Source organism: Calonectris borealis, chromosome 4 (genome assembly GCF_964195595.1).
Source record: "Calonectris borealis chromosome 4, bCalBor7.hap1.2, whole genome shotgun sequence".
Classification (NCBI taxonomy): Eukaryota; Metazoa; Chordata; class Aves; order Procellariiformes; family Procellariidae; genus Calonectris; species Calonectris borealis.
In genome coordinates this window covers 83405139-83544361 of record NC_134315.1, presented here as the reverse complement: position 1 = coordinate 83544361, position 139223 = coordinate 83405139, and the positions used below count along the sequence as shown (strand labels likewise).

The 139223-nt window shown below is 43.8% G+C and overlaps 8 protein-coding genes and 2 long non-coding RNA genes across 23 annotated transcripts in view; 4 read left to right on the top strand and 6 right to left on the bottom strand.

Annotated features, from left to right (window-relative positions):
• Positions 1-5125, bottom strand: part of RUFY3 (RUN and FYVE domain containing 3) — a 57075-nt gene extending 51950 nt beyond the window's left edge. Inside the window, exon 1 of one of the 2 annotated variants that reach the window (XM_075150402.1) lies at positions 4795-5125. In XM_075150402.1, the coding sequence (XP_075006503.1) occupies positions 4795-5122 (328 nt within the window). In that variant the 5' untranslated portion in view covers positions 5123-5125. The remainder of the gene's footprint in view (positions 1-4794) is intronic. The other variant, XM_075150399.1, reaches the window with a different exon arrangement.
• Positions 5126-9887: 4762 nt separating this feature from the next.
• UTP3 (UTP3 small subunit processome component) lies at positions 9888-11578 on the bottom strand. Its single transcript, XM_075150398.1, has one exon. The coding sequence runs from the start codon at positions 11541-11543 to the stop codon at positions 9957-9959; it is 1587 nt and encodes a 528-aa protein (XP_075006499.1). The 5' UTR covers positions 11544-11578; the 3' UTR covers positions 9888-9956.
• A 4622-nt stretch (positions 11579-16200) lies between these two features.
• Positions 16201-23335, top strand: JCHAIN (joining chain of multimeric IgA and IgM). Its single transcript, XM_075150397.1, has 4 exons — positions 16201-16333; positions 20312-20447; positions 21308-21388; positions 21883-23335. The coding sequence occupies exons 1-4, from the start codon at positions 16270-16272 to the stop codon at positions 22082-22084; spliced, it is 483 nt and encodes a 160-aa protein (XP_075006498.1). The 5' UTR covers positions 16201-16269; the 3' UTR covers positions 22085-23335.
• A 15185-nt stretch (positions 23336-38520) lies between these two features.
• SDAD1 (SDA1 domain containing 1) lies at positions 38521-56708 on the top strand. Of its 3 annotated transcripts, XM_075150387.1 has the most exons (22): positions 38523-38724; positions 38935-39039; positions 39470-39568; positions 39737-39847; positions 40614-40685; positions 40770-40870; positions 42295-42352; positions 43270-43344; positions 44155-44256; positions 44737-44806; positions 45570-45673; positions 46407-46464; positions 47058-47116; positions 47498-47574; positions 48675-48772; positions 49195-49271; positions 49646-49778; positions 51328-51425; positions 51896-52089; positions 52609-52693; positions 53095-53256; positions 55585-56708. In XM_075150387.1, exons 1-22 carry the CDS (start codon positions 38635-38637, stop codon positions 55633-55635), a joined length of 2079 nt encoding a protein of 692 aa, XP_075006488.1. In that variant the 5' UTR covers positions 38523-38634; the 3' UTR covers positions 55636-56708. The 3 variants fall into 3 exon arrangements, with proteins under 3 accessions (XP_075006489.1, XP_075006488.1, XP_075006490.1); XM_075150388.1 differs by lacking the exons at positions 53095-53256; positions 55585-56708 and adding an exon at positions 52894-53029 and having other exon boundaries at positions 38521-38724; XM_075150389.1 differs by lacking the exons at positions 38523-38724; positions 38935-39039; positions 39470-39568; positions 39737-39847 and adding an exon at positions 39881-40127.
• Positions 56709-57737: 1029 nt separating this feature from the next.
• On the top strand, positions 57738-70902 carry NAAA (N-acylethanolamine acid amidase). Of its 5 annotated transcripts, none has more exons than XR_012673658.1 (11): positions 57738-57967; positions 58596-58760; positions 60645-60771; positions 61541-61631; positions 64915-64991; positions 66381-66553; positions 67432-67494; positions 68087-68153; positions 68698-68726; positions 69684-69911; positions 70595-70902. XR_012673658.1 is itself a non-coding variant. In XM_075150393.1 (11 exons), exons 1-10 carry the CDS (start codon positions 57762-57764, stop codon positions 69757-69759), a joined length of 1074 nt encoding a protein of 357 aa, XP_075006494.1. In that variant the 5' UTR covers positions 57739-57761; the 3' UTR covers positions 69760-69765; positions 70595-70902. The 5 variants fall into 5 exon arrangements, 2 of the variants coding, with proteins under 2 accessions (XP_075006494.1, XP_075006495.1); XM_075150393.1 differs by having other exon boundaries at positions 57739-57967; positions 69684-69765; XM_075150394.1 differs by having other exon boundaries at positions 57951-58317; positions 69684-69765.
• Positions 65019-69687, bottom strand: LOC142082307 (uncharacterized). Its single transcript, XR_012673663.1, has 2 exons — positions 69207-69687; positions 65019-69109 (listed from the first exon to the last, which is right to left on the bottom strand). It is a non-coding gene; the product is annotated as an uncharacterized LOC142082307 (long non-coding RNA).
• A 2726-nt stretch (positions 70903-73628) lies between the features above and the next one.
• LOC142082306 (uncharacterized) lies at positions 73629-90382 on the bottom strand. 2 transcript variants are annotated; one of them, XR_012673662.1, is made up of 4 exons: positions 89565-90382; positions 85048-88978; positions 82841-83673; positions 73629-80748 (listed from the first exon to the last, which is right to left on the bottom strand). It is a non-coding gene; the product is annotated as an uncharacterized LOC142082306 (long non-coding RNA). The 2 variants fall into 2 exon arrangements; XR_012673661.1 differs by lacking the exon at positions 89565-90382 and having other exon boundaries at positions 85048-88572; positions 88690-88777.
• PPEF2 (protein phosphatase with EF-hand domain 2) lies at positions 78429-95210 on the top strand. The gene is made up of 16 exons (XM_075150395.1): positions 78429-78618; positions 82268-82395; positions 82949-83006; positions 84162-84337; positions 85326-85440; positions 86768-86814; positions 87248-87414; positions 87499-87535; positions 87627-87776; positions 88566-88901; positions 90379-90564; positions 91251-91393; positions 91907-92013; positions 93115-93278; positions 93729-93816; positions 94460-95210. The coding sequence occupies exons 1-16, from the start codon at positions 78558-78560 to the stop codon at positions 94636-94638; spliced, it is 2142 nt and encodes a 713-aa protein (XP_075006496.1). The 5' UTR covers positions 78429-78557; the 3' UTR covers positions 94639-95210.
• Positions 95211-95218: 8 nt separating this feature from the next.
• Positions 95219-111668, bottom strand: NUP54 (nucleoporin 54). 4 transcript variants are annotated; one of them, XM_075150392.1, is made up of 13 exons: positions 111502-111646; positions 109264-109425; positions 106803-106886; positions 106484-106618; positions 105541-105770; positions 102537-102724; positions 101440-101636; positions 99652-99706; positions 98997-99090; positions 98399-98506; positions 97877-97996; positions 97415-97525; positions 95219-97076 (listed from the first exon to the last, which is right to left on the bottom strand). In XM_075150392.1, the coding sequence occupies exons 1-13, from the start codon at positions 111551-111553 to the stop codon at positions 96948-96950; spliced, it is 1665 nt and encodes a 554-aa protein (XP_075006493.1). In that variant the 5' UTR covers positions 111554-111646; the 3' UTR covers positions 95219-96947. The 4 variants fall into 4 exon arrangements, 3 of the variants coding, with proteins under 3 accessions (XP_075006493.1, XP_075006491.1, XP_075006492.1); XR_012673657.1 differs by lacking the exon at positions 109264-109425 and having other exon boundaries at positions 97877-98009; positions 111502-111668; XM_075150390.1 differs by lacking the exon at positions 109264-109425 and having other exon boundaries at positions 111502-111668.
• Positions 111669-113121: 1453 nt separating this feature from the next.
• Positions 113122-136225, bottom strand: SCARB2 (scavenger receptor class B member 2). Of its 3 annotated transcripts, XM_075150383.1 has the most exons (13): positions 136045-136225; positions 129208-129365; positions 125178-125325; positions 123511-123699; positions 122636-122727; positions 121856-121975; positions 120735-120913; positions 120075-120193; positions 118062-118135; positions 116535-116586; positions 115729-115887; positions 115519-115589; positions 113122-114162 (listed from the first exon to the last, which is right to left on the bottom strand). In XM_075150383.1, the coding sequence occupies exons 1-12, from the start codon at positions 136159-136161 to the stop codon at positions 115560-115562; spliced, it is 1437 nt and encodes a 478-aa protein (XP_075006484.1). In that variant the 5' UTR covers positions 136162-136225; the 3' UTR covers positions 113122-114162; positions 115519-115559. The 3 variants fall into 3 exon arrangements, with proteins under 3 accessions (XP_075006484.1, XP_075006483.1, XP_075006485.1); XM_075150382.1 differs by lacking the exon at positions 115519-115589 and having other exon boundaries at positions 136045-136223; XM_075150384.1 differs by lacking the exons at positions 113122-114162; positions 115519-115589; positions 115729-115887; positions 116535-116586 and adding an exon at positions 117397-117532 and having other exon boundaries at positions 136045-136219.
• Between the last annotated feature and the right edge of the window lie 2998 nt (positions 136226-139223).

The following is a 139223-nucleotide window of genomic DNA, read 5'->3' as shown; positions in this document are numbered from 1 at the left end:
CAAAGCACTCCATCAGCCACTAGTATTTGAAAGCTCAGCTGTACTGGAAAGTATTTTTAGTTTCAAAAGCTGAATAAATTAGAATAATCTAAGCAATAAAGCCCCCAAAATTCCCAAACAACCTTTTGGACTCCAGGGGGCACCTTGGGGTGGAGCTTTACTTCCAGTGCCAGCAAGCCCTGCCTGCGAGCAAGCCGAGTCTCTATCATTAGGAGAAAGCTTTCCCCGATCACTGTGCAGAGATTGCAAAGCAGCCGTACAGCAAAATGGCAAAGTTGGCAGATGAGATTATTGCTTCAGACGACTGCGCTGCTTCTGGTTACGTGAAATCGCAGAAGACCACAGAACCATAAAAAAGCCACCAATACTATACAAATGGGAACCACTGCCGAAGGAAACTGTCCGATGGTAACAGCTCACATGCACCGCCGAACTCTAAAAGAGCTGCTCAGAGTGTCTGAGAGAGACTACGATGCCAGAGGTAACTCCATGCAAAACGGACAAAAATTATGAAGAAACACAAGCCTTTATGTCGCAGTCTAAGACAAGCATGAATCATGAGCAGGTTCTTGCAAGTTCTTCTAAGCCTGTAATCTGTTTGTGGCTGCTGTATCAGATTAGGCAGCTTGACAGTCTGGTCCAGTAAGGCAGCTCCCACGTTTCTAAGTGAAACAATTTTGATCTTCCTATTTTCTGCCCATGCTCTTGCCTGACACATAAAAACTTCTTACTAGCAAACCTATGAACATGACTTTTGCTCCCATGCCCTCTTTTTCTTTCACTTCGGCTTCAACTCCGCGTCAACATGCTGTCCAACTACCCGTCAGTCCTCTCGATAGCTGTACCAGTTCTGACGACGAGAAAATCAGCATCAGGGCTCCGCCCACTTCTAGAGTCGACAGAGCTGCTATTGCACAAAGCACACGGTCACACTCTTCCAATAGCCTCCCTCCAAGCAAACTCTTACCTGGAATGTAATCTAAAAAGATAAAATAGTAACAAAGCACCTACGTCGCAAAGTGTTTCTGGCTCTTCTGCCAGCACAGATATGTACATTACCTCAAATAACAGTGGCACTTTGAACCCTGCACGCTAAAAACATGAGTGGGCAAAAGCAAGTTTAACAACCTGAAAACCAGTGACACAATTTCTTAGTTCCTGGAATAAGCGACAAATTGGTTTTCGTCTACCTACTGTGAAATACAGAGATATTATTTAAGGATTCAAGTAACTCCCATAATTGAAGGTAAAATTAAAAAAGGGGAAGGAAAAGTCTACTCAAAGTACCATGGTATCTGGTAGGCTTTCAGTGGGAGCAAGGAATGGTTTTGGGGGTTTTTTTGTTTGTTTTGAAGTTTTTCTTGTTTTGTTTTAAAGACAGCATTATCAAGTTGCTTTTACTGTATTTAAAAAGTATTCTAAGGTTTTACCGCAGCTCAGCATGTTTAAGTAAGTCTCCTTGTTCCTTCTGTCTGCCTGGAACCATCTGTATCAAAAAGCAGGTGCTGCTGGCATGAAAAGCTTTTGCAGTCTCCTTCCCTTAGCAGCTCTCACCTTCACCTGACGTGCGGAATCATCTCATCTCTCTTACCTCTTAAATAAGAAAACTTGGCTAAGATGGAGAAAGATTAGTTGGAGGGGAAAAAATATGTCCGACAGAAAATCTGTAAAGAAAATAAAGTTGTAATACAGACACGGTCTTATGATTTCATTCTCTGTTACCATGTATTCTTCTTTTACGTTCGCTGCTGGGCTTCAGTCACCAGCACTACAGGGCTTGCACTGCCCTGGTAACGCAAGCATCATGCATCCACCTGGGTGCGAATAACCCTTGGGCTGATTTCTACAGCTGGAAGTAACATTTGCACACAGAATCCGGTCAAGTCACCCCTCTCCAGGAAAACCCTAACACACAGCTACCAAGGCTGCAATTAGTTCACAAGCAGCAAACATACTTTTCCAGATTTTCAAATATAAAATTCAACAGCTGTACAGTACTCTTCAATCCTGTGGCGAGACCTCTCTCAAGAGAATGGTTTAATGATTGCATCGTAACAGAAAAAAAAAAGACGGGCTTCAAATAAACCTCCAAAATATTCTGAAATATTAACTTTTTGGTATATTGGTTACTACCTCCACATAAATGTCAATACAGAGTAATTATTTTCATTACTATTCACGGAAAGGACAGTCTTCAGGCACTGAAGGGAGGAACTCGTGACCCAGCAGATAACACCCTTCACTTAAATCACTGCTTTCAGTTTACACCTACTTAGAGAGGGATTAGTATTCATAGAGTATATCACTTGGGTTTTTTTAGTACACAGAAGATGCAAGAATAGCCTTCTTCACGCTCCTCAGTTTATCTTAACTCTAAAAATAACTCCAGCACAGAAGAATCAAGGGAAGCAGACATGAACAATCACTTCAGGTACTACTGCAGAACAAGGAGAAGCAGATCAAGAATCGTCGATGCTGAGCTGCCATATGTTATGAATTCACGATAGTTGAGAAGAGCCTGTGAAACAGGGCTCCACAGGCCACCGATGGGTCTCCCCAGTAACACCAACCAAAACAGACATGACAATCTTTATAACCCGGACCATGATTAACGCCGCCACACCTCAACGCCGTACAGATAAAACTGCCATCTAGAGGAGAGGCAAGAAGTGATGACACCTGCAAGGCCACGTACTCTACAGGTAGCCAGGACTAAGTTCAGCAGTTGAACACACAACATCCTTTCTGCGCCAGGGTGAAGTTCTACCCACTGCTTTAACGGCAATCCAAAGCAGCCAGTGAACAAGCAAAACTTGGCAGCAGAATCCACTGCTCCTGCTGCTCAATGATGAACAAATGAAAGCCGCTTTTTCAAATATGAGAACTGGGGGGAAAAAAAAAAACAAAACCAAACACAAAACCAAACAAACCAGGGATGATGAAAGAAAGAGAGTCCAAGACACCATGCAAATAGATTATTATTCCTGTTCCCTTCAGACACTGCTATCACTGCATCAGTCACTCAGTAACCGAGCGGGCTTTGACATACGGTATTGCACAGGCAGCTATCACCTCTGAGATTGAAAAGAACACGGGAACTTTAACATACATTTTATAAGGCTTTTTCATAAAGCTTCCATGAACAGCCACTGCAGAGTAAGGCTAACACAAGGGATAAAGCATTGCTCAACCCATGAGTTTTTACACTAACTCCTGGTGAACAAACGTGCTCATCTCAATGCCTCAGTTTTGCCACGTCTACGCAGAAGGCTTCTTACAATCAAGTTGGAACAGTAAAAGCATGATGGCTAAGATGAAATATTTTTCTTAAAGGCTCCTTTTCCATCAGAAATAGCTCAGTCCCTTGCATGCACATCACAGGACTACAGCGGGTAAAGATTTCCTGATTAGGAAAAAAAAAAAAGGTGGTTTTGACAGGAAGCTATTTAAATGACAACTCATTGGGGAGGGAGTTTTGGACTGTGGACAAAAGTTTGCAGTCAGAGACAGCCCTTCAGGTAGCTCAAAACAAAGTTAGGTCATTTAATCTGCTCTTGGCATTACAGAAATTGACTTCTTACCTCACTGGTTACAGCTCTGCTGAGTAATGGCTTAAACACAGTACATTAGCTTCAAAAGGAGGGGGAAGAAATAAAAAAAAAAGAAAAGAAAGATACCCACCCCAAAATAATCAGCTAAAGTGTGAGTGAACACTCACCTAGGATGTAGGCAGGAGGAGACAAAACAAAGGCCAAAAATCTCGGTCACCCACAGCCAGGCCCAAGCCCAAGACAAAACTAGTGGCTATTTTCAAGATGGATGGACAGAAAAGGAAAGATTTCTTCTATATGCACCCACACACGTAGTTTTGTTTGTTTTTAAAGCATTCGCAACAACTACTTCACAGTACTCCAGCTTACCCAAACACACCACAAGAACACTACAAAGGATGTTGTGAAGCAGAAAACTGTTTCCCACCCAACACACCCCACACGAGAGCACACGTAGCAATGCCCTTCAACCTTGTCACGCAGCCAGCACGCAACGCCCTTGCTTTAAGTTTGTTCTCTACGCCAGCACTACGAGGAAGCCTGAGCGGGTGTTTCCCACCCCCTAACTACATCCCAAGTCGAGAACAGGTTGTTAGATTTCAAAGGGCAGCACAAACCCTTCCCAGAGATGGTCCAGAAAGGAGAGAAGTCTCTGTAGCGCTGGTTTTGCTGAGCTGGTGGGTCAGCGTTGCTCACAAACGCATATACAAACCGCCTCCTTCCACAGCACTCGCAGTCCCTTCTCTGGCCAGTTCACACACACGCTGCCATTTCCCTGCTGCCAGGGAGGCAGCCAGGCCACCACGACACCCCTACAGGCCCCCTTCCACGGAAGCCCCGGCGGCTCAGAGGGAGTTCTGGGGAGAGCACCCCATTTCCAGGAGCCCGGGCGTACCGTGGCGGACGCTGCTAACTCATCCCTGCCCAGAGCCACCCACCCAGGGGCTGCCTTCAAAGCCTTAGGGACACCGCTCCATGCACCCTCAGGCGGGAGCCCGGAGCGCAGCAGGGACGCGCAGCGCTCCCCCCCCAGCCTGGCAACGGCGGCCCTCAGCCCTGCCATGACACCTGCCGGCGCCGGCACGGCCCCGGCACACCCGCCCGCCCAGCCCCGGGCAGCGGAGGGAGGCCCCCGAGCCACCGCCCCGCGCTGCCCGCCCCAGGCCCCACCGGGGCGGCTCCCCCCGCCTGGAGGGAGGCTCCCGGCCGCCGCCGCCCGGGGAGGAGCCCCGCAGCTACTCACGGGTGCCGGCGCCGCCGGCTCCGTCCGGCCCCGGGTAGCTCAGCACCAGCACGGGCAGGGCGGCCCCGCCGCGGGGCGCCGGGGGTCTCCACACGCCGGGCGGCGCGGCGGCGGCGGCGCCTCCATGGCCGGGGTAGAGGAGGAAGAAAGGCGGCGAGGCAGGAGGCGCCTCCTCGTCGTCCTCCTCCTCCTCTTCTGCCGCCGCCGCCACCGCCTCCTCCCCGGGCTCGGCCCGCCGCTCCATGGCGGGGGGCAGCTCCGCGCCGGCCCCGTCCCGGGAACTTTCCGCTAGCGGCGGCACAAGCGGCGCCCGCTCCGCCTCCGCCATCGCCGCCCCGGGCCGCCGGGCCCCGCCCCGGCCGGGAAGCAGGGCCGCGGCCGGCCTCCGCCCGCCCTCCGCCCCCGCTGCGGGGGGGCGCGGGTGGTGTCTGGTTCTGCCGCGGCGCCCCGCTTCTCTTCCTAACCCCCCCGCCACAGCGCCCTACCTGCCGCCGCCCCGCGCCCTTCGCCCGGCCCTGCCGGTACAGCAGCGGCGCTCGCCCGGCCCGGCCCGGCCCTGCTCCGCGGGAGTAGCTCTCCCCCGGGGCCGGGCAGGGCTCCCCCGGGCCCGGCTGGGGCAGCAGGCCACCGCGCCCCTGCGCGGGTTGCCTGAAGGATGGATCACGGAAGCCTGACAAAAAACGGATCACCAGACTCGTGTCGGGGCCGGGGCTCCGGGCGATAGGGAGAGGACCTTGCTTCCACCTCTCTTCCGAGAGGTTTGGTTTTTTTCCCAGCCTCATACCCTTAAGACTTTTTTTCAATGCTGCCAATTCGTCTTTCTCCCACTTTAAGAAAAAACACACTGAAGACAAGCCCACCCAGTCTTCCAGCCTCAGCTTCCCCGCCCTGCTACCACCACCACCTGGGCTGCTGGCTGTGGGGCAGCGGTTCAAAGTAAGACACTGTCCCATCACACGGATTTCACGGTCTATTTCTACACCAAGGAAGGAGGCAGCCGCCCCATGCATGTGGAGTCACCTCCTGGGACCAGAGCCCGCAGGGAAAAACACGGATTTTAATCTTAAGAAACCACCTTCAAACAGCAACGCGGAAGTCTGACTCCCACGTGCTTTAACTTACCCATGAAGCGAAGCCATGACACCATCTGCCGCCCCCTCGCTTTCCCGAGGGTGGGATCTCATGGACAGCGGCGTTTTCAGATCCTTTGAAAAGAGGTGACAATACAATGTCCACATATATTCCTTACTATTAAAACTACCAAGTAGGCAATACCAATGGGAATTTCACATAGGAGATTGATTGTCTTTCTGAAGACAGTAATAAAGACTTCTCATTAAGGCAGGGCAATTAATGTGGACTGTAGCATGGTCAACAGGCAGGCAGAAAAAACATAAATCTCCCAGTTTTTAAAGAATATCCCGCATTCAGTGCACTCAAGTTAAGCTGAAACATGTTACTTCTTTCTTTTTACATCTCACATAAAAATTGCAAAAGCAAAGCTGTAAAGGCAACTGATTCCTGGAGACTGCTTTTTCCAGTGCTGCCCCAAGTCATGCAGCATGTTGCAACAAATTTAACAGATGCTTTAATCCATTTTACAAATCTCAAAGCCGAATGTTTGAATTTCTGTTTGCCAGCGCTAGCGAGAGTAAAACAATGTCCAGACTGCCGCTGATAGAATAGTCTGGAAGACAACTAGGAAAGCCTTGACAAAATTGAAGGCAGCAGCAGATGTATTTCCATGTAAGTTATTCAATATATTTTCCTTACTCCGTATAAATAGAAATTTCAGGTCGTGATGCAGAAAGGATTGTCCACCTCTCTGCCACTGTACTTTTTCTGCCCAAGCTTCCAAAGGCAAGCCAGGCTTATCTGGATGCTTATCACCCACCAAAGATTATGTTTTCCAGGTGTAGAAAGACAACAGAGCAGCTCATACCTCTCCTTAGAGCTTTCTACACACTGCATATGTGCTTTTTAAATACGAATCACTTACATGCAAGTGCACATGGGACTGACTATCTCTTGAATTACCGTGCTCCAAGCAAGCAGATGGAAAGGACACATCAGGCGAGGCATAGCTGTTGCCCGAGCGTGTAAGTGCTAACCTGCATTAGGTGCTGCTGAGGCAGACCCCACCACCGGTCCTTTCTGAGCAGGGCAGCCCGCGCTTGCTAAGCAGGAGCCTGGCGAGGACGAATGCCATCCCATGGCTGAAGCACGTCGCTTGGCAGTGTCAGCGCCTTCTCCAGAAACACTACTGGAAGAAAGAAAAAAACCCAGCGTTAACCGTGACCTTGCTCCACTTCTCCGTTATTTTCCTGACCGCCATCTGTGGTCATCTTTCCACTGTTTCACACATGTCCGTTTCCATACGGATCTTCAAAATCTATTTACCATCAGGGATTTCCCTTCAGCACGGAATACCCCTCTAAGAAGTATTTCTTAGAGCAACATTACAGTGTCCCCCCTCCCATGGCATTAATAATCACGGCCTTCCCATGATCACTCATACATAAAACCATACGGGAAAGAACTATTTATGGCTTTGTCCAATCTCTGAACTAACCAACTGAACATAATGCCGTGTTTAATCTTCATTAAAACGGGTCGGCGCAGCGGTCCGGGGAGACGTGCTGTGCCATCTGCTGGCTGCCTGCGCTGGGCGTGCTGGTATGCTGCGTTCCCTCTCGCCTTCGGCCCTCATCCCAACGTTCCTGGGGAGCGCATCTATAACAGTGCACTATTTCCCGTATTTATTGCTCAGATGGAAGTTGCCAGAATGTCGGTTGCCAGCTGCCTAAAGCTTTTCAAGGGAACACAAAGCCGCCTTGCATCCTTACAGCTTGCCTGCAGATCTACACAAGATTGTCAGCCCTTCCTTTTTGCACAGAGTGCGAAACACGTGCGAGCGGGTGCTGTAGTAGTGAGATCGGTTAGCATCGCTGCTGGATATTTTCCACATCCCATGTGATGCCTGTTATGCAACACCATTCCTTCCCAGAAAAAGCACCTAAGCTGCTTTTTTTCCCAGCACGTTACCTTTTACTGACCTCTTCGCAAAGCCTCAGGAGCGTTGCTCAGCGTTATCAGTGGCCGCCTCCATTACGTGCAAAGGACTGCGTTAATTTCCGTGTCCCAGGAGGTTCTTTTGATCTTAAGATCGTTCCTCTCCTTTGCAAGGATTTTGCCACATGAAAAGCATTTATAGGCTCACCCCCAGCCCCTTCAGGATGTGAGGAATTAATCCTTACTCCTGCTCTTACCTGCGACCTTTCCCCTTCCCATACAGACACCTGCTACCAGCACAGGCAGCAAGTCCCGGCACCGACCCGAAACACCAAGTTTTCCTTCTCTGCTGCCATCAACGCTCCTGCAGCCCTTACTGTAGTTTCCATTATCCCTTGCTGTGCAAAATGCCACAGCTCTGCAGGCAGGCAAAGATCTTGCACGCAATTTCATAGAGGGGATCAATTCCCAATGCTTTGTAGCCTGTTTCTGTGGAGCAATTTTTTTTTTATTATTATTATGCAGCATTTAACTGCTGTTTGGCCTGTCAGCAGCAGGGGGCAAACAAATGCAGGGCCATTGAAGTCAGCAGAACTTGCATTTCACTATTTTGTCCTATACATCTATCTATCATACCAGAATCCCCCCCGAAATCGCCACGCATAGCTCCACATCCCATGGATCCGGGACATGTAAGGACTACAAAAAGTCTCCTTACTTCTGTTCCCACGTGTCCAGCTTAAGTTTATTGTTTCTCTGCCTCTCCCTTTAACAATCAGCTTTGCAAATGAACAAAATATTCTCCAGTCAGCAATGAACAGCACGTTCCTGGCAGAAACAGGCCTAGGGTTCAAAGGTTTACATCAAAACCTATGGAAGAACGTTTCACTTGCAGAAAAGGAGCAGAGCGCGTGCATGTTTGAATTATAGCACCTAGCCTGTCACAGATTCAAGAACCCACGCTCGTATTTTGGCTTCCCCCAAGACTATCACACAAAAAAAAACCCCAAAACAAAACAAAAAAACCCCAAACCAAACCACCTAGATACACTAGCGCTTCCATAACATGAAGTAGCATTTTTTGTCAAGACAATTATTCCCCTTAACTGATTTCACAGAGAAAACAGACAGTAGTACCTTTCAGACGCTACTGGTACACAAATCAAGGCACGGACTCCCCAAAACCTGTCCCAGACACAAGTGCAGGTCTTACCTAAAACAGTGTTTGTTAAACTTTTAAGAAAAATTAATCATTCATTCCTCCTTTACAGCCTGAACTGGAACTGGTCACTCCCAGCAAGAACTTCAATGTGGGGTTAAATGTGTTTTCCCACCAGAAGGCATGGAAGTAATAGAAACATTTTGAAAGTTTACCTTCAAACTGAAGACAACATTACGTGTTACCCGTTTGTCCTGTATCAATGCTACGTTAGACCTATAACAGCAGACAACAGTTAACGTATTTATCATAGATGAAGTGGATGTTTTTATCACAGATATAAATAACTATGAAATCCAGAGAAGTCTTGCTTCGCTTCTCACTGAATTCAGGAGGGGAAACGGTATCTCAGGCCACATGGGATTTAAGTAATAGCTTTCTGCTCAGTTACAAAATTGGGAAGATTTAAATGAGCCTAAAAGTAGCTAATGTAATGTATGAGCTCAAGGAGTTAATCAGAACAAGTATTAGAGAAAATACCCGCACATCTCTCATTCTGCAGCTCAACACAGAACAAGGACGGACTAGAACAAGACAGTAAAAAGGAGAATGCAGTGACAGCTGCATGAATTCCATTCTCGATCTGCCCTCGGGAGGTCCCCCCGTCCCATCCCGTCCCATCCCATCCCGCATGGCCCATTTCATTCCCTTGGCTTGACACATCCCTTGCAGCCTCTCAAAGCCAGTATTTACAGTGCAGAAAGACGACAGCATTGCAATAGAGGAAAACATCTTAACACGCAGGCCGGGTGAGGAAAAGGCCCCGTGCTACTTTTAGACGTCGCACCTTCTAAAAAAACCCAAATACCACCTCCCCCCCTCTCTCCCCCACCCAGTATTCTTAAGGATAAAAAACACAGTATCTTTTATAAAATTTTTATTGGATTCAGTAGTGCTACTCGCAGCTCTCAGAAACAGAGAAAAGTAAGCATCATCGAAGCTTCCTGCTTTTCTTAACTCCTGCACGAATGCCAGACAGTTCCCCGGCATATCTGTGCAATTCCCTCCGAACTTCACGGACCTGGCCCTTGCGGCGAATCTTGGCTCGCCGAAACTTCTCCCGATGCTTGACCCTGGGGTTGCGATCGATCTTCTTCCTTCTGGGCGTGAGGCCTTTGTTCTTGATCATCTGATAGGTCACACCTCTCTTTTTGTTTGGATCCTCTCCTTCCAACTCCGCTTCTTCTTCAAGCGTGTCTTGGTCTTCAGTTCTCTTCCTCTTGAGTTTCAACTTCTCCTCCATCATCTTATAGTATTTTAGAGCAGCCTCTTCATCCAGGTCCGACTCATCTGATGGTTCATCAGCAGTAGCACGGCCATTAGCAAGTGCAGGAGCACTTTTTGATTTGTTTTTCTTAACATCCAGTGGGAGAAAGATCGCAAACTTCTTCTCCTTCCGTAATTTATCTTCCTTCTTATCATAGTAGCTTTTCAAAAGCACGCGAACTTGTGAGGATAACTTTTGATCTATAACAGCTAGGTCATTGATTATATTTCTATAAGCAACCAGCCGTTCGATAATGGGGTGACTATGAACCGGCATCCTCTTGGACTTCAAAACCAAATAGAAGCTGATATTGGCACAGTAATTCAAGTAGAGATGATACTTGGTCTGCAAATAGCGACTGCCTTTCCCTTGCGGGATAGTGCCATTTTTGACCATTTGCAGCAGCGGGTGCAGTTCGTCCTTGAGCTCCATTAGCTTGACTTCAAAGTCCTCAATCAGCTGCAGGAGCTCAGGGGACTCCTGCTTCAATAGCTTCAGCTTCTCCTTCTTGGAAAGGGCCTGCAAATCCTTGTCGATCTTCTGCCCCTTGCTATCGTGGGTTTTCTGTCGCTCAGCCAGATAGCCCTGGATCACATCCAGCCCGTAATCATCTTCTCCCAAGTTTTGCACCAACCGCCTCTGGATGACTTGAGCCTCCTGCTCCTCTTCCTCCTCCTCAGCATCGACTTCTTGCTGGCTACGCTTGCCCTTGGCCTGGGCATCGCTCCCGTAGTCCGTGTCGTAATAGAGCTGCTTGCGTTGGCCCCAGGAGAGCTCGTGGGGGAGCTTGGTGTCCTGACGGCGCTCCTCCAAGTCGCTTTCCATGGACAGGTCCCCATCTTCATCTTCAAATTCATCTACCTCCTCCTCTTTGCCTTCCCCATCCTCCTCCTCACCTTCTCCATCCTCTTCTGCGCTGTGGTCCATGTAAAGATCCAGACCCTGTACCTCCTCCTCCTCCTCTTCTTCTTCCTCACCGTGTCCATCCTCCTCCTTCTCCTCCTCCTCGCTGTCGTCCTCGGGCAGCTGCAGCCCCAGTACTTCTTCCTCCTCCTCCTCCTCGCTGTCCCCGGCCTCCTCCCCGCTCTCCAGGGCCGCCATCACCGCCTGGAACTGCGCCTCGTGGAAGTCCTCCACCTCCTCCGCCAGGCCCTCGGGGCCCACCTGGCCGCCGGGCGCCTCCTCCCCATCATCCTCCGCCTCGGCGGGGTCGGGCGGCCGCCGCAGGACGGTGCCGCGGCGGGTCCTCATGGCTCCGCTCCGGCTCTTCCGCCGCGCCGCGCTTCCGCTTCCGGCCCCGCGCCCCTTCTGCTCCCCCCGGCTCCCCTTCCCGCCGTGCCGGGTTCGCTTGCAGGAGTTAGGCGGGAAAGAACCGGCGGCGCTCCGGGCGGGCGGCCGTATCGGCGGCACTTCGCCGCTGCCGCCCTCCGGGGGCCAGACCCGGCCGCGCCCGGGCAAGCGGAGCCCGGGAAATGGCGGGCGGGGCGGCGCAGCCTGCAGAGGCCGCCGCTGCCCCCCCGGCAGCACTGCCCCGTTCCGGCTCCCGGCGGGGGTTTGTACGCGGGGGAAGTACCCCGCCGAGATACCGTTTGGATGTAGCTGCCCGTTCAAATTGGATCCCTCTCGGTTAAGCATCTAATTTATATATGAAATCGGTCCAGGGCTGGAGCGTGATTGAGTTTACTTCCACTATTAGATTTCTAATAGAGTAATACAGACCCGTAAGGAGCTGCGTGACGGGGGCAGCCACTAAGCAAGGGGTTTGTCGATCTTGGCAGGTATCGGCAATCAATCATGCCACGTAGAAAGAAAAAAGTGCCTTTTTTCCATCTTTAGGGACTTCTCCTCACCCAAAAGCACAGACACATACAAATGTCATCTGTATAGTAATCTTACGACAACGAGGGAAAAAAAAGAAAGCAAGCGCACCTGACACCTGTCCCCTTGCTAACCGAAACCTCTCGCTACTCAGTTCCCTACGACCAGACCAAAGTTTCAGAGAGAAAAAGAAGGGTTTGAAAACCTCCCCCGACACATCTGAGGTACATACATTAACTCTCCTAAGTCCATCCCTTCACCAAATGGCATCTTTACAGGGATACAGGCATCTCCTGCCAGGAACCAGGCCCGTTCCCAGAGGATCACCCTTCAGATGAAGCAGCTGCCAAGCGGGGCTGCTGCTGCTTCCCCGTCCTCTGTGCTCCTTGGATCCGAGTTTAGTCCGAGCTCAGAAACCCAGAGCCTGACAAATTAAGCAGCCACACGTCCCAGAAAGAGGAGTTCTGCACAGAATAAGTGCAGGTGTTTTTTTCTCACCACAGAACAGGTGAAGTTTTATTTATAAATACGCCTGTCCACCTTCTTGTGGAAAAAGACGTGTCAAGCAAATATTAAAGTTAACTGAAACAGAGCGGGGGGTGCACAACTTTACTCACTTTTTGGTGATTCATTTGGGGTCTGGTAGATCTGATGGCAGGCCAATCTCACTTATGAGCCTTCTTTCTGACACGCTCCGCTTCTCCACATAGTCACCTCTGGGTCAAAATTTTCCACATTTGCTCTTGCACCAAAGATTTGTTTTGCTTCTGACTAAGAGACCTTTTCCAAATCTGTCCGTGCCAATTTTCAGATATTACCTCCCCTCGATAGAGGCCTGTATGAGAGAGCAACAGTACGGTTTTAGTAAGTGAGATGTAGCACTCATTGAATTTGGTAGCCACACCTCAGTGGAAATTCTCACTTTATGCTAGTTGGCCACTAAAATACAGCCATCTCTGCCGACCAGGCTTTGTAATCTTTCTGCTTAATCCTACCGTTTTTTGTGTGAAGTCCATCCAGAGAAGTCTGCAGCCAATTTCTGCGTGATGAAAATTCCAGATAACTTTTGCTAGCGTGACTTACAAAAACCCAGGCCTTCAATGTCCCTGACGGTGTTCATCCAACTGCTCTCACAATGTAGTGCGCCCATTTTTTTGAAGTCTGCCCTTTCAGAATTCAGAGCCTTAAAAATAGACCAACTTCCAGTTGGACTCTCAGTGATTTAAATGTAACTGACATATTGTCTCTCAACCCAAGGTTAATTTCTAAGAGCAGAAAAGAAAGAGCATCTACAGACATTTGAACCTCCTTCAGGACTTGCTGAAAACGTCACCCGCTTCTGGTGAAGCTGGAGATCACCTCTAATGTGAGTTAGTTCATCCAGTTGTCAGGAACTGCTCAAGCCAAACCACACTGGTTTGCTGTAAGCGTCAGTGGAATCACCGCTCCAATACGATAATCAGTGACTGCTGCAGGTCTGTTTTAATCCACCATTTTGTCTGCTTCTGAGTGAGAAATGAGGAGAAAAGAAAGCCGTAGAACAGACTGCTAACGGATGGTGTGTTATCTGGAGATACCCTGTGAGCTGGTACGGCTCTCCTCTCCACTCCTCACCCAGCATAGCAAGGACGCACAAAGACACAACTATTTTAGCTCGCTTCATCCAGGCACCTGCCCAGCTTCACACCTGGAAAATCCTAGTTCAGCATGTGCAGGGCCAACGGCAGGCACACGACAAGTGCAGGGAGACTGAGACTACGAGGCTGGTTCCCATGTCTTTTCGAATTCTCAATTATTCCTCCGCTAGCCTCTGCCTTGCAGTGAGGTTGGGAGTCTAGCTCCCTACTCACTCCAGAATTTAAGCCTGGGGTGATGGTTTGCCAGCCCCTTGGCAGACTGCCACAGTTCTTTAATGCCTGCTTCCCCAGATAATTTTCTGGTAATTCAACATGTCGCATAGTAAAAAGGAGATAGTCCATAAAAGGAACAGTCCATAAAACAAATTTTCCTCTAAGGAGCTTGCAGTCTAGATAGAAATCCTCAGAGACATACAGGTGGCTCAGTGGGACTAAAAATAGCTCTTACGCCACCATATAGAGACCAAAGGGACTGTATGCAGACATGTAGATTTAGCAACCGAAATTCAGATATGCTGAGCACTAGCAGTCAGGGAAAACCACCGAAATCAACAGAATCACACAGAATATCATTCTGCTCGGTCTCTCCCTTCGAGTTTGAAAATATTCATGGATGCCTGTGCTCAGATTTTACCCGTGCCTTATTTTTATCAGTGCACTTTGACAAAACAGACCAGAACCATACTCTTTTGCATGTGCTTTATTCTGCTGCCTGCATCCCCCCCTTTTTGTATATTTCTAAAAAAATCTCCTATTTTGTTACAAAAAAGGTGATTGAAACAAATAGTGCTTTAGATAGACACCCCTACCACCCCATGGTTAGCCAGGTTTATTTTTAACCTTCTGCAAAAGATGGGGCACAGGGGATGTCTTGCTGCTGCTTCAGAAGAGGACTCCTCATAAAACTCTGTCGGCAATACTTTCTGGGGGGGGGAAGGAAAGAAAACCAAATTTTGCTCTCTTAAAGGTGGAGCCCTAGTGAGAAAACAAGGTCTGTAAAGAAGAATTATGGCATAACCTGATGCCCTGCTAGGAGCTGGGCTCGCACCCATCATCCCCCGCCACCTCCCAGGGGAAACCTTGCATGTCAGCATTGCTGATGCAACACAAAAGCTCATTGCATCATGCAACTGCTGCACAAGATGTTTGCACTAGGAGAAAAAGCTCCGGACACAGATTCCAGGGTCTTTGAACAGCTCTAATGTTAGGGACCCAGCCAGCAAGGTCTGAAGAAAGGGAAGACAGCCTGTAAGGTGACAGGCTGCCCTTTCAGGAACTGGGATGCATGGCAGCGTTGCTTAATGGCTTTAGTCACTTCAGAGCCTGGCAAGACCAACCAACCCCAGGGAGCCAGGGGTGGCACAGGCTGTGTGAAAAGCCTGTATCTGGTCGCAGGGCTGCTGCTCTGCTGCATAAGGAAAAGCTGGAGAACACAGCGAGATTTACCATGTGCTGCTTATGATGTTAATTGAGAAAAACATGCATTGCAGGTAGCAGAAATTCAGGATACACTGATGCAACAACGCTGGCTAAGAATGGGCTTGCCACTATCGTACTTTGCTCTGCCTCCCCTTTTGTCCCCTGATGTAGTGTTTGGAGGCCCTTGCTAAAAAGTGCTATCAAGACTGACCTTCCCTTAAGAAGTGGCCTCTTCTGTTCAAGACATATACGTATGCTACCGAGACAGCTCTGGTCATTGCAAGTTACATGGCAATGTTTATTTTTTAGTGTCACACCTGTGATCCCAAATCTGGGACAAAAAGTCTCCAGGACTCTCTTCCTTCAGTCAAAGTCTGCTTGCCCTATACCTCAGAGAGTTTGCCTGGGACCTGACTTGGAGCCTTTCATATACCACAAATCCCATGGCGTCCCTCCTCCATTCGTAAGGAAATAAACTCATCAACGCAGTGGGCAGAGCTGGAGGAAGAATTCAGCTTTGCCACAGACCTGCTGTTGCTTTTACCCCTCCCCTCTCTCATCTTGTTTGCTTTGACTGAAAGCTCTTTGGGGGCAGGTCGAGCCCTTAATATACGTTTGCAGAGAATATGGTGCAAACAGGATTCCGATCTTGAAGCCTGAAGTGTTTTTATAATATGAGTCAAGTTATCTTTAAGTCCAATTCCTCAAAACCAGGAGCCAGAGCTGTGACCCCTGGGCTATCTGGATGCTTTCTTGCCTTACACTCCTCACCCCCAGTTGGGAGAGTGCCACTGGCCCTGATGGTAAGATGTCCCCTAAGGACCAGGGTGGTTTTGTACTCAGCAGCTTCTTTTCTTGTTGGTGATGAACAGAATAGAAATGCACAGTAATAGTGCAACCCCTGCCCCCCTTCACCTTTGAAAGGCAGAGGTCTCTGTGCATTCAGCATGCCTGGTTTCAGTCCCCAGCCACATTTTCCACAGTGTCAGTGCTAGCTTGCTGGGCTGTTTATTTTAGGAAACAAATAGCTGTATCATTTGCACACGCCCTTATAGGCAGACACAGGTCCTCCACTCGTGTTCTTCAAAAGAAGGGACGGCAAGATGAAGAGCTCTTTGTTGCTGTGCGTGGCCTTGGCCGTCTCCTTGGGGTTCATCCTTGTGGCAGGTAGGTGAGAAATGAAGAGCATGGAAAACTGGGCTTAAGATATCAGCGATCAGGTTTTGTCTAATCGGACGTTAATAATTTTAACTGTCAAAAATCAAACCTCAAAGCTTGCTCAAGCAATGCTTCAGTGGTGCTTGGACACCTCAGTGTCTTTCTGCACCACAGAGCTGTGTGTTTTTAGTTGCTGCCTTAAGGCTAAACAAGTGATGACTAGCTGCAAATTTAAAACGTTATGGTTAGCCATTTTTGATCGGGTTTCTGAAGCAACAAACCGCAAACATGCGTGCTTGCTTTTCTGCAGCGCTAGGAAGCTTGCAAGTGTCTTACCTGCTAGATTTCAAGGCTTCTAAAACCTTCCTGGTAATCCTGTCATACGGCTATGGCCAACTGATTTCTGATTAAACTGTAGTTTATCGTGTAACTCCGCTGAATTTCTTGGAGACTCTTGATTTAGACTGAGATCAGACTGTCATCCCAGCACACTCCTCTGCATGGTTCACAGGTAACAGATCCTGACTATACTAATGCCAGATCTCTATACGACAGTCTCAAGTCATCCTCACTCACATGGTCGATCTGGTCCGCAGGATTAAATCCATGCCGAAGGATAACCATCCCAACAGCTTTGGGAAAGGATATCTTATTGCCTAACGAGGCGGGTCCTTGGAAAGCACTGCGTCCTATGAAAAGTGACCAGCTGTATAATCCATTAGCTGAAAAGGCAGAAAACATCGAGAAATACTGTGTCAGCAGTCTGTTTTTCCTCATTCATACATATGGCTTAAGATAGAGAGAGAGAGAGAGAGAGAGATACATGTCAGCAGCTTAGAGGGGAAGTCAAAGTTGAGTTACATGCAGCTACAGGAGTGCTGTTTGTACTACTTATGTCGAAATTAATGTATTTTTGGTCTAATTGAGCCTCTTCCTATTTTAATAAAGTAGCTACTTGCACCTGCAGCAGAGTTTCAACAGATATTTTTGGAACGCATTTGCTTCTTCACTGCAGCTGGGTTTTGTTGGGCTTCACAGTGTACTACAGGACAAGCCAATATCGGGAGATGACAAATTTTGTCAAAATCATCTCTGCATGAGTGTTGAGGAGGGAGGGAACACCATATTGCAGTAAATAATGCACCAGAAAATCCGACTTGCAGACATTTAGAAGGGCATTAGGAAATTTTGTATTTAACTGCCTTCTCCCCAAAGGGACTTTACTGGGTGATACATGGAGGTATTGCTGATAAAGCTATCTTTGTATTTCTACTTTAAAAAAATATATGAGTACCTGTAACTTCTATGGTTACTGAAGCCACGAGTATTACACAAGGAATTAAATCAGGACAATATTTTTAGGGTACAGTCAAAAAACCCCTGCATATTCATAAAAGAGTATGGTAATATAATTTTGTAAGATTAATTAAAGCCTGCTCCCAAAGGTTTTGGGACAACTCCCAAAGCCAATAGGATCTGACTTGAATATTGGCTTTGGATTAAGGGCTTAGAAAGAATTGCACACGACATTACATGGGACACAGTGGCAGACATCAGAGGAAGGTCTACGTGAAGGACGAGAAGGCAGAGACTTTGTGTGAGAAAACAAAGGCCAAGACCCAAGGAGGCAGAGACTAAAGAGGCTTTTCTACTAAGCTTCTGCTTCAGAGGGAAATGTTCATGTCGAATGATGAGTTGGCAGAGAGGAAGCATGCAGAGCACAAGAGATTGGAATAAGGGGTATAAAGAGACAAGCACCATTAAATTCCAAATACTGACCATCTCTGTGTGTCAGATATGAGTCTGTATTTCTGCCTTGGCGGGGCACACTGCGATGGGAAGCATGACTGGACTTACACTCTATGTGCACATTTTGCAGTGGCATTTGTACACGTGGCCAATTGTGCTGGATGCTATACAGAGAAATGCTAAAAGCCAGCCCTTGCTCTAAAGGGGTCAATGGGCACATGCTATATTGGGACATGCTGTAGAGGGATAAAGCAAACTGTGAGAGCCGTAGAAAGAGCAACGTCTCCTACATGCCTGTAGTGGCTTGCTCCACTGCCCAAAGCAAGGAAGCGAAGTAATTTCGTTCCTGATCGAGAAACTCCACAGTGAACCTTTTTCAGAAGGTATTCTGCTGCCAATTGTCACAGAAACAGCATTTGTAACCAGCAGGTGAATTGTAGGGTCACTCTAAGGCATCACTTTACACAGTTTTTGTGCCTTTTTTCACAGTTATGAGGCCTGTAAGGATCTCAGAAAATAACCCAGTGGAATGGAAGCAGATGAGACCAGCATATTGTAGGGGCAGGAAGGAAGCTCTAAGAAGCCTTAGATAGAAAACCTGGAATGTTATTTTCATTACATTGTATGGACTAGATACTTAGGGGCTCGTCCAATCAATCCTGTCCTTGTTTGGTCTTGCAGACAGCTTCATGTGACAGTTAAGCTGCTGCCAATAGCAGCTAACAATCAGAAAACTTACAGTACAACTCAGAGTCCTTGTGCTGCTCCCGGATCCCAGCTTCGCTATTGCTCCCGCAGGCGTTGAGCACTATCCCTTTCACCCTATAGCAACAAGGTCTGTTCATAAAACCCAGCAGCTTTGGACATAGAAATAAAAAAAAAAACACAGACGTGAGCTTATGCAACGTGTCTGCTTCCTTACTGATCCATGCTTTGATAACTCAAAGAAATCCAGCTATTAGGACCAAAGGTTTTAAGTCAAAGTGACTCTGAAATCTTCCACAGACATGATGGACACCAGACGCTTTTAGCCTGTTTCTTCTTTCTCTCCATGGTTAAACCAAGGGACAAGCAGAGTAGGCAAGACCCCAGAACTGTGACGTCCATCTGAGCTCAATAGAAACTATCCCCATCTTACACACAGAAACCACTGCTTTTGATATTTCTAAGCAGGTTGAAGGTGCTGTAGGAATAGTGATGCTGCAAAGTGATGGCTGTGAACTTGATTTTAGGAGCATTTAGAAATACCGAGGGATGTAAAACCAACCACTTAAGAAGGGTATGACTGTATGTGCATATAAAAGCAAGGCTGGCTTGTTAAGGGTGAAGAGACCAGAGGCTCTGGGTTGGGGAAAACCAACTAGCAAAGAACAAGCTATTTCAAATCCATCTACTTGCACAGTAAGTAGGCATCGTATGCCACCAGGAACATTCAAAAAGCCTCTGGGTGACAGATGGGATGTTTGACCCTGTTTTGACCAAGTTTCACGTTGAATAACATGCTAAAAGTACGGGAAACATAGCCAAGCCGGTTCTTCTCTATTTGAGTAAGCTCCTCAGCTGCCAAACTCAACTTCAGTATAAACAGAAGACCAGAAAATCAGGACTGGAGTTTTCTCTGCAAACCACTACCATCGTAAGGGCCACTTACCTTTCACTGCCAGGTCACCGGGCTGCCTTCTCGCTGGGTCCTGTAGTGCTTTTTGGCATCTGTTCCCTCAGGGACCTGAAGGACAACATACCAGTCAAGAAAACTGACACATGTGCCGCATTGGCGAGGTCAGAGACATTTATTTAGGGGCCAGATCCCAACTAGGGTTTGGACTGCTAGAATAGTCCTGGTGCATGATAGAGGAATCGGGTAACCTCCTCAGTTAGGCTAAAAGCAGCCCTTCAGCTGCCAGGTATAGCTCGAGGCTTGCAAGGGGACTTTCTTCCCATTTCATGAGAAAGCCCTGCATGTTTGCCTCTCTCTCCAGCAAGACAGTGTCCACGTTCATTGTTTTTTCCTTCCCAGTCCCATCACCTCCACATACAGAAGCATACTGTAGACTGAGCAGGGAAGACAGCTGAACTCATCTTTGCCAAGAGGCTCATTTGTACCTGTTGAAACCTGGATTTTATCAATTGAGATGCCATAATGGTGCATTTCTGGCATTCTCATCACTTGGCTTTCTGCTAGAGCAGGTTTCAAGGTTTTTCTTCTCGACCCTGGGATTGCATATCCTATGCTTGCAGGTTATCCACGGGACTCTGAGGATGAGGAGTACGTGCTGGTCAATAACAAGTGTCAGTGTGTAACAGTGACCGCAAAGTTCGTCCCCTCCAAAGAAAATCCTGGTGAAGAAATCCTGGAGAGAAACATACGCATCCTGTAAGTGGCAGACAAGTATTACATGGACATTGTGGACTGGAGATGAAGTGTTATAGAGGTTCCCTTTCCTTTGCATTGTTTCCCATGTCCTGGCATTCACGATATGAACTGTTTTTCCCATGGGCTGCTTTCTATGGTATTCTGGAATAATTCCTTTTGCTTTGTGTTTTTTTAGCTCACATGAACCTATCTGGTGTTTGTTCCTTCAGATACAAAAAGCACCTCCATGTTTTAAGCGGTCCAGTAGTAACTTTACAAAAATAGGCTGGCAAAGTAGAGTGTAACATTTCTACAGTTGATCTCATCTGAAACCAAATTGGGCCCATGACATTGGAGTTATTTACCAATCTGTTACCAAGCCTGCTATTTTATAGGCTGGGAAAACTAGTTAACGCCTAAACTATCAGAAAAGGTTAACCCTATGAAGTATATCTCAGTTCAAGAGTAGGATGTTGTCCTTTTTATTCACACAAACCTTATGGAAGCATCTCTCTCTTTCTTTGAAAAATGGACCGAGTTCAGGCTCGGAGTTGCAGGTAGCGCTCACAATACGGGAAACATTAAGCATCTCTGTCTATGTTCTGGAAGTCTCTCGGGCATCTGCCAGCTCAGACTTTAAAAAAAACACGGATTATCAGCACTGTCACCTTGAAAGCGGCACTGTCAGAAATTGCTGCAGTCCTCTCGGGGAGGGTTGCTGCCTTTGAGGGCACACAGCCGTTCCTGGGCTTTGCTATGAAAAAGGGTTGGAAAGGAAATAACCTGAAGAACAAGATGAGAGTTGAGAATTGTTCGCAGCGGAAGAGTCTGCTGTTTAATAAGCAGTTCTCATGAGAACAATTCTCTTCCCTCCTTTGCAGAGTCCCCCTGAAGGCTCGAGAGAACATCTCTGACCCCACGTCCCCACTGAGAACCACTTTTGTCTACCGCATGACCGAACTGTAAGTAGTTTTATTTACTAAGTTCATTTCCTAAGACTTAACCTCCCCTGCAGCATTGCCCACAGCAGCTCAAAAACATGCTTGAAGGCCAGTAGAGAAGGTGAGGCAGGGTCACAGAGGCAAGTTTTCCCCACGGAGCCTAGCTTTCATATTCTGTTGCAAGCCAAGAAATTGTTATCGTCTCCATGATGAATTCACATAAAAAGGTCTCACATTTATAGAGAATATTTCATTCTGACCCCTGTTCATCTCGAATGTCTTAAATATCAGCAAATTACACATTGCCTGTTTAACTCTCCCTTTTAGGGGCCAGTCTTGCCAATAGCAGTTTGACAACACTGTAAGCATCTGTCTGGGAGTTCCTACGTAACACCTAGAAAGGCCATAATACCCATCTAGCTACATCTGCAGATAATCGAGGAGGATTTGAGTTTCACCAGGGGCATCTTATCATTACAACTCTTAACACTTGTTCTATTCCCCATTTCTTCCAGCTGCAAAAAATGCGATCCTGTAGAAATTGAGCTGGGTGGTGAGATATACCAGGCCCAGCAGAGCACCTCCTGCAACGAACCTGAAACCTGCTATACCTACAACAGGGACAAGTGCTACACCACAACCTTCCCATTCCTCTACCACGGGGAGACGAAAAAGGTTCAAGCAGTTCTGACACCAGCATCCTGCTACGCCGATTAGCTCAATCCACTGCCGCATCAATGCCTTATCGCACTCAGCGTTCCTATCAAAGATACATGTATAGCACCGTAGTACCTGCACAACAGCGTCCAAAATATCAGCTCCCCGAGTAATGCCAGCTTGCCTCTCCATATTGTTTTCAACATCAAATGAGTGCCATCTCCCATGAGCAGCTAATGGTTGTCATAGACTCTGTTCTCATATCCCTGGCATATATCTTCCATGCCATTATTATACGTCTCAGACATTATCACCATACAGACCAGATGCTCAGCCGATGTAAATCAGTAATTCCCTTGAAATCAAGAGAACTACGTCAATATACAACACTGGGGAACCTGTCTTTTTGACAGTCTTCCATCAGTTTTTATCTGAGCAAGGCTGCCACGGACATCAGCAGGAATGTCCGCGCACTTCCCTCCCTGAGCAATCTAAAGCAAACCTCTGCACAACCTTTATACAAGACCCTTTGATGATTACATTAGCAGAATTTGTGCCATTCTTAGAAGTCTGTTGTACAATTAGATCTGAGAGAAAAGATGAGGGATGAGACCGAGAATTCAGATTTTGAGGTTGCTTTGCAGTTGAGCATTCTAGACCATTCTAGCACTTTGACAATTGCAAGCTTCCATTTTTCTCCTACATTTAGAGAAGTTCAAAAGATGCCGCTACCCTGAAGTGTTTGGCAAAGTTGCCAGGAGCTCAGCTGTGCCAGGAATAGTAAACTCTTCTAGGACATGTTAAGTATTTCACTTTCCACACTTATTTACTGATATTGATGCCTTCTTCTAACTCTGCTCCCAGTTCAATTGGTGAAAAAAAGCCCAAGTTGGCTTGAATTTCTTTTCTTGTTCCTCATTTTGGATTTAGAGCTGCAAGGAATTCTATGAAGCTGACTCAGTTGCAAGAGCAGGTCCCTAGTTAAGGATTCATTCCTTCTTTCACAGCAGTAGTCTCTTTCTTCATACCGGAAACGCTCACAAATCAAGGTGCTGATTGTGTATTGCACCTTACATTTCATTTATTGCCTATAGAGACATCATGTATATGAGTGCACAAGGTGTCCAGCATTACATTTGGGATGGCTGGTATATTTCTCACTGTTGTCAGAAGTTTATTGTAAAGCCTTTGGCTGTTCTGAAAAGTCCTTACCTGGCTTCACACGTAATTGGAATAATAAAACAGCAAAAACCTTACTCCCTTAATTGTAGCTTTGTTACTGAAAAATTAAATAAACTTTTTTCTGCAGCAGTCTGTGTATTATATTCCAGTTCAATAAGAATTAATAAGAAAAAGCCAAGTCTATAATCATATTCTTTCCTTATTTACAGTCAAGTAAGAACCTCTCCCTAAATAACTGCTTATACTTACAGGCAAAGCCTCCTGAAGTACTAGGATAGAAATATTGTGATGCACTTGCAGAAACTATGACAGATTGAGGCTGAACTGGTTTATGATTTTCGGATCAGTTCCGCATCACTGAGCTGCTTCAAGGCCCTGTGAGTCAGCACAGCACTGGAGTATAAAAATCCAAACATTGCCTAAATCACTCCTGAAATTGCAATCCGCAGATCAGAATTTTACCTCACCACTGAAAAAAGTGCCTTTAAGACAGGTGTGTCAGGGGCTAGTCATTCACATGCAAGGTATCCGTCCTAAAGAAAAAACAATCTCATGGGGGCTGAATTTTGAAGAGCAAAAGAGTAAAGAGGACTGAGATATAAATTATTCTAATACTACATCAGAGTTATGGAAAATGAACTAAAAAAAAAAAATCATTTTTTTCCCTCCTTCATGCAAAAAGATAGCCCATTCAAAGAAATGCAAAATGCAAAGAGAGGCAGACTCCTGCCCTGTACTGACACAGCTGTAAGTATTTCAGTGGTTAGGTACTAAGCCCACTGGAATTTTTCTCAAAGACATTTTCATCTTCAAAGTGCTGGTGTTCACCAACCTCGGAGTGCCGTGATATTAGAAGTTCGTAGGTCATGGTGAGGCTGCATTTCATCTCCCAGCACAGCCTTTCAGGTTACAGCCACAGGAACTGGTCAGTCCTTGGGGCTCCGCCTCTACTCTGGAACCGTGTGCCTAAATGTGAAGTTTCCACATTTGTTTGTACATCCTGTTGTAGAGACAACGGGAGATTGACATTTACTCACAACAGGAGTGGAAATCACCCTGCAGCACATCTTGGGAGTCCAGCAACGCCAGCAAAACAGGCTGCTCAGGAGGGGCATTCAGGAAAAAGAAAAATCAAAGCACAGAACCTTGTCCAAGCAGCTGTAAACAAGTACTTGCTTAGATGGTCTTGGGCAAAGCAAACAGCCACTGGGAAACAAGAAACAAGTGTTCAGCAAACTCCCCACGTGCTATTCAGCTATACAATAAAGCGGGATTTGTTCCCCCCATCTTTTCAGAGAGAGCAGCCTAAACTGACAGCCCTGCCCACCCCTTGGTACTGGATTGTGTTAGCCAGTTTTTAAATAACTCAAAACAACACAGCAAGTTAAATAAGTGTCTGAATCCTTACCTGGAAGACCAGGAGAGTAAAATAGGAGCAAGTGAGGTCTGCTTATCCCTGAGATAAGGGATATGCAGGGGAGGGTCTGGGACCTCCTAGCCAGGGGAAGAGGTGCTGATGGACAAGAGAAATTCCCTAGCTGAGGGTTGTCTTAGATGTGCTGACAAAACCACGTCCTGCTTTGAAAGATCTTGTTTCTCACGCTGTGTGGCCTCTACTTCAAAGTGGGATTTTTTGGTGAGTCCCTATGTTGGGGGTAAGAAAGCCTCCCTTGGTGTGAACTCCTCTGTTTCGTTCTCTAAGTGACTATGGTGGGATTTGGCTTCCCGCTTGGGCTTGCAATACTTTCCTAGCAGCTCCAACTTTTTCTTCACAGGTCAGGTTGATTCTTTAGCTGCACTTAATGTTTCTTGAATAGTTTGTCTTAGTGCATTTAAGCTAAGTTAATTTTGTCTCAGATTCATAGGAATACATTTGTATTTTATCTCCTCACAGACTACTTCTAGACTTAATTCTTCCCAGGTCTGTCCTCCTTGTCTAAATACTGTTCTGTTGCTTATGCAATGTTGAGTTAAAGAGAGTTTTTTTGCTAATTTTTTTAAAAGTCCTTTTTAAATCATGGAAATTTATCCTCATCATCTGTTTCCAGTTTAACCAAAAACTTTAAAAAGCAGGAGAAACTACAGCACATATCAAAGCTGAGCAAAACAAATCCTTAAGCTCAAAGTCATTGTTTTACAGTAGGCAATTCAGGAAAGAAAGCAGCTTATAACCATAACCAACCAGGCAAAGCTGCAGTTTAACTCACAAATAGGCCAAAGGGCTATGAGACAGCCCAGTGCCGGCACCGTAAAGGCTTCAGCTGTCTTTATTAGATATTTTTGGTGTAGCAATGTTTAACAGGCTATGATTTTTAATGGCCTCACTATATTAAGTCTACTGTAGTCAGCGCAATGTTTGTCTATGGTGGGATCTTTCTGCAGAAGAGTACAGCTTTGTACACTCTCAGGTGGAAGGTTTCATGTTTTCGGTAGGTATATAGAGTGCAGCCAGTTATGCCTTAGAGAATTCAGAGATCACTTATTTATATTTTGTAAAGCAGTAAGCACAATGCAGATGCTTAAAAAACGGTAAGTTGTTTGTGGACCAGGATCTTTGACTAAGCCAGCGCGTCACAGCCCAAGACATCAACAGTGCCTTCTAGCCAAGCCCAAGCACTGCTAAGCTAGCTGAGTGGTTTGTGCCTGCAATTTGGTAGTCCAAATCCGAACTTCCAACTATTCAGCCATTTCAGAAGTAACTCAAAACTACCTTTAAGTTTATTCTAATTTAAGAATATTCTTTTAGGAGCAGCTCAGATACTAGCTTCTATTCATTTTAAGGTAATTTAGAAATCTGTATTAATTCATGGTCGTTAAACAACCTTCTCTTCTTTTATCCTATCTCTTTAGACATTTTCTTGCAAGCTTTGAATGTCTCCTGTGGAGCTCTACTATCATTTCCTCCAGCCAGCATTTTCAGAAGGGACTGAAACAAAAGATTAAACATAAGTGTGATTAACAGCCTCAAATGACACTCAGAGAGGGATTGAAGAAAAAGGTAAAAATATGTCAAGAGAAAGGGTCAAAAATCCAGTGTCCATATTGCTCAGTTGCAGCTGTTGCGCATGGTATGAGATCAAACTCAGTGAAGTCCCTTCTTGGGCTTTCAGAGGTTGAAATCTGTTTTGCCCTCACAGTTAACAACACATAGCGCTGGCTTCTGCACATGCTGATGGCATGCGAGAACATCAGCCACACAAGCTGCAAAGCTATGCGAGTCCCAAGCGTACACCAGAATACCTGTTCACTTACTCCCAGGATGGCCCTTTGTACTGGTCCTTCACACTAAGCCGTAACAGGGGGATGTCAGCACCACTTTCAAGACACCCTGCTGAACCGAGCCCCAGCTGCCTTCTGCAGCCCCATTTGCAATTACACCAGTTCCTCCTCTCCAAAAGCTCCAACACACAGAAAAGAGAAGAACTGGAGGTCCCTGATCTATGTGGTTTTACAACCAGGACCTTGGGACAACCCAGCAATAGCCATAAGCACATGAACATGGGGAGACAGACAACACCCTGAGCAGATTCTCATGAGTCACTCGAGCCTTTCTGTAAATTCCTTAAAGGCCTGTGTGCTGTAGAGCTGTGTGACCTTCATCTCCTGGATTAATTCCTAGAGTAGATTAAAGTAAAGCATTCAAAATTCATTTTTATGTACAGGTTGCACATGCCTAAAGAAACCACGCAGTCTGTACCTGTATCAGCTCTCACGAAAGCTTATCAACCAATAAATATTTTAACTACTTACAGCTTTAACTAGTTCAGATTTGAATTTTTTCTTTGGAAAAAAAAATGAGGTTGCTTCATGAACTTGAAGTTGTTGTTAGTAAAGTATAATTTATGGTCCTGTAATCTGATGTCCTGTGATACACAAAGTTATTTCTCCCAGCACCTTTGGTAAGGAAGGCAGGAAGAGTTGTTCTTCATTACCCAAGTAAGCACATCTGCTGTTGATGATCTGTTTTATATTCCCAGGAGGTGCTGGACAAAATGAGGTGGATTCCCATTCTACCATAAACTTTGCCTTTATTTTTAAGGGGTATTAACAAAACTGTAGCCTTTGCCTTTGTGTTCTTCTGAGCTCAGCCGTTCCCCGGCAGCCCCTTTGCAAAGCTTACTCCTTTGTCTTACAGACAGCATTTCTTTATAAAACAACAAGCAACACTTGTCCTTCCGCTCACCAGCCCTTGTCATGTGGCCTGATTTTAGTCACATGCAACTCCTCAGTTTTACCTTTGGAAGGACTGCCCTCTAGAGCATGAACAGTATCTTCCCTTTTGTCTGTGTATTAAGTGTGAAGATGGACTAATTTTTTTTTTTTTATCACAAGGAAACTAAACCTACATCTCAATAAACCCAGCAGTGGAAAAATCACCTGCCTGCTCTTCGAACTCCATCTAAAACCACCTTGTACCACAGCTGAAACCAGCACCTTTGTCAAGATGGGTATTGCACTAAAATAAAACAAAGATAAAACCACCCTAAAACATTCTGAAACGACAATTGTTTGCTTTCAGCATACGAATTCTTTTTGGCCGCCTATGATACCAAGAGCATTCAAGGAACTAGATTTACAACAATTACATCAACTAAATCTTGAATTGTGCTTATATGCCTTCTAGAGCTATTGTCCACATATAGGTGCCATCAAGACACGGTCTAATCCAAGTGAATGAGCCTGTTTGAGCATGGTTATCTCAGCTTGGCTAACATGCTTTTTTTCCACATTTATTTGTGGCTGTCGGGCACAATACAGTGCCCAGAGACACTCCTGTCATACAACCCCTCTCTCGTAGCTATGTCACAAAAGAATAAAACCACTTTTTTTTTTGCATTCATAGTACGTTTTCAGACCCGTTCTTTGCTTTCTGGGGGCTGTTGATTGTAGCCTCTGGAGCTTTTGATGGTTCATTCCCTTTCTGTTTTCTCCACATTGTGGGATCAAGGTACCATGCTCCATACCTGACCTTCTCCCGTTTTGTTTGGGAATGGACCTGCAAAAACACTGTTGCAGTGTTCTGTAATCATGTTGGCCTTTGTCCCTCATGCCACAGGCTGTACAGACACTGTCCCAGAATCTCAATACCACCTCTGAAGGGTCAACCAGAGATGATCTTGTACCCTACATCTATACAATAGAAAGGTGATGGCTGATGAGAATATCTGACTAGCAATTTTTTCCCTTTTTCCTCACAAAAGCAAACAGTATTAAAAGCGGCTTTTGGGAATCACTACACTCATATCATCTGACCATCTTTTTTTTTTAGAAACTGGTTTTTGTGAGAACCTGGGAAGGAATTCTGTGAGGTTCATACTTCGGGAATCAGAGGCTGAATAAATGTTTTTCTATTTCAAAATCAAATTTCTGAACGTGGAAAAAACCTAGCTACAGGGTTGGAAAAATGCAAACTTTCAGTTAAGCCAGAACTGGCCCCACTTCAACCTCTAACCTAAAATCCTCCAGCAAATATTTTCCCTAAAATGCTCCTCCAATTTTGACTTCAACCATATGTGGTCTCTGATTATGTATTCATTGATTAAAAGAAGATACAGCAAGAAAAGCAGGTAATGGGAAAGGTAGGGACTGGAAGGTCATAGCCCTATGCTTCAGCTTCTTCTAGTTGTTGACACCTCCACCAGTCCCCCTGCTCTCCTACATCAGCATCCCACAGATACACTCGGGACTGAGGACTTCATGAAGCTCCAATCGTAACATCTAACAAACCACATCTTGAGATGGGTCAGACATGATGTCCTTCACCTAATCCTTTTTTTTTAGATTTACCATAGCAGTTGCATGCTAGATTAGTTTCCTGTTCCAACTCTCTGAAGAAGCAGTGTTTAACCAGGATTACAAAATCATTACCTTCGGGGAGATACTTTTTTCCAAGCACGGATAGAGCACTAAGAGATGCTGGTTCAGACAGCACTCTACCCGTGCAACGTAATCCCTCTTGGCTTGCTGCAGCGGGCTGAGCTTGGAAATACAGGCCTGCGTTTTGGCACACTTCCTCCTTTTCCTCCACAGAGCTGTGGACGAAGATTTCAGTGTGCTGTTTTGAAGGGTAATTGAGACAGGCTGTTTTCTACCATACACAATCATGTTAGCAGATGAAGGAAGCAAGCTATCTCTGAAGCCATCTAGACGTTTTTTCAGGTATATCCAGCGCTGACCATTAAGGGAGTCCGAGAACCTCAGTCTGCTTTCTCGAAAGTCCTTTTAAGACATTTCCTTCCTTCTGTAAGCAAATTACATTAAGCAGAGCTTAAAGGCTGTATTCTAATGAAAAACACTGGCGTACATTTACAGTACAAGTGGATATTCAACTCCAAGCACGTTTACCCACACTGGCCAGCAGTTTGCTGCTACTCAGCTTTTGAGAAAATCTTATAAAACACTGACTTAATCTCTGTGAAGGACAAAACCCAGCATTTCCAACTCACAGAAAATCCTGGCGTTTCAAAAATTTGTTTTTCAATAAAAAGAAGTTAGAGCTTCTATTTCAAGACTTACTTATATTATACTTATGTATATTGCTTCAACAACATAAAAATACTTCAAAGCTTAGTTTTGACTGTTCCCACCATCACAATGTAAATTATATTATACCATGTGTCTCGTCAGAATCATAGTCAAAATAAGGTTTTGATAAAATTGTCAGATCCAGACAGAATCCCAGTCAGCACTTCAACAGCAAACTCTTCCATCAATCATTTCGAGCTAGCTGTACGTTCAAGACCGCCAACATTCCTCACAAATGCCTCATTTCAGTTGACCACAACTTTTCCAGCTGTCAGCCCCTCCACATTTCATTTGTGGCCTACCAAATTAGTTTAATGTTTCAAGCAAAATAGCTTTGGCAGTTTCAGAGAATGACTCGAGTCAGTAGCTGAACTAACCTTCATTTTCCAGAGCTTGCAGATACAGCGTCTAACCTGAATGAACAAAACTGGTCAAGGCATTACCAGACATAGCACTCAGGATGGAGGCTTAGCAAGCTTTTCCAACCCTTGCTGCAATGCTCAATGTACTTTCTTTACAGCTTTCACATTTTTATCACATAACGAGGGCTTGGGAGGTGTGGAAAACCACTGAAAAGAGAAAGGATTTGCAATTACTTGACAACAACTTCGAAACCTGTAACTTCAGCACTATTTACATTGCCATTGGCTAGTTTTTGTAAATCAAAGACTTAAAACTCAGCTACCAAGTATAGTCTGAGAAGCAAGAGTTAGAGTTGTTTTCTACTTCTACTCTGTAGTCCTCCCAAGACATAAAAAGGTGTTAGTTTGAAGACAATACCTTTGGGGTATTTAAGCAACCTTTAGAAAACCAGTTTGTCATTTTAAACAACTCTTGGCCATTTGGTTACTATTCAGGACATACTGGTTTTGACCTTTAAAAATTCATTTGCAAAAAACTTACTCCCTTCAGATGATTCCATACAGCGATACATTTGTGTTGCAAGCAAAGGAACACCACCGCATGTAAAGCTGAGACTAAAAATCTTCTAGGGCCACATAGTTTGCTTTACATCAGCAGAATCAACTGGGATTGTTTTCCTCCCACTAGAGCTGCCAAAGACTGAGCATTTATCAAGGCTATGACTCTAACATCCCCCTACTTTGTTGAACAACAAGACACAGTTACTATGTCTCAGTCTGCAAATAATTTATGAGTCTCTAACATAATCCAGAAATAAATATTTCTGTTGCGCTTTGAGACTTGCTTCTTTTTCTTAAAGGAAAAGAACACTGACCCTCTTCTGAATTACAAAAATACGAGAATTAAGTCGAGGAAGATAATTCCCTGCAGCAACTTGGAATTTACATAGAATCTTTACATAGAATTTTAATGAGATGTGAGCCATCAAATACACTATATGAGTTTAAGGAAAACCTCCCAGACATTCTGAAAACTCTACTTAAACTCTACAGCTCCTGATGGGAGCGGAAAAGATGGGGGCTGACTGCAGCAAGGTCAGCTGTATTTTTCTGCTTTCCCAGTTGTTGCAGTCCAGTACAGAAGTGCTTTTCCCAAATCTGTCTAAGGGGTCACAGCCTCTGCTCCTTGCAAAAAGAGCCATACAGGTTAAGAGCTTGTTTGCAGCAAAAGTGCCAGCACAAGCATTTATTATAGATAACCACTGACCTAGGTAGCCTGCTAAGACTGAGAGAAATCTAGGTCTGGGCAAAACAGAACAACTAGCTGCTCATCTCCAAATTCCCAACCTATAATCATACAAAATTTTATTCCATCCATGAACACTTCAACCCCAAATGCTGCTTCATTCATTAAATTAGTGAGTAAGAAGTAATCTGCAGAGAAACATGGCAGTGCCCTAACAGTGACAGAAGTAACATATTTCCTTCTTTGATTGAGTTTCCAATGGAATCTAATTTCCTGATTTACCTTAAGAACAAAAAACACTTTGAAATTAAAGTGTTTTGGTTTTTTTAGGGCATACTTTACCCACGCATCAACTGTGCATTAAAAGGAAAACTATTGAAAAAATTATCATAGAAAAAGTTTTTATTCTAAGTTTTTTTGATAGTTTTTCCATACTTAAAGAGTTAAACAAAAAAAGAAGCAAAGAAAAGCCAAGCTTGTTCTTTATAATCCCAAGAACACCTACACTCATATTTAGGAGCTTCATATAAAAAAACAGTATTTTGTAAAAAACGGGTTTTCACATTGTATTAAATTTAAGCCACAAAAAACTTTAGGTCATAATCCTCAGAAAGAATAGCTAAAGCTTAATAAATAAATATACAGCTAAGAAAGTAACACAAAAAGCAAAAAATAATTTAATTTTTTACCCTTTAATAGGTAGAAGTGTTTTTCCAGAAAACCTCAGAAAAAATTTTTATGTATCATGTTAATTAAGCAATCCTACTTGCAACAAGTGCACGATTCACTCCATAGATTTTTCCCAAAAAAACCCCAAAAAGTAAAACTTGCACTTCTTTCCTTACAACAAACAATTAGTTTCACCAAGCAAAAACCCCACCAACAAACCAAGAAGAAACAGGCCTTTCCCCCATGAATTTAAGCATTCCTGGCTTGATTAGCTCATGGAAATCAGACCAATGAGTGTGCAGGAGGGAAAGGGCTTGGGTTATAAATACTCACGCTGGGAAGTTTGCTTTTTAAATGCTTTCTTTTTTTTCTAAAGTCATCAAGCAAGTAATAGGAAAACTTCTGGTTTTGCTTGAATATTAACAGATTTCTGAATTGTTCCTGTGTTTTACATTGACTAAAAGTCAATGTAAGTATATAGAATGCATTTTACATGTTTTTTATCATGTGAAATAATTGGGAAAAAAAAAGAAATAATAATTTTATAGCAATTTAACTTTAGGTTTTACTTAAAAAATCAAACAACTTGTGAGTTATTTTTCATTGAAGACAGTATGAAGGGTTTTGTCACTTACCTTTTAAGCATAAAGGTTTCTTAAAAGGAACAGCAATTGAGGTATAAATATTAACTTCACAAGTGAGCTACTTTGTAGTTACGGTAAAACTACATATTGGTTTTTTAATTACAAAAAAAACAAGTTTCTCTAGTTCTATACAGGAGCCATTGCTTTTGTAGAAACAGAAAGTATAATGTAGGTTCTACAGAGAGAATGCTAAAAAAATATAGTTTATTATATTAATATTTGAGGATTATATGAGTAAATATTGTTTCTTGAATGATTGCTTCTAATAACATCATTACTCCTTAACTTTAATCAAGTGTTACCTTTCAGTAAGTCAGTGACTTAGTTCTGTGTTACAGTAGTCTTAGTCTTAAGTTCACTTGTTTTTTTGCTTATTGGTTTAAATAACAGCTGTGTAGTTCTAGCTTGTTTTTACCACAACTTGATCTATAACCATGTGTGAGTTGAGTGCTGAGTCTGTTAATTTCAGTGCTAACCTGAAGTCTTCAGTAGAGCAAAGATGCCTGAAAGCAGAAGCATGTCAAAATGATAATGAAAAAGTTAATGAACAAACAGTAAGGTAAGTAAATAAAATACTCAATATACATACAGGTTCTGCTCTTATATCTGTAGTTATTTCAGACTCAAACAAAAGCCAAAACCAATTTCTAGGCGGCTTTGCTAACATGTAAAGATTGATATACTCTTTATGCTCTAACTGGCTTAACTGAGGTACAGCACCACCTACTGGCATAGAATGTCCCTTGTGAAATCAGCTCCACTGAAGTGTTTGGGAAGAACAGCAGGTGATAAAAACATTTTATTCTTTGACTCTGTGGATGTTGTCAGATGGGGATCTCTGCGTGTGGCAGCAGTAGGCAGTCATGAAAAGAAAGGTATTCATGGAGAGCTTGCTGGCAACTTGATAGTTAAGCTTCTACTGACTGCTACCTGTGGCAGGATCCAGCCCTTCAGGCTTAGGCTGGGCTCTAGCAAGTGTCTGGACTGGATGTAAGTGCAAATGGACACTGAAAAGGAAGGATTAATTTTCTGTTATGTTTTTTTTTCTTTGCACTAGGACTTTGAGTGAGTGACCAGAAGAGATGTTACACTACCATTACGGGTCTACAGTGTCCCTGCCAGCAGCAAGTGAGCACATATTTCTCCATCAGCTCTGCACAGCTTCCTGACCAAATGCTGAGGCTGTACTTCATTTTCGGTACTAAAATTCTCCTGGTACCTGCAACATCAGTGGTGCATAACAGCCGGAGCATGTCTCGGCAGGCACTGTGCATGGATGTGCTTCCTACACGGAAATCCAACTGTTACAAAGCTCTCAGGAAAGCCAGAACTAACCTGAACTAGTAGTTTCAGGTTGCCACTAGCAACCTATTAGCAAATATGTGCTTAGGTGGTTACAGCTGGCTGTGATACTGTTACCATCATAATCAAAAGGCTTTTAGTGAGGAAAACCTTGTCTTTCTTTACATGAGAAGTAATATTCATAATTTTGGACCCCTAACAATGCCATGTTTGATCATTAATTTTCTTTTGATACTCAATATCTGACTGTATATAAAACTAATTATTGGATTGGAGTTATTCAGTAATAATTTATAAGTATAGTATATAAAATAAAAACAAAAATCTCTGTTCTACAGTGTAAATAAGGAGTTACCTAAAGGAAATATAGTAAGCTATACAATTTAAGAGCTAAGCTTTCTATTGCCTTGTTTTAAAGGTAAACTAATAAAAGACACAGAACTAGAAATACCTTTTTGTCCTTGTTGAGGCTTCACATTTGATGTTGACCATTTCTATGCACTCATCATTTGAGATGTATAGTGAAATAATTTCCCTGAAAGCAGGAGGGGGAGGGATTACCACTAGTAAGGGGCTTTGGACACTGTCCTTCTGCACTACTCAAACCAGAATCTGTCCTCCCTTCCCCTGCAGTGTAAGGGCCTGAGGAAGATCACCTGCAGCTGTCAATGGGTTGGTGAAGAGCTGGGGAGGGAGGAATAGTGCAGGTGTCAGCTATTGGTGATCAGCTGCTCTCTTGGTTAGAGCAAGGGTGACCAAATGTCATTCCCCATGTGCTATGGGTCAGGCAGATAAAGAGGAAAAGGCTTATTCTGTGGAGAATAAGCTGCACTTGGTAACACAAATGAATTCTTAACTCTTTCTCTTGTTGCTCTGAGCTTGATTAAATTAATTGGGGTCTGTAACTCTCATCAGCTGTCCTGACCCCTAATAGTGGTTGAGCACTGTTCATACAGAAGAAAAGTCATCCCTGCTCTATTTAAACTGGGACTGAGTTGACTCCATCTGGTCCATTAGAGCTGGCCACAAGTGTTAGCCCTTTGCCCAAATCCTCCCGTCTTTTCCAGGGAATATGCTGTATGTGGAGAAACATCCTTGACTGCTTGTGGGTGGCTGCAGGCTTCTGCCAAACCCTTCCCCTGCAACTACCAGAATGGTTTCCTGTCAGCTCCTGCTGTGCGTGTCTAGCCTTAAGATGGGGAAAGCAAGGATGTTTCATATTCAGTGAAAAGATTTGATATGCCTCGCCTATTGTTTCAGACCGGCTGTACAACCAGGTTTGTCAATGCCCTCATCACTTACAGCACCAGGGTGAAGGAGATCTAACCCCTCCTGATGGGAAGGAAGATCAGCATGCAAGTTCCATGGTGCTTTTGTGAAAAGAGCTAAATCCCTCATAGTGTTGTGGAGGCTGTGCAGCCTGATCTGTTAGCAGCTGCTGTCCAGGTTTTTTTCCTCTTAAGGGGGTCCATGTAAGAGAAGAGTTGCCTCCTCCTGGCAAGGGGTTAGCAAAAGCACCTCTGTTGCTATCGTTGTGGCAGAGATATGGTCAATACGCCTCTTCATTGCTTTGAAACAGGTATGTACTTCAGTAGCTTATTGGAGCTCGATGCAAAGTATTTCATGTCAGTAACATCATTTCCATTTTAAGTGTGCTAAGTTTTACCAGGATCAAGAAGCCTTCTCTTGAGTAACTTACCACTGCTGAGGAGCAGGAAGAGTAATACTAGTGTCGAGCATCATTTTATTCATATTCCTGCATGCACATGACACTTTTTCAGTATTATTTAGCCTACTGTCAGTAAAGTGGAGTAAGTGTATCCCTAGAAAAGCCTTTAAAAGCTAGCTTTTTTAGAGAGCTAGCAACGCTTTCTGCTTGCACAGCAACCCTATGCCAGTTTTGTTAGGCCACTGCTTCAAGAAAAGAGATAGTGACTCTTCCCAATGGCCGGATGAATCTCTTCCCCTGGCAGCCCACTGCCCAAATACGGCTCGTCTCACCGCACACAAAGCACACTCTGATGCGCAAAGGCACTAATGCTCCTATGGATGAGTGTGACTCTGTCTTGGGGTTTTAAACCATCGGTGTGTTGTTAGCAGCGAGCATGGACTGTGCATGTACTCACTTAGTACTTAAACATACTTTGATTCTTAATTTTCAGTATATGTCAACAGCAAATGAAAGCAACTACTCAAACCTACTGGAGAAGAGCTGACTAAATAGTTCTTATTTCTTTTTGCTTCTCTTTGGCAGTGATTATTTGGGAGTTGACTTGGAATGGTGCCTTCCAGCTAATTTCTTCCCCAAGTCCCTCTGCACAGCTCTGCTCGCTGCCTGAGCAGGCCATGTAAATTGGTCCCTTCCTAAGCAGGACGGAAAGTGAAACTTCCGTCTGGCTTTGTTGTTAATGACAAGTGAGCAACTTCATTGAAAAGGGAATCCATGAGGTAAGCTGTCTGCTAGGCTTTCTTCTCAAGCTGTGAAGCCCCTGCTCAGTTTGGCTGGTAGGACATTACCCCAGACCAATAAGTATGGAGTAGGGAAAAAAGCTTAGAGTAGAAATATATGCTGGGAAACATTTCCATAGTGTTGTTTTTTTTCCCTGACTTTGAGAGGTGTTCAAGAATACTACAGAAAAACTTTTATTCTGACCATCATAAATAAAATATTTTTTCTTGTTTTCTGCTCCATGCCTGTGATTTTCAGTGCAATTCAAGGTAAGAGATGAGATTTTAATGTATTTGTAGCACTGATCAAGGTTGATTTGTACTTACTTGTGACGCTTTATAGAGCTGTAAAGTTTGGTTGAAGAAAGACACGTAAATGAAGAATTAACACCTCATTTCGAGGTCTAAAGCTATGGTTGCATGTAACAATTCCTAGTGCAAGAAATCAGGTTAACGAGGTGCTTACCTCCTCACCCACATTTATTGGCTGTTACTAGTTTTTCCTTCACATATATAACTTGACTGCTTGGCCAGTCTGTGAGTGTAAATAGAAGCAATTGCTTCAGTAAGAAGAACTAGGAATGCAGAGCTGATGACCGGGTGAGGTTTTTTTTTTAAACTAGTTTGTCTGACAAAGGAGCTATAATTCCGAAGCGTAACATTTTTTAAAAAAGTATTTTATTTGTCATGTTATTTCCTGCAGGTATCTGGGCACCTGGTGAAAAGGCAGGGCACTTGCTGCATCAGTCATGAATACGGAGCAAGGTATGCTTTGGAACTACCTATGTTCTCTGGAACAAAAATAAGGTCTTTGGGGTTTTATTTTTTTCTAGAGAACTTGTACTTCCAGGGAAGATAGTACGTCTGCATCCAGAAAGGTTCCAACTTGGTCCAGCTGAAGTTATTATAAAAAGTTGGCCTGTTTCTCAGCAGCACTACCTGTGAACATATTGAGATGATATGGGTACGGACATAACCTCTTCAACTGCATAAATTGCATAAGAAGTGTTGAACATGGTATTTGGTGTAGGAAAAAAACCTCAAAGGCTGGGCTTTGAAAGCTACTAGGATTTAGCTGTGTTAGAACAGATAAAACATTAACAGGATTTCATGTTTTGTCATTAAATAGTTATTCTTTAGTCAGGGAACTTGTTACAGAGTTGGAGCCCCAAGGCTACATATCAAATTATTGATATGCTGAATATGACCTGCCAATACCTAGCATAGAACTTATTTTCTTTGGTTTGGTCATTTTAGTGCAACAATGAAGTGGATGCTTTTGAACACCAATTCTAGGCAGGTTTAAGTCCTACTGAAGGCTTTCTTCATAAACAGCTAAGGCTTTTTTTTTAAGTTCTCTTCTAATTAATCTTGGGCTCAGTTGAAGAGTTTACTTGGTCTTTATGTCCTGAAGATCTACTCTGGCCCGCAAGAGCCCTGGCACTCCAGCTGGAGATCATAGTATGAGCACAAACCTACCCAGGCTGTGAACGTAACCATTGCCCTGGACGTAGCATTGGGTACTGTGGATAGACCGTGCTTCATGGTCCTCTTGGGTGCTGCTCATGGTGGTGTGAGTGAAAACACTGCACTCTTTAAAAGTGCTGGAGGAACCAGTCCTGATGGTGTTCTTTGCCTTGCATGCTTAGGTCTTGGCAGCTTGTCAATAATGTGTATTTGTGGCACCTGTTGCGAGCAACAAAACTGTTAAAGACCAGATCCAATTCCTCAGCAGTGTTGCTGCACTGCTGGCAGCACTTAGGGTTTAAAAGCTGACTTATTCCCACCAAATTAGGATATGTGATCCAGCCAGGGTGAGCGCAGGGTCACTGTGCTGGAATGACATGATGCAAGCCAGGGGGAGAAATCAATTGGAAAACTGCAGAGGAGGGAGCTATGTTCTCTTAATTTGACTCATATTGTGTTTAACGTGGGCAGGGTTGCCCACAGCCTTTTTCAGTAAGAAGAGATGCCAGCGAGAAGCTGCTTTTCTGGCTGCTTTCCCTTGGGATAGCGGTAAGAGAGCAGCCGCACGAGCAGCTGCCAGCGCACCACAGGGGGCGCTGTGGTGAGGACGTGCGTCTCGCAGAAGTTTGTCCCTTGGCGGCGCTGGTCGGGGGGGGGCGGGCCAAGATGGCGGCACCCAGCTGATAGCTCACGTGTCCCGAGGAGGGCAGGCGGCGGTGCGGCGGTGAGCGGGAGTGCCGGTGCCGGGTCCGGCTCGGGGCCGCCATGTCGGGCCGCCAGGGAAACAAGCTGCCCAGCAACCTGCCCCAGCTACAGAACCTCATCAAGCGGGACCCAACCTCCTACACCGAAGAGGTAGAAAGCCGAGCGGCCCGGCCCGGCTTCCCCGAGCAGGGGGGGCCCGCACGGGGCGGCGGCGGGAGGAGCAGGGGGCTGTACCGGCGTGGGGGCGAGGTGGTCGGGGAGCGCTGAGAGAAGCCGAGATGTGCTGTGGGCCTGGAGGGGGGGGGGGCAGGTGTTGCTGCTGCCGCCGCTCAGCAGGCGCCGCCCGCTCTCTGTGCTCAGTTCCTCCAGCAGTACCACCACTACCAGTCCCACGTGGAGATCTTCACCTTCCAACCGGACAAGCCCAGTAAGGAGCTGGCTGAACTGGTGATGTTCCTGGCACAGGTAAGCCGCTCCCCTTCTCTGGAGGATACCTTTGGCGCTGGCCTCGAGCCCTTCACCAGCAGCGGTGGCTTTGCCCTAGTGCGGTGGCTGTGGCAGGTTGTGGTTCATCCAGTTTTGTTGCTGTAGCCTTGACGGAGTTGCCATAAAATTGCGCGTTGACCAAGATTTCTGCAGCAGTATCGTCCGTTTCCAGGAACACAAGTTTTTCTTCTGAGTGTTTGGTACGGTTTTTTAAAAGTATTTTTTAATTGCACCATACCTCTTACATCTGGGCACTGATAATAGCTTACTTCTCAGTGCGTATGTTAAATTGTTACTATACAAACAATTATAATGTTACTCGTTGCTTGCAGTATCTCACACGTTCCCAGGGTTACGAGGTGACCCCAGGTTTTCACTAGAGATTTCAGCTGGGTCTCTCTCTACCCAGGTTGCCCACTGCTACCCAGAACACATGGCCAGCTTTCCCCAGCAGCTGAAGGAGCTGCTCTCCTACCACCATACGGTCCTGGACCCAGACCTGCGCATGGTAAGAACCGCACCGAAGGGCGTTTTGGGCAGACCCTGTCCTGTGGTGAAAATACGCCCTTTATGTGCGAGATTAGAGTTTACGGTTTGCTTTTTAGTTTTTTAATTAAAATGGAAAGTGGGGAGTATTACAAAAAATTGCCTCTGATTCCCTGTTTTTCTCTTGCAGACATTCTGTAAGGCTTTGATCTTGTTAAGAAACAAGAATCTAATAAATCCAACGAGTTTGCTGGAGCTCTTCTTTCAACTGCTGCGGTGTCATGATAAGCTTCTACGAACAGTAAGCCATGCTTGCAAAAACTGGTCTTGATTTCCAGTGGATTTTGACTAATTTGCCAGAAGTAATGCAGCGCTGGCAGGCAGCTTTCTCCTCTACTTGGTAACAAAACAAGGAAGTTTAAAATAGCTCTGCTTTTTCAGCAATTGACAGTGCCAGAGGCAAGACTCGATCTATATGTTAGATTAGTAATGAAGGATGCTGCTGTATGCATCTCTGTATGCTATTGCAGGCTGTGGGCCTGTCCTGCAGTTGGAATTGAGCACCTTGGATGTGTCTGCAGGTGAAAACCATAAACGTGTTGCTGTCAGAGCAAGCCTTACTGAATTCTTTGTGAGAACTTCTGAGTAAAACAACCAAAACCAAAGCAGCTGCTAGTTAAAGCCATATTTCAGGTTTGCTGCTATAAAAGTGAAAATACTTGCTTTCTGCCACCAGAATTACTAAACTGGCCATCAAAATGTGCCTGAATGAAACAGGGTGGGACTTTTTAAAGCCATACTCAGTGCTGTTCATTTTACTGCCTTGCTGGTTTGTACAGTAAATTAAGTACGCTTTTCAAATACATACAAATTAAGCATACATGAGACTTCGCAGAATAACTTCTTGTTGTTTTTCCAACTGTAACTTAAAAGGAAAAATACTGTTCTCGGTGATCGGTTTGGTCTCTCATTTTAGTACTTGGGAGACTTTGGGGGAATAGTAATGTATCTGCATTGCTGTCTGCATCACCTGCATAGGTTACTCGTTATGATCTCTCCACTTACAGACTTTGTATACTCACATTGTGACGGACATCAAGAATGTCAATGCTAAACACAAAAACAATAAAGTAAACACAGTAAGTATTTTTGCTTTCAGATGTACTTCCATTTAACTTCTTGATGTTGTGAAAAACTTAAAAGTTTCCGAACTTTTTTCTCAGACGCTGCAAAACTTCATGTATACTATGTTGAGAGACAGCAATCCCACTGCTGCAAAGATATCTCTGGACGTGATGATTGAACTTTACAGAAGGAATATTTGGTAGGTCTGGCAGCCTCGTATTGATTCCCCATTTATTGTGGTGCAGCTGTCCTGATATCACTTGTGGCATGTAGTGCAAAATGTAATGCTGGGGGGCTGTGACTTAAATATATTTATTTTCTTTGTGTTCCAGTGGGGCTGTATTTTGTGGAATGTAATTTAGCTGGGAAGAAATATTGTCTTGCATGAAGTCTCAGAGTTATTTAGGTTGAATCTTTGACGTTTTAGTTGAAACCAGTATGTGAATTGTATGTATTGGATCTGAAACAGAATCGGTGTGCAGCTCAGATTTTTTGAGCTTTTGCACATAAAAGCTGCTAATACTGACATAGAACTCGTCGTGTACAGTGGAAAGAGGAATTTTGGTTTTGATTTTTTTCTTTTCTTGTTCACTTCAGTCTTGAAGTTCATTCTAGAAGATTGATCTAATGGGTGCTTTGAGTTTTGGTGGTTTTTTGTGAAGCTAAAATATAGCTCCTATTTTTAGTAGATAGCATCCTGAAAAATTGTTGCCTAGATAAGCATTGAAAGGAGTGAAAATGCACAGAGTACTGTCAGTTGCTGCCTTGTACCTAATATGTTGCTGATTTCTTCTGTTGTGTTAACAAAATGCCAGAGCAGATGTTACCAAGCAGTAAATTGCATGAGAAGGTGGTAGTCTGTTCACTCCTGCTTGCTTCTTGACTGTAAAAACATGTTAAAGACTTTTAAGCTGTTCAGCTTGTAACTCCTTTGCTCTTCTTGGTTCTTGCACAGAAATGAATTGTATAGAGAGATACAAATGCAACAAGTGATACCACTGGTTAGCAGTGTGTTTGCTGCTTACACATCTCCAAAATAGATTAGAATAGGTTATCACAAGGGAGAGAAAACAGGGACTGCTGAAAAATAGTGTTGCTGGAAGGTAAAGACTACTGCAATTTTAGTAAGTAGGTTTGTAAGTATGTGAGACTTGGTATAAAATCAAATTAATTCCTGCAGCTTCATTACTTTTAAATCCTTAGTTTTAGACCATAGTTTAGCTCAACTATCCAGTTGATTTTCTAATAAAAGTTAGAATTTTGCACTGATTTTTTTGTTTTCTTTAACTGGCAGGGGGTTTCTTTTCTTTCTATCAGTGGAAAAAGTGGTAACCTGTTCTCAATTATTTTACTGGAGATTCTTCTTTCTGTTCCGTCAGTCACAGTGTGAACTAGATGGAATGCAAGTGTCTGTTTATTTAGATGAAGCTACTGCTATGTTAGAAGAATAAAAGAAAATGACAGAAGCTTAACTACTTTGTTTGCAAATCTATGTGGAGCATTGAGAAATTTGATTCTAATGAAACTTCCTGATTGTTAGGAGTCATGTTTCATGATACTTCATTTTCTGAGAATGACTTGAAATTGCTAAACTTAAAGAGGTGATGTTTTGCTTTATTCCAGGAATGATGCCAAAACGGTAAATGTCATTACAACTGCCTGCTTTTCCAAAGTGACAAAGGTGAGAACAGAAATCACTTGATGAAACTGGATGTTACCTAAGCTATGTTTTTCCTGTGGAAGCAACTTTTTATTTCGGTACTATAATTGCTAGCAAGCTTCATTGATGATTTGTCTTCTGCTTGTTTTATTTTCAAAATGCCGTGTTGTGGGAGGAGGTGGCATTTGCTTTTTACGTACAGAGCAGCAGAATTAGAAGCTTGTGTTGTAACAAGTGCCGGCTGGTGTGGGGAGGGTAGGTGTACTTTCCGCTTCTGCTCAGAAGAGACTGTCAGAATATCGCCTCCTTATAATCGGCACCATAAGGCTTTCATTTGGAAATTGTGAAGAGAGCTTCTATCCTGCCTGGGGCTTGAGTGAATCTTAGGCCTTCTGTCATCTGTGTCAGTTCTGCAGTGCTGGAAGTTTTAAAAACTTGTATTTTGGTTTGAGACAAGATATTCCACTACAAAGGTCCAAAAGCTGTTCTATTCAATAAAAACCAACCAACCAAAACTAACAAAAAAACCTGACCAACAAACCCATGTAAACTAATAAAAGTTTGGGGTTCTGAGCACTGTCTCAGGTATCAGCTATGCAGGAGCTCCTGATGATGTTGGCATGGAGCAATTAGATTGAAATTGTTTTGCAGAATGATGGGAAGAGAATTTTCATCTTTAAACTTGCTCCAGGCATTGTGGAAGCTCAGCTGCTTTTTGACTCTTGGTGTGCTTCTGACTGTTGAGGACTGGCTGCAAAAATTGACTGTGTCTGTAAAACATCTGCGGCTTTCAGTCTGTGATTTGTTTTGCTTTCTGTTCGTATCCATGCCTATAAAAATCGGGAGAGTCTTTGCATAACCTAAGATGTGGATGTATGGCTGTTGTAAATACTCTTGTCAGCTTGTCCTGTCCTACATAAAGTTACTTTGCTTTTCAGATACTAGTTGCTAGTTTGAAGTTCTTTCTTGGGAGAGATGAAGATGAGAAACAAGACAGTGACTCGGAATCTGAGGTGGGTGTTGTGATTAAATCTTCTCCTGTCAGTTCTTCAGACTCTTAATGGGTCTGTCATCCTAGTGACCCTGGCTCTGCCAATCTGCCTGCTTCTGTGTTACTTAGTTTTCCAACTTGTATCCTCCAGATGTTTCTGTGCTTCCCAATAAAATTCAGTGTTTTTGACAGCTGGCTCTGACAGATAGCAGGATGCCTTTGCTGTCTTTCTAAAGACTAATGCTAAGAGCTCATTTGCTTTCCTCTTCTCCTTGCGAAGGAAACCATTCACTTGTAAGACCTAAGCAGGGGCTGGTCAGTCTGGTTCATGAAGATATGAATTGCTAGTTGTGTAATGTAGAGTTGTGCGAAGAGGCTTTCACCTCATCTATTGGCGCTGGTTTAATTTTTTAGCTGTTCGTTTTGTCTTCAGTTTTCCGTTTTGTGCTCCGCTTCCCGTTTACGTACAAACGAGCATAATTCAGTTATCTTGAGAAGGCTGATAACCTAACAGGATTTCAGTCTATAACCTCCTAATACAGGATGTCATTATTTGTCTGTGCCTGAACAATACTCTCTAATTAACACAGTAAAACTACTGTGTTGATGTGCTGTTAAGTGTTCGTAATCTCTCTTGCATGTAGGTAGGTGGCTAGTTTTATGGAATCGGGATTTTAAATGCTAGTACTTCTGTAAGATGAAGTTTCGGAGGAGGGAGAGTTTTCAAATATAGTACATGATCCTGAAAAATATCCATGCTTTTTGTTTCTCTGATTCCCATTTGAGGCCTGATGTCACCCGAGTCTTTTTCTCCTTGCATTTTTTTCTCAAGGATGATGTTCCCACGGCCAGAGATCTGATGACGCGGTATGCAACTAATAAGAAAACCACCAAGCGCAAGAAGAAACTGGAAAAAGCGATGAAGGTTCTCAAGGTGCGGAGAGTGGTGTCGGACATGCCAGCACTTTAGCTTAATCCTTCAAGTGCAGAAATCTTGTTGTTGCCTCTGTCATTTTAGTTACCTTTTGTCATCTCTTCTAGGTAAAGGTCCTCAAGTGTTCTGGCATCCGTTGGCCAGGCATATGCCACGTATGCGTGGAAGAGAGCTGTTTTGAAACAGCCGTAGTGTCTCAGTTGTGGATTAGTTCTGCTTTGGGTACCCTTAGCGTGGTCCCCTCCTTTAAAGTATATGGTGTCTCGATAAGCAACTTTTTAATGCAGCTCCTGTTGCGTCTTAGGTCAGGTCACAGAAAACCCTATGTGGTTGAAAAGAGTGATAGCTTACTTGATAAAGCACCTCTTTTTTGAAGAGAAGAACGGTAAATAGCAGCTTTTAACAGCAGCATGAAACTGAAGCACTTGTAGCTTTTTCATGGAAAGAAAAAAAGTCTCTTTTACTCTTTTTGCCATGCAGAAACAGAAGAAGAAAAGCAAGCCAGAGGTGTTCAACTTTTCTGCTATTCATTTGATTCATGATCCCCAAGGTAGGCATGCATTGTATTTTGTCTTTTTTCAAGTTACATGTTAATCCCAGACACTAAAGCTTAGACACAACTTCCCAAGGGGAATGAAAGTGACAAGTAGATACAAATGTGACAAAGTGATACTTGTAGTGTGCTTTGTCCTAGAGTTTCTTAGCACTTCAAAAAAGTGAGATCAGTCCTGTTGTGCTTGTTTAGTGGAACACTTGCAGATAGTCAGACAAGGAAGGAGCAATATTACATCATCCGGTTCGGGTTGCTACAGATCAGGACGTGGCTCTTCACCTCTGTCTTGTATGTGTGAAGGTCATAATTTGTGTGAATGGGGAGTAGTTTATCTACTATAGCTTCTTTGGCTTACCCCGTTCAAAAATGTATTTCTATTACTAGTCTGATGTTTGTCTAGTATCACTTGACTTGGTCTTAGTCTGATCTAGTGAATCAGTGGAGATTTTGTTTTTCAGATGAAACCAAAATATATCTTAAAAAAACCCAGATTTAAATACTTACCCCGTGCTTATGATGTTGTGGAACTTAGGCTAGTTTTCCTTTCTGCTAAACCTGTGCACAGCTTTAGAACTTCTAGGCATGTGAGAAGAAAAATAACCCATTGGGAGAAGTGCTTTGGCCACCTTTAATTTATTCTGTACAAGGGCACTTGGGGCTTAAACCCAAACCAAACTGACTGCCTTTTTTAACCTAATCCCAGATGAGTTCTGCATTGTGCTCTTTAAGTCTACCACAAATTTATTATTGCTTCTTCTAGACTTTGCAGAGAAACTGCTGAAGCAGCTGGAGAACTGCAAGGAACGATTTGAAGTGAAGATGATGCTTATGAACCTAATATCTAGGCTAGTTGGAATACATGAGGTACAAACTCGGATAATTTTATAATCGTCTGATGGGAGCCAGCCTGGTTTGGGTGGTGGCATGCTCTGGCCTTGTGCCTCTGGAAAATGAGATTTCATTTTGCTGTATGTTGAAAAGTGCAGATGTATGCTCAGGTGGTTGCCAGTGGGCCTCAGGGAATGGCGCAGTGCCGTAGACTTGTGTGGTACTAAGTGAGGTCTGCTAGACAAAGCTGTTGGTTTGGAATAGCTGAGCTGTCTCTAACAAATAGAGGAGAACATGTCTTTTGGAAGACCTGCGTGCTCCTCGGAGGTTCTTCAAAGGAGAAAGGCTTTTCATAGGAGTCCAGCAATTGCTCATGAACAGTACACTCTGAGGTACAACCAAAGTGTAATCGAAATGACTGGAGTCTCTGTTGGGAGAGAAGACCGTGTCCCCGAGGCCAAGGGAAGTGGCACTTGGTAGGATTGTGCAGCAGAGTGCCGTGATTTGAATTCTGTGCAGTTTAACGTGAACCACACTGGCTTTGACAGAGCTTGGGATTAAGCCTTCCATTTCCTTTGTTTGAGTCATTTCCTTGTACATCTCCACGTATAAAAAAGCTCAAAATAGGAGAATGCGTCATGCAATAAAATCCAAGGCATTTGGAGAGCAAGCCAAATCATTGATTGTTTTACAGCATATCAGCCTATTAAGGTGACCTCAAGTTAAAAGACAAGAAGCTAATCTGTTGCAACTTAATTCTTTATTGCAGCTTTTTCTCTTTAATTTCTACCCTTTTGTTCAGAGATTCCTACAGCCCCATCAGAGAGGTAAGTAGCTACTAGCAGGTAACGCTGCTCGTCCATCGTGTCACATGTACAGTCAGTTCTGAGAAGCGGTGCTGTAAATGAATAGGTAGCAGTAGCTTAGTAGCAGTAGGAGTAGTCCAGAGAGCATGGATGAAGGAACTAAAAGGCCCTGACTGCCAGAAGTGCAAAGCGCTTTGGATTTTTATGGAAGCTGTGTGCACTCAATGCTCCTTACCTGAGCATTTGAGAAACTCCAGCAATGGAATAGAATTCATCTAGTGAGTCTCTAGTTCCATGCAAATCCTGATTAGTTGAGCAAAGCACGACTGCCTTATGCTGCTTTGTTTTACTGGTATTTCAGTCTAGTTGTAGAGCATTTCTTTTCATCTTAGTGGGCTATTAAGGGCCTGCACTGCTGCTGGGGTGGAGACCAGATGAGTTCCTAATGCTTGGTGGGACAGGAGAAATGGTTGTCCCACATAATTTCAGACTGAAATGGCTTTGAGACTTAGACTGAGCGGCTTGTTGTGTTAGCTCTTTTGGTGGATGTGTTTATTGGCCAGACTTAAGCTGCTGCAATGTACTCTGACATCTTCTCCCCACTTTTCTTCCAGAAGTGACAAAGATTCTTCTGTTTGCTGCACAAGCTTCACATCAGCTAGTACCACCCGAGGTCAGTACTTCACCTATCTTTGGTGATGTTAAAAATGGACAGCAGGCCAGCGTGGAAATAAAACTGAGTGCATTTGTGGGGAGAGGGAAAAGGGAATCTGGTCAGACCCTTTGTCTTGAAAAGCTTATGGTAATTTTGGCTACTTCTGCAAGTTCCTAGGGATTGTTCTGTATAAAGGGGAAAAAACCCAGCCATGTCTGAAGTCTTCATTTCTGTAAGAGAATTTGTATTTAGAAAATATTTGCAGGCTATAGTGACAAGTCCTGAGCTCTATCTTCCTGTGAAAAGGACTCTGTTGTCTGTTTATTAATAATATGTAATCGTTTTCACAATTTTATTAAATATGCATTAACTTTAATTAAACTTTTTTCTTTTTTTCAGATTATCCAGTCAGTGTTAATGACCATTGCCAACAACTTTGTCACTGACAAGAATTCTGGGGAGGTCATGACCGTAGGGTGGGTACAGAATCTTAGAAAAAATGGAAAACTCTTTCTGAATGTGGAAAAATATTTTTGTTTTTTAAACCACCTGCAACTTATTCCTGTCATTTGTAGTCACTATGCTTTCAAGAACCTGCTTGAATAAAGCCAAGTTAGGACAGAATCTCAGCATAGACTTCCCTTATTTTTGTTGGCGGTGTTTTAAATTCCCCAGAATGATGGGTTCTGTGCGTAGTGCTGTGACTTAACTTCTCTGGATTTCATGAGGGTGCTTTTTTTTTTTCGCTTTGCTGTTTGGTCTTATGTTTTTCTTCCTTCCCGATATTGTTATTTCTACTTTGAGGGCAGACCTCTTGTCTGTGAATTAATATATTTGTATATACTCAGTGAGTGGCTAGCACCATAGTTCAGGGCTCTTAACTTTGATGTTTTGTGCATGAAGTTTTGCTACTGACAACAAATTTAAATGGTGCTGTTGGTGAAACTGTCATGTGTTTTCTTTGACTTTGTGAAAGCTCTGGTATAACTGGAGGAGAGAACAATCAGTAAATCTAGGAGAGAGCTGAACTGTCCTTGACAAGACGAAGCACTCAACAGGGGCAGACTATTGTGTGTAGACACGCTGTGAATATTTTGTGAGCTATTCCTTTTCCTCTTGGCATGGTTTTAATCCAGGTATTGAGCGTACTAAGTGTGCGCATGAAGATGGTTTAAAAGGGAACTTGTGTGAGCCCATAGACTTCTGTTATACTGTCCATGAGCCTGCTCATGGTTGACTCCAGAACTGTGTTTTTTTTTTTCCTTTTTTTTTTTCTTGGCCTGGTGATTGTTTGACTGCTCTTCCTGTTTGCCTGGACCCAGACTTCACTTGCAGAATCCCAAGGCCTAGGAACAGACAAAATAATAGCTGGAGAGTAGAGCATGGCCCGAAGTCAGAGGGTTTTGGAGAACCATGGCACAGGGACCTCCTTGTGATGTTCTCCTCTGTTATGCTAAATGTTGTATAAATGCTGTATAAGGTTCTTCAAGTTCCAGATTATTCAGTCTATTATTGGGCCAGTGGGAGTCTCTCCCAGCTGTGGTGTTCAGAAAATAATTCACTTTGAATTTTTTAGAATCAATGCGATAAAAGAAATCACTGCGAGATGTCCACTAGCCATGACCGAAGATCTGCTCCAAGACCTCGTTCAGTACAAGACTCATAAAAATAAAAGTAAGTGTATTACATGGATATGACTTTTAGATCTTTTTTTCCTCCTGTATCATCTGGTCCTCCGTTGTTACAGCCTTCATACTAGTGATGGTCTTAATTGTTTTTATGTGGGCTGAGAGGTATCATTTTCAATATGTCTGTTGCATTTCCCTGTATTTTGAGTGTATATACATAAGAGGCAGTACAGTCAAGGGTAGTTATGGCAAGGGAACGAACTGACAAAACTGGAGATGGGAAAGTGCTTGCTAATAGAGATTTAGCCCTAGGGAAGAGCTGGATCCTGCATCGGAGGAATCAGAGGGAGCTATAACTTCAGAAAAGGCATGAGCAGGCTGTAAATACTGATTATCTGAGTGGGCTTTCAGTTTTCCCAGAATTCTGCTTTTCTATACTAATTCTTGACTCTATCTATTTCTGGGTAGATGTGATGATGTCTGCAAGAACTCTGATACACCTTTTCCGTTCTCTGAATCCAGAGATGCTGCAGAAGAAATTCAGGGTAAGTGTGGGGTTATGTGCATTGCAGTCACGGTAATCATAGGCTCATGTGCTCAAAAATGATGATAAGAACTGGTCTCGTAGCCTCTTGAGAATTGAGGTGGAATCATGCCTGCGTTCTTCCCCTGCCTGCTCCCTTGCTGCATTTTGATGTGATGCGCTCTTAATTGAAATTTATCAAACTCATTGACAGAAGGATCGTGCTCTAGAAGCTTGACTATCTTCCTAGAGTTCATTCAACTTTCTAGTAATTTCTTTAATTCGTCAGGCAGAATTTATCTTTTCTACCCACACCCTCCTCTCCCCCAATTTTTTTCATAGATTTGTGGGCATTAAAATAGCAGCCTGCTTAACATGTATTTTGTGAACTTACAGGGAAAGCCTACAGAGGCCTCATTGGAAGCCAGGATTCATGAATACGGAGAACTGGATGCCAAAGATTATATTCCAGGTGCAGAAGTACTGGATGTTGAGAGTCAAAAGGAAAAGGGAGGAACCCAAGAGGAAGGTTGGCCTTTTTTTCTTTACCGCTTCTATTTTGAGCATCATTGTCACTAAGATTTTATTTGGACGTAAGACTTGGTGTTTGTGCATTTCATTTGCTGCTGTCACATGCTGCGTGGTTTGCACGTGTCTGTATTTGTGCATTAAGAAGCACTGATACTATCCTCGAGTAAGTGCAGTTTATCCAGTGAAGTTTGTTACTGTGTGTTGCTTTATATGATAAACACTGAGGGATGGAAAAGCAGAGGGACAGACATTGTACAGCTATGAAACTTCATATATTCAGTTTTTCCTGAAGAAAAGTTTTCGTTGTGTATTATAAAACACGAAATAGTACTTTGAAATAGCATTTAGCTTCTTTAATTCACTTCCTGTGTAAATGTTCCACACTACCTGGAACCCCTGCCTGAATCAGGAAAAAAAAGATGGGGAGGGACTCGAAAATCAAGCCAGAGAGTCTGGCAAATAAAGTCTGAGGGCTTTGGAGATACGGCAGTGGAGGTGTAGCTGAGGAATAAACACCCTGATATGTCATGTTTCTTATGCATGTGAATGCAGCGATTAGTGTAACAATCTTCTTTGCTTCAGTTTCTCAAGCTGATAACTTCAGCATGTCAGTTTTAACAACAGTGAAGAAGAGCAATGCCTATACTGTAGAAAGGAACTTGGCTATAAATTGCTTTGCTTACCTCCTTGGTTTAGATGGCAGGGAGCGGGGAACACCGTTACTGGACAGTGTAATGAGGAGTAGCATCTATAAACTACTGTGTTTCTTCAGAGACTGTCCCAAATGCGCTTTGTTTTGAGGATCTCTTCAGATGAGAGTTAAGCTTTGCAAAGCATAGCATTATGGAACAGCTTGCTGTGACACTGACTTGTTGCAAGCTGCTTTGAGTATTTTCTGTGGTTGGCTTGGTTTTGAGTGAATGAGGTGTATGTAAAGGCATTTCCCATAAAGGCTCTGATAACCATTGTGCCAGGTTTGTTGAAAGCTTGTAATAAATAAATGTATTAAGGTGACTGCAGCTCACAGTAATGACAAAATACACCAGCTGTTTTAAGCAGCCTGTTGTAGGGGGACGTGTGCGTGTTTTCAAAGATAGCACGCTGCCGCATGCAGTTACCACGATAAAAACTGTTGTCCATAACTGAATGTGCATGTGGTGTGGGTGTGCTAAGAAATCAAAGCTGAGGTTTTTTGCGCAGCTCTGAATCAGTTGCAAGCCAAGTGGAATTTGATAGCTGAACTTGCTAGTGGGAAAGCATGGGAGCTGCTGGTCTGTTCAACTGTGGATGTCTTTTAAAAATCATGAACAAATAGCGATCAGATGCGTGAAGTATCTTAAGTCTTTGTAATGTCTATGTAGTTCTAAGGCTGGGATGCTGAGACCCTAGAGCTTGCCTGTTTGGTAAGCGTGTCCCGGGCATAAATGCAGTTAGCTGATAGGTAATCCAAGGTGGTGAGAGCTTGCGATCCAATCTGAAATTATTTCCAATTCAAGCAGTTAAACCGAATCTGTATTAACAACATATGTACTTCTTCCCCTGAGCAGATGGATGGGAAAGTGCTAGTCTGAGTGAGGAAGAAGATAATGAAGATGGAGAATGGATTGATGTGCATCATTCCTCAGATGAGGAGCAGCAAGAAGTAGTGAGTTTTAAGTGTCTTCTACCCCAAATATAAATAACTCTTGTTAGTAGCAGACCAGATTCTGTTGCTCTGTACCTTCATGTGGCTGCTCATAACTAACTGTACAGGGCTGCGGAGTAACTTGACCAGAATCAGTGAGGTCGAAGTACTATTTAGCACTGTGCTGAAGTATGCATGTTCCTAGGGTGAGGGGGAGAGATGGGGGAATTCTGTGCCAGTGCTAAATTCCTTCAAAGCTGATATTGACATGATGAGTGCTTTTATGCACTCTGAAATAGGAAGGATTGCAAGTACTTTCTTCTAATAATACATATTGAATATAAGACTATGAAGAATCCTAACAGCTGGTTACAGCATTTCCCGACAACATTGCCCCTACATAGGTATTTGGGAGACAAGGATCGTGGATTATGGCACAGAAATGGTTTGCAAAGCTCCGGATGATTCTTCTTTTGCGCTTTTTTCAAAAGGCAGAGAAGGTGAAAAGCATGCCCATAGAGGAACGAAAAGCCAAAGCTGCAGCAGTCAGTACCAGCAGGCTGCTAACTCAAGAAGACTTCCACAAAATACGCCTTGCCCAGCTCTCCAAGGAACTTAATTCTGCACCCGGCAAAGCTGCCAAGAGGAAAAATATTGAAATAGATGATGAAGAGGAGGAGGGCAGGTAGGATATAAATATTGATGAGTGCTTTCTCTTCCCTACAACCTGGTGATACAGATTTTATTTGCAGAAGGGCACAGAGCTCTGCTGTTGGTCAGTATTCCCCTGGTGACAGGTGGCAAACAGCCATGCAGCCTAGAAGGGCTCCTGGCCCTCGGGGATGCCTTTATACCTGGGGAAAAAAGACATGAGGGGCTGGTGGGAACTACGGGACTGTTTTGCTTGTTCAGACCAATAAGCACATTTTTCATAGCAGTAGTTGCATGGTTATATCTCCAGAGTTAATTAAACTTTGTGGTTAAAGCAGGACTTGAAAAACAGTAATGAGAGACTTCTGTAACGGTTGCGCCAAGCATGAGGATTAGCCTGAGAGAAAGAACGAGAAGTGCTTGAGTGAAAGTTGATAGGAAAACAACGCTGTAAGAGCTTGGCGAGAAGCAAAGGGTCTGGAGGGCATTTCGTTTTACTTGCCAGATGAAGTTTTGTGTGTGATGGCCTTTTATCGGATTTTTGTGTGTGTAGGGGAGAGTTGCTTTCGCTCAGAGATATTGAACATCTGCATAAGAAGCCCAAATCGGACAAGGAGACCAGACTGGCAACTGCAATGGTGAGGAACTTGGCTCTTTCATATCCTCTGTCTTTATAGATTTGGGTTTGTGTTTTTGTCTCATGCAGAATGAGGAAGTGGTGGGGTTGCATCTGTAAGCCGGGTGCCCAGCTTCTGTCTGTGTTTTGAGAAATGTTTTGTATTGGTTTTTGCTGTTGCATCTGGGCTGTAATAGATAAACAGCCTCTTGCTGGTCACAGGTGACTGTGAAAATACCAAGACAGACACACCCAATTTTCGATGTGACTTAATAGAGCCAGCATGGAAGAATGCATATAATGTACACAGAAAGTCATACTGAACCTGGATTGATTGTTACTGCCATAGAACCTTAGCAGCTGATGTTAACTGTAGGAAAAGGAAAATGACTCCCTGTTGTTATATTACGTTGTCTATTCTAGGCTGGAAAAACAGACAGAAAAGAATTTGTGAAAAAGAAAACAAGAATTAACCCATTTGCCAGCTCTTCCAACAAAGAAAAGAAAAAGCACAAGAACTTCATGATGATGAGATACAGCCATAGTGTCCGGACAAAAAATAAGCGTTCTTTCAGGGAAAAACAGGTAATATTTAATGTTGAAAATAGATGGGGCAGTCTGAGCGGTAAAATTACAATGCAGGTGAAGTGCTGTCTATCCTGGGCCCCAAGTCGTTACTGTTTACTTTGTTTAATTGCTGGAAAGGACTGTGGGCTAGGTGCCTTCCCTTGAATCCTACCCCAGAGGAGGTATATCGGACATTGCGGTGGTGAAGAATGCTTTTGTCAGCCTTTTCTCTTTAATAGGCATCCAGGACCAGGCCCTCTTGCCAAGTCATGTGTAGGTTAGGAAGGCAATGGTCATGTGGTTTGTTTTCCTTCATAGAAATTCAAGAAGATAGTATTAGAACCCTGAATATAATCCTGTGATAGAAGAACTGTTTCCCTGATATGGAGGAGTCGTTTTTCAGGACAAGCTTTTAGTGTGTTTCTTCACTTTCCACGTTCTTCCTTTGACCTTTCTCCTGTTCGCGTTATATTACGGACTTGTCTGTCCTGGCCTTGAGGTCATCTAATAGCTTGTCTCAAATGTACTTAAAGCACAGACATAAATGCTATTTACTACCTATTTGAAACTCTTCAGAAAAACAAGAACTGCTTCGGTTTAGCCTGACACCGTAGTTTCACAATATGCTGTTCTTGGTGGTGAAGCCCCTGTCCTCTGCTGGTTCCTCGGCTATAAGCGTGGCCGCAGGGCTGATGTAGGATTCAAGACAGCCCTTGTGAAAGGATACGCAAGCTGCAAACATGTATTTGGCAGTCCTGGTACTGCGTGTTTCTGCGGGCGGCTGTGCCAAGGGTAGCTGAAAGGATATCTAAAAGGCAAGGCAGAAACTTAGGGGCATGGCTTAGCTCCAGAAGGCATTGTGCAGGGAGCCCACATAGCTCCCCCAGGTGTCTGGGGTTAGATGAGCTGGCAAGAATGGAGTGTGGGCAGGGAGCCCCTGCTCCTGTGATGCACCTCGGCTGAGGATAATGCCTGAACTGTGGCAGCTGTTGTCAGAGAACTGGTGTAGGCATATTGCCTTGCCTTGCTGTGTGTCACCTTGGCAGGGTAAATCTGTGCTAACAAAAAAAACCTGCCTTAAAATCCTTTTATCTAACCTGGCAGATGGCCAGTCTAGGGTTTTACTGGGTGTTACAAAATTGAACTCCTTTGAGCATGTTCCAAGAAGAACTTCTAGAATAATCCAATTACGCAGGGGTCTTGTTTCTGTGTGGTGTTAATTTTTGTCTTTTCTTGCTCGGTTCTGTCTTGTGCTAGACTGCATTCGGATGCTTCTTTTACAAACCCTCCTTTGTGATTTGTTTCCAGGATCATATCATTAGGATAATGTGTATTGGTCTGCAATTTGTTGCCTTAAGAGTGGCAAGACTGAAACTGCTTATAGACTCAATAGAGAGAACATGTCTTAAATGTTTCTGTTAAACAGGAATATTTGGACTAATATCCTCTGTAGTCTTTTTATTTGCTATCATTCTGCCTCACCCCGAACAAGGCTGACCACATGAACCCAGCCTTAAAAACACACAAAAACCATCACAAACGAACAATCCAGGCACTTTAAGGAAACTGCTGTTTACAATGACTCTTACACTTAGCTCACTTTTTCTAAAAAGCTATCTTAAATGGTTTCAGTCCCTACTCCTGATTCATGTTTTGAGTTTAAATGTAACAGCTAAACAGTAAAAGAAGAATTTTTGCATACTTTATTCACTAACGTTAAGCCACCATCAGTTCTGTTGACCGTGATTTGGAAATACTTGTTACAAGTGGGTTGAAGTATTGTCGTTGTAGGATACTGTGTTCTGCTGCCCTTTTTGGTAGAATAAAATGGACCGTTGTCTATAGCCCAGTGCTAAATCCCCTTACCAACTACAAAACGTGTTTGAAACGCACAATAAAGTCTCTTTAGAGGGATATGGGACTTGTAAAAATTCTAGCATCCCTCCTTCCCCCTTGAAAAGAAGCTTTGTAATACTCATGCAAAAAATGCCATTTAATCCTACTTACCTCTCAGCTGGACTGTAGTTTTCTCCTCTTCCAGTTGAATATGAGTCAGTAGAAGAACAGTTTCTGTTATTCTAATCTTTTTCATTATATACGATCTGTTAATGATGTACTGAAAGTTTTTTTTTTTGGAAGCCCAACTCTTCCTTTAATTGTACTACTGAGTTTAGCTCAATAACCACAGCGTTTCTGCCACTGTAGTTGTTAGCGTTTGCCAGTTACTGCTCCCAGTTTGAGCTGATAAGCTATTAGTGTTTTTCTCTGAGGTTGAAAAAATTCAAGAGGGTTGTGGATGTGATAGTGGTGTTGTATCTGAATATTCCACTCTTGTTTCGTATTTAGCTGGCTCTTCGAGATGCACTTCTGAAAAAGAGAAAACGGCTGCTGAAATAACAAAACAGAAATGGGGAGGAGTACTTGATCACCCTAGAAGAAATAGCCCTAGAAATGCTTATTTCCACTCACCACCACCCCAAAGGAAAAAAGGGACTGAAATGCCTTATGGATTTATCTGTATTTCGTTCAGAATTACAAATTGGACACTTGCAAGCTGTTGGATATTGCAGCTATAGGACAGACGGAAGAGGCCTTAATCCTTGCAGGATTTAGATTTTTTTTGAAAGCGTTCTAGGGAAGAAGGCAATTATCTTTTATTGAATGTAATTTACTTACAGTTGGTTTTGTATGTGCAAGTATTAAAACATAAAACCGTATTGTAAAAATGTTTTACTTGAAGCAAATCATGAATAGCTTAATAGGAAGGAAAAAGAATATTCTGGCTCCGTCTATAAAGTGTGAGTGTATGTCTGTGCCTGTCTTAGGGATGTGATTTTACAGACTGAGTAAGCTATATTCTAAGAGGCTGTTTTATACCTGTTTAATAAAAATAAAATCAAATACTTGTAATACAGGTAAGTTCAAGTGAACAGTTAGGGGGAAGAAGAGTTTCTTTTCCTATTTTCTTCATAAACTGTATAAAAAGAGTATGTGGGAGATGGTTTTCATCTTGCCATTTAAACAGAAAGGTAGCATCACATCCAGGAGAAGTAAGCAATCTTATTTTCCTATATCAGTGCATCTTGTGCTGGGACTCGCTGGTGCCTGATTTTTGAAGTAGACATGAGAACAACATCGATCTGTGGATTCTTTACATCAAAGGTTGAACAATTCCTTCAGCCTTGACCGCTGCTGGGACCATTAATGGGTTCTTTGTACCTTACCTAGCCACCTGCCTTAATGGAAGCTTGAAGGGAGTTATTTATGCCACCCTCTGTCCAATACTGTTCAAAAAGGATTTCCTTATGGCACAGAAACAGGTGCCACAGGCACAGTATAATGGAAAAGCATTTGTGGGGGTATTTTTTTCTTTCTTCTTAAGAAACCAGGTTGATGTTTATATCCCATATGGGATTTCACTCAGCTTAGGTATGTTTGTTAAGTTGAATACACAGTTGTATTCACTTTAATTCCTATTATTTGTTGTCTTTGTGGTTTTTTTGTTTGTTTGTTTTTGTTGTCACATCTTGCTTCCTGAAGCAAAAAAAGCTGAAAGACTTAAGCGAGGTAGTTTAAACGTTTTTCTTCTCTTGTATCTTCCACATTTAAGGTTACATTAAAATTCAATGCTCCTACTGAGCAAAAGTTAGGGATTGCTACTTCGTAGTGATAGCAGTGAGCTGGCTACATGCAGGAGATGGAGCTGGGGGCTGGAGCTGCCAGTTCCTGCAGAGGTGCTGTAGTGGTATGGGGATGCAGTATGGAGCAGGGGCAAAAAGGACCACAGTAAGGGGAGGAGATTGGGAGTACAGTCTGCACTTAAATAAAACCCCCGTTCACTGTTTCTTTTTTTTCCCTGTATGTGCATGGGTCCAAAAAATAATGATTAATGAGGTTGAAAAGGGAGAGGCACTTAATTAGTCTTTCCTCTTCCCTTCTCCCCCTTGTTTATAGCCTAGCAGTGGCAGTCAGCAACTGCAGAGCTCTACTGGCTTGCTGTCTAGTATGTGGCTCCTTTACCCTACTATCAAAAACGAGAGTATTGGGCTGCTTTCTTTAAACTATCTGCCAAAACGCGGGGGAAATGCAACACACACGTTAAGCCTCAGCTTTCCCCTAATGTTTTTTTTCCCCCTGTATTTTTGTTAACTCTCTGTCCATTGTATCCTACCTCTAGTCACTACGGCCCTGACAGCCGGGGGCGGTGCTGTAGGCGGCGGGCCCCGAGGGGATGCCGGCCCATCCCCATCGCGGCGAGCATGGAGCAAGGCCCACTCGTTTTCCCGGAGGCGATGCGACGCCGCTCGCCCGGGGCAGCGTCGAGGACGGCCGTTAGGCCGCGCGCGGAGAGCCGTTACGCCTCGGGGCGGGCGCCTGAGGAGGGCGGTTCCCGCCCGCAGCGCCCTGGGCGGCCGCCGTGTCCCGGCCCTTCCCCTTCGGCCGCCCTTGGCGGGCGGGGGTGGCCGTTGCCGCTGCGGGGAGGCCCGGTGCCGGCGTGCCCGCCGGCGGCCGCGTCCAGCGCCATGGGGCGGGCAGCGGCGCGGGGGTCCCGGCTGTGGGGGCTGCTGGTGCTGCTGTGCGGGGAGGTAGCGGCGGCCCCGGCTCCCCCCGCGGCGGCCCCGCTGCTGTGTAACGTGAGCCTGGACAGCCCCGCCGAGGAGCGGTGGCTGCCGGTGCTGGGGCACTTCGATCCCGCCTTCCTGCGCGCCGCCTTCGCACGGGTCATCGAGTGAGTGTGGGGCGGCGCGGCGCGGGGAGGGGTGTGAAACAGCCGGGGCCGAGGGGACAGCGCCGTGCCCGGCGGTCTGTCAGACAGCCCTTCTTCCCCGGTAGAGCGTGCCGGGAGCGGGATCGGGCCAGGGCCCGCTTTTCCCTTCCCCCCTGCGCGGTGGAGCCCTTCTCCCCCCGCCAGACCCGCTGCTGCAGGGCCTGAACGAAGAGGGTGAAGTGATGCTGCACGGCTGCTGAACTTCTCTGAACTCAAAAATTCAGGGCTGTTTTTTCTGAGCGTTAAGCCAGTACCACTGCATTACGCACATGCTTAGGAACCTGTCAGCGGATGGAGCGGGGAGATCCCTGGTAGGAATAAAACCTCTCACGGGTAGGCAGGCTGTGCTGAATGTTTTGCTCGGGTTGTGCAGGCTTCTTTGGGGGCGTGCAGAAGGCCATGAGATTCGGTGAGGGATGGGATGCAGGGATGTCTGATACGGCGCGGGAGAGGCTGCTAACGGATGGTCAGCAACAACTGGGACAGGCTGGTCAGAGGAGTGACAGACTCCTTGAGTATCTGACTGCCAGGCGCAAGTTGCAAACCTTTTTCTCGCTTTCTCAGCTCATGCCTTGAGTGTATTTTGCAGTGAAAGTATACCAAAATGGGTCCACGAAGTTATTCGGCCGATAGCAGCAGAATTGGAGTTCTTTATGCCGCAGCCCTTTGCGGGGGAAATTCTGGGACTGTGCAAAGCACTGGGAATAAGTCTTGGAGATGGAGTCTTGCTTAACTTCGCCTACGAATCTACTGCGTAAGTGTCTGGTACTTACAGAACCTGGTAGAAACAGATTTACAGATTCATTTTAGTTCAGCGTGGGAGAACACACAAAAAGGCGGGTGAACACACGTGGTAGGTGATTTGCGCTGTTCATTCTCATACTGTTTCATAGGTTCAGCTGGAGGGTTCATTAGGCAGTTTGTGTCCTGAATTGAACAAGAAATGCAAAGCAGTATTTTTATTCGTTAATAAAGGTAACGTGTAGCTGTAATGTTATTGTGTGTATATATCTGTATAAATGTATGAAAGTATAAAAAAAATTTCTGCTAATAAGAAAGGGCCATGCATTCAAAGTATTTGGGTTCATTTATGTTCGAAGATAGTGCAATGTACTCTTTTGTCGTTCAAATTGTCGTATTTCACCAAAAAGGAAACTAGAAGCATTAGTTGCAATCTCATTATTTTAACCATTCATCTGAGTTAAAGTTGCTTCCACACCATTTTCTGATGAAATTAATGTTCACAATGACTGTATAATGTAATTTTTTAATTTGCATAATGGAAAATCGATGTAGTATCTTTATGACAGCAAACAAAACCTCAGTAGAAAAAATACTCATTTTCGTTGTCTTTTTTTACCCTAGAAGCATGTGCAGGAGAATAATAAACACTTGTTGCTCCCTGTGAGGATCCTAAAAATATTTCTCTGTATAGGTTTTAATAAAAAACACGTGCATACAGCCACTTGTATGCATTTTGATTATTATTTTTCTTAATGTGTGGTATTTGTTTGAAGTGATCTTTTTTTTTCAGTAAGGATTAATATCAGATAAGATAGTCATTTAAATGCTAGCTTTCTTAGTATTTCACAGAGGACCCTTATCATTCTTAGCCCTGATAAGGTCCATGAAATTTTAAGTTTCTCATCTCTAACGATACTAAAAAAAAGGATCAACTGGGAACTTCACTACTTGTCTGAGAAATTTACCTTTTCGGTTTTGAAAGACAGTGTTCTGAGTCGCTGGAATGACAAACTCGTAACTCTCAAATTCTAGAGAAGATAAATTTTTAATACCCTGCTAATTCAATATACTTCACAAAAAAGCCTGTTTCACCGAAACTGAAAGTGCTATTAAAAAAGGAATTTCGGCACACTTCCTCTTCTAGAGAAGAGGTTAGACTACTATTGAAATGGCTGACATTTTAACAACAACTGATGTTTTCAGTTTGAAAGGACTCTGTTTTAACTTCTTTCTGAGTTGTGATTAAAAATATAACCGGGGTCCAAATTGCAATGAAATAATCTATAATTGTCAAAATGAAATCCAGGAAGTCTCAGACTGATACTTTGTGGACATTTTTAGATGTCAGATTTTTGTCTCGATTTAGAAAAGAAGTAAAATGAAACAATGAAATTTTTCCCAAGTGGAAATGCTGCTTCATGCCTGGTCTGTAATATCTGTCCTGATGCAGGCAGTAGTAGTGCAACTTTTGACTTTCTCAGCCAGGTGGGACCTGATAAGTTAAGGATTGTACAGTTTTGTATGCTAGACTCTGTGGGAAAGGACTTTGCCTTATGGATGTCATGCAGAAGTCATATAGGATATCGTAGTGTTGTGTAGTTATGCAGAGCTTCAGTCAAACCATTCTGTCCCTTTTTTTTTCTCTCCAATTTGAAATTAAAACCTGTTAGAAATTTTATCAAAAAGTATAGGATGAGACTCTTTTCTCAGGTTGGGAAGCATAAGTGTTAATGATATAATGCAAGCTCCTATTTGTATGCTTACATTAGTAAAATACTTCGCAGAAGATGAACTTAGTTACTCCTTCTGAAATGTTGAGCTAGTTCAATTATAATATTGAAAGCTTTGTCATAGCTTTTTCTTAAATCATTCTTTCTCGTTTTTGTTTTTGAAGCTTCTGTACTAGTATTGTGGCTCAGGATGACAAAGGAAACATTTACCATGGTCGGAACCTGGATTATGATTTTGTCGATATATTAAAAAAGATTACAATTGATGTGCGGTTTGTAAAAAGTGGGCAGGTATGATCTGCGGTTGACATGGCTGGGTGGTATTCCGTGAAGGAATGGGGTACGGTCGTACAGCTGCGTAGTGGGGTTTAGTGTAGGAATGTGGCTCCTATCTGAAGTTTACTGGATTATTAGAGCACCGCAGCCGCTCTCTCTAGGAATGCGGGATGAATGCTGGTTTTCTTTGCTTTCTGGACACCGAGTTTGTGGTGATAAACTGGAACAAATAGAACAGCATAATCTAGTATCTTAAGACCGTTATTTGGACAGAGATGTTGAAAGAAGGAAATGACAAGATATTTAAAAAGAAAAGAAATACTAGAGAATATAGAAGAGATCAGTTTTGGCAGGGACCGATTCTAAGGCTTTTTTCTAAGGCCTTGTTAATTTTTGTGACCGATGTGTGTGTTTTAGATGAAAATTTCCAAAAATGAACCAGTTGCTAGCGCAGTCCTCGTTAGTGTGATTTTCTTAATATTCATTAGTCCGTTTTGCAAATGGAGAATTCTTTGTTTCTTGCTTGGGTACTTGCTAACTTGAGCAAAACTTTTGTAGCAGTTGGTGATCATGAAGAAATTAAATGCAGTGAATTTTGGTCCTCAGAGTCTTTTTATAATTTACTTTGCAAGTTTTACTGTAATTTAAGGCAAAGTGTTTTATAGCAACTTAGGTATGAAAGTCACAGGAAAAAGTACAGGATGCTCCTTCAGAGCGTTGCCTATATCGTGTAAGTAGTGTTCTGTTCCAGAATGCTAAAATACTGCATGTTTCCTGATTTCAGATAGCATATCAAGGCACCACGTTTCTTGGTTACGTAGGCTTATGGACTGGACAAAGTCCACACAAGTTCACAATCTCCGGTGATGAACGAGGTAAAATAAATCTGTCTTCCACGCTTGATGTTATGTACACTATTTCAGTTGATTGTTGCCTGCTCTGGCCTTTCTCTCGCATTCTCAGCTCTAAATTACAATTAAGGTTGCCAGGAAGGAGCTGAGATTGAATGACTTCTCTGGCCCTCAGGGAGTGAAATCACACATGCTGCCAATTTTTGGCTGCTGCGTAGGAGAAAGACCTTTGTTTGTCAGCACGCTGTGGTCTGAGCTTGAAAAGTGTCAAAGGAGACAGAGTACCTTGGGGAAAGCCTTAAGAGACAAATTCATGTGGTCTGTTCAAGAGACACGGTTGGAGATGGCAGAGTAGGGGCTGAGAGAAAAAGATGCACTCGTGTATAGCAAATAAACAGCTGCTTTCCTAGTTCTCTGTCCCCATAAGGCAGCTTGAAAGAGAGGAAGGGAAGAGAAGCATAAGACTGAGAAATCTAGGGAAGAGGCAGCAGGGCTTCAGAGTATGCATGGAGACGCTGGAAACGCGGCTGAGGAAAGATCTGGTAGTAGAGGAAAGTTGAGAGATGTCACTACTGAGAACTAAAACTTGATAATAGAAGGGCTTGTAACAGTCAGGGAGGCAGAGGAAGGGTCACTGCCTTTTCCATCAGCGCTTTAGTTTGACAGATATTGATAGTTACGTCCAACTCAGAGCTTGGGTTTGCCTCTTCCGTCCCTTTTCTTTTCTTTTTTCTTTTCTTTTTTCTTTTCTTTTTTCTTTTCTTTTTTCTTTTCTTTTTTCTTTTCTTTTTTCTTTTCTTTTTTCTTTTCTTTTTTCTTTTCTTTTTTCTTTTCTTTTTTCTTTTCTTTTTTCTTTTCTTTTTTCTTTTCTTTTTTCTTTTCTTTTTTCTTTTCTTTTTTCTTTTCTTTTTTCTTTTCTTTTTTCTTTTCTTTTTTCTTTTCTTTTTTCTTTTCTTTTTTCTTTTCTTTTTTCTTTTCTTTTTTCTTTTCTTTTTTCTTTTCTTTTTTCTTTTCTTTTTTCTTTTCTTTTTTCTTTTCTTTTTTTCTTTTTTCTTTTCTTTTTTCTTTTCTTTTTTCTTTTCTTTTTTCTTTTCTTTTTTCTTTTCTTTTTTCTTTTCTTTTTTCTTTTCTTTTTAAGAAGCAGATACTTTTTGCTGTTCTTTATTAGCTGTTTGTTAGTCCGAGTTGGAACCAACATCTAAAATAAATGTTTATTTTTCACTTGTGATTGTGGTAAGCAATTTTTCCTTTCTTTTTCATCTTTTCTTTTAATTGGACAATCTTTTGTTTTTAAAAATTTTTGTTAGCTGTTATGCAAACACTATTCACTGTATACGTTATATACATATTCATTATCTCTATGAGCAGGGATTCTGCTATGGAGCTCATGCACCTTTTGATTCCTGTTTCCTTTGTTAATACTGCCTTGTTGCATTCACTAGATTCTTTCCATAGTTTACACTCCTCTGTTTTTAAGAGCCTGCTTTTGAGGCTAGTGTAGTTATTTAATCCTTTCAAAACTGAAGCATCCTGGGCTGATGCGGAGAGATGCAAACTGCTTTTAGTTCATACTAACATCAGTCTTAAGTGTACCGAGTCTTTGCAAAAGGCTTCATTTAGAAAATCTTGCAACCAAAGTCTGTGAAGAGGCACAATTTGGGGACAAAACCAGTGCCATCCTGTTCTCCCTGCTGTTTCTCAGCAGTGTGCTTCAGCCCTCAGAATAAGGATCATCTTAGACAACAGTGAGCTGGTTTAGTCCATGCCCAAACCTATTCTGTTCTCCTGATTCTGAGAGAGGAATCAAGTACTGCAAACTTTGGTGTGTGATGGGCCCCTGATGTCCGTCAGGAGGTGATGTGCTGTCATCCACCTGTGTGCCGCGACTTCAGTCACTTTTTAGCGACAGACAATAGTAATTCACTCAACACGTGTTGTGCTCCTGTAAATCGGTTGTCGCTGACTGCTTGCTGCTTTATCTGTCACTGTACAACTGAAGTAAAAAATTTAGGGAAACCAGCATGTGAACTACAGCTGGAAAGGGGGATGACTTTAAATGAGGGTGAAGGTCTATCAAGCATATGTTTTCTGCTGGCTTTTTCTTCTTTTGGCGTATGGATAATTATAAACTTGACCTGCCGTTTTTCTTAGTTCTCCTAATTTTCTCCAGTAACACAGAAACACCATCACTACCTCTTTTTTAGCTGTTTCATGATTTCTGTGTAATTCTTTTGTGTAATATTTCAGTAAGATGAATAATGAGCTGATTAATGCTAATATTTGAGCTGAATGTATCATATGAATAGACCCGCAATCCTTTTGGAAATACGGGTTACGAAGTGCTGGTCCCTGTTACAGTCACCTTTGACTCTTCATTGCTTATCATTCAGCTATGAATAAAAACGGCTTAAAAACTGAGCAGCTAGCAGGTTATCAATACTGAAAAGAATGTGATAGTTTTTGATTGAAATTGGTAGCACCGGCAAGTTCTGAGAGATACTGTGTATTCTCTGTACGGTGCTGAACACTGTCTTGTTTATTGTCCACTGTACCTCAGACTCCCTACCATTTTATGGCACCCTCTTATGGCACTGGTCACAGGAATATCGTACCTTTCAGAAGGCACCAAAAAGCTAAGATAATGATCGCTCCTGTCATTACAGGTCTGAGCTGCTTTCTGGAAAGCAGGGGTGTTAATCCAGCTGCCCTGGTTGCACTTCAATTGGGATTATGTTGTCTATGTATGTTTCACCTGTAGTTTCAGCTAGATGTTACGCTCTTCGTTAGCCCTTCTCCTGAAATGTTGACATTTTATGCTGATACATCGCTACCCTGTTTCACTGAGAATTTAGCTTTCTGTGGTACTTCAATATCCGAATCTAATGATACAGAAAACTGAGCATTTGAAAGACAAATTTTGTAAAATGAGGGCTTGCCGGGGTATATTAGCCTGGTTATGCAGCACATACTGCATATTTTATGTATAGACATCAGTAAAGTAAGACAAAAGAAAAGGAGCACTATCAGCATTCAGTGTTCTAAACAGTGTTGATAAGCTCAAGATGGTACAGAAGCTCCTCTGAGATTGTGTATGCTTTGTCCGTTTGGTGTAAGCTGCCTACCTTTGATGTTTTTCTGATAGTGATATAGTTAGAGAATTAAAGAATTTATTGCACTGATCTTTTGTAATGCAGTAGAGGGAAAGATGGCAGAGCTAGAAATGGGACATGAAGAAAGGAAGGCGGGAGGATAGATTTCACAGAGTGTACGTAACATGCATGTACAGTAATTTTTCTTTTTTTTCCAGCGGGTGGTGGCTGGTGGGAAAATGCAATAGCTGCTTTTCTGAATCGGAATTACCCCGTCAGTTGGCTTGTCCGAGACGTAAGTGCACCGAGTTGTTTTCTCATATTTCACAGTGATGTCATTTGTACTTACAAACTCATGGTAAATTTGATGCTCCAACTTTTCGTTTCACAGAGAATTCAATACATTGGTAAGTAAATGCATGTCATAAGAGGGGATAGGTATTGTGCCCAAATCGTCAGCGATGTGTATGAGAGAGGCAATTACCATCCTTCAGGGGGGCAGTCTCTAATCAATGCCAAAAGTCTTTGAGAAGCTGTGCAAAGACTTCATTCCTAGGGTGTATTTCAGGTAGCTGTGATTTCTAATTCAACAAATTGAGGCAGCTGCGCTCTTAGGTGGTTAGTATCTGACCCAGTGGTTATTTTACACTACGTTTGACCTGTTACCGTATTAAAAATGCAGAGCTTACTGGTGAGCGGCAGGAGTTAGACCGGTACTTCGTATAGCGCATTTTTTGACTATTGTGTTAGGGTACTACTAAGATAAAACAGGTCTGCTGCTTCTCAGATTAATGAATTTCGGTAAACACGAATGATATGGTTTGTAGGTAAACTCTCTGCAGAACTGGAATGTCTACTGGAGACTTTATTGTTCATATTTTTTGAGTTTGAGATGTGACTTGAGGCTGTGACTTGAAACTATTAGCTGCAGTGTTGCTGTCAGAAATAATTAATTGTTCTCCAGCGCTTTCCCCGTCTTTCTGAACAATTTTGTTTGATGCGTGTTCTCCACATTTGTTTTAAGTTAGTGCACAGCATTCATATTTAAAAATGCATTTCAGTAGGTTGTGGCTCTATGCCTGAAAATGGCAGCTTTATGGGCTGCAGTGGAACTGTCAGTTTATGCTAAGTTAGTCACCTGGTTATGGCAGGAAAAGTCAGGCTTGCTGTAAGCAATGCCTCTGCCTTACTCGCCATTGGTAGCTAAGTCCTCTTAAACCGCCAGCATGACAAAGACGGGGAGCGGGTTTTTCCCCCCCTTTTATCCACTTTCATCTGTCCCATTGTTCACACTGAACGACTTCGCTGAGGACTGAATTTGCAGAGTATGGACATGCCTCTGTCTTTTGAATGGCAGTTTTTCAGCTTTTTCCACTTTTCACGATACACATATGTGTACATATGTGTGTGTGTGTATATGTGTATGTATATTTACTGGTGTCTTTGAATATTTGCAAAGCTGGGATTAATGAGCTAATTTACTGAGTCATATACATTTCATGTTCATAGGCTAGTCAGTTTGGAAAACTTTTCAGAGAAATATTTTCAAGTAGGCAATTTACAGTCAAGTGCCATTTTCTAAAAAGCTGGACCTTTTCTTCTTTTTAAGATGTCCCAGTGCTCGTTTTTGTGCTTGACCGTGCTCTGTGACCTTTATTTCACTGTGATCTCCTTTTTGCGTTAGACCCTGAGCAGAGCAGAGGACTTCCAGTCAGCTGTTCTCAGACTAGCGGACGTCCCCATCATTGCTGAAGTTTACTATATTGTAGGAGGTGTATCGCCCAAAGAAGGCATGGTCATAACGAGGAATAGAAGAGGGCCAGCAGATCTCTGGCCTCTCGATCCTTTAGGTGGAGCGTAAGTAGAAAAAAACGGTTTATTTTGTTTTTTCATATTCCCTCCTGAGTGATAGGCAGGGTTAGTGACACAACTTTCTTGAGAGACCCCGGCTCATCTGTTACTAATGCTTACAGCTGGACAGGAAAAGCTTGAAAGCCTCTGAAAGGAACCCCAGTCCCTTCTCTTTGAGAAGGAATCACACCACCTTGTCAGGTTGGGGCAGTCCAAAGGGTCAAAGGTGGAAAAAGCATCTGCATGTGTTTCTTTTTCAGCCAGATTCCAAAGGAGACAAGACTTGAGGGCTTTTCCTGTCTGTCTGCCAAGTACTGCACCAGTAAATTCAGCACTTCCAAATTAGTTTTGACCCAATGTGGTAGAAAGGTTGAAGGCTCAAAAATAACTGTTCCTATCAATTTTGTGAAATCAGCAGCTTAATATGTGAAGGAGATCCTAAATAGTTGCCCTGTGGTGAAAAACGGCACTTAATGACTACAGTCAGCCAGTAAGTATCGGCTTGGCAACAGCCAGATGGCCTGTTGGCTCCGTGTACTCCAAACTGAATGCTGCAGGCTGCATCGTCCCCACACCCGTAATCTTTTCTCTGATCATCTCTTTAAAGGTCTGATCCTGCTTTTATTGTAGTCAGTGGTAGTTTTGTCACTGATGCCAGCAGGAGTTCAGAGGTCACTCCTTTTTCATTTGTGTTCAGTAGTTTATGGTAAAGGCCGCCATGTGTATCAACATAGGATCCCTTGGGCTTGCAAGAGACACAGGGAAGAGGCTTCTGAGGGAGTTTTTTTCCCTTTTGGCAATACAGAGATACTAATTCTTGGCCTTTATTGATTACCTGCTGATTTGCCTTTTGTTTGCTTTTATGTTTGTGTGTTGTGTTGTAGGTGGTTTCGTGTGGAGACAAACTATGACCATTGGACTACTCCTCCGCCTTTTGACGATCGAAGGTAAATTTAGTTTGGAGCTCCGTGGTGAGATAACACTTTTATTTTGAAAAAGCTTAAGAGACTTGGGTGTTTTCTTCTCTGAGCAGGTGTTAGCTCGTTGAGCAGGCAGCTTGTTCAGTTTCTGTAATGCCACTCAAAAGGGCACAGATGCGCTAAGGAGCGATATTCACATATGCCAGAGGAAAGTCTGTGTGGCTTTGAATGGCATAAAAGATGAGAAATTGCAAGGATAAGGCATGTACCAAAAATTTCTTTATAAAGCAAAGTTTAGTAGAAGTTACAGGATTTAAATTCACAGTGAACAAGTGTTTGATGGCACTAGGAAGGCGCTTGCAGACATCATACAATCTTTAGGCTGTGTAGCATGCAAAAAGCTGTCGGCAGATTCCCTGTTGGTTTGTACCCAATGGTGTAGTAATAGAGTAGCTTCAGCAATGTGAGACGAGATTCAGTCACACAGAACTCTGGATTATTTTAGGCCAAAGCAAGCATTTCAGTGAAAAGGCATTTAGTGAGAAATTTTTCACATTGGTGCTTTGTAGCCTTTGGAACACTGAAGTGTGTTTAACGATACTGCGTTGTTTTCCTGCAGAACTCCAGCCATGAAAGCTCTCAATGCTACTGGACAGCAGAACATTAATTTTGATACGCTCTTTAAGGTATTTCTTTTAAATTCTGCGTTGTGACTTCGACTTAAAATTCTTTTTCAAAGCAGAAGTGCGGTTGCATTTTTGACAGGGATTTAAAAGCTGTGCAAGGAAGGCAAGGTGAAAAAGGTGTACCAGACAACCGTGTTTGGAGAGTTTAAGACTGATAAGTTTGTTTGTTAAAATGTTTCTGAACTCCCTTACATAGGTATTTCGTAATAGTCTGCCAATCCAAGTGGGAAGTGCAAGAGGTGAATCACCACGGTCCTTGTGCAGTTCCTAATTTCAAGCACAATTATAAATATTACAGCAGGCAGATAAGGCGTTAGACATGAGTGATATTTACCAGTTAGTTTTGAGAACTTACATGTTGCATATTTCAGAGGGCTTTTTAAAAATATTTTTGTAAAATGGTCTGATGTTTAAAGAAAAAAAGCAAGAGAAATCCTTGACTTCCTTATTCCTTTGCGTAACTTCATCCTACTGCTGTTTCTAAATAGCCTTTTAACTCCCTCTTCATTTACCAAAATGACAACTCTTCAAACTTTCTGTACAGGTGTTGTCAGTGAAGCCAGTCTTAAACAAGTAAGTATTAGATTCAGAGATGTTAATCAGTGCCTCCCGCCGTGCCTCAGGCCACTTACAAGTCAATCACAAACTTCCTTAGGATTTTGCTATGCATCTGTCTGAGTATCTTGTGGTTTCCTAGCTTAGATTTCTGCTTGTGCACGTGGCACTCTGTTTCCACTTCCACAGCACTCTTCCTCTTTCTTCTGTCACTCTAGCCAAGAAACTACACTTCGTTAGGCTCAGTCTGGTAATGGGAAGTTCCTTTGTACTAGTGAAGCAAATGACTGCTTAGAGGAGCAGCTGGACTTTCTGCTGAGTCATTTTTGCCCTTCACTTTTGGAATCTTCGGATTTGTGTTAACACTGCAAATGCCTTTCTCTGGAGTTTCTGATGTAGTCCTGCTTGATGTGTAAAAAGGAAAAAAAAACAGTAAATGGGGACGTAGCTTTTAGGTACCATTTACTGGATTTTTAAGAGAGGTTTATTTCAGCATACCATTATCGTTCTGCGTCGTTCCACGAATTGCACCTTTGCAGGTTATCCTGTTTTGTTTTACTTTTATATGGTGCTCAGTGTATTCTCTGGATCAGCCATTCGCATTAGAGCTTGGCAATGGCTTCTTCAAAGTTAATACCAGGACTTCCTCTGCTCTGTCTTATAAATGTGAGGAACTTGAGAAAGGAGAAGAATATATCTGTGTGACTGTTAAGATTAGCAATGCTATTTTTTTAATACAGTGAACAAACGGACGTTGAAGTACAGTTCCTTTGCTGTTCTAAGTGGGGAAAAAATACTAAAAATTTGTGCCAGCAGCCTTCATTTTTATCAGTCTCTTTCCCACTTTTTCTAACCATTCTGTACCTAAGCAGAACCTTTGTTTCCACTAAAATTTGTTCTGCTGCTTTGCTAGTTTTATAAATTAATCTTCTTGCCTTTGGAACGTGACTCACTCTTTTCTTCTTTCCCTACCAGTAACACAGTGTATACCACAGTAATGAGCGCTGCACTTCCAGATAAGTACCAGACATGGATCAGAACTGTGAAGTGAAAAGGTGTAAGTAGCGTGCTGGTACTCCTAGCTACTTGTACTTAAATAAAAATTTCAGCTGAAGAGTCACTGAGGGACAAAGCACTGCAGTGGCACTCAAGTGACCTGGTCTGAATTCCTGATTCTCACCCTGGTTTGCTTATCGACCTCGGGTAAATACCTTCCCTTGTTGTTTTAGAGATAGAGTTAAGTATTGACTTTCTTTGCAAAATCCTTGGAGATTATCTTAGGAAAAGTGCTTTATCAGAGAGGAAGGGGTGGATGTTGTTGAGACCTGAAAGTAGAGGCTCCCTCTGTGAACGTTTTAGCTATTATTTTTACCAGTCCCCCTACTGCGATACCTTTCGCATGTCTCCAGGCAGTTGACTATGATAGGAGGACCTGCCAGAGCGAACTGAATCCCAGCAGGAGGGGCTGGTGCACTTGGCACCAAGAAAGATCAAGCTTCGTTTGCGACAGCTGTTCACAGGCTACTGAACATGAGCATCCTTTGAGAGTGTTCTCTCGTGAGTGTGGAAAAATTCAAAGTGCTTGAACTCGCAAGGTGCCTCACGTGGTAGCTTTAACGTATTCAGAGAAAGATGCTAAGTTCTGTTTATTTCTATTCCAAGAAACTCTGGTTGCGTGGTCTTGCCAGGAGCACAATAAGCTGCATTCCAGTTTGAATAGTTTTTTTAAACTCTTATTAATATTATATTTGTAGCAGTTATATTGGACATGTGGTTTTAGCAAGAGTAATTCCTTTCTTCTAGAGATTCTGAAGAGTTTGTTTCTTAGCTCTATACAAACCTGTGCTCTCTAATTTATCTATTTATCTATCTTTTTATTTCAACAGACAAAATGAGTGAAAAGCTGAAGCTTTCCAAGACCGGCATATGCTTTTAAAATCACTCTCACAAGCAGTACAGTTGTTTTGGCTTATTAATTACATGAACCATTCAGGAAATAATGACTTGCTAATTCTTTGAAGTGTGTCAGATGATACTGTTAACTGACTGTAATGGAAGTTTGATTCATTTTATTGTAATTATATTCATGTTCTAGCAGATGTTGATGGCTAAAAACTGCTTTTACTGTTTTTGGAAAGAGTTGTGCAACTTGAATGTACTTATGTGCTGACTAATAAAAAAAAAACTTCATGTATTTTGTGTAGTCTGTAGGTCTGAATATAATTAAGACATAGAAAATATGCACTTGATCGCTTGATTTATGAAGACCTGTGGTGTTATTCCTAATGTCATCATGCTTTTCCCTGATCTGTGAGGGGCTTGTGATCATGAGCCTAACAGGATCAGATACTATGCCCAGAGAGAACTGGACCGGGGGAGCGGGCAGACCAAACAGAGCTCTGCAGAACCCTATTATAATTGCAGAACAGGGTCGCCCCAGGTCCTGGTGCTGTCTACGCCTTTGCTGAACCGCATCGGTTTGGCCATCCTGTCCTGACGTGCTCTGTGAGACCTTCCTCAACACAAAAATTACTGTGTCAGTGCAAAGGAATGTGACTTTCCACAGTGTGAATTCCACTGCAGGCAGTCTCTTTCCCCTTGAGCTTTGGTTCTCTGGTGCACAGGCTCTTCAGCTGTTTTTAGTAGCTTATGAAGGTGACTGAGAGTATAGAATAGACTAGTTCAGTTGGAAGGGACCTACAACGATCACCTAGTCCAACTGCCCGACCACTTCAGGGCTGACCAAAAGTTACAGCGTGTTTTTCAGGGCATTGTCCAAATGCCTCTTAAACACTGCCAGTCTCGGGGCATCAACCACCTCTCCAAGAAGCCTGTTCCAGGGTTTGACCGCTGCATGCACATAGCTGTAGACTATGGTGCTTTATTCATCAGGAATCAGGAGCTGTTTTAGGAGATGTGATAATACAGACTTTTCCCCCCAGTAGATGGGAGAAGCTTGTGATGGGAAAGCAGTGAGGTTAGAAAAGGGATAGTTTTCCTTTTACATATTTGAAAGTTGCCTACAACAGAAAGTTTACAAGTAATTTCTGCAGTGCAGAGGGTTCGTGGTTTTTTTTGTTTGTTTCTCGGGTTGTGCTATGACCACATATTGAATTCAGGCATTTCTTGGGAGCACCCCAGAAATACAGAAGGATTTAAAGAGTCAAGACCGGTGGATACGTTCACGTAAAGCTTAGAGGTCCCATTCTTCGCTGGACAAAATTCCTGCTAATGCCAGTGAGAATTTTACGTGGGAGAAGGAGGTACGATCAGAATGCTAGCTCAGAGCACCATTTCCAGATACGTGCAATGTCGCCTGCAGTATTTGTGCACCGGTTATGCAAACTGTTCCTGAGAGAGCTTTCTGGAGAGGTGGGCCCTTTATCTCCTTGCGCCGAGTCTGGCTAAGTGTCATAACCTACTTACCTGCATCCTCTACTTCTACCTGGATAAACGCACTGCAAGCTTTGCCTTGACCCAGTTTGTACAATGACGTTAGCAGTCGTATGCCAGAATGATAAATTCGAAAAACGGAGAGTTCCTGGAGGAAGATGTCAATAACGGCGGTCACGATATCTTTGAGATTTCAGAATGACATTGCTTTAATTCACAGAGCAGGGACTGACTCCTGATCCCAGCAGATTTTCTTTATGTAACAGCCACCCACAAGTAAAGACAAAAGGATCCTTACAGGTGTAATTTTGCATAGTTGTCTTGACCTCAGCAGTGTTAGGCTGATTATCTTCTGGCAGTGGTGGGCCCAGATTCTCAGTGGTATAAAAATTTAATCAAATGTATTTGTTTCAGTGTGTACAAACAGATCTGGAGTGTATAATTATTTGGTATCTATGAATATTCAGGAAACAGTTGTCTGCTCCTGTCCTGTTTATGTCTCATCAGCTGTTCAGAACTTGCTCAGGCCCAGCCACAGAGCAGATTATTGAAATGTGTGGGGGTTTCTGAGTTTTAAACAAGAAAGGAAACTAGATTTTAAGAAGTCTAATTTTCTTTTATTTTGTGTTTGTTCTTTTAAATTATTTTATTAAAAAAGCCTTGCGTTTAACCTGTTTATAAACGTTCAGACATCGTGATTGCCAACAAAATAAAGCCTATATGCCAACTTGAATACTTTTTTTTTTTTTTGCCAACTGGAAGGATATATAACTTTCTGGTCTTATTTTAAGGACATGTTAAAAATATAAGCACCAAGAAAGTGGTAAATGACACGTCTTACAAACTAGATGATTTAAGCTGTGAAACGTGTTGAGCTGCTTTTGCGTAAGAAATTTGATAAAAATACAGAGAGGTAGGATTGTTAATACTTTAAATAAAACAATCTTAACAATGCTGGAAACATTAAAATGTAGCGCTGGTTGTTTTTGGAGGGTTTGGGTGTTTTGTGGGATCTTGATTGTTTTTTAAAAAAGGAGGATCGTTTGTAGTTGTTTGACTTGCTTACTGATCGTCCTTCTGTTTGAGATTTCATCTGCTTTGTGTGTCCACTTTTGAGACACTGGGAAGTAAAATAGATTTCCTGCTTTCTCACGCCCAGTCAGATTCATGACTAAGAATTGTGAAGTAATTAACTAGAACTAAGTTAAATACTTATCCTTCCTTCTTCCATCCTTTCGTTTCTGCAATACAGGTTCCCTAGCTACAAAGCCCAAAAGATTTTTCAGCCCAACATAGGGAATGGGTGAAACCTTTAATTCTTTTTCCTTTAGAAGTTTGCATTTAGCAAAAGGCAACTTGAAAGTCTCTAAGAGCTGACTCCTAAGACGAGAGAGGCCAACATACTGTATTTCCCATTAATAATCCTCTTCAGTAATCCTAATCCATTTCAGATCTATAGCAGTTCTTAAGCGTCACATGGGAGAGGATTCTTAGGGCTGCTCAAAACAACTGTGCAGTAAATAAATCGAAGGGTCTGCACTTGTTGCAGAACAGCACACACATTCTATACTGCAGGTGCTGAGAGACACGGCAGTTTCTGCTGCGTGCCCAAGGGAACAGCTTACTTGATTACTTAGATTCTGAGAGGGATTTTCTGAATCTGTAATCAAGCAAATCACTTCAGAGATTATTGATCACTTTGGGTACGGAATAGAAACAAAAATTTAAAAAGTGGAGAGCTTCTATTGTGTTTATCTTAATAAATCTGTAAGTTAGCAATTGGTGGCAAGGTAAGTTGCATTTTTCTTTTTATTTCTCTCTAACAATGTTTTGTGTTCAGAAGCAGTTACACGGCACCCATAGTTTGAGGTGAAATATCTTTTTATATGTCAAGCGGTATAAAACTGCAGTTGGGAGTTTTCTATCTGAAATTCTCTTTTTTGGCACTGCAGTAACTGTGCAGGTGCAGAGGTCAGTGCATGTGTAAAATAAAACAAGCTTCACCGTCTCGTTTCCAGCTACGAGATGTGCCGAGTCTGATGTACAGGAGGGATATACATAGGTATTTACTCTAGGAGGGCAAGGCAGGATCATCACTTTCCCTAGTGCTAGCTAGCATTTTTATTCTTAGGAGAAGTATTTGAAATTTTTTTTAATTCATCTGTAGCTCTTAATGGTGATGTTTTTCTTTTAGCAGAACTTAAAATTTGTTTCCCTGTTTTTCAGTCTTTTTCCTAGTAAACTTTCAGTAAGTCTCTTGTACCTTGCCTTCCAGATTCTGCTCATCTCTTCTCTCAGTTGTCCAAATGTCTATAAAATTGTCAAGTTAGTGGGGATTCAGTTGTGTAAGTGATACGTTAAGTGTGTCATCTTTCCTAGATGCCCTGTTGCTTTGGAGTTAGCTTCGCGTTAGCTTCGGTGTTCCTTGCAGGAAGCCTTCGATTCACGTGGGTGGAGCACCAAATTCTGCACAGATCTGTTATGTGGACAAGCTCAGTGATGTGACAGAGTGTGTAGGATTTGATTCAAAATGCTGTCACTTGCTTTGGTTTTGAAGGAGTTAAAATAATATTTATGGTGAGCCAGGAAATTTACTCAGGCTTTTGTTGTTCTTGTTTTGGGGTGGTTGACACAAATGGATTTGTGCGAGTTTTCCTTTAGTGAGATTTATGTGGTATTATATGGTATTATTAAATGAGTCAGCAGCTTGTGTTTTAAGAGTTGCAAAAATGAGTATATTATCCGTTGGCTTGGGAGGTGTATGTGGAGTCTGGCTGTTACATGTTTCTCCTGCCTTTAGAACGCTACCTCCGGTGAACAGGGAAAGTGCGTCTTTTCTACGTGTCTGCGGCCTTCTACTGAGGCACTGAACTTTGTTGTTCTGTTAGTTGTCCGTGTCCATGTGTGGCTCTTGAGTCCATGCTTTTTTTGTTGGTGGTGTACTTCTGTCCTGGTGTAAGCGCATACAGCGGGTTCTATCACCTTGCTTTACTTAGCATGCATGTTTGCGAGCAGATGCTCTACGCAGCAGCGTACACCAGGGGAGAGCCTCATATGAATGTATTGCAGCTTCTCAGAAGGCGTGAGGAAAGCCTGTTTCAGAGGCCTTCTAGCTGCACCAGAGAAAATGTAAGCATCTCTGCAGGAGGGGAACGGTGGCCGAGAGCAAGATGAGAAAGGAGCAGTCTGTAGCTGGCTGTTTCCCAGCTGCATCATTTTCTCTCACCTGGTTGTTTAATACAGCCTGTGTTTGAGATGATGCCACTGTTCAACTTCATCAAGTCTTCTAGGCTGTGTCTTTATGGGCTCCTGTTCCTCTTCTTTTTCTTGCGTAGAGGATTTTAGGAAGGGGAGGGGTGCATGTCACTGTTGGGTGGATGAGGAAGGATCAGAGGTGCTGAGCAGTTGGACTGGCTCTATTTCTTCCTCACTCCTCCCACCCTTGAAACAGGTTTGATTCCATTGGAATCTCTGGTTTACTGCTGTGCGCTCCTTTGCTCAGGCTGTGGCGCTCAGAAAAATCTGAGGGTAACGAAGTGAAAAACATTGCAGCTCCAGGAATTGCTTGGGAGAGACCTGTTGGCAAGACTGTTCACGACAAGATAAATAGGTAGGTGCGGTTGCCTGTGCTTGCTCTCTGCAGGCACTCCTAGGGCACACTAATGCTAGACCATCCCTCGGTATGGGCCAAAATTTGTGTTTAAAGTAGGGCCATCCAAATAACAAATGCTTGTTTGTTTTGCAGGGAAGTGAGGGAAATGAGGAGAACTTGTATTCTGTGTCTTCAAAGGTGCTCTCAAATCCAAGGTCACATTTTACCAAAACAGATAGGCAGTACCCCTGAACGCATCCTAAGCAAGTGAAGTACCTAACTCTGTACTTGAGCGCTTACCTCAAATTTGTTCTCCGTTTTTTAACAATGATGTGGAAATGTTTTAGTTCTTGAAAAAGGATTTTTTTTTTTTTTTGCTCATGTTTGCATTTTTAAAGGTATCTTTAAAGGCACTCACCTCTTCCGAAAAGCTGAAGCATCAGTCTTCCTTTGAAGCCGGCACTGTCGGGTTCCTAAGCAGCACTGAAGATACAGCTAGGCACGCAGGCTGTGTTGACCTCCAGTGTGGAGGAACAGTTGTCTACACTAACCATGCTTGGGGGTTTTTTCCTGGGACTGGCTTGAATCTGGTCCTGCGGACTGAACTCCCATTAGTAGCTGGAGTGTGTTTTCTGGTGTCATTTCATCCGAAAGGAACCTCGGTCATGCTGTTTCTGACTGCCCTGCCAGGTTATACCAGAATGCAGTAAGTGGAGGTGCTTGGAGATGATTGTTCCTGAAGCAAGCTCCCGATACAGAGCGAATCATTTGTATCGTTGCTTCCCTGGACAGCTAATACTTGCTGAAATCTTCAGATTTGCATCTTTGAATAGAAATTTTGTTTGGATAACCAGATGGGAGTTCTAAGTCTATACTGAGAAATTCTGAGCTTGAAAATTTGTTTTTCCTGAAATGGGATTTGCCTTGTACCGGAGATTACAAATAAGAGCCTTAAATGCTAGGGATCCTGATTTCTGTGCACAATTGTCCGTTTGAGTAGCTAATAATCTGAAAAGTTGTCAGAGCACCTGCATTATTTAAGCACAAAGGCCATAAAGCATCGGGTGTAATCGGGCACAATTCAGCAGTGATTTCAGGCCATTTTTGACACTGATATGAAATAATGCTGTTAGAATAAAACTAGAGTGACTGGTATTTTGTTGAGAGCGTCGCTACGTATCCTCCTGTTGTGTCACCCAGTTATTGTGAAGATGCCATTGTGCAATTCGGCATCCTGGGCACGGTAGAGAATTTCAGCATTTCATCTGCCTTAGAAACTTTCCATGTTGAAATGTTGCTTAGCACGGCTCATCTTCCTGAGCAAGCACTGCACACATGCACCTTATACAACACCGGACGCGTTCCTTCAATTCGCGTTTCTGCAGATCTGCAGCTGTTTTGAGAGGAAAGACGTGGGTTAGGTCGAAAGAGATTGAAGGAGGCAAAAGGATTGCGGGAAGTGAGGAAAGAAGGACTTTTCCCTCTGCTGGGGAGAAGTGCGTCTGTAGTCATACTGTCCTGTCCTTTCAAAATCCTTTGAGCTGTGGTCTCCTGCCAGCACCAGGCTTAACATTTTTACAACTGTTTATTTCCTTCCCTCCCTTTCTCAGCTTTCTCCTCCCCCAGTTCCGGGTTAGAATAAAAATCTGTGTAGTTTTTATATATAGCGATACAGCCTGGGACCGCTTTGGCAGTAGTACATGGAGTTTTGTTTTTCCTATATGACTGTTTTTTTTTTTTCAGAGGAAACATGTCTGACTGTGAACGACATTCTGGTTGTCCTCAAAGTGAGAGACTTCAGAATTTGACCTAATCTTGAAATAGGATCTGTTTGCTCTGACCAGAGCTTTCCGCAGCAGTGAGGTTACAACAGTCTGGCTGTCCTGTCTTTTTATACTGGCCAGGATCTGAGCAACTGATGATACAATACGCTCCCATGCTCAAGCAGATCCATGAGGTGAAGGAAAGCAGTGTTCAACAAAGCTGATTATTTTCTTATTATAGCTAATTGTTATTTCAGATTGTCTGCCCTCTAGCTGTGGTGCTGCAAATACATTTAAATACAGTCTGTGTGTTCATCTCTCACAATGAGAGTTATCCTTCACAGATGGCTATATGCATGAATATTTGTCTGCATATACTGATTGTTAATGAATCAACTTAATGACTTTTATAGTTCCTGATCAGTATTGAAAAACGGGGTTTTTTCCCTATACAGTGTACGACTGCCTCCCACATGCAGTTGTGTAGTATTTCAGCACCTTCGTCCGGGTGCTTCAGCTGTGCGTGAGGAAGGGGGGAGGTAGCATGAGGATTCGGAGATGTAGTCTGCTCTCAGAGCTCAATCAAGATTATTTTATTGTAGTATCTGAAATGAAGGCTCAGGTCAAAGTCTGCCACATTGCTAAGAGATAGGAGCCTAAAATTAGGCATGTGAAGCCTTGTGAGAGTACATGAATGCCTGATTTATACATCTACCGTACAATTACAATACCTAGATATGCAACCTCTGCTATTTTTATACAATTAGGAAAGGTGCTGAAATGATCCTATTTATATATTCAATGAATTTCATTTCAATTCTCATTGAAATTTGAAACAATGAGACAGAAATCCTCACCTCAGATTGTCTGGAAGACAATAAAGTAGCTGGAAAAACCTTGTACTGGAAGATGTACCTGGGCACAAGACAGGCCATCTGCTCGTTGATCTTAAGTGTTAATATATTTAATTATAGATTCTCAGCACTGTGGGACATGTTGCAGCTGTTTTGATTCTGACCGAATGGTCTTTCCTGCATCTCTTTTGTGGTTTTGGTGATACTGGGCCAGTCTGCAACGTTCCAGGAGCATTGGTTGGAGAACATGGGATCTGGTAGTTCTGTAAATGCCAACTACAAGCACTCCCTGCAGAAGTCTGAAAATGGTGAGTGATTCTTTGAAAAGTAATCTTTTCCTTTCTGCTCCTACACATGCCGTTGGCAGGTTGCAGCGGATGTGTTTCTTTTCTGAGTTACCTAGCTTTCTTGATAGTATTGAGGCGAGGTTATGTCTTTCAGTATCCTGTGACAAGGAGTCTCAGCTGTCAGGCAGAAGGCCAACAGGCTTGAGAAAATAACAGCTATTTAGACCAGGATTAGGTTAAAATCAACCAAAACCTGACCGGAAATGAAGCAGCAAAAAGCAATTCTGTTAGAACTAACATCCGATGGATTAATCAATTGCTGGCTAATGCGCGTGTTGTCAAGCGCTGACAGCAAGATAGATGGTATCATCCTGCTGCTTCCGGTGGACTCTGTTTTTAAAGACTGTGTTAGTGGCGCAGGAGTGATAAAGCAGAAGCATTAGCAAAGCCAAAACAAATCTGATTCTAAAGAAGGTAAGATGGTGTGGCTAAGAAAAGCTGAAAAGCAAAAAGTGTGCTTTTTTCTAATTATGTCAGCACAATGCTCTTAATCTCTGCTAATAATCTGGACTTTTTTATGGCTCCCGAAGCTGTAATGATTTATTTTTATGAAACCCTCTGTATGATAGGATCAATTTTCTGGGTGTGTGCTTAGGTCTGCTATGGAACAAAGGGAGTTTATGAGTAAGACTTTACACATAAGGAAGTGTAAAAAAGTAAACAGATTATTTTGTTGTTTGAGTCATTCGGTCATCAGCATTGGCAGAACAGCAGTATGGTGCAAACTTTGCAAGTGCTTTGAAAGGAAAAATAGTGATTGCATTTAGAAGTGAAGAAAGCAGGGATACTGCTGTGACTCAGCCTTTTTTGTTTGTAATCTTTCTTTGTTGAAAAACTCCACCTTTTTTTTAAGTTAGATTTGTCTATTGCCTATAGCACCAGAGGACCATGGACTTTCCCAAAAAGTTCAGGGTTATTTTATGATAATGGCTTAGCTATAACAAAGAAAGTGTAACATAAAACTAGTTACTTATTGGAAACTCTGCATTAGATCTGATACCTCATCAACAGTTTCCCATGACAGTAAAACCTCTCTGAATTTCTGGCATCTGGTTCTCAAAATCCTTCCGATCTGCTGATCTGCAAATGTGGAGCTGCTTAGGACTTTCCACCCAAGTATAACGTGCCAGGCCGTGTCCTGTCCCCCTTGCACAAGGCCCAGAGGCTGTTCCCTGTGGGAAGTGTAGCCAGCAGAGCTCTGTTAAACCGGCCCTGCACTTGAGTCAAAAAGGGGGTGCAGAATCCTTCCTGTAAGGTGATTTGTGAACTATACTGCTAGCATGAACAGGCATATTTTAGTTTGAGTGCTGCCACTTTGGCATACTTTCAGTAGCTTACACGATGATGTATGATTCAGTTTACTGCTTGGATCCTCATAAAATGTGGATAAATCTCTTTCTCTTCCTTTTTTATTATTTTTTTCTAAACTAGTACAAACACTGCCAGATGAAACTCACCCAGGTAAGCTGGTAAATTAGAATACCTGGCTTTTTCAGTTGCAGAGTTAGTCTCTGTAAAAGTAGTGTAAAAAAACCAATGCCTTGCCCATCTGGAGCTTAAATGCTGTGGATGGTGGTATATATGCTCACTGTGCGCTTCGTAATGAGTCTTCCGTAGATTTTACTTTTAATATTTCAAAGGATCTGGTTTTCATTGGTATATGTGGAGTCATAACTATGAATTTCTGTTCGGGATTCAGTTGAAATACATCTGACTCCTACCGCAGTAATTGGGTATTTATCCACTGTTAGGGCAATGCAAGATATTTACGAGTTGTTTGTTTTAGAGAGTGATTGTGACAGGGAGTAAGGCAGCTAGTGTTGGGTCTGTTATAAAGGAGGCTTGAAGAGGTAGCATCAGGAGCACCAAAGTGCAGAAAAAAAAGTCAAGCCTTGTTTATTTTTTCATAGCCCTGCAGATCAGTAAGCATTTTCTCAACAAGATATAAAGCTCAGGCAAAGAATACTTAAGTTATTCTTGAATTAAGGCTAGCCAAGTCTTACCTTCTCGCCCATGACTTCACCGTGACTCCGTTCCCCAGCTGCACAACAGCAACAGCTCTTCCCTTATTGTGCTCTGCAGCTCCTAGTGCTGTAACAGTAACATAATTTAGAAGGATTATTATTTTCAATACATAAGCCATCAGGATATCTTCGTTAGGTAAAGGTCAATGTTTCCTGCTGAAGTACATGGAAGGTGGTTTGTTACGTAATTAATGCAAACTAATTCAATTAATGTGATGCCTTTGTCTCTTGCCAGCACTTAGCAGCCTTTGGGGTAGGGGTAGGGGACTTCCTTCTTTTTAATAAAGTTTTTCCACCCCACATCCCACATTGCTCTCCCTGCTTTGGTGAACACGGCAGTGCTCTCTCACAAACCAGATGCCAAGGGAATACAAGCTTCTGCAGCAGGGCTAAGTCTGTAACTCTGTTGTCTCCGTTTGATTTTGGGGCCAACCTGTAGATAGAGCAGTCATCCCTCCCTCCCTCAGCTAAAGATGACACAGAGAAGCGTTGTTAGAAAATGTTTTCATCGTAGGGCTCTAGGGTAGGGCTCCAGAAATTAACAGGAAGGGACACAGAGCGGTATCAAAAGAGAGATGCCAAGTAGCAGAGCTGGTTGGCAAGGTGCTCTAAAGTAACCCGGCGGTCCAAATGTGATCAAGACCAGCTAAGGAGGATGGAAGAGTTTCTAGAGGTACATAAAGTTCTGTGGCGGAACTTGAAAAAGGAAATGGGAAGTTGCACCAATGTACTTCACTTGAAATATGCACACACCCCATCTGAAATAATCTTTTAATGAAAAACACTGGAATTGGAGAAATACAGAGGAATGGTAATGTTTTAAAGATGAGGGCAAATAGCCATCATTTGGAGGGAAGAGCCTGGTGCCGGTACCGGCTGTGGATTGAAACGCGACCAGGCACTTGGAAATTCCCGTTATTTCGTTCCTTCTGTGTCAGTAAGCGGCCAAAGATCTGTCTCCCTCTTTTCACTGTGGGTGTTAATTTTGTCTTTATTTTATTCCAAGATAAAGGTATGTTAACATTTATGCTAGAATAGATGCCTTCTGAAGTTTGTCCAGCACTGCAAAAGCTGAGGTGTTTATTTGGCTTAAAGGAAGGTAGACAAACCCCATATTTTTAAGGCTCTGGAAGGGGACTCGGTGTCTTGTTTTACCCCAACCCCTTGTGGGGCCTCAGTCAAATCTCTGGTTTCCTGAAGCCCCAGTACCTACACTGTAAGATGGACATGAAAATGATAAAGGTAGATAGAAAGGGAGGAAATTGTCTATTAATACGGAAGAATGTGTTTGGATCTTTAGGCCTTAACAAGTTGTTAATGCTGGTGCTGAGGAGCCAGCAGCCACGGTTAGAATTGCTTCAGAGGTCTTTGGTCAGGCAGGGTCAGATCAACCTCTTGCAATATGGTGGAAATAGTGGGTGTTTTGTTATCCTTAATATTTAGGCACCAGAAGACCTTTCCTGAAAACTTGCTCCTGAAAAGGAAAGGTCCCTCTTCAATTTTCAGGGTCGGGAAAGGAGCGGTAGCAGGGTGGCTCAGCTGCAGCCACTGCAGCTCAGCAGGGTGGTTCTGTTTTTGTCCGCTAGCTTTCAAGGCAGCCGTCTTGATCCAACAGTGGTATCGGCGCTACGTTGCTCGGCTGGAAATGCGCCGACGTTGCACCTGGAGAATCTTTCAATCCATTGAGTATGCTTGCGAGCAGGATCAGATCAAGGTAATGTCTCAAGGAAAAGCGTATGTAGGAAAATACATAGGAGGGTGGTTTCTGTGCCACAGACTCACTTGTTTCTGGCTACTGGCTGGTAACACTGTAAGTGCTTCAGTGGGCCAAGGACTGGGTTTCCTGCCCCTTTTTAGCCTATTGATTTCCTGCCTGCTTTTGTCTGGTGAAACCCTAAGTAATGAGTCTTGAAAGAAAGCCATAAGGACCATTTAACATCATTGTTTTTCCTGAGTCTGAACACAATAGGCAAGGCTAGTTGGTTTGTTATACTTTAACTGATAAATATTCTCTTATAGGGTTGCCTTGCTGTCAGGGAGGGAGAGGGAGGGCTTATAGGTGTACTTCTGTCATTATGGCTGGAGGTAAAGCTACTGTTTTGACTTCATCAGAAGATATTCAAAACTAGAATTGGTACGGTATGATTTGTTGTACATACCAGACAACATGAGAAGGGCATAGATAATACTTCCAGAAAGAAGATCTGCCACTCTGCAGACTTTCATTCCAGGGTGAATGGTGATGAGCTCTCTCTCTCTTCTTGCAGCTTCACGACTTCTTCAGTTACCTGATGGACCACTTCACGCCAAGCAGCAATAAAGAGAGTAAGTTTCTATGTGCCATTTGTAGACGTGGCACCGGCAGCTCAGAAGGTTGCACCCTGTATTGATTCATTGCCCAATGCTGGCCCTGCAGGATGGCAAAGGGGGCCGAGAGAGTCTAAAGAGCGATGGCATCAGGAATTTGAATAGGGAGTGAACTGTCTGGAGACTGTCAGAGCTGTGCGAGGGATGTGGAGCAATTCCTGCTTCTTAGGAGCAGGAAGGGGGAATAAAAGCTCAGTACGTTTTCTAAGAGCAGTATTAGAAATTTGCCTTTTTTCAGTGATCCCTGGTAACCAGGGGTTTGCAGAGTCCATTTCTGAAGCAAGAGAATCCATCTTTAGAGCACTGTATTCTAGAGCATCTACTTTATTTATATGTAGTCTCTCACTTATAATTGGGGTGGGGTGGGGGGAGAAGTGCTGTGAGAAACAATACAGTATCTTCCTGAATCTGCAGAGAACATCGTATGTTATTTCTTAGTGCTGGGAACTTGCTAATGAGCTTAGCTCTGAAATCTGATGGTAGTACGTCAAAATTAACTATTTACTTTGCTGACCATAACGTGCTGAAGTCCTCGCTCCTTCCTTTCAAACTGCCACCCTTTTTCTCACAACCACCCCACATATTTTACAGCAAAGCTCTGTTGAGGAAGATTTTTTTTCAGCGTCTGTATAAAACAGAGTTCCTTGAGTTGGGCTCTGAGATGTTACAGCAATAAAAAAATAATGCGAATTTACACAAATTTTGTGCAACACTGAGAACGTAGGGCAAGCTTAGAAAACCAGCGGGACGTACGAGACAGTTCCTTATTATACAGTTTGCTTTTGCATGTCATTGAAAGCAAGATTTCAATTAGCCATGGCAACCAATGTCCGTCTGGCTCTACCAGAGTTTTGCAGAAACTAGCGTAGCTGCCAGCACTGCCTGACACATAGCACACGGAAACTTCTCCCTGCAGCCTTTTCCCCACTGCCAATTCTGTAGCGGTGTCAGACTAGGAGCTGGCCTCCGCTGCTGCCATCGCTCACGAGCTCTGGCCTAACCAAACAGCTTTTCTTTAGCAAACTACTAGAACGGTGTATTGATCCAACTTAACTTTTTCTTGTCTCTTTCTCTTTTTAAAAAAACAATCAAACCGCCCAATCTGCCATCCAGGGGATTTTATCAGTCGCATGTTCATAAGTGGGGAAAGCTTCAAAGAGGCAGAGCTGGAAAAATACTGTGACTATGAATCCATGGAGGTGCCAGACTCCTACACTGGACCCCGTCTCTCTTTCCCACTCCTTCCTGACCATGCGACTGCCTTGCTGGAAGCTTTCAAACAGAAACAAGTAAGGATCCCAGAAGGAACCACGCTTTCCCCTTCTCTATGCAGGGGTATAGGATAGATAATTTGGTTTTAGCCTTCCTAACAAGCTACACTGATTGGAGTATAACGAGCTGGCAGGCTGTTAAGCAAAGGGGGATGGAAATGATACGGTATTTCCCCCTGCCATAGGAACTTTTTTCCTTTCTGAAAATGCAGGTCTGACAAAACTGAAAACTTTTTGTAGGTGTGCGCCAATATTAGCCTGAATTTCATTTTAAAAGGGAAAAAACCCCACAACGGTCCATGTTGAAACACTGTCATTTTTTGTTGCAATTCCTCAATTTGTTAAAAAGTATAGGATGGCCCAGATGGAAACAGCTCATGAAAATTATCTTTTGTGCCATGCAACTTTGACTCATATTTAAAATGTAAAATGTGAGTGTTTTGATGAGGAAGGCCTGTACCAGTTCAGCAGCACTAACAAGACTAGTCTTTGTACAATTGCAGTGCTCTGCTGCCATCCCTCAGTCAAGGTGCTGAACTGCAAAATAGGCCAAAACATCCCTTCTCCAAACAAAATGACTTCTAAACCAAAGGTCTCTAGTGTCTTGACTAATATTAAATGCCTACAGTCTGGCTTTGAGCGAACATATTTCTGTAGGACACATGGTAGCTCATAGCCTGGTTTAATGTGGAAAAGGCTAAGAAAGATCTAGAGGAGCAGCTTCTTACCTGTGATACTGGGCTGGAATTTCTGCTTCTCTAGGAAGTGGTGTTGCCTAGCAGATACAGCCTTGACCACAGGGTGCTAGGGCTTCTGGGTTCTCTTGCCAGCCCTGCCAATGCGTCGTCTTGTTTGTAAGCCCGTAGGTCAGCACCGAGCGTCGCCCCAGTGAGAGTTTCTGCCATCCAGGTTGTCGTGGTGGGTCCTTGGGGCCTTTGCAGACAGCTGCATTGCTGCTCAGAGGTCACTGATTTCCTGCTTTAATCCCTTCGCTTTCTCCTAGTAGCAGCTCCACGCTCGCTATGTCTTAAACCTTCTGCATGAGACCAGGAAGCACCTCAAGCAGTTGCCAAACATCAGTCATGTCTCCACCTGCTATAGCGAGGAGGTCACCGTGTGCGGTAGGTCTGGGTGGGAGGACACTGTGCAGTCTCTGGGGCAGAACGCTCACGTGGAAGGGGTGGGAAAGATATAAAATGGTAGCGTGAGCATGATGCGCTCCTTTGTACTGAGCATGGAACACAAATGCAGTCTGTAAGAAAGATGCGTCTTGCATCGAGAGGCAATGGGCTGTCTAACATACCCGGGTTTACCCTCTGATGCTGTATTTGAGCTGCTGCAAAGACTAGCCTGAAGACTGGAGGGAGCCAGTCTGCATCCCGGCCCTATTTCTGCTTGGTTTGGAACGGGATGGGGGTGTTGAGGGAAGGTGGTTTGTCTATTTGTAGTCTGCGTTTGGCTTCCATGGGAGATTTTGGGATACATCATTAACAAACCCTGCCCCTAGATGGTAGCGTTTAGCTTGGCATAGCCTGCTGTAGCAGTAGTGCTGTCACGGCGATTACAAAAATGCGAGGAGAGGAGGAGGTATGAATGGAAAAGATAAGGATATACATTTGTCTAAGGGAAGATGAAGGGTGATAATGATGGCCTGTGGCTCTTAAAATTGTTATACCTTACAGCAAAAATTTAAAGAATTTTTCAACTGGATTCAAATTTGTCTTTGTTCTGTCACCCCAAACTTGGAGTCCTTTTACTAAACCACAGAAACTGCACCCACTTGAGGACTGGCCTCAAAACTCAGTTTTCTGTCCTGTTCTGTGGCCTGGGATTATTTAAACGAGGTCCTGGAGCCGTTTTGGCTGAGTCTTCATTAGCAGCAGTGTATGCATTCAGATCCAGAATACTAACACATCTTTGCGTCTTAACAAGTAAATTTGAAAGAGAGAAAGCTTTTCACCATTATTTTCCTACTCTAGGACAAATGTTTAAACTCGGAGATATTTCCGAAAAATATGTACTTAGCACAGACTCTCGTGTGCAGTCAGCTTCTGGAGAACAAACCTCTCTCTCCAATATCGTGTTAAATGAGAATTTAGTTTGATTATTATTTTGTATGCAAAGCTTTCTCCCATGTAATGATCAAAGTCAAACAGTTTCTTGTGCCACGTTGTGTCATCGTAAGAGATAAACGAACAAAGCTTCTGAATCAGAGTCCTTAGAAGCTGGTGTAGGTTTTTTGCTGTCCTTCTCAGGCTTCAGCTCAAGACTTGACATCATGTCTTCTTCCTTTGGGCACATTGCCTCAGTGTAAGGAAACTTGCACCTTGAACTTCCCAAAATATTTTCAGTGGTCATTAATTTATAGAGGAGATACTTCATAGGAAGTTATATATTGGTGTCTTTTCAAGTTAAACATACTGTGACTTGTCTTTTTGTGCCTGTTAGGAGACTTGCACGGCCAGCTGGATGACTTGTTCCTCATATTTTATAAGGTAGGCACCGTATTTGGAGAGGGAGGCTGGCCAGGCACTCTGAGAGGTATCGCATGGGTCATGCTGAGAAGCGTTTGCAAAATTGGGCCCTTCACGTGCGATTCTCCAGGTCAATTTAATCGGTTTTAAATGGCTTCACAAAGCAGCAGCTTATTCCCTTGCTGACTTCGAAATCTGACATACATGTACCTTTGGGAAGTGCCAGTGAACATTTTTGCAAGTGCTGATACCGATGACAACCCTTCCTGACTGCCAGCTTTCGCTTTTCAGTGCATTTGCCACTGGGAGCCTACAGCATAAAAATAAGAGTCAGGATCTATTGTATAAGGTAACCTGGAGCAGGAGTGAGAGAATGTGCAGCTGGGTGGGGAGGTATACGGAGATCATGGGGAGGCCTCCCTTGTTAACATCTGCCCGTTCCTTGCTTTGACAGAATGGCCTTCCTTCTCCTTCCAAGTCCTACGTGTTCAACGGGGACTTCGTAGACAGAGGCAAACAGTCCCTTGAGATACTCATCGTCCTCTTTACCTTCCTCTTGATCTATCCAAAAGAGGTTCATCTCAACCGCGGGAACCACGAGGACCACATGGTCAACTTACGGTATGGGTTATTTGCGGGGCTGATCGCGATGTCAAGGGTGTCGCTGCGAAATCCCGCTGAGCTTCCTTTCTCCTGTTCCTTTAGCTACGGTTTCACCAAGGAAGTAATGCAGAAATACAAGGTAGGCATACGTTTGTGTCTCCTTCACCACCCGAGACGTGGACTTTGAAGGCTTAATGCTTCATCTTTTCCTTTCTGACCTGTCCTCCTAGGTGCATGGGAAGAAAATCTTGAAGATGATTCAGAATGTCTTCTGCTGGCTGCCCCTGGCCACCCTGATTGATCAGAAAGTCCTCATTATACACGGGGGCATCTCTGACACCACTGACCTGGACATGCTTGAGAAAATTCAGAGGAACAAAGTAGGTTTTACTTCCTAGATATTGCAAGAGACAACAGTGTTGCTGATTTGTGGTGAGCAGCTTACTTCTACGTGTCAGCTTGGCTGTTGACGAGACAAATCTAAAGGATGGTCTTCCTAGACAAACTGTGCTTAGGTACAGGCTCGGACTGGATCGCTTTGGTTTAATAGTGTGCGTGCAGGAGGTGTGAAGGGAAGAAGCATTCTTGGCTACTGGAAGATGCAAGGATCGTAGCCAGGGAAGTGGTGGATAACGCATGGGTCAATAGGTGTGTTGGTGCCGACTGTAAAAACACAGTGATGATGAGACTTTCTCCCACAGTTTCTTAGCCTGTTTTTCCCCCTAGATTTCCACAAAGGTTCTGATAAGTTGTTTAACTTGTCTCTGCCTCACTTTCTAGTTGAGAAATACTAACTCCCTTCTGCAAATGTAATGGCAAGCACGTGCATTAGTTATTAGTCCTTCCCTCATTCTGCCGCCTAGTTCCCATTGCAGATTAAATCCATGTACTCTACCTTTTGTGAAACGTCTGAGCAGCCTAGAGTCAACGAAGGATAGATAGATCTGTAGTCAGGATGGATGAGGGGCCCCAGCTGTAAACCAAGAATGGCACATCCGAGAGGACGGCATTAGTATCTCCCACAATTAATCAGCGTTTGATGGCAGCAAAGGGAATTGAGGCTCGGAGGTTTGGGTCACTTGACAGTCTCCTAATGGAAGATGTTAGAGCTGGAGATGTAGGTTTCCAAGCAGTGTGACTACCTCTCTTGTCTCTCTTACCTCTTTCAGTTTATTTCTGTATTAAGAGGGAAGAAAAGGAAGGAGTCGAACAGAAATGTGGAAATACAGGAAATAAACGGGGAGAGCAAAGTAGAGGCTGACCCAGCAGAGAATGAGGCCGCCCCCAGTTTACCTCCGCAGCCCCGGCCAGCCCAGGCTCCCAGCACAGCCAACAGGCTGGAGTTCTCCAAGTGGGTCCGGCAGACGGTGCAGGAGCAAATCGAGTGGTGCCGCCGGCTGGTGGACATCAGCGAGTCGGAGGAGGAGGAGCTCACCTATTCCAGTGTGGTCTCCTTGACGGATTTGGATGGGCCATGCTGGACTCGCCAGGAGCAGTGGAAGCAGGTGAGTAGCCTAAGCAGGGCCCTGAGCTCCGTGGGTTGTGGATGCCTCCTGCAGGTTTGTTCTCTGTTATGAGGAATCTCGGTAGAAAATATGTGAGTCGGTGCAGAGACCTCTCTGCAGAGATATTTTTGCTGCTTCATATAGTGGAGTTAAGGAGCAACTCGGTGTTTAAGTGCCAGCGGGTAGGCTAATGGGGTTTATGCTATTTTGCCGCTGCTGCTCTGTACCCCGAGACAGCCTGGCATTGATCATTCAGCGGTAAGTGGTCAGGAAGGGCTGTACTGTGGGCCTGTGATCTCTGCTGCTTGGGGATGTTTTGTTAGATACCTGCGCTACATCCAGCCCGTCCTGTGGCATGGTTACCTAGAAATCGAAGAGCTGTGCATGAGAGTCACGTAGGACAACGTAGGCTGCGTTCAAGACTGGTGCTAGCTGCCGTTCTGCTGGCACCTTTCTCCTACCCTTGCGAGTCAGCCTTTTCACCGGGCTTTCGGCTTTCTGTGCTCAAGGCTCTGTCCCAGTGTTTGCCCCTAGCACAGCACTCATCCATTGTTGTATACATAAAACTGCTGCTCAGGCATAGAATGGGGCAATAGGTTTTCTTGATTCACTGCGGGGGAGAGAAATAATAGACAATGGACTGACAAGTGTTATATCGCTTACTGTGTACGCAGGGTATCTGAAGACAGCTCTGTAGGTAATGAACGAACACGTCATTTGCTGATGGGCGAATCCTGATCTTGAGTACTAAGAGCAGACTGAATTTGTGGTTTTAGCTGGGCTGTGCCGTGAGTAGGTTGCTAGGCAGGTCAGAGCCTGGGAGCTTGGTTTCCTGTTTGTGTTAGACCAGTCTGTCTGTAAGTCTCTTCTGTGCGCTCTGAAACCATCGTTACTTACTTCACGTTACAAATGACAACCCGGCATTGCACACCTTATCAGCGTAAAGCTATATATTGAGGTCAGGGTTAAAAAGATTAAACTTTAATCCAAATGGTGGTTACTGAGTCAGCACGCACTTACATTTCTGGAGGCTGCGGAATGTTCTGGCTAGAGAGCAAAGGAGTTTAATACTAAGCCTGCTCGTGGCCTCGGGATCTGCTGGGTGTTCTTGTCCTGGGACCTGTGTTTTGGCATGGAGAAGGACAGGCAAGGCTCTTTGAAATCTTAGAGGCAGCAAAGGGAAAGCTTGCATCAGGCCTGATTTATGGACGCCCCTCTCCCCCCAAGCACTCTGGGTGTGCCTGTAGCTCCAGGCTGACAATATTGTCACCTCTGTGGTGGACCAGGTGTGTGACAGTCCTGCGGAGCAGTGTGGTGGTTCAGCTGGGATGCAGAAAACATCTCTGTTTCCCTGCACTATGGTAGTAGCAGCGGTCCAGGGAGGGATTCAGAGATAGAGCTGTATTTGCTTAGTAAACTTTCATGGGTGCTATCTGCTGGGTACACTTTATTCAGTGAACTTTTCCAATCCTTTCAGGTTTTAGACATTCTCTGGAGTGACCCCATGCCTCAGGAGGGCTGCAGAGTAAATACGGTGCGAGGTGGTGGCTGCTATTTTGGGCCTGACGTGACAGGGAAGATCCTTGAGAAGTACAACTTGCAGTTCCTCATCCGCTCCCATGAGTGCAAGCAAGAGGGCTACGAGTTCTGTCACAACCGGAAGGTCGGTGAGGGGACGGCGTGAAGTTGGGTTTCCATCCTGCCAGAGTGGGGTTTCTGTGGTGGCTTGTCTCAGCTCTGTATTTCTTCCAATGGGGCTTTGTTAAGTACATGCAAAATCGTTGAACAGCCTTATTGGGAGTTACTGAAGTGTGTTCCCAGCTGAGGTCTTAGGTCAGGACAGTCTGGAGCCACCTACTCTGTTGGGGTCATCTGTTCTGCAGGCAAAGCACGTCCTTGTGCGTGGTAACTGAGAAAAGATCTGAACTCGTTTGTGCCATTGCCCCCACTTAATGCAGCTGTTTCTGAAGATGACATACAAAAGGGCGTTTCTAAGCTGCTGCCGTGAAGTTTTGCTCTCAGAAGATTCAGGGTCACTTCAGTGACTTCAACAGGGGCACTTTTGACTCCGCTCACTGCAGTGGAGAGTGGAAGTTTGTCGGGAGACTACAGTGAAATTGCAAAAGCCCAGCCTGTGGCCAGATCCACACGAGACCAGTGGTGCCCCCGAGGAACTCACACCTGTAAGGCTTCCGGGCCAGCCGCCACCTCACTCTTCCATATAAAACATGGTGCTTTCACAGTCTGTTGACTCCAGATGGGATCGATTGTGGGGTATTCACTGATACACGTATTTATAATAGAGGATGTATGTACTGACTGTAAATGCCTCTCTTTTTTGGGGGTTAGGTGCTGACCATATTTTCAGCCTCAAACTACTATGAGATTGGCAGCAACAGGGGAGCCTATGTGAAGCTGGGACCGGACCTCGTCCCCCATTTTGTTCAGTACCAAGCGAACAAGACAGCCCACACTCTGACTATGACCCAAAGGCAAGGCTTTCCGGTTGCTCTGTATTCACCAAGTCAAAATTCCAAAAGGGAAAACTTTGGGAGCTTTGAGAAAGTTTGACTCCGGAGCTGAACTTTCACAGCTTGATTTACTAAATAATAGCGCTAGAGGAGGATTCAAGCTTTGTGCAGAAATTACTGAGGGAGGCTCAAGGGTTGAGGAGGGAGCGTTACAAGATCAGAAGGGGACTCTCTTTTACAGACTGTTGATTTTCCAGCTTCTTTTTTCCATGTCAAGTTTTAACTTCTGACCCTTGCTGAGATTCCCTTCTGCTTTGTTACTTCACAAATCAATGTGGGGATTCAGCTGCGGGGAACTGTGCTCCAGGCATGCAGTGCCTTGTCACGAACGCTGAGATGCAGCTATGGCTGTGCAGAGCAGTTGTGCGAGGGTCTGGGCAATCCATAGACAGGCCAGAGCACTGGGACGGTGCAGCTTCTCTTGCGCTTCGTGGCAAGTCCTTAATGTGCTTCTCTCTTTTCTGCATCCTCCAGGATCAGCAGAGTAGAGGAGTCAGCCTTTCGAGCCTTGCGGGAAAAGCTCTTTGCTCACACCTCAGCCCTCATAAGCGCGTTCAAGGCCTACGATAAGGACAATACAGGTAAATCTCGGCCGAGGGGGACACAGGTTAATTCCCTGGTAGGACAGGGTTGAAGCAGCTAAGTTGAGCGTGTGGTTGGTTGGCAGGCTCCGCACTGATAGTTGTCAGTGACTGTCACAGGGGCAGGCTGTGTCAGACCTTGCCACAGCATTGGTCCCATTTGCTGTTATTCAGTGTCTCTGTTGGGAACCTGTTAATGCCTCAGAGTGGCGTTATAATGAGGGGGTGTCGGAGAAGCAAGAGGTGATTAGCCTGATGTGCAGTAATTCAGGCTGGGTATTAGGAGAACCCTTTGGAACAGGAGTATTGATGAAGCATTGAAAAAGATGACCTGGAACATACCTGTCACGTGTCACTTGGAAAGGGCTGGGTTGTCTCGAGAGCCCCTTACATCCCTGGAGTCTGAAATCACTGGGAAGAGGAAAGCGAGTGATGTCCTCCGTGGCAGCTGCCTCTGTCAGAGCCTTAAGGAAGGAGCTGAGCATTCGTAATTCTCTGGCTGCCAGGAGCGCTCTGCTGGTGCAGCGACCGAGACGTGTTGCTGAGACCTGTCCATTTGTGGGCCGGGGGAGAAAAGGGACACAGCGGTTGGCAGAACTGCTTTCTTGTGGGTAAAACTGCTTTCTTGCTTTCTTCCCTGGCAGCAAAATTGTTCACAAAAGTCCAGTTCAGCTGTTACAGCAGCTGCTAAACTAGGGGTTTTACCATGTTCCTGGGTCACTGAGGTGCAGTTGTGTTGGCCACGATCTGCAGGGGAAGCTGGCTGTAGGCCACAGATTTATAATGAAATATCCAAAGTTAGCGTCTTGCCATTGTTCAGATATTTACAGCCCCATGGCCCTGATTTCTTGCAATGATCAAAAGCTTGCTGAGGCTGGGGGGAGCAGCGAGTGCACTTGTGCCTACAGTGGCTGATGTCTGAATAGCCATGTAGAGTTTTTTTCCAGTACCAAAGTGCTCAAGTGTGCCATGGAGGAATGACACTTGCTGTCAGCACGGTAGACTGGGCATGCGTACTGCTCTAGGCTTTTTACTTTGCCATCGTGTGCTTTCAGCTGCCTGTCTCTCACAGGTCTCCACGGCTCTCCCTTTTCGTTACAGGAACGATCACACTGAGCAACTGGGCGACGGCAGTGGAGTCAGTCTTGCACCTGGGATTGCCCTGGCGAATGTTGAGACCGCAGCTGGTGCGCAGCACGGCGAACGGCATGCTGGAGTACAAGTCCTGGCTCGACGACTTGGCCATGGAGCAGCGGAGCCAAGAGGTAAGGACTCAAGTAGTCCAGAGGCATTCAGTCCATTGTAGAAACAGATGATGCATGTGCAATCAAAACCCAGAGGTAGTTTTGGATGCAGGCTTTTAAGTAGGAAAACTACATTCCGTTCTCTGAGTCGCATTGCTTGCTTAATTACATCTAGCAAAACCAACCCTGCAACGGTTAAAAAATGTAGCCCAAGTCAGTGTCTTCTCTGTTAGCCTGGAAAAGCTCTGTTTGGAAGCGATAGGTTGCTGATGTGCTACAATGCAGAGTTGTACGGACGGTCCGGTCATCACAAACCTGTTTCATAAGCCACCACAGACGATGCAAAGTGCATTGCTGGCAAACTCTTGAGAGCAGTAAACATTTTTTTTAGGGGGGGGTCTGCAGTAACTGCTCAGAAAAAACAGAGAGCTGTCAGAAGGGTATAAGGAGTGTGACCATGTTGTCTTTCAGCACATCCAGTCAAGCTTGCTGGAAGTCATTTATCGAAACAGATCCAACTTGGAGACCATATTCCGGATCATAGACAGAGATCATTCAGGTAAGCAGGTGTGCAGGGGGTAGTGGTCACTGCGTTGTATTCCATTCTACTTTTGGGCTCCCTTTACTATGCACGAAGGCGTTTTTATTGCGTGGTTAAAAGTCTGCGTCTTTCTCCTCCCTCAATTGGGGTAATTGCCTCAAGAGCTTCTGAAATGTCATTGCAAGTTTCCACAAACATGACGCGTTTTGAAGGACTGCGTGCAGTCCAGGTGCAGAATTAATAATTACTTGTTGAGGAGTTCAGCAGAACAAGAACAGCGATGAGAGCAATGACAGTAATGCAGCGTACTTGGATCTTGAGCATTACCTGCTTTCAAACAGTCATATCCACCAAATTACTTCGGGAAAGAGAAAATACAACAGTCTTTGCCTTCTTTTGTTCTCCCAAATTGTATTATGTCTCTTTACTGCTTTAAGTTGTATTTTAGCCCGTGTTCTGCACGCTAGGAAATTTAGTTGCAGCATGTGAAATTAAGACTATGAGTGATTTCCTTCCTTCCTTTAGGGTATGCAGGCAGCAGGGGTGGGATGACAGATCAACCCTGAGCAGGGGTCCCTCCTTGCACGCTGAGCGGGGACTGACTGGCAGTAGTGCCTGTGGTGACCTTGCGCTGAGCTGGCTGTGCCTTCCTTTTCCACAGGTCTCATCTCCTTTGAGGAATTCCACCAAACCTGGAAGCTGTTCAGCCACCATATGAACATTGAACTCACGGATGAAGGGATCAACGACTTAGTTCGCAGCATTGACTTCAATAAGGATGGAAACATCGACTTCAACGAGTTCCTAGAAGCCTTCCGCCTTGTCAAACAGTCACAGTAGTGAGAACCTGTTGAGGGTTGCCATGTCCAATGCCTTGACTGTCTGCGAAGCCAGGGGGACCGCTTCCTACCTAACCGCAGAGTGTGCCTGCAGATGCGAAGCAGGGAAAGGGAAGGCAGGTACCTGTAGCACTTATTGGTTGAAAACAGTGATGTCAAACAGTGATGTCTGTAGCCAACAGCTGTGATCCACTTGGCGAAGGTAACGGCTAAAATAGACAAGCTGCACTTCAGTTCTGACCATTTTGAAAAACGAGCTCTGTTTTAAGTAGAAATTCCTGCTCAAAGGGAAGATGCAACTTAGTTTCTCCAGTCAACGCATGTGATGAAATTTTACAGGTCTATTCAAGTGTAGTAAAATGGAAGAAAAGGTATTTCTTGTAGGCAGTGTTTTAACGAGGTAGCAACTGCTAGAGCACAGCTTTCCTTTTAATAAACCGTTTTTTCTAGATTGCTGGTTCTCGGCTGTTCATGCCTTCTCTTTGTCAACTCTGTTAGCAGCAGTGCTGTTTCAGTGATATTACCTCCTTGCCCTCTGTGATTCCTTTGCTCTTCTGTAAGTTTGTTCTGTAAGTTTGAAGATACTAAATATGGGCAGTGGAACAACACTTTAAAAAACTATCTATCATCTATCTCAAACATGCAAAACGTTCTCTAACAAGGGGGGCTTTTTTAAGAAATCTATTGAGACCAGTTCTTTTTCAAAAGCCAGGGTAGTAGATCAAGGAGCCCCCTGCTAGAATGCCGATGCTGCATGTTCAAGATATTTTAAAAGCATGGTACAATTGCAGCTTAAAAAGGTGGGGGGGCGGGTGAAGTGTTTCCAAGGAAAAAAACCACCTATTTATCTCAAACATGCAGCATAGTCACTCTAGCAGGGGTGCTATGGTAGAAGACTTCACTTAGACTGCTACCCTGGCCCTTGAAAAAGAGATTTCTACCCTCATTCGATTTCATAGAAGAGCCCCTGCTAGAGCATGTATTGCACATTTGAGATATTTTATGAATTGGAACCATGCTTCCAGAAATAAACTAATCCTTTTCCCCCCTTAATTACAGTTCCACATAGGCTTTTTTCCACTGTAATGGAACCATTCTTCCAAAAATAAACTCTCTCAAATGCACAATACAGCTCTAGCATGCCAAGGCTGTATTGCTATTTTTCTATCATCTTTCAAATTTTATGAGTGGAAATCTTTTTTTTTTTTTTTTTGTGGCTAATGAACAAAGTGATTCTGTCTCTACCGTGTTTGAGATGTTTCTGCTATACAAACCCCTACTGCAGAGAATAATGTATTTTTGTTTCAGTTATTTTCAGTAACTTTTGTAACGAGGAAAAAAGGCAACTTGGGGGGGGTGGAAAAGCTCTCTCTCCAATGCCTGTAGTAGCCACCTGCTCTGCAGTATTTGGTACCAGGTAGGACCTATGGGACGTGCCCTTGTATTTTAGTTTGGGGACTGAGGCTGCCAAGCAGCTCTGTGGCATCGGGCTTGAGAGCCTGTTACCTGCAGTGCCTGGAGGAGAGTGAAGTGCATCAACCAGGAGTTGTTCGCAGTTTCACTGCTTTGCTGATGTAGCTGAGAAAGAGCCAACACCATGCACAAATTATTACAAAGTCAGACTGAATTTATTTCTCTCCAGCAATTAAAAAAAGGCAGAAGACAACGTCTAGACATTCTGTTGTTCTTTCAGGGGCAGCAAAGCTTTGTATAATTCACATATGTGAAGTGATAAAAACATAACCTTCAGGTCCTTGCAGTCCAAAGGAAGGACAGAAACTGGAAACATAAACTTTCTGCAGCTTGCCCCAGTAAACTACTGGTATTGCAGAGACCGACATAGTTACAGCAACATACATATCTGTAATGATTTAAATTAGCTGTTCACAAAATGATGTTACTCGATTGTTTTGACAAAAACATCAAAGCGGGCTAAGCTTTCCACAAACCAAGTCACAAGTGGAACGATTCCCTCAGCACTGCATTTCTAGGACAATGCTGTTGTAAAAAAAGGGAAAAAAAAAAAAGAAAAAATGTACAATAGTACATATAGTTTTATAGTAAAACAGTATCTGAACAGATTCAGTTTTCCTTCTTTTATTAAAGCATATACAGCTTTATAAAATATAAACCTTCCAAAGGTCAAGTTCAAAAGCTTAGAAGAGGCTTTGCTAATTCTAAAGATAACAGCCAAAATACCATTGTTCCTAGAAGATACGTGTTTCATTTTACCTCAACAGTTTTAGCCGTGGAAGGTGAACCATGAACTCAAGTAACATGTTCTGTGTAAGCCCAGCAGCATCCACCACGTCAACTGAAGACTCCTCCTCTGATGGGAATGCTCTCGTTCAGCCCATGTTCTATAAGTTTGATGTCCTCCAAGTCATCCTTTATAATGCTAATTAGGTGACTCAGGCCTTCTTGCTGCTGCTTCAGATGCTGCAGATAGATAGTTTAAAAAACAGCATCAGCATAGTTCAACTTCACAGATCTTAAGTAATATTCCTCAAAGGTGCCATGGCCTTGGCACATTGAAAAGCCTGGCAAAATTTCTTTGGAAGAAGGATAAACCAGCATTTTCTGCACTAATAGCCTAACTGCGTAGAGTGGCTTTGTACAACACCTTGATGCACTGTCACTGAGAACAATAAAAAGGACTTCATCATCAAACAAATACAAAAACATGACATTATAGACACATAGCCCAAGCTACTGCGTAGCTGGCTTAAATTATGAAGCTCAAAGAGTATCCCAGGACTCCACCCCGTGATACTTACTTGCTTGATTTCCCTTAAGAGGTCTGCATCTATGTAATAGCGCTCTTCAGCCCGCACTGCTCCAAAGTGGTTTTGCATCCTGATTTGGGACATGAGCTCATTTAGTCTGCCCTGGGAAAAGAAAAAGGCTTAAATCAAACACAACTCATTTACGTCTATCAGAGCTCCAGCATGTACCGCTGCTCGAGTCACCAGGGCAGGAAGCAGTGCCGCTCATTCCATTTTTAATTTTTTTTGTTTCTGGAAGACATGCAGAGGGCAAGTAACTCCAATACTTTTAAGAACTCAAAAATACTAAATACCTATCAGTCATCCAGCAAAGAGCTTGATGCCACAACTTAGTAACACCACTCCACCTCTCTTCTGAAAGCGTTCCACAACAAATATATATGCATGGTTTGGAAAAGTTATATCCTTTCGTGAGGAAAAAACAGAGTTGTTGGCAAAGTTCTAACTACTCACCTTAAACTGCGTAGGCGCATTAAGTTCACACTGAATTGTATCTAACTGTACACGAAGCTGCTCTTCGTCCGCTTGAATGGCATAACCGCTTTTCCTTTGGATCTCCTGCTTTATTAACACCTACAAAAGAAGCCTTTGAGGTTCATTAGAGAAGACTTTGCCCACCTCTTTCCCCACTAGCCCAGCCCATCCACATGTCTTTTTGCCCTTCCTCCAGCACGTCTCTCATCAGATTTGTTCTGTCATCTAGTTTGCTGCTCCGAGACCTCAGGGCAGTCCCACGGCTTCTGAGTAAGTGAGAGAGAAGGTTCCCAAAGCAGTAAGACATGCTGCACACCTGAAGCTTTCCCTTTTTCCAACAGCTCTGCCTGTTGCTTTAAGCAATACCATTTAGGTGAAGTCAGAATTTCATTTTCAGCATTGGCCATGCACAAGACTGCACAGGTCATCCTGCCCCCTCTCAGTTTGCCGTCTGGCACTAGACTGTGTGTCAGAACGAGTTATTTAGACTATCCATGGTACCTGTAACGTTCTGTGAGAAAGCGCCATCAGTTTCCTTTTGTACTGTGCTATTTTTGCCATAGTTGTCGTTTGGTTTTTCTGCAGCTCACTGATGTCTTCTGATATTATCTGCAGAGGAGATGGAGTTCAGTTGGAGGTCATAACAGTTTCTGATAACAGAACACATTAGTCCTGATTTGAAACCAGGAGTTTCAAAACAGTACTCAGTCCAGCGTCCTCACCAAAGATGCTTTCAGAAAGATTTTTGCTAGACCTCTACTTGTTCTGGTTTCTATTTATTTTCCTATGCAACTGGTATTTTCAGAGGCATCAGAAAACTGGGTGCCCAAATTAGAGTCCGTGCAATTTAATTCAACTCGTTTGAATTAGCCTATAACAACGCAGCAAGTTTGAACCTGAAAAAAACAAAAGCCAAAACGTACTGCTCGGTTTTTGGCCAAAAGGTATAATTAAAGAATGTATTAAGAAATAGTGATAAAGAGCCACAGCCTCATGTACATGGTTCCAGTTTCAGTTTTCAACACACAGGAGGCACGGCGGGGGAGGAGCACATCCTTTGTCAAGAGCAAGCAGTCATGATAAAGATGAGAAACCTTACATCTAATCGAGTTTGATGCTGTTTGGTCATCTGATCTTGGACCTTCAATCTTCTCAGCAGTTCCTTGAAACCCACCATTGGCACAGGAATAAGCCTACAAGAATACAAATATTTCTTAGAACACATTTTTATATTAGACAGGTGGTACAGATTAATAATTATGAATATAATCTAAAGTTACAGATGATCTTGGCTTATTAGAAATTAAGATAAGACATAAACACATCTTGTTTTGCTAAGTTCTACAGTCCTCACTATTCATAACATGTTCCTTTTTCATAAAGAAATCAGCCCAAGTTATCTGTAACCACCGGAGGGTACAAGGGTACATCACTTTCAGCTGCAGGAATAAAGAGAAAAAACCATAATGGTTGCAAAAAAAAAGTCACAGTAACTAGTCCATATAATGGAGGACACCACAACTCGAAGAAATGCAAGTAAGGCTCTTTATCCTGACAACCCTGAAGCGCCTAAATGGGTAAAGGGATTAGACAGGCATTTCTAGTAATCCTCACTGCTTCAAATCAGATCAGCACTTGACAAAGTTACGCTCTAATAAGTTTCTTCTAAGTTAGCTGAAGGGTACTACACAATATTATATATTTCTCCCCTTTCCAAGTCTTTTTGTAATACTCGGACAGACTATTAGACTTACTTGTCAGGATCAGGATTATCAACTTTGGCTTGTTCCCATATAATAGGATCAACACCTTAAAAAAACCCAAACAAACATGTTTTTAGAATGGAAAGATCTGAATAGATATAACATCTTACAGCTATTAAGCAGGAAAAATACTAGGAAATACACAAACCCTATGAACTATGCTAACCTGAATGACTGTTATACAAATTAAGGTTAATTAAACAAGGGTAGTTCTTAAAAGTCTTGGTCCTGGACTATGGCATTAAGTTCAGTCCAAAAGGCTGTCAAGCACTTGTACTGATTTGAAAGGAACAACCCACAGGTGATCAAATAGGAGAATCCATACGTCAAGGGGAAAAATTCCTATCGTTTCCACCGTATGCTACACTTGGGTCATCTTTCCTCTTCAAAGTTGCTTACTGTATTTAAAAAAAAGAAAAAAAATTAAGCAATCCGTAATTAAGTGATCAAAGTACCAAACCAGTTGGCAAAATAATGCCAGTAGGAATTATCACGGTTCCTAACAGGATCTGTCTAAGGATTTTATCTGTTGACGGAACAGTTGCTTGTTTTGCCATGAACTGCTTCAGCAGGGAAATACTTAAAATAAAAGCAGCCTAATTGTATACGTACATCAACATCATGATGCAAGTTATTACATTCTCCAAACCTCACTGCAAATCAGAGCAGTGTATAAAATGCACATACCTAGGTATGCTAGGAAAAAAACAAGACAACACTGACAGGGAAGCAACTGACTTGCTGACCAGAGAGGAACATGCAAAAAAGAAAAAAGAAGTGCTGGTAATTTAACAATTTCAGGCCAGCTTAAAGAGGAGACCAGAACAGTCAGCTGCCATACCATTCCTCACTGCGCAACACTCCAGGTCATTCCTCATAAAACATATTATCTTTATACCAAAACTCATCTCTCAAGGTGTGACTGCTTCTCTAGAGCTCAGCACTAACACCTCTTCTTGCACATGTTACTGCTTGATTATCCAGCCTACAAACTCAGCTTCCTTCTCAGTCATGGACTAACAAGCTGCGCCCAACCATGGTTACGCAGGCCTTACGATACACCTCCAATATTAAAGAAAGCCAACTTGCTTGTGCACAGAGCAACTACTTCTCCCCGACATTGGAAAACACTGCCGCTTGTCTCTGATTTTTCCGCAAGAATAGGCCAAGTTCTTTTTGGAATCCAGATATCGTAACCTTTGCTGTGTTTTTAAACACTATGGTCTTATTGAACATGCTACATATTGTCTGCTGGAAACCACAGGCTGCTTTCCCTGACCCACTGCAGGGAGTTCACTGCAAGTACTACATGGGATACTGTATAGACATAGAGAATAAGCTACAACTATCCTATGAAATGGCACGAACAGCACTTAACTAGTCTAAAACAAAGCTCTATACGTACTATCTGTGGCCACAAATACAGGCTAAGCGACGCCCCCGAAAACCAGGGAGTGAATATAGGACATTATTATTCTAATATTTAACCTTTTTTTTTTTTTCAAGTGGACAAGTTGAAGTGATTTATGATGGCTAAATCATACAGTATGGTATTGTGTGGCATATTACTCATAAATTGTAACTGTCTTGGTGGACTACATTGCACTTCAGCGGGAAAACTGGCTGCAATTAAAATTACGTCAGTATACCAGAATGCCAGAAACTCTTGTAGTTTTAAAAGGTGTTTTCCAGCGGGCTGACACCTGCGTTTTTCCCAGAAACCCAAAAAATCCCCAGCAGAGGCCCAGCCGTGCCCCTGCGCAGCCCCAGACCACGTACCGGCAGGAGGGTTCTGCAGGAGCTGTTTGACTTGTGCTGGGGAAAGCTCCGTTCTGGCCATGGAGAGGCTGACCCCCAGCTGCTGCAGGGACGATTTTATGTTGGCTTGTTCAAAGTGGGCGTAGAGGGTCGTTGCGGGAACTCTCCTCGAAGTGCCGTTGGGCGAGCGCTCAACAACGTAAATGATCACTTCTGTCCTGAGCAAGACAGGAAAGGACAAGACAAGACAGTGTACTGTCAGAAAAAGGTCAGCAGCGTATAGAAACTAACACAATAAAGAACAACCTTAAATCAAAGTTACCACTTCTCCCAGCTGACTGTTAACTTCCTTTAGCTAACTGAGATATAAAGTACCAGTAAATGCAGGGTTTAACACAGCAAGGCAGAAAGAGGAAGGCTGTAAATATGCTACAAAATTACATTCTCCGCCCCAGTTTTAACAACCGTATTATATGGTGATACTAGTACTACATTAAGAATAACCTAAAACCTTTGGTCTTTAAAAAAGAATGAACCAACTGTGGGACAGTAAAAAGCAGAAATGTCAGTGTGCTGACGTAGTTCAGGAAGACTACCCTGAGGCCCCCAAACAAGTCAAAGCAGACAACGCTCTGACATAACATATGCAGAACAAGCCAACTCAACTAGCTTTGAACAGCTTTCCCACTGAAACAAACATTTGCGATATGAAACACTGCAAAGACCCTATTACTCTGCACCCCAATGCCCTTCCATCTTACGCGTGACCAAGTGAAGAATACCTCATAGCTCTTAAAATACTAAGTATTTATCCCACCCTGATGGTTAGCACCCTCATCTCCAATTTTTGCTGCTGAGCAGGGTCTGGAGAAGCCTATTTCCTGACCTGAGCTGAGGTCCTCAACTGTGCACGCCAGCAAAAGCAAGTAACATACACAGGAAAGATACTGGACTTAACGCCTTAAGAAAAAGCTACACAAAGGAATGAGAGACACGAAATCAAACTCAGGATGAACAGATCTAAAATCAAGGAGAAAGGGAGACAGAGGGACTAAGCACCAACCCTTTATAACATGCAACACCAGATAAAAAGGCATAACTGCTTAAAGTACACATACTGGTCATCTGGCATCGTTTTAACACCTTCTACATTGACGGTGAGGGTCTGGTTTCCTCCCAGAATTTTGTGTAGTGATTCTACGAGCTGCTGCTGCTGGCTTCGAATATCTATTTCTTTTCGGTTGAAGACCAAGACAACGAGGCCATCTTCATCTTTGTTGTTGGGCATTAAACTGTAACCCACAGCCTGCAAATGAACAAACAAAAACTGGGGATATATTACTTAGCAAAAGCATATCTATGTGGCATGTAGGGGAGGGGCTAAACCCCTCAATTTTTAGACCAACTGGTTCAAAATTTAACTTACAACATACTCAGAGATGCAGCAACATAAAGTCAATCCCCCTTTAAAATGTTCTCTCAAAAGACCACCAGTAGAGTACCTCAGTAGATTTTTAGAAAAAGTTTGTAAGTATCCATTCCCCATCTTAAAAAAAAAGAAAAAGCTATGGACTGGGAGATGCCAACCCAGCAGGGTATTTATGCTACTTCAGAGCTGGTATCAATCAGGAACATTTTACAAATTTACACTTTTGCTAAGTTGCACAAGGAACCTAAGGACCAGACTTTAATACAGAAAAATTATTAGAGTTCCAGAAGAGTTTTACAACATTACATTTCCCAAGGTCTGAATGAAAAACGGTTACTGACATAACCTAATTGAAAGATAAGCCAACCATAAATCTTTATGGATTTCTTAACTTTTTCCTGCTGTAGATCGGGACAGTACAAGTCAAAATATGGACACGGAATATTTCTACTAGGTAAGACATGCATCAAGTAAGGTTCTCGCACAAGAATTTGGGACAGCCAATTTTCATTGTGTTAGCAAGTGTCACGGGTTTTTCGTACAATTGCTCATAAAGTTTAATGTTATCTTTATCCTTGCTGTGATAAAGCTGTAGTAAGGTTAGATGTTTAATTCAACATCAAAATCTAATACAGGAACACTTGTTGCCATCTGTGCTAAGTAACAGCGTGCTTTCCCCGTTTCAGAAAAAAACCCCGTTGGCTCCAGTGCAAACTCCACATGACTTGTAAGAAAGACCTGAACTGTTAACTCATTATAAGCAAAAGCAAAGCAGCAGTTTTCATCTCATCTTGCCTATGAACTGTCACACCACCATATCACTGGTGACATGTTGGACAGCGGGTGCTTTTTAAGGCCCTGACACTCCATGGGGGTGGGTGACTTGTGCCTTTCCCCTTGTGTAAGTTCAGCTGAAGAGAGAAATGAGTTGGGGATGTGCCCAAGAGCCTGGTCTTTGTCAGCAGAGGGCAATTCCCTGCGATGGTGGGCCTTGCAGAACCAGCCTTCTTTGGTTGGGCCATCCTGTTGTGGGGCACAACAGTGACAGCTAAGGAAGAAACTGGTTTTAAGCACATCCCTTTCACTTCCCTAGTTGTGAAAGAGGCCCACACTGCGGGGAGAGACTTGCCAGTACACGGAAGACTAAATCTCATTATGTGCAAACTAGTACTAAGACCACACGCACACGACTCCTCTGGTATTTCTGTTTAAAATAAATAAATAAATCTTTCACGATTTCTTTATGCAATTAAGTATTTTCAAACTATAACAGATTTTTTACTTCATTGTGGTCCTTCAAATGACGGCCTGTATCACATAACTTAAAAGCACTCTTTTCTTGGTTAAGAGCTGCATGCTTCTCATTTGTTCTAGAGCTGGAATTGTGTACAAGTGGTTTCCTTGAACACCTGTGAAACCCTTCAGGCAATGCTTCATTCTTATCAGATGTCTGATGCTTACAGAGGCAATAAACGAACTAGCTTATGACGCTTTGCTCCGATATCTGTGCTACCAACTTCTCCACTATTTTTCTTAGGCATCTGCCGTTGCTAGCCTACGTCGAACTTTTCAGTATTTCACTTAAGGTATGTGAATTCATTATGGCATTAGTAATACTCAAGTCATAGGGACAAAAGTAAACCTAGTATGGGGCATCGTCTAACTTGAAAGGAAAACTTCTCCTTTTCGTAAATGAAACTCTAAAATAACCGATTTTGCATCGCACAACTTAGACTTTGCAATTTTTCAAAGCCCAGAAAACTGTAAAGCCATTTCAGGCAACAACTTACAAGAAAGTAAGCTTTCAGGTGCATTATCAACAAAATATTCAAGGTAACACCTAAAAAGGTAATGCAACAGGAGCCAAACATTTGTTATGCAGGCACTCAGTTGCTGCAAAGATTTTATAAAAGTGTCATGATGTGCATAATCAAAACTAGTCTTAATTGGGTATTAACCTACATTCAGGTTAGAAAGTTTGCACTTCAAAAAATCAGCTTGGGAAAGGAGGGTATCACCATGCCTGACCCAAATCCACTTTCAAGTCTGAAGCTTAGCAACAAAGTCAGCAGGCCCGAGATTTGCGGAGGATGAAAAGCTACATATTCTTTGTTGACATGAGAAGCAAGATCTAGAACTGCTGACAATATAATACAAGGAATGGAGTCAGCTTTAGCACTGGCAAGGATAAAGGCAGAAGAAAGCTGAAGGCTGGTGTATTTAAAATGGTATGCATGGGCCAGGTTCACAGAGGGTTTTTCTAACGTAGGCAAAGCAATGAAGAAAGACCCTTAAGTTCTTACTCCAGATGTTAACAGCTTCTTTCAGATGTGAAGGCTATTTTAAATAGTTTCTCTAATGTTGTAACCTAAACAAATACACGTTAAAATTCATTTCCAGAGATCTGCTCCAACCACAGATGCACTAATATGAATGCTATCATAGAAAAAGGTTAGTTTCATGATCCACATATGCACTTATTATCTAGTACCTCAACAACACTCAGATTTCCAGCATCTACACATCTTCAAACCTTTTAACTAGCATGCATCAGAATTGTGTACATTACCTGGAAAAATACTGTTTCAGAATACTCTTAACAGTAACAAAATCTGATTTAACACTCATAAGACACACAAGCAAGCAGAGTAACTGCTTCAGATCTGTTGGTGGGCAGCTGAACAATTCCATACCTTAAACCGGCAAAAGGGGTTTTCCTGCGTGAACTCCACTGGAGCGATGTTATTGTTGAAGTAGCCTTTGCCTGTTCCCCAGAAGGCCTGAAGCTGGTTCCACTTAGCCAAAATAGCATCTCTCTCATCTCCTAAGAGTGTCGGAGCCGAGAGGGCACTGGCTGTATTGATGAGCTGGTTCGACTGGGCAGGTGTCTGAGCAGGCTGGCTGAACAAGCCACTTCCTAATGCTGTGTTGGAAGAAGAAAAACAAATTAATTCCTTTACCAACCAAGACAGACTCGCTTGCTAAGACGTACCATCTGTGTATCATTGGTATCACGTCTTTTCCCATTTTGAGAAGCAAAATAAATGCACAGTGTAAATAAATCACTATCAGACAATGTTTTTTAAAAGTGTGTTTTTACACCCAATCTTCACCAGCAACAGAAGTTCCTGAATGCTAAGTTAGAAGAAAAGATTTATTCTTTTTTCTTTAAATGAGATGTCTATATTCACGCATTACATCATCTGGCACCTTCAATATCTAAATCTGAAGGGTAGATTTGTTATTGTAAATTCAGTGGACTCAGAGCCTGCAGCAGGTCATTATCCAACTCAGATTTAAACTAAACTTAACGCTGTTTTTCTCCCCTTTCTAGTGATGCCAACATCAACTCGGTAACTACTCTTTATACCACTGCCAAACCAAAGGGGTGAATATTGTTGTCAGAAACTCAAGGGTGAAGGTCAGAAACTTGCTTGAGCTTTAGTTTAAGAAAAAGGCAAGGGCTGCAAGCGTAGGCATTTCAAAAGCCAAATTTCTGAGAAGCCTCCATCAGTCAAGAGATAAGTGTAACAGCCTCCTTTTATAATATACTTCTGCCCCACTACTTGTGTCCCTGTTGCAGTCTTATGCTTTCGTTGCTAAAGAAGGGGTAAATCAAGATAAGGCCATACTTACTGGTCTGTTGCTGCTGCGTACCAAAGCCTCCAAAGCCTAGCCCAGTTCCCAGCCCACTACCAAAGCCAGTTCCAGTTCCTGTGCCAAAACTAGTACCAAATCCAAAGCCTTTGTTCTGGGCAGCACCAAAGAGTCCTGGGGAAACAAGCAAAGAATTATTGAGATAAAGAGGAGAATAGTACCTGTGAAATGCAAAACATTATTGTGAAGGCTGTTCATTCTAAAGCAAATATGCTTCAGAATACGCCCTACTGTTCATATTAGACTATGCCCTATTGTTCATTCTAAAGCAAATACTTTCAGATTTGTGCTCTCTTACCGCTGGTGCCTGTATTGGTGGGAGCAGAAAAACTAAATGCTGGTCCCGCAGTGGTAGTAGTTGTCCCAAATCCTCCAAACGCACCTAACAAACAAAGTTTGCAAGTAAGGCAGACGGCACGTTGTGAGCAGCAGCTGTGCATAACATGACAATAAACTGCACGCTTCAAGGGGTGTTATGAGAAGAGATGTTGACAGATGGATGTATTATGTTACAAGCATGTAGTTCACATTGATCATGGGTATCGAGTTCATTGTCCAAGGAAATGGGGGAGAAAACATGAACCAGAAAGGCAATACGTCTATGGTGTGTCAAGAAAGCAAAGAAAAAAGCAGCAGTTAACTAACATCCTGTTCCTTTACCAGCAGGATGTGCTTTCCTTAGTGACAGATACAACTAATAATAGTATTTCTTAGATTCATTCTCAGGAATACTTCTAGTCAATATTGTTGCTGAGTGTTTAATAAACAACCTGATGTTTTGTGAGCTTTTTAAACATTCCTAACCTCTTCAGTGCAAAAATAGAAACAGAACAAGTAAAGCTTGAGGCTAGGGTGCACACAATTGCTGTGCTTACATGGGAATGCTCTCACAGCAACGATTTCGTTCTACAGACAGGTAAAATTGTACAAGGTCTTTTTTTTTTAAGCCTAGTTTCCCTATCATCATCCCCATTAAATCTCATTTTGACGTTCAACTACTATCAGAGGAAGACGGATACAAAAGCAATCAGCCTTCCACAGATTTTCAGGAAACCTAGTCACTGACTGGCAGGAGGAGACCTAAGTGAGGGCCTGAGCTCCACCGTGCCGGAGAGAGCCCCAAGAAACCCATCTTCCCATTTGCCCCCTTAGAACAGGTGCCCTGACACGGGGCGGCTGTGCCAAGACAGGTGCTACCAGCCCGGACAGCCTCCCAGCGCGTGAGGCTGTGCAGGTGCCGGATGCCACCACACCATCTCTTTGCTTCGGTGATGCAAATGCACCATTGGCCCAAGGTGCAGCCTGTGGACATCTGACTAGCCCTGGAGAACCAAGTGTCTCCGTTTCAAGCTGGTTTTACATGTATTCAAATGAAGAAAGACAGTCTGCCACAAAGTATTTGGCAAAAAGATGCTGCCGCTGCCAACTCATGTGTCAATAGCGCAACAACAACAACAACAAACAACAATCAAGTCTCTCTACACCTACTACACTTACTGTCCTCTTGTATACACACCAAATAAAAAGCTTAAACCAAAGTTGACATGCAATTGCATTTTATTTTCATTCAGCAAACATCTTGATGCAAGTGGATATAAGAAGTTGTTCCCTGTAACGTTCAAGTTTCAGACCTACCAGCAAGTGAGCAACCCTAACGGGAGTACCATCAGAGGACACAATTTTTAGGTAGCTTTGTACTCACAGCAAATTTAGTCATCCTTTCTTGAAAAAGGATCTAAGAGTGCAAATTGCTAAACAAAATTACGTACCCAATTTATCTTCTGGAGGAGTTCAAACGCAGCTAAAGAAATACAGTCCAATAGTGTTCACACCAAATAAAAACAAAAATCAGATCCCTCAAGTGCACAAAACAGGTAAGAGTATGCTAACACAGGGAGCAATGACACTGTGGAATGAATATAATTCCTATACGAGCAGCGGCAACGAGACCCCAGCGGCTAATTCTACACGAGTAAAAGCATTAGAAATCCATACAGTTAAGCATTTTTATATGAAATGGAAAAGATCTAACTTGAAATGATATCAGCTGATCGCTCAGAACTGATGGATCTGCATGGGGCCATGAACGGTTTTCTTAATCGATACCCAGCGCACACATCACGCACAAGACCCTCCCAGAAGCACAGAGTCTCTTAACGAGAGCCTGGGATGCGTGCTGTTTCAGGGTGCAGAACGGTGTTTAGGAAACAGAGATCACAGCGAGGGCTGTTCATTTTGTGCTGATCGTATAAAATTTGTTTCTCCACAGAAACTATTGAGGTGTAGTGCATTCATGACAGCCAACGGAAGGCCAATGAGGAGACACAGGGGAAGATGAAAAACATGACTGCAGTAGTCCAAGAATCTCATGTCAGGAAACGTGGCGTTAGGGACCCGCTCTGCAATTGTTCACGATTGCCTGGATCGGAACGGAAAATTGACGTTGCCATTTTGCTAGGTAATCGAGGCTCAATTTTAGACTGGGTCAGACTGGTAGGTGACCACAATTCATTTCCATTTCAGAGACTGAGTACTTGGTACATGATTATTTTTCCTGGACAGCTATTTCTTGAGAATTTAATAGGCAAAACACCCTACAAGCCTATGGCTCTCAAACCCATTCCACTTTCAGAGCTTTTATCTCCAGTCTTCACTGGATATAAAGATTAGTACTAAACAGAGATTCTCAGTTAGGAATGTAATTCTTGGACCCCTGCTGTTAACATTTATTACAGAACAAGTATTTATGCATTATCTACCTGCACTTGCCAGACTGTTACCAAAATTGAATGGTGGAGTTGAAGTAGTGGAAACACCGAAATTCCCAATATTAAAATTCACTGCAGGATTAGCAGTTAATCCGAAACCCCCAAAATTAAACCCACTGGCAGTGGAGTTTGTAGTTTCAAGCCCACCAAATCCTGACAAGCGGGAAGCAGAAAAAGAGCAAGGTAACATTAGTTCTAAGTAAAAGATAGGTTCAGGAAAGAAAAGCTAAAATACTTTTCCATCACCACGGACAAGACAGGCATAGTTAAAAACAAGAGTAAGATATTAACTGGCATTAAACATTACTTATTGAACACAAGGAGGACAGTTAAAAGCTTTCTGTTTAACCCACTCTCCCTACATCACTGCTGTAAGCATGTTATTTTTCAACTATACTGCATATAAAGCAGCTAACATTTTTCCCATCTTATTTCAAAGCTATACATGAAAATATCCATGTGATTCAACATTCCCATTAAGAGTAATTTTTAACTACCTAAGATTGCTCGATACAGCTGCATCTGTACTAGTGTAACTGATAGTAGCATAATTATTTCAAAAGCTATCAGGAAGGCAAGAATAAACCATCTTCATGCTAATACCATATCCACATACGAGCAGCGATAGCAGAATAACCACAAAATACAACTCCAGCAGCTGAGGCACCACGCATGCCTCAAATACTGCAGGGCGGACTTATCCAAGTTATATTCGCAATGTCCACTCCAGCACTCGCTGGTGACTTACCTTACCTGCATCCAAGTTTTTCAGCGCTAAGAAAAATGGGCTAACACAGTGGCTCTCCGATTCCCTCCCCAGGAGTTGCTGAGAACAGGTTCATGCTGACAGACAGACAATGGGAAGTCCTGGGGTGTGATCCCAGAATGCCCTCTAATACTGGTCTGCGAGCACAATAAACTTTGCAACAGTGTACAAGCAGTGCAAGATTATCTTTTACTTTAAGATGGGGCCAGAAAGTCTGCGTCTAAAACAGCCAGAGTCAGACTGAAAGCCCACACAGTACAGCCCAGGCTAACCGCAGCGAAGATGAGCCCTGTCCAGAGTTCTTATTCAGAACGTCTACTGTAAGAGCCAACAAAGAATGATTTTACTAAGTGAGAATACGGAAGGCTCTGGCTTACATTTCACTAAGACTGACAGTCAATTGACAGCAGCGAAACAAGACAGAAAGTCTTTCTTCCTTTACAAGTTAAACACTGCCTTTTACATTGCTCAAAAATTAACTTCCAAGAGCGTCTAATCCAAACAGGAACACTACTGCAATCAAAAACGATGATCCGAGTGACCTGGCAGCATTAACCAGGCAGCACCGCGCATCACCACCCCACCCCTAAGCGCCCTAACAGCCACTGACTCTTCTTTCGGCAGGATCGAGCCCTGGACGCCTCCCGACACGGACCCACCACCACTGCGCAGAAGCTGCTCACGGGGGAGGAAGAAAAAACCCAACAAAACCCGGCCGGTACGGTGGGGACACCGTTTGACCGAGGGCGGGCGGGAGAAAGCAACGGGGGAGCTCGCATCTCACCGGCTCTGCCGAGAGGAGGGGAGAGAAGACGGCGGGCCCTGCCAAAGCCCCGCCGAGGGCAGCTCCGCGCGGCCCTGCCCCCCGCGCTCCGGACTCGGCGGGGACTGGCGGGGAGCCGGCGCCCCGCCACAGCTGAGGGGCCGCGGATCGCACTGAGGGGGGGGCACGCGCGCCCTGCGACCGTTGAGGGGCTGCGGTTCTCATTGGTGGGGGGGCACGCGCGCCCCGCGACCGTTGAGGGGCTGCGGTTCTCATTGGTGGGGGGGCACGCGCGCCCCGCGACCGCTGAGGGGCTGCGGTTCTCGTTGGTGGGGGGGCACGCGCGCCCCGCGACCGCTGAGGGGCTGCGGTTCTCGTTGGTGGGGGGGCACGCGCGCCCGGCGACCGCTGAGGGGCTGCGGTTCTCGTTGGTGGGGGGGCACGCGCGCCCCGCGACCGCTGAGGGGCTGCGGTTCTCGTTGGTGGGGGGGCACGCCCGCCCCGCCACCGTTGAGGGCTGCGGATCGCACTGGGTAGGGGGGGGCACGCCCGCCCCGCCACCGTTGAAGGGCTGCGTGTCACGTGCGGGGCGGTGGGCACGCGAGCACAGGACCGCTGGGGCTCGGCTCCCACGCCGGGCGCGTCGCGGGGAGACAAAAAGACTCCTCCCCATCCCACGCCCGGGACCCTCCGCGCTCACCGGTCGGGTTGGCGGCACCGGCGCCCGCCGTCGCCCCGAAGTTGAAGGCCATGAGCTGCTCGTTGGCGGGGCCGCGGGAGGCGCGTGCAGCCTCGACGGGTCCGGCCAGAAACAAACGGCCGCCGCTTCCGGCCGCTGCCGCCAAGCGCTTCCGGGTGGCGCGGCCTCCCGCCGCCGGGTGAGCGCCGCGTAGTGACGCAACCAGCGACCGCCGCGGGCTGTACCACTACGCGCAGACGGGGGGGGGGGGGGGGCGGGGACGCCCCCCAGAGAGTCCCCCCCCCCACGGGGGACGGTTAAAGAAAGCGGATAAGAAGCCTGAGATCTTCCCCTTGTATCAGGAGGAGAAAATGTCCTGCTTTTGGTTTAACAGAAATTTAAGAAAATCTGGCGGGGAAAAATATTGTCAGAAACAGGGGCCGAGGGGAGGTATTGCAGCGATTTAGCAAGGAAAATAAAAGCGCAGCTTAAAGCGCTGTATCGTGCGAGAGAAACAAAACCAAACAGCAGCACCGATTCAGAAAGCCAGAAAGCCTCAGAAAAAGAACAGCTCGGAAGGGCAAAGCCCCAGGTACGGCTCCAGGGGAGCCGCGGCAGGCAGACAGCAGAGCGACCTCGGTCACCGGCGGCTCCTCTAGCTCACGGCGTGACGGACACTCATCAACCCCAACAAAATTCAGGGTATATTGCCTCAAGGAAGGGATCTACACGTGCTGATTACAGTACCCGCCCAGCCTGGGGTCTCGCCACACCTGCAGCCTCCCTGGCTGAGAAAGATCCCCCTTCTTACTGGGGATCTGCCTTACAATGCAATCAGCAGTTTTCTCTTGTCCCCTTCCCGACACCATTAATTCAATGTCAGGCTTTTCCCGCTGTAGGACCTGGCAGGCAGCTAGGAAAGAAAATCCACTGAACTCTCCCTTCGTGACAGGTTCTTTCTAGCTACTGGCCCAGGAAGGACATGAATGGCACAAAAGCGCCGAGGCGCCTCTAAGTCCAACAACATATATGGCATCCAGAACGTGGCAAGAAAAGCAGCATCTGGGTAAAAGCAGAGCAAAGAAAGCTCCCAAGGTGTTTTCACAAAGTGTTATTTTCAGCCTAGCTGCCAAGAAAACAACATTTTGGGGCGGCACGGAGAAGAGGTGACAGTTTCAGCCCACGATGTCGAACAGGGAGGTTGCTCCAGAACAACTCATTTGAGACGACTCGCTGTAGCAAGCTGTGATGAGTTTCTCGTTTCCTGAGCGTACGCTTGCAGTTCTCAAGGCAACAGGCAGGCGAATGTCCGACTGGAGGGCAGCTCCTCGGCCGAGGTTTAGGATACCCAGCTCTGGTCTTCTGCTGAGGCAAACGCATGGAAGAGGCAAAGCCGCAACTGCAATACTGTGAGGAGCCTGGGCTGTGCCAGGTGCCTTTAGCTAATACAGATAACATATAATTGCAGTCACCATGAAACTTCCTGGCTGGAACTGGCTCCAGATGAACAAAACTGCTGGACAAATCACCAGCTAGGGAAAAAAAACCCAAATCAAAACAATGCAAAAACCAATGCCTCTATTTAGTAGACAATAATGCATTTTTAAAATATGTTTCATTATCTAGATCTAATGGAAACACTTCTCAATGAGAATATTTTTTTAATTGGGGAAAAAATACTTTTGTGATTTTTAAAACAAGTTTCCACTTGACAAGTAAAAAAAGTGTTATGACTTCTCAAGGTCCTACACATACCTTAATACGGAGGTGTGCTTTTATCCTAAACAATAAATGTAACCGCCAAGTCTGCATTCACATTAAACCACAGAGCTGGTAACTCTGAGATGCATACCAGAGAAAAAAAAATGCCATTTTTGTACCCTCCACCATCAAGAACAATGTTGTGTTGTGTTTTGTTTTTTAAGTTGAAGAAAAAACCAAAACCTTAAGGATAAATGCATCGCTAACATGCAATGGGATCCTGTGCAGAGTTAAACAGTTAAGAGGTCTGAAAGGAAAAGCATTTCAAATCAACGGCTTCTTTTTACCTGGTAACTACAGATGCTTAACAAAGTTTCACTCAGTGTTTTGGATTAGTCGCACAAATCAGTTTTGTGAAAGGACCAATGACATTAATAATAAACAGTCAGTGCATACTGGTAATAAGTAGCGCGCAACACTTTACAGAAAAGACAATACTCGGCCTACAGCAAACTTGTCCGTTGTTCCTGGGCGATACAGGAGCCTGCTCTGTTTCTAGAAGGGTACTTCGCAGCCCGCACTCCTAAGGCCATTTGCAAATTTTACCCGTGTCATTCCTGTAATGAATCAGGCCATTTTATTTTCGCTGATATAGTGCTTATGATCGTCTATGGCTGTCAGTGCACGTACAAAGAGAGTGCGAGGTTGAAAAAAGCAGGATCTCAAGCAGTTTTAAAATGTAGTTTTAAAGTTGTAACCTAGCTGGTAAGAAAAGTCTCCTCCCTTGATGACAGTGCAGATTCTCTTCCGTCTCTACACCACAGAAAGTTATACTTGACACGATCGTTTCTCCGTAGTGGACAATGCTGGGTAGTGGTAGTTGGTATTAGGTCAGCTCTAATAGTTTATTCTCCAAGCTCACACGTTAAAGAAAATCTACTAAGATGTCCTGATGAGTGGGGACCTTTCATCTTCCGTACTCTGTAAGAAAAAAAACCGCAACACAGCAAAGTTAAATGTGGCACATGAGAGCTTCCACGGTGGGGAAGCTGGATTGCCGAGACTCCAAATAGGAAAGGAAAAAGCTCTTGGCTCCTACTTCTAAGTAGAGTTTCCTGTAAGGGAACCAGCACTGCACTAAAAAAGCACCAGAGGGTGGATGGCAGCTTGGGCAGGGACCTCGAACTCATTGTAGCACCTTACAGATGATGGAAGGCCATAACCACCCTGGTGGGAGGGGGATCACAAGGAGAGCTATAATTAGCTGAATTACTTTTGTTTGCAGCAAAAGCAACAAAAGCAATGTAGAGAAAACATGGAATTTAGGTGTTCCTTTGTCATTTTAATCCCTGTGCAGTGTTCAAGAACATGCAAGAGAGCTGGTATGAAGCTAGACATGCAGGGTGGGGCAGGAATGCCTCGGACAGGGGCCTCAGGCAATGGGACAGTTTTGACTCTCTAGCTGAGAGCCAATAACACAGGCAGGCTCAAAAGCTCAGAGAAAAAAGTACCAGTCTCTCCTGTAAAGGAACCTGACGTAGAGTCCTGAGCGCATCTGCTCATGAAATGCTTCCTGGGCATCCAGAGAGAAAATCGAGAATGAAGCCAAGAGAGCCAAAGAGCAGCTGCTCAAAGCCACTGCCGGAGGAAAGAAGGCTGCAGACCTCACCGCCAACGTGCCACCACTGCTGCCGCTGCCATCACACCCCTCGTCACACTGGAGATGTGACGGCAGTGGGTCCCACTGACTAAGACAAAGCATATGCACGGTGTGGCCGGGTGCTCTGGAGGCAGGCGTGGGGCTGCTTTCTCACACTGTTAGAAAGTATTTAGGAAACATCATACAAGCAAGACCACACTAAGACCACAGCAATGCAACTACAAGGAGAAAACAGCCTACTAGAGTACCCAGCCTCTAACCAAAGGATCCATAGTTTGTCTCATCTGAACCCGACTGCCTTGCCTATTAGGGTGAAATTTTGGCCTCAGCTTTCAACGTGACTAGCAACCTTAATGCCAGCATGTCATTTTGTGACAGAACTTTTCGTAAATAAATGCAGAAACTAGTACTGTCTGGATAAAACTTCTGCATGCTGTTTTGTGTAAAATTCATCTGTTCTTTGGTCATAAATTTGCATTATGATTCTGAAAAATAATCAACTGGCACAACATAATTGCTTCTACTGAGAACACTGTCAGATTGCTGGCTGACTAAATCTGTCCGTCAAATATGGTGGACTTCTGCATCTTATCCTTCAGGGTCCTCTAGACAGGCTGATTTTTTTTTTTACTACTGTTGGCAAGGGAATTAGGCACACAAGATACGACCTGCCTTACCATGTTTCTTATATTAGCGCCATTCCTTTGTTTTGGTGCATTTATTCTGAGTCTATTAAAACTTCCCTTCCCTAGAAAGGTCATTTTAAACAAAAACAACAGATAAAAATGTTTATGTGCAGAAAGACACCGAACAGGTAAAATCAACGAAAAGAAAATAAAATACAGGCAGATGTACAGTAAGCAAGGTCAAATTCAAATGCTACTCACCTCTTCACTTATTCCCCGGGACCTGCACACGAGCACAATAAAAACAATCCCAAAAACAATTCCTAAAGCCATGATTACGAAGGGGATTCCAGTTACAACACTGGCTTCCAGCAGGACGTGCTTGAGTTTGCTGGCAGATGCTTCATCAATCAGAACACTCTGGAGCAGAGAGAGATGAAGAGAAAAAAAAGATTTATTTCTGTTCTTCCTTTATATTAGACTCTGAAGGGTAGGGAAACAACACTCCCACAACTCTCCACCTCTGCTTCATTGCTTCTTGATATATTTTCCCTCTAAGAATTCTTAGCTCTCCTCGTGTGGCCAGAGGGATCATCTAGCCTGTATTTCAAAATAAAGCAGTGATTTTTAACTCTCAGTTTAGGAATGGAATAATATAGGCCTGCAGTAATGGTATACGTCATCGAAACTGGTCCCCTAGAGTCCTCCCTGAATCCAACAAATTCAGTGATGCACCTACAGCCCGGGAATATTCACAAAAGACTACTCAAAAAAAAGATGTGATCTTGTGAACTCTTGCCTCCTTATCTGAGCAGCCCTTTTCCTCATGGCCAATACCTTTGAAATTAAAAGGATCGTCTGACTGAGAGCGTTTTGCAGGGCTGAACTTAATGCTACGGTCAACAAGCAGCAGGAGGATGTTATTTAAGGAACAGCAACAGCTTCCTACTTATCATTGTATAAAACAACAAGAAAAACAGCATTTTCTTTTCTGCTTAGCTCAAAGACAGTATTTTTACAAGCATAAACATACCACAATGCTGCAAAGAAATAACAAAAATATTTACCTCATTTATATACATCACTGGGAAAATTAGCGTTCGGATGTTGCCTGTTTCACTGTGTAAAAAAACCAACAGTTAAAAATTATGGTTTTGCAACTTTTCAACTTCAGGGTTTTGAAGACAGATTATAATAGAACAATGAACGAGGAAACTGTCCCTAAAAAACCTCTGGGCTGTTCCTTTTTATTGTCAATTTTCACCTCCCTTCTGGAATAGAACAATCTCAATCTCCAAGATGAATAATAAATTCTGGTTTGGGAGCAATGGCGTATTTTGGAACTTGGTGGGGAGAGAAAGAGAGGGATCCATAACAGGCTCATTAATAACCGACTGAATGACAGATCTGTGCCAGTCAGCAGGAATGCTAAGCTAAGCTGATGTTGAAGGTTACTCATATTTGTAAAACACAGAAACTATTGTCCAAGCAACATGCGCACAGCAGCAAAAAAACCCCAACATTTGGCACACATGAAATAACAGCTTACTCGTAAATCGTGTTAATGTAACAGCTCCTGGGCACTAGAAAACAAGGTGGTGCTATTCTGAAGAAACTCACCGACTCTCCCAAGAGGACTGGGTAGATAAAATACTTCTTTTTTACTTATAATATATAGCAAAGCTGTGCCAATAAACATCAACTCAGAAGCTGAGTAGGAAGAATAGCTATCACACAGCATTGTTGATGAGTAAAACATGTCAGAAAGACACAAGATGAAGGGAACGGTATTTCTGCACAACTGAGCTGCAGTTTGGGGACATCCCCCTCAGACTGGAACACCCAGAAAACCAGGCAGAAACCACTTGCAACAAAGAAGAAATGGGGCGTTTTACTCACATGTTACTTGGGATTGTACACTGTTCCCATTTGCAGGGTTGTACGGACTGCCAAAGTTGCAGTACAAAGATTTCTCTTTGTCATACCAATGCAGTCACAGGCAAGGTACTTCCCTCCAGCTGATCAAATGAGCCCTCCCTCCTGAGTTTCAGGTCGCGCTTGCCTGCTGTTGCGAGACATACCACTTGGTCTACTTTTTGTGCTTGTCGGGGAAAGGCACGGGCAGCCCTGTCTGGGGTCATGTCTTCTCATTTGGTTTTTTTGTGACCACTGCTGAGAAATGATGGTAACTACAATATTATTGTCTCCTAAAAGCTGTGAGGAGTAGGATGGCATGTCCTCAGTGCAGCGAGTAGCCACTCTCCGAGTTCTAGCTGCACTCCACTGGAAGGTGGCAGACTTCTCTCTGAGCAAACAAACCAGTGTGATATGACTGATGCCATCACAAGCACTACGTGGAACCTGTCCATAACATCTCGCTTTTCTTGAATAGTCTTTACTTTGCAGATGGAACTGCAAAATCTACTTGACTTGTGAGAAGAGAGGATACTGCCACTTGTAATTGAGATTTGACTACATTTCTCTCTCTCTCACTTGCTCTCTCCAACCAATATTCCATCTGAACACTGCAGACAAATTAATTTTGAATATCAAATCAGATTTGAGATATCCACCCGGCAGCAGTGGATACTTACAAAAATTCTGGTAATTTTCTGACGTGAACATTGATTTGCATCCGCTTGGCTGCTTGCAGGACAAGCCCTGTCAGCTGGGGAATAAAAGAAATCAGAGTGTCAAAAAAAAAAAAAAAAGCAGTAAACATGAAATAATAGGAACTGGGAGAATACAACCTAGTATTTACACTGGTGTGGACTTGACAAGGCAAGATAAGGCCCACTTAGTGATATTATTTATCTTCCTCCACCAAGATACTCTTGTAACTCATATACCTACATTCCAGTCTGCCTCTTAATTAAGGAAATGTGAAGAGGCTGCAACAGAGATAAGGGTGCCATCGGGCTGTGCTGTGCAAACTTACACTTGGGCTACAGAGAGATCGCCTTTCTTCCAGATCCAGCTGTAGTTCTAGAAAAGGCCACCACCTACAGCTGTTTGTTCTGCTTTCTGAGTACTGTTGCAGAGACTCTGTGATCTCAGCCACAAGACAAACCTTTCTTTCTAAAGGGTGAAAAACAGATACTGACCAGTCAATGGGAGTGTACGGCCACAGAGATAATGAGCGTGAAACGCTTCTCACAGTAATGTCACCACCACAGTAACAGTTGCCATTGGATGCACAGGAATATTTTCCTCATTCCAGCAGCAAAATTTAGTCTGCAGAGTGGGTGGGAGGGGGGAGGCGCAGAGCCCATTTTATGGTAGGAGAAAAAAACTGGGTAAGTAGGAGCGGGGTAACAGAAAGAACCTGGCACCAAACCAGATACCAAGCAGCATCTGCACTAGACCTTAAGAGAGGAACTATGCAATTTCCTCCTGCTTTAGCTACACATAACAGCTTGATGAGTCAGAGTACTCTGTTTCTGTAAACTAGGCAGGTCGTGATTTTGCTCTTTCCCTCGACCTACATTCGTATGTGTGGACGTAGAGACCGGTGTTGTACTGATTTTAGCTGGGATAGGATTAATTTTCTTCACAGTAGCTGTTATCAGGCTATTTTTTTGGAATTGTGATGAAAACAGTGTTGATAACACACGGATGTTTAAGTTATTGCTGAACAGCGTTTACACAGCCTTAAGGCCTTTTCTGTTTCTCACACTGCCCTGCCAGTGAGTAGGCTGGGGGTGGGCAAGAAGCTGGGAAGGGACACAGACAGGACAGCTGACCCAAACCACCCAAAGGGATATCCCATACCATATGACATCATGCTCAGCGATGAAAAACTGGGGGAGAAGTTTGCCAGGGCTTCTGTTGCTCGAGGACTAGCTGCTGGTGACCAACTGGGATTTTTTTGCATGACTTGTTTTTCTTGGTTTTGTTTCTCTTTGGTTTTTTCTCTCTTTTTTTTTCTTTAACTTATTAAAGCGTCTTTATCTCAACCTGAGTTTTCTCACTTTTACCCTTCTGATTATCTCCCCCGTCCTGCTTGTGAGGGGAGTGGTGCTTAGCTGCCTACCGGGGTTAAACCACAACTGTAAAACCACGGACCATCAGCTACAAGCTCCCTTTATTTCTGACATTTCACGGCGAGAATACCAACAACTCTGTAAACTTCCATGAAAGACATAATCGCCACGCTTCGTATGTATCTCTCCTCTCATGACTCCATGCTGTCTAAATTGAGTCCAACATCCACTGAATCTTTATCGATTTGCTCTCTTGGTCTACATACCTAGCTGCTTCAACTTGGGGAAAACACAATCAAGATAATACCCAAGTGGTTGGGATGGCAGGGTGAACAGGAAAAGTAGCCTTATCTGCTTCTAAGAAATATTTTAACCCCTTCATCTCATCATTACCAGTCTGATGGCATCTCTAATTGCACAGGCACAATGGGAAAAGTATTTTAATTCTTGCTATCCAGCAAAGTTTGCTCTATACAAGCAAATACAAATAGATCAGTTCCACAGAAACTAGTACAGCTTCCCTGAGGTCAATGGGACTATGTCGATACACACCATCCAAGAAGGTGACCTAAACCCATGTGCTTGGATTCACCTATATAACCCTTTAAAAAAGGCTGCACTTACAGGATTGATGTCCAGAAACGTCTCATGATATTCCTTTTTTGGATGCAAGCCCTCTATGTCATCTATAAACTTTTGATCTGCTTGGTAAAAATGTGGAGCTGATAGAAATATTGGAGCACCTGGAATGTGAAAACATAGAAAGTCACCACCTAAAAAAGGCAGAGCAGGATTTGAGAAAGTCTTTGAGGATCTCAAAACTCTTCCCACTGTGCCATTTACAGTGAAAGGAAAAGTCCATTCTGGAGCTACAGAATCACCACTCTGATTCCCTGTCTTCAGAACAAGCAAATTTTCCCGTGTGCAGCATCAGCACGGCTTCATGTCTCAAGCTTGCACCATTTTCATTCAACTACTCAGATGTGACAGCTACCTGGATAACAGCAGAGGGTAAATGCCCAAGCTGTTCAGTATGGATCCTGGTACTTCCTTCTGATTCCCTGATTTAAATCATTGTTGGAGCAGAGAGCATCTGACAGAACATCTCCTCAGGTCACTACTGCATTTTACAACCAAATGATCACTTGTTGGTGGCCGATGTCACTGAGCACAGTTATAACCCTACAGGCCTCACCAAACTGTCCTCATATATTTCAGACAGAAAGGAGAAATATGTTCCCCGCTGATGTCCTTCCAGTCTGCTTCCACCGCCTGGTAACGTACCTTGCTTGCAGACGCTGACGTTGAGGACACCGGTGCCAGGGCAGTTTCCTGGTGGCACACAGAATCCAGCATTGTCTGGGTTAACCGTCGTGTTGGCAAATACCATAGCAGAGGGCACAAAGCGGTAAGTTGGGATGCCTGCAACGGTTCCTGAGCTGTCGTACACCAGGTAAAAAGATCTGCAAGGAAGAAAAGCCAGACCCAGATTTGTTAGTCCTGAGCACACACTGACACCTGCTGCAGATGTCTCTTCGCTGATGCCTGTGTATCAACTTAAGTTTACAGCAGGCTACAGGTTTGGTTTAAGCCCATTCCAATGATCTTCTGTATTAAATTTAATAGGCTTTTGATCAGCAAATACACTTCTTGTCATTCTGCTGCTGCATAAAATAGACGATCCTGTGCCAACTGTGCTGCTGCAGGGACACTGATGCCTGCCTTCAGCATTTCAGAGTCTCACTCTGGTCCCCATGTTGTATTGCGTGTTGTGTGAGACAGTGCTGGTACGTGCTACTGAGAGGGACAAGGAAAGAAACGTAGTCGTGGAAGACAGAACAATTTGGCAAGTCCTGAATTCAGTGTAACGCACATCTGTATTGATTTAAATAGAGAATTGCAGATCGTTTTTTTTCTTCACAGACAGGGAAAGGGCAAGGGAGGAGAAAAGGTAAAACGTAAGGAAGGAACACCGAGGTTTTCTGCATCTTGGTGCATTTCAAACAGCATTATGTCAAGTCATGAATCTCTGAAGAGGGCAACCTGGGTTCTCTAAAAAAGCAGGGCACAGAGGAAGATTTTGGAGGAAAGCAGCTTCAGGCAAGGTTCACATAAATCCTTCCACTCCCCTCATTACTAGCCTTGCAAGGCAGTCCAGTCTGTCTTTCTAGACATCTTCCAAATTTTCACTTTATCTTTATTTTGAAATAGCACATCCTTAACTTGATGCAGATTGGGGGTTTTTTGGTGTAATTCTCTCATCCTTCATACCATGAATAAATGCAGAACACTCATACTGTTAAATAAAATCACGGGATGAAAAACACCAGCCTAACATGAAACCTGAAGAAGAACGGACGTCAATGCTCTGCTTTAAAGTCTGAGTCACATTTTCTTCTCCTTACCTGCAGAAATCAGAAGAAAAGATATAAATGTTCTCATCTTTGCTAATCAGTGGGTGAAAGGATGTCCCATCTGTTCCATTGATCATGTTACAGGTCTCTGTTGTCCACCAGCTCAATGACCTGAAGAAAACGAAGCAAAGAGAGTAAGGCTTAAAAGATTTTTGAGCGGGGGTCAGGCGATGCCGGCTCATGGTCTAAGCAAACGAGCATCAGACCTGTACAGCGCTTAGTCCTCTTGCCTCAGCTCCGCTAACAAAAAAGGGGATTAAAATGGGTTTAAATGGCATCTATAGTCTCTTTAAACTGGCGCCAAGCAAGCAAGAATACGTCTGCAAGAGTTCCTGCCATATACGTAATTGCTGGCAGATGTTTTGTTTAATGGGAGAGGGATGCTTTAGGTAGTTCATCTTTGGCTTTGGGTACAGAGCAGTGTCTGGGAACACTGGCTGCGTAGATGCGGGAAAACTGTCCCCACAGGTGGCTGGGATGGGTGTCCTAGAGGAGGGAGTGGAGAGAGGGTCACCTCTGCCAAGGGGCAGTCAGGGATTCAGAGGTGAGTATTCACAGCAGCCTGCTCGCTAAGGGCCGGGGCTGTCTTTCTTTCATAGTTATGTGACACATGCCAAAATACTGGGGGGCCGGTCTGAAGCTACAGCTGCTAAGAGCTACCGCCATCCTCAGAATAAAAAGACCCTTTCTTTTGTAAACAATGCTTATGTTGATCCAAAATGTGAAAAGGGGCAGATTTTAACAGAGGCCACACCACACTGAAAAACTTACTCTTTTCCTTTCCATTCCACAATCCTTGAGAAGTTAAGGTAGTTCGTTTCCCCACTTAGGAAAACATATTCGCCATCATCGGTTCCATTCATCTGCGAACAGACACATGAATTTTTAATCACTCCGCTCATTCTGTAACACCTGGCTGGTAACTACAACAGGGTGGCAGGAGTTTAAGGTGTCATCGCTTCAAATCCACCCTAGGAGTGATGGACTCCCCCGGAGGTAAGTGCAATTCATTAAACTCCACCTTGAATATAAATGAGGTGGAAGTGACTGCGCTAGATTCTTACACCTCCCAAGTGAAGGAAATGTGACATTAGATCAACCTTTTTTTCCTTTGAAATTTGCCATTGAAAAAAACAGCCCTTAACAAAAAAAAAACCCCAGAGAAAATAACCTGAGCACTGCAGATGATCTCCAAGAAACAAGGAGGCCCCACAGCCCAAAATGACGTGCAACCAGAAACACTGTGGAAGCCAGTAATGGCTCCAGCACAGAAGTAACATGCAATTTCAATCAATTACTGAGGAAATTGGTTAGGAAATTTTGCTAGTAGTTTGCACAACTGGCCCCACAAAGCCCGTGTTATTCAAGTGAGCACAGGCAATAGTGGAGTGGTTTACATCCGCCCCTGGAAAGCTTATCCATAGCTGATAAAGGGAAGTCAGATAAAACACTCACAGCTGTGCTACCAGCCAGTTCCTAGACACAGCCAAACTGAAGAGGGAACATCCTTTTGCTATCCCTGCAGCCTACCTCCTGGCCTCAGTCCAAGCACATCCTTCTCAACTGGCTGGCGATGACAGTCCAAACTCTGTGGCAATGACATCATTCCCCATCTAAAGCATCAGAAAGTCTTGCCTACCAGTTACCTTATTAAAAAGACCAAACACTGGATCGATCTCAGGATGCAGAAGATGAATGGTTGACAGGAGCCTGTCTTTGTAGCCCCACAGTAATTCATGAACGGTGCGAACTGTAAACAGGGATTCTTGGTACAGAAGCAGCAGCACCTCTGTGGCAAACTGAAGAGGGGTTGACCTGGTCCACTCCATCGCAGTCTGCCAGGGGATTGGAATAAGGGAGCAATGGTCAGATTTATTGTAGAATAAATCATACCAGCTGCATACAAACACAGACACACAGACACATTTCAGCATTGCACATGTTTCAACCTTATTTTCAGCTTCATTATTTCCACTCGCGGCAAGTAATGTGCTGGCTAACAGGTTCTTCAGCTTTTCTCCCACAGGGATGTGCTCTTGCAGATTCCCGTTCAGCCTGGCACTGGCACACAACCAGCTCAGTTCCATGCCATTAACTGCCATAGTCTTAAGAATGGATTTTAAGTGAAATGTGCAAAACCGCTTTCTAAACAGCCTGAATTTCACAAGTATATTACAGCTAGAGACGTGCTGTGAATTTCACCCTTAGGAAGTTACAGTTTACATTTTTAAAAGCCATTTTTAAAAGATAGCCATTTCTCCAAAATGCAAACAATACCAAAATGTATTTCCTTTCTAGCTGACAAGCAAAAGCAAAAGAAGGGAATATTCCTTGGGTGAACCAGCCCGTAGTTCTTCTAGTACTGCCTGTTACTGTACATCACAGTCAAAAATCTGAACAAGAGATAATACTTACCACCACTCAAATGCCTGGGAGGAATTGTAAATACAGTGACTGTATTGTCTGCAACTTTTAGTAAGCTGAGTCCTATCTACTACTATATACAGTGCATTTATGTATTCATCCATAAAATCAGATAAGACATTTTTGGAAATGCTGGGGGAAAAGTAGAAATGAATGTACCCTGTAATTGAAGTCAATTAAACTAGTACGAGGAGTAAAGGCTTAGTTACACAAAAAAGTATTTTAGTACAGTCTAATTTCCTTTGGGAGGTATGACAGCTTTAGATCTGCTTGTTCTCAACCTATCCCTGCATGAGACAAAAAATAATGGTCTACTTCTGATCACCAAAATGAGACTTTCTTTGCAGAGTACTTTCACTAACACAGTTTGGGGGCACATGTTTTAACTTTAATTTTATTCTGAAAGCACCTTATCATTCAGCTGTATCTGAACCTCCTCTGCTATCATTTTTTTTTTTCAGTTTGAGATGCAGACTTGGAGGCAATTTTTGCAATTTTGACAAAAACAACCCCAAGCATTCCAAACTTTCTCATTCAAAAGTCAGAGTTCCTCCTATGCATTTACCTTCACTAATTCCCTAGTTTCACTTACTTACTCATGGAAACCCAACAAGCCTCATTTCTGCTCGTTCCTGAAGTGTATGTCAGCCCTCAGCGCAAGAGTGAGGCACAACACTACAGAGGCGTATGGCGAGGGAGGAACGTAATAAAAAACCCCCACAACAGTCCAAACCAAAACTGAATGCAGTATCTGCCCCGGACGTAAGCTGCCTCTCTCGTTCTTCAATCACGTTTATCTACCACAAAGGGAGAGACAGTATGAAGCAACAAGGTGCTAGTTATAAAGTGTGTTAGGATGATTTCCCAGCAGAAATGAAAGAGAACTCACCACTGCAGGAATGTTAACTGTTCTAATCAGGTCCACTTCAGGGTCTCCAACTGACTTCTGAGGTTCAAACACATACGTCTTTGGATTCAGAGCAGATACTTTGGTACCGTTGTCCAAAAACTGAACGTGTACTCTTGGCCTGTATTCGCTGAAAAACAAGAGAGTTTTTTCTCTCATCAGGTTAAACAAGTACACATAACATTAACTGCAATTAACTTATGGCTATTCTACTGCTTTAAGCACATAAAGGGTGGGATTTTCAGTTCATTAGGAGCAGATTCATTTTTGCTACTGCTGCTGTCAGCAACAGAACTCGCCTTTGTGTCAGTGTAAGCTGAATCAGACCTCACAGGGTGCTTCCAAAAATGCCATCCCACATGTTAATTGCACTTTTTATTTTTGCCTCATCTTTAAAAACCTCCAAGGAAAGACAACAATTTCAGACAGTACAGAAGGATTTACAGGCACTGTATTATGGGACTGCCCTTGAAGTACAATTTGAAAACAAAACTTATGCCTCTTTGCTGCAGGCAAAATTCACTCCCAGGCAGAACAAGATGTAGGCTTCATGTAAGTCTCATTAATGTGACCTAAGAACCTACCAGCATCTTCCTGCTGGCTTCCAAGTACTTTGCGCTAGGACTTCTGGGCTTACATGTGACACGACCACAGAACAAGGCTCATCTTAGCTCTTCTCCTTTAATTCTCAGGCAGGAATCCTGGACACGACAGAATTCAACTGAATTTTTGCTGTGAACTACTCAAGCCTGGGAGGTTGCTTCTGTTACTGACTAAGCACTCAGACAAGCAGCATGAAACTCAGGATTGCTGACAAACAAGTGCCACTGGCAAGAAACATCAAATGCTACCTGCTGGCCTGAAGAGGAAGTCAGATCTTAATTACCGTGCTAACACATGTCATAACCATAACTCAGTCCGTTGCCACTACCATTTTACAAACAAGAAACATACAATTCTGCAGAACTGGCTGGCTTAGGCTCAAAATGAGCTATACATGTGTCTTCAGCAAACCCAAAAAGGAAAATGGGAGGTTGTCTGCTCATGGCATGATCCTTTTGGCGTACACATGAAGTGAAATGCACTGTATTTACACTCACTCAAGAGTTTTTTGACTTTTACATTGCTTTGCTTCCTGTGTAAATTTTAAGTCCCAAGATGTGAAGGTGAATTATTCTGCAAGACCCTGTGCTAAGATGTTTTTCATTCATTTCAGATCCTAGAGCCTATCTTGGCTGCACTAGATCCATCAATGCAGCTTCATGACAGGCTGTATTACTCTGGTTCAGTCTTTCAAATTTAAAACAAACTGGAAAGGCCCGTGAAACTACTCTTGTTAGAAACCAACCATTTCCCATCTTCCTTACACAAACAGCGTATCTACCACTCTTCAGCATCCCTACCACCTAGGAACATTTTGGTCTGGCAACACTGCCAGCTTGATTTGGCAAGAGCCTCTTGTACGGCAATCTACTGTATACCCTAGGGCTTGAACTGAGGGGACTGGAACGGACGGTCGTGAAGCGCCCTCCCTAAAATAGGCCAGAGTTAACCCGAGAAGCGTCTCCAACTCTAAAAGGGCCGGAAAGGAAAATAATACTCCCTGATTAGGGATACGAGTAGGAGGATCTCAGATGTTAAAGACAAAAAGCTGTAAATGTGTGCAAGACCGGACAATATTCAAGTGTTCTTTGGGACTCAGTAGACTGGGGCAGATAAGCACCTTGCACTTTACAAGTAATTATTTTATACGCTGCAAATTCAACTCCCAGGATTTAAAACCACAATCACTACTACATTTTTGTTACAGAATCTACCTCTGCGCTAACTGGGTTTACCATGCATGTTGGTCAAAACTATGAATTGCAGGAAGAATATGCAGGAAGAGATTATATTTAGCCGCCCTACCTCCTCTCTGTCACTCATTAGATTTTTTTCCTTTGCTTGTCTGGGCCAGTTCACTTCCAGCCTTTCTCCCCCATATCCTCTTTTATAAAAACACTGAGCCATGCACTTCGTGTTAGGGCATTTTAGGTGTTCTGCCACATGCTAAACCTAAATGAGTCTTTAATGCTTTGCTACACGGGGCCTGTGAGACAAACTTGGTATTTATTCTCTGGCTTGAGCATGCAGTATGTCTGCAGACTTCTCCCTCTCCTCTCACATGCCTCCTTTCTTCCTCCACCCACCGCTGACAGTCTGGTAGAGTCAGCAGTGACAGCTAGGCAAGGATTAAAGAATCTGCTGGAAAAGAGCACTCCACTTTCTAACTTTCTTCTATCAGACAGAGCGCAGCACAATCGAATCCTGTTCAGACATGTCAAAATCAGGCTAACCAAACAAGCCAGAAGTAACTGAAACACACAGCGCTGGAACGCCGCAGCCTCCCTCCCTCGCACTGCACTAAACAATTCAGGGAGAGCCTGCGTCGCCCGAGCCGCTCGCAGCCAGCCCGCGGCGCGCGTTGCAGGGGAAGGCTCTCCCAGCAAGCCACAAACCAGCAGCTCAGGCTGGGCCTCCCCTCGGGCACAGACCAACCCAGCCAGCTACACCACCAGCCCGGTCCATCCCACGGAACTCCTTCATGGATAAGGTGCAGCTTCACAAACCAGGCTGTGCGTGACACCCAGAAGACACTCGGAGCTAAGGAAAGGGAAAAAAAGAAGCTAGCAAAGGGGATTGAGTACGAGGGTGCAGAGGAGCATGGGCCGATCTGGTTTCATGTAGCTCTATTACACCTAGAGCTGGCCCTATTTATCTTCCTGACAGAAAGAATGCACTGCTGACTAATTATCAGGATTATACTACAGAGACCTGAAGAAAAGCTTGGGAACTTGAACGCTTATGTATCTTCTCTCCAGCTCTACTGTTTTATCTAATACAAGGTATTTTGCCAAAGGACCAGCTGTAGTTTGCCAAAGCTAAACAGATACAGTACTGAAATACAGAGGAGACAGGGGAAAAGATTAATGGCAGACGGTGAAGCAAAGCTGAGATGTGGGAGGAAAGAAACAGAAAGGCAAGACATACTGCAGAGACCAAGGCTACCACAGAGGCTCTCCCTTTTATTCTATAGTATTTTTTTCAAATACTACTACCATCCAGATTCTGATCATTTTGCAGCTTAGGTAAAGACAACTCCTTCTGGCATTGAGCTGGTGACCAGTCTGAATGAGCCTGTGTGACCAGAAGTGAGACTGACAATGAGAAATCAACCTTTTTGCCGTGCTTCTCATACCTCCGTGACTTCAAAGACCGTAACGCTTCCTGCCACAGGACTGCTCCTGGTTTACACTGCTGCATGCAGCAGAGCAGAATGAAGCTCTAAACAAAAACTCATTTGTAAGGTGACTTTAAAATCTCCCCACGTGCAGCAGACTCAGACTGTTCAGTGCGTAGCCATACCACGCAGAAGGAGAGTTCAAGAGGCTGGATAAGCTCCAACCCTGTACGTGGCCTTAGTAAGTCCGGCTGTCTGTAAAAATGTAGATATGTCTGAGTAGGTTTTATAGTGAGGGTTGGCTGAGGAAGATCCCTGTAGTACCACTCTCTAACTGCTTTTCTGGCCACATTTTTACAAATGTGAATTGTGCAACTTCATCTAGGAACTAATTTCTGAGTGAATCACGCTTTTATGCAACATTCCTCTCCCCAGACTTTCCAACATCACGCAATCAGTCACTGTTTTTTCTCTCATAAGACAGTAGGCCAGGATGCAAACAACCTCCTCTGTGTTCACCAGCTGAGGAACAGCAGCACGCAAGCAAAATCTCGCGCAAAATCTGACAGAAGTCACTGGCTTAATCTGAAACTGACTGCAGGTTCTCCAAATGTCAGTCTAGTTGTACTGTCTGGGTGGTGTATGACCATGCTCCCTTGAATAAGCTTTTACTGACACATTTACAGCTAGGTTTTCTCCTAGAATGGGATCCCAAGCATTCTGGATCCTACTTTTCGGCTTCCTCACACACAACAGGTTTAGTGAAATGTGAAAATAGTGAAATGGTCCTACCGGTAGGTGTATGGCCCTATTTCCTCTACAAGAGGAGTATCGCCTTGAAGCACTTCTAAAGGATTTGTCACATTAAAAAAGTAGAACTGCATGTAGACTGGTGGAGGAGGATCCTCCCAGGCTTCAAAGGTTTCCGTGCCGTTTTTCAATACTGTTCCCTGAAACAAGAGAAAGACAGATTAGCTGTTAATGATAGCCGCTGTATGATATTTATAGGAAAGAGAGGAATTCTATGCCCTTGGAACAAGCACAGGCAATAGAATTCAAGACCTCAATTCTACAAATGCGTATAGATATGTTTTGCTTTGAAGCATCTCACTAAATATCAACAAGATCAGACACACGCCGCAATGTCTCGCAGGCTAGGGGCGTACGTTTGTTGGGTTTGTTGTTCCACTTCTTCCCACAAACGCTTCTGCCTGACATTTTTCAGAATGAAGACTTATCAGCTATTACACAGGAATCCTGTTGCGTTTCCTGTATCAGCAAAAACCTAACCTGGTGTAAGATACCACGAAACATGCCAACATTACAGATAAAAGCGGAACCCAACAATGGGAGGCCAAGAGTCCCTGAGAGACACTTCTTAGGAGCAACAAGGCCAGAAAAGAAGTTTAGATTCCTTGCGTTTATGATTTCTCTGCCTAAGAATGTCAGATTCCAGTAAAGCTGTGAGATTCTGTCTCCAAAGCAATCAGACTTTGTTCTTCAGTGGCCTGTGAGGAAATGTGACAGAAAATTGCTTTCATGTAGGCATCCTGGGATTTGTGCCTTTCTGAGGTCTCTGAATAGGGCAAAGATTCTTCACCCTCTGTCTTTAATTACTTTCCTACAGCAATGAAAGTGCATGCATCTCCAGACCCATGGACTGGCAGTCTATTTTGTAACCAATAAAATGTGGACCTACAAACGAAAAGCTATAAATCATTATTTTATGACAGAAGCACTTAAATAATGAATCAGCAATTCCTTTACCTACCAGCATATACATGTTATACTGAAAGTCACAACCGTATCTTTATGTAGCTTCACTAGAAACATATAATCCAGGTCTCAACCCCTCATTTTATTACCATTCCATTTTAGATAAAATTCACCCCAACTAAAAAAGCATCACCACCAACATCACCAAAATCAAGGCGTTCCATATAGTTGTAACACTGGTACTGCTACTGCTTCAGTAAAGAGAAATCTGGCTTGCAGGGTGGAATTTTCAGGAATAAGCACAGACAAAACTGTATCTTTGAAAACCATATCACCTGTCGGCGGAAGAAGGGGAGGGGGGGAAATAATTTGCAAGTAAATGGGTCTCATCAACACTTGCTCTTTTTATTCCTCTGAGAAAACAAGTCAAATATTGTAAGTGCAAGCTCAAAAGCAGGGCAGACTGGACAGCTGCCATTTCTTGCTTACTGTTTATGGGGTCTTAACTTTATCAGCCACAGTTGCCTCAGCACTCATTCTTCGCCTTCCCACTTAAGGAGCTGTTTTCTCTCCATATAGATTTTAATTTTGAATGATGAGATAAAGAGAAGACTGTTTCAAAGAAAAACTTATTGGCAGGAGCTCGGAATGGCAGCAGTATTGCTGAATAGCAATGAAAGCCAACCCAGCTGGTAGCACCTCGCAGTTGCAGACTGCTTTCCTCTGAGAATTTCAAACCACGTATTCTGTGCACACCACAAAAAATAATGTATTTTAGACATGCTTCAGGAGCTTTGTGCATTTCTTTGGAACTACCAGCACCTCGTATGTACTGTTTCCTACACAGCCCAATGCTTTCGATCCTGTTTTCTTGCGATCTATGCCAAGGAGGCTCATCCCTGTATTCAGACAGAGCCCTCCTGAAGTTGGTTTGTAGGATCAGGAACAGAAAATCTCCCCAAATCAGGTATACCGTTTCCATGATGCCACCATAAAGGCTGGGAGTGAGGCAGCAATGAATTTAAGACACCTACAGATGACCGTGATAGCTTTTCTCCATATGCAAATAACCACATTACAAAGTCAATTATTTCAGAGGTGGTGGTGTAGCGAACTACTGATGTCTGCTTCCTTCCTAAGTTGTATGAAGTTCACATCTTTCACGTGCATGAAACACAATGAGTATAAGCTTGACAGTGATAAACTGAGTAACTATTGCCTGTCTTGACCTGAACCATCCCTATCTAGGAATTTGAACTGTTCCCTAACAACTACTAAGCATATTCAGGGCCCCCATCTGGTGCTCAAATGTCGCTCATAAGAGGCAACTAAAATGAGAGATTATTACTCAGTCTAAATGTGCACCCTGGTCATATTCATTCCAGTTTTAGGCTCCAGTCTATCCTTTATGACACAGGGATCACATTTACGATGTGCAGGGAGGCCATCTCCTCTGTCCCACTCTCCTGAGCTAGACTGAAAACAAGAAGCTCCCCAACTGGATGTAGCATCGCTAAATGTAACGTGGGTTTCTACCATGCTCTCTCTATATACACATATGCACCAGATTACATGCAAAGAGCATTAATAAGAGGGAAAAGAAGGAGCTTTTCTCTGGCAGGTTGGTTTAGATACAGGCTCTTGAGATTTTGAAATCATAAGTGATCCCTTGGGAGATGGGCTAGAGAGCAAAAGGGCAGTGAAACAAAGTCATCTGGTGATTTTTTTCCTGGATCTGCATGACACAGAAATGACGTGTCTTTTTATAGCTCTGTACAGTGACAGCCCCAGTTGTAAACTCAGATTCACAAACTTCTGAGCTGGATTCAGATAGACTCCTGTGAAACTCTCAAATAATAAAATACGGTAAGCTCTCTTCTTCTATTTTTCACCAAATGTTACCAGGGATATTTGGGTCTATCACATGACATTACACAGCCTGGACCTGAGAGAAAAATACGAGCACATATTTTTGAGCAAAACATATGTTCACGTCCCTCAGCTGATGGCATTCAAGTTTAGCTCTGATGACTTTGCTCCATACCAGAGTAGGATCTGATGTTACATGACTGGGATTGCTTGTTTTTTTGCCAGAGCTTGTGTTCACTACTAGGTTGGGCAGGCTGTAAGATATTAGATCACAGGACCGCTCTTTAATCTAAAATATGTGAAAGATACAGCTCCACTGTAGTTATTGCTGCTGTACTGTGTAAGGCCAGAGAATCAGATCTTTCCCCTTGATACATTTATATGCAAGAACAAGAGACACAACTTAAAGTATACAGAAACCTCAGACACTAGTCCTGCCGGCAGTACCCTAGAGAGGCCTCGGAGATCCTGTCTCAGAGAGATGCAAGTGTGTACCTACTGCAAGATCACAACCTAAAACCAGCGGACAATACGATCTCCTGTCTTCACTCAGAAGCAGAGCAGAGGTGTGCTTCACTCCACTTCCCAAGTGGAGTCCACACTCAGTTCAAGTGTACCAAAGCATCCTTCCCACTGATTTTATTTATCATGCCAGTCCTGAATTTGCAGCTGTCGCATTCTTCAGTGTTTTCTTGTCTTGACCACACTTCAGACAAAGGAAAGCTTCCCCTCCCAAATGTGACTGTTACTGGCAGTGACAGTGGGGGTGGGAAACTGTACTGAACATTTTTGGAACCTACACAGAAAATTAAATTTCATTTTTTTCCCTGAAACAGAAAAATGTTCTAATTCCAAGACATAGTTTTATGCCTTCATCTATGACAGAACTTAATTGCAACTTTTAAGACAAGTGATAGCGTAAGCTTTCAGACCAACATAAGCAGACTTCTCTGATCCTGCACCTTGGGAATGGTCTGCTCAAAAGGAGCACTTCAACTGATCCTTCATCTAAGCCTCCACACTAAACTGTGCTGGGAGCTCTAGTATTTCACATTAAACAACAACAACAACAACAACAAAAGATCAATACATAAACTAAATCAAGAGACAAAATATCTTCCCTGTCCTTTTGGGTCCTAAACACTCCAGGCAATCCAGCTCTAGAGATGGCTGGCAACAAAAGTGCAGTGAAATTTCCAGGGGTTAGAAGACTAAGCGTTTTCTAAAATTATCAGTGTAAGGTATGGGGCATAAAGAAAACACTTGAGGTAAAGGACTGATTGCCCAAGTTTGGAATTAGGTGCATAGATCAAAGGTTGTTATATTCACAAACTGCACGCTTATGGCAATAAAATACATAACCATATAACCAACATATAGCATAAGGCAAACACTGCTAGCAGCTAGGAAGGCCTTTCTCCTATGGGCAGCTAACTTACTCTTGTTCATTACAGTTTTATTTGATGGAGTTTCAGGTGCTAGCCCCTGACAATGAACAGATATTGGACAAGTTAGACATCTGATCTGGCATGGCACTCTAATTCACAAAAAGCCAGTAAGACTGGCAAATAAGACAGAGAGTAAGTTGACAAGATTTGAATGCCTTCCAGGAAAGGTGCTCCCACTGTCCTTGTCACTACACATCTGCCTGCTGATTTGCAAGGGGATGTGAAGTCTGATGCCGGGCTGGATTCCCCACTCTTCCCACACCCGCTCTGTATCCAAAAACCCTGCGTTTGGCTTGAAAGCACGCAGCACACAAATCCCCTACTGAAAGCTGACCCATCCTCAGTGGTTCACAGGACTTGGGTTTGGACACACAGGTGCTTCAGCTGCTCCAAAACACCGTCCTGCATTTCAGCTGTAGTTGAGACTGCAAAGACAGCTCTTCACTGCAAGTCAGCTCTGTTTCAGGACTGCTGGAAAGCCCTCAAAGGAACACGAACTACCTGTCATAAGGGCAACCTCTTTCCGCTTTTGCAACTCCCCCAATGACAGAGAGGTTGAGGTGGCTAAGAAGGGTCAGAGCGCACAGATAACATTTCATGTCCAATGCCCTGGACCGCAGAGAGCTGGAAAAGCTCAAGTCTTGCCACATTTCAAAGGCAAATTGAGATTTGTCTATTTGCACAATAAGCTGCATACATGGTTACACAAGAGACAGCAACTTTCTAGACTACACACAAATGAGAAAAAGCTCACGTGAGATAAAGCACATGTGGAAAGCAGCTGAATCAGCAGAACGATGGGGAGTGCACTGCTTTGGGCCTGAAAGCTGTACTTCTGCAGTTTGTGTGTGTGGCTCCTGGAGGGAGTCAGTGGCTAGCACAGGGAGCAGGACACTTGATTCTGTGCAATCCAGATGTATGCTAGCATGAGCTGAAGAGAGGTAAGCAGGAAAAGACTGAGCTCTGGCAACTTTATCCTGCATTACTGAAAGCCCTGCTGAGCAAATACCAACTTACTCTTACATAATCAACCATTAAGGGTAAGGAGCATGTAGCTAAGAGATAATACGCATAAGGAGGATCACGCCTAATTCCTGATAGTCCTACACTCTCCCACCAAACCATTTTTTTTTACCCCACTGCTCTTTTGATAAGAGCATGAAATAGACTTGAAACTACAAGTTCTGCTGTGATGCAGAGAATGACAGACTCCTTTCCAAAGAGACCTAAGATCTGGGAGAAGGAACTGCACATGCCTATGCAAAGCTGTACTGATTTGGCTTGGTTTGCATACAACTTTGCATACATTAACACTCACATCACTTCACACCTGGCTTTCAGACTGCCTAGAAAAGGTATGGGCTGATGATCAAATGACTTCAGGATAAGCCATCCATTACCCATGCTACGCTCCAGCACGGCAGAGGCACATACCTGCGAACAAACACTGTAGGAGTAGCTGTATGAGCGGTTCCTGAAGAGCAGCTGACACACCGGCAGGCTGCACGACAGCTTACCCTATGGTAGCCTTTTATTTTCGGCTGTCCCCTGAAGTTTACAGGCACAATTCAAAGTGCCACAACTTGCTTTAAGCTGACTGCCAACCTAAAATTGCACTCGCTAAACCAAACTGATTTAAGTTAAGACAATACAGCTTCTGTGTTAGGAAATGCTCCCTGTCAATACCTCAAAGAAAAGAACAGTACATTGGTTAGGACATCACAGGGGATCAGCAGACTTCGGTCACCAGTTAGACAATAGCACTGGTCAAATCCCTTCATTTGTTAGCACGCTTGGTTTCTCTGTCAGAATAACAGAGAGGATGATATTCCCCAGACGAGGTAGATAAATGATTGTTCATTTACATGCTTCACAGGTATTTCAGGGGACTTACTAACACTAACACAGTTGTCTCTTCTCACTGGACCACCGGATAAATGCAAAAAGCCAGTATGAGAGAGGAACAAAAGCTTAGGTAGACCACGAACAATGAAAGGCTCTGCCTCCGTAACAATGCCAGGATGGGTGTCCCTGAAGTGTGCTGCAAGCACAACAGGGTGAAATGCCTCGCTGTCATCACCCAGCCTGGGAAACTACCACGTGTTTCAGCCCATAGCACCTCTGGCTCTACTCCAGAGGCAGCAGTAAATAGAGCAGCAGAACAAGATACTGTATGAAAGCTGCAAGAAATCTATGATAGGGATGGCAAAACAGGAGGGGTGCTTTAAGTGTCCCCTGCTCACCTCATGTGCTGCTGCTCTGGAGAGGGCTCCTCACTACAGGTGCTGCCCCACAGTCAGTAAAGCTGCCTCAAGAGAACTGATTTTTTCTCATATTCACTCAGTTTTTACCCAGCCCAGGCCCAGTGCAGCCTGACCTCCATCCTGAGCCCCAGCCTAGCCGGGTGGTGCAGGGCAGGGAGAGTTCACTGCCCAGGGATGCTCCTGCCCTCGCCCAGCCACTGCTAGTGCAAGGAAGGAGCCAGACAACGCCACCCGCCAGCCCCCCTCCCTCCCTCCCTTTCCTCCCAGGGTTATTTTGAGAGGGAATAAACCGGTCAGGAGGGACTGGCGTGGGAATCGGGCCGTGCTCTCACCTCCTTCACCTGCAGGTCCACCACTGTCTGGAAGACGTGTGCTACCAGCAAGGAGATGCTGGCGATGAGCAGCGTCATGGCCAGGACCCCCACGGTGACGAGGCACAGCGACTTCATGGCTGCTGCCGAGGAAGGGACACGGGCGCCGCCGCCGCTGCCACAGCCACCGCCGCTCCGGGCCGGGCGCAGGGGGCGGGCGGCCGCCTCGCCCCGCCTGCCGCCGGGCCGGGAGGAGCCGCCGTCGCCGCGGTGCCTCCCGCCCCGCAAGGCGAGGAGGGTCCGGTCGCTGGAGAACCGCTTCTCCGCGGCCGGTGGCGGGGTGGGAGCGACGGGAGCGACCGCAGCTCTGCCAGGGAGAGGTTTTGTGACCCAGGTCTGGCAGGCCCTTGCTCAGTGCACCAGGCTGGTCGCCGCACCCTGCTTACCGGGAAAGGAAAAATGTATCCAAAAATAATTTGGTTTTGTGCCTGTTTGCAAGACGAGCTCCCGCTGGCACGGCCGGAGTCTTCCTGTCTGCTGCGGATGGATCTGCTAGTGCGCGTCTCCCGATGCAGCAGGCATCTTTACAAGGTTTTCTGGAAAACAAGCAGAAAACCAGCTACTCTTCTGCAAGATGATTAGGGAGAAATTTGAAGGGAACACGAACTGCCTCTAGACTGAATTAAGCTTCACAGGGGTCAGATTATACCATGATTCAATACAATTCAGCTTCCACTAATACAGTTAAGCCGCTCCTAAGAAATAAACTGATGTACTCATGTCTCTTTTAAGAGACAGTGGGCACTATTGCTCCACCTTCCCACCCATAATCACCTCCTTGTGCACTGCTGGCAGGAGGGAAAGATACCTGCAACAGGGGCTTTACCAGCAATGGATGCTGTGTTAATTGCTTTCCATCACGGCGTTCATATTGCACAAAAGGAAGGAAAGCCTCTGCGATACAGGGCTCCTGCCCCATAACCATAATCAAGCTGCCAGCAACACTAGCGTTTCCAAAGCCGTGAGTCAGTTCCCTCTCCTCTTGCCCTTCCAAATCATGAGGCTGGCAGCTTGCCATCATCAGCCTGATCCAAATAATGCCTTCCCTAAAAGAGAGCAAGTAGACCATCAGATGGATTTCCTGCTAAAATGGGACTGAAGCATTTTCCTTGATAAATACTACTTCCTGTAATTGCAATTGCAGCGGCAGTATTATGTTACTATTTGCATTTTTCTTTCGCTTATGAAAGGTTATGAGGTCATATTTCACAGTTGTTTGGAAAACTGGAATTTTTGTGGCTCCACCCATGCAGTAAAAAAAGAAAAGATTGGTCTGGCAGCTTGTTTTCATTTAGATTCCCACTTCGAAGTGGTGTTCTTAGCTCTGTTTTATCATCACCTCTCCAAAAAGCAAGCAACAGAGCAAATAATTAGAATCCGTTTTTGAAGGCTAATTTAACTATAAGCAATAGAATTCTCTGCCTGGAAAAAATCTTCCATGGGAACTCTCCCTCTGAAACCATAAACTTTCCCTTACACCATAAAATATTGGCCTTTGGTGGGGACCAGCTGTAGTGACAATTTTTACAAGCAGATGCCTCCTCCTGCAGCATATTAAACATATTTTCCACGGCTGCTGAAGCAGTGGAACGGAGACCTCTTTCTCGTCTCACCTGAAGTAGTTTAACTGCTCTGTGACTTCTGTTTTTTAGTGAGGATATCCTGATGCATGCACTCCAATGTAAATAACAAGCCGATCAGGTCCGTTGTCTCTAAATCAGAGATAAATACAGAAGAACAAGAATAGATAGCAATTCTCCAGTTATGCAAAGCCATTGTTATCATAACTACTTTCCACAGGCATGAAGCATTTTTTATTAATGATGTTAAAGAGCATGCTGTTTTATCTGAGCGCTGAAACCCTGGAAAATCAAGAGAAAGGAATATTTAAGGAATTTCAGCAATCTGAGATATCTTAAGCGGGAGATACAATTTTTTTTTCAAAGGCTAAATTTGGTTTGCTACCGCAAAGGATGAAGGATTCTTGCAGTCCATGAGACCACTGCAATTCTCTTAGCTGAACCCTGGCATGAATATTTATAGATCAAGCCATGATTTCTGCAGAATTTTGGTTTTGCAGAAATTGTTTTGGTTTATTTTGTCATAAAAATCTACCCACGTGATGCACAGAACCCCATCGTTTTCCATACAGATTTTCTAGATTCTCAGTCTGAATTACTTTCTTTTTTGCAAATTATTTTACCTTTGGAAATCAAGAAACTGCTTACTAGCAATGATACATTTAAAACATTCCCATGAAGAGTGACTCCACCTCTGAAGTGCAGCATGGGAATGCAGTGGGTGCACTGCTGGCTCAAGGCACAATACTGTGTCATAATTACAAATCCCTGAAACAAGCAGAGGCATATCTTCCCATTCGAAAATCACAATGATATTACAAGGGGAAAAGGCAGATAAGGCCCACATTCAGGAAAACATGTAAATGTGCTTACCCAAAGAAGACTTCACGTCCTCATCCTTTTTCCTTTCTTACCCCCTTCCATTAATCTTCCTTATCCCCACTCCTTTCACTTTTTTACTATTTAATTTGCCATTCCCAAGAACCTCCGCCACTTAAGATGACAGTATTTACAGAAGTTCATGACAGTTACTCTGCTCATGTGCTACACTGTTGTCTTATCTCCATTGTAAACTCTTGGCGCAGTTTTTTTTTCTTTTTCTGTTATTGTACAGAACCCATCACAACTGGGATCCCAGCCGTGGTGGGCGCCTTGCACTAACACCATAAATACAGTGAAAATAATAGGCAAATCCTACTCCGTAAAATGTACCAGGTGCCAGCTCCCACGCTGGGGCCTCACTGACAATCGCTTAGCGAAAAAACAAAGGCAAATTGATACTTGGGACAGATTGTCCCTTTCCTGTTGAGCGCCATTCCTCACGCTCGATGGCAGACGCAACAGGCCTGCATCCATGATGTCAGGATCTGTAGGAGAGAAGCATATCAAAATGGATGCATGTTGCCAGGACCCCTTTGGAAATGTAAAGTTGCAAGGGGTGTGGAGGGCAGGTAAATCAAAGAACATTGAGTTGTTAGGGTCTGGAGAAACCAAACTGTAGGAGAACACACCAAGCAAGCAGTCATGGAGTCTGTCACAGAAAGCTGCTGTCTCTTGTTC

Coding starts and splice junctions, on each gene's coding strand:
- UTP3 (XM_075150398.1), bottom strand. CDS start 11,543: ATGAGGACCCGCCGCGGCACCGTCCTGCGGCGGCCGCCCGACCCCGCC.
- JCHAIN (XM_075150397.1), top strand. CDS start 16,270: ATGAAGAGCTCTTTGTTGCTGTGCGTGGCCTTGGCCGTCTCCTTGGGG. Junction 16,334..20,311: donor GGGGTTCATCCTTGTGGCAG/GTAGGTGAGAAA, acceptor CTATGCTTGCAG/GTTATCCACGGGACTCTGAG. Junction 20,448..21,307: donor GAGAGAAACATACGCATCCT/GTAAGTGGCAGA, acceptor CCTCCTTTGCAG/AGTCCCCCTGAAGGCTCGAG.
- SDAD1 (XM_075150387.1), top strand. CDS start 38,635: ATGTCGGGCCGCCAGGGAAACAAGCTGCCCAGCAACCTGCCCCAGCTA. Junction 42,353..43,269: donor GCTTTTCCAAAGTGACAAAG/GTGAGAACAGAA, acceptor TTTGCTTTTCAG/ATACTAGTTGCTAGTTTGAA. Junction 43,345..44,154: donor ACAGTGACTCGGAATCTGAG/GTGGGTGTTGTG, acceptor TTTTTTCTCAAG/GATGATGTTCCCACGGCCAG.
- NAAA (XM_075150393.1), top strand. CDS start 57,762: ATGGGGCGGGCAGCGGCGCGGGGGTCCCGGCTGTGGGGGCTGCTGGTG. Junction 60,772..61,540: donor GGTTTGTAAAAAGTGGGCAG/GTATGATCTGCG, acceptor TCCTGATTTCAG/ATAGCATATCAAGGCACCAC. Junction 67,495..68,086: donor CCGCCTTTTGACGATCGAAG/GTAAATTTAGTT, acceptor GTTTTCCTGCAG/AACTCCAGCCATGAAAGCTC.
- PPEF2 (XM_075150395.1), top strand. CDS start 78,558: ATGGGATCTGGTAGTTCTGTAAATGCCAACTACAAGCACTCCCTGCAG. Junction 84,338..85,325: donor AAGCTTTCAAACAGAAACAA/GTAAGGATCCCA, acceptor TTCTCCTAGTAG/CAGCTCCACGCTCGCTATGT. Junction 87,415..87,498: donor GACCACATGGTCAACTTACG/GTATGGGTTATT, acceptor CTGTTCCTTTAG/CTACGGTTTCACCAAGGAAG.
- NUP54 (XM_075150392.1), bottom strand. CDS start 111,553: ATGGCCTTCAACTTCGGGGCGACGGCGGGCGCCGGTGCCGCCAACCCG. Junction 101,637..102,536: donor AAAACGATGCCAGATGACCA/GTATGTGTACTT, acceptor TGTCTTGCTCAG/GACAGAAGTGATCATTTACG. Junction 99,707..101,439: donor CCTGCAGAACCCTCCTGCCG/GTACGTGGTCTG, acceptor GGTTTTTTTAAG/GTGTTGATCCTATTATATGG.
- SCARB2 (XM_075150382.1), bottom strand. CDS start 136,161: ATGAAGTCGCTGTGCCTCGTCACCGTGGGGGTCCTGGCCATGACGCTG. Junction 129,366..136,044: donor TGGACCTGCAGGTGAAGGAG/GTGAGAGCACGG, acceptor CTCTTGTTTCAG/GGAACAGTATTGAAAAACGG. Junction 125,326..129,207: donor ATAGGGCCATACACCTACCG/GTAGGACCATTT, acceptor CTTGTTTTTCAG/CGAATACAGGCCAAGAGTAC.